Source organism: Astatotilapia calliptera, chromosome 3 (assembly GCF_900246225.1).
Source record: "Astatotilapia calliptera chromosome 3, fAstCal1.2, whole genome shotgun sequence".
Taxonomy (NCBI): domain Eukaryota; kingdom Metazoa; phylum Chordata; class Actinopteri; order Cichliformes; family Cichlidae; genus Astatotilapia; species Astatotilapia calliptera.
In genome coordinates this window covers 44318592-44462770 of record NC_039304.1, presented here as the reverse complement: position 1 = coordinate 44462770, position 144179 = coordinate 44318592, and the positions used below count along the sequence as shown (strand labels likewise).

The 144179-nt window shown below is 42.5% G+C and overlaps 2 protein-coding genes, 2 long non-coding RNA genes and 1 pseudogene across 6 annotated transcripts in view; 3 read left to right on the top strand and 2 right to left on the bottom strand.

The window, feature by feature from the left end:
• The window catches only part of LOC113010507 (zinc finger protein 271-like), a 17291-nt gene extending 12114 nt beyond the window's left edge, over nucleotides 1-5177 (top strand). Inside the window, exons 2-4 of the mRNA XM_026149597.1 lie at nucleotides 1608-1717; nucleotides 2416-3626; nucleotides 4551-5177. Of these exons, the coding sequence (XP_026005382.1) occupies nucleotides 1700-1717; nucleotides 2416-3626; nucleotides 4551-4740 (1419 nt within the window). The 5' untranslated portion in view covers nucleotides 1608-1699 and the 3' untranslated portion in view covers nucleotides 4741-5177. The remainder of the gene's footprint in view (nucleotides 1-1607; nucleotides 1718-2415; nucleotides 3627-4550) is intronic.
• Nucleotides 5178-38097: 32920 nt separating this feature from the next.
• LOC113010401 (zinc finger protein 850-like) lies at nucleotides 38098-108265 on the top strand (annotated as a pseudogene).
• LOC113011256 (uncharacterized) lies at nucleotides 71968-73999 on the top strand. 3 transcript variants are annotated; one of them, XR_003270501.1, is made up of 3 exons: nucleotides 71968-72121; nucleotides 72231-72343; nucleotides 73971-73999. It is a non-coding gene; the product is annotated as an uncharacterized LOC113011256 (long non-coding RNA). The 3 variants fall into 3 exon arrangements; XR_003270499.1 differs by lacking the exon at nucleotides 73971-73999 and adding an exon at nucleotides 73418-73592; XR_003270500.1 differs by lacking the exon at nucleotides 73971-73999 and adding an exon at nucleotides 73415-73592.
• Nucleotides 83356-84437, bottom strand: LOC113011300 (uncharacterized). The gene is made up of 3 exons (XR_003270512.1): nucleotides 84416-84437; nucleotides 84179-84287; nucleotides 83356-83668 (listed from the first exon to the last, which is right to left on the bottom strand). It is a non-coding gene; the product is annotated as an uncharacterized LOC113011300 (long non-coding RNA).
• Nucleotides 108266-138908: 30643 nt separating the features above from the next.
• Nucleotides 138909-144179, bottom strand: part of LOC113014979 (uncharacterized) — a 9041-nt gene continuing 3770 nt past the window's right edge. The window contains exons 7-17 of the mRNA XM_026156872.1: nucleotides 143129-143361; nucleotides 142853-143031; nucleotides 142664-142757; nucleotides 141867-142223; nucleotides 141654-141771; nucleotides 141488-141579; nucleotides 141271-141385; nucleotides 140799-140900; nucleotides 139685-139852; nucleotides 139404-139559; nucleotides 138909-139165 (exon numbers count right to left, since the gene is read on the bottom strand). Of these exons, the coding sequence (XP_026012657.1) occupies nucleotides 138957-139165; nucleotides 139404-139559; nucleotides 139685-139852; nucleotides 140799-140900; nucleotides 141271-141385; nucleotides 141488-141579; nucleotides 141654-141771; nucleotides 141867-142223; nucleotides 142664-142757; nucleotides 142853-143031; nucleotides 143129-143361 (1823 nt within the window). The 3' untranslated portion in view covers nucleotides 138909-138956. The remainder of the gene's footprint in view (nucleotides 139166-139403; nucleotides 139560-139684; nucleotides 139853-140798; nucleotides 140901-141270; nucleotides 141386-141487; nucleotides 141580-141653; nucleotides 141772-141866; nucleotides 142224-142663; nucleotides 142758-142852; nucleotides 143032-143128; nucleotides 143362-144179) is intronic.

Here is a 144179-nt window from a genome sequence, read left to right as displayed (position 1 = left end):
TCTTTTTTTTTTTTTTTTTTTTTTTTTTTTTTGGTATCAAACTTCTGTTCCGTGGTGTTGTCATTCTTTTGATTCTGAGACCTCAAAGCTGCAGTGATCCATTCCGTGATGTCGTCCAGCTGTCGCTCAAGGGTCTCATTTTGAGCAGGCCTCTCTCTGATGTATTCCCCCATACGCTCAATGTTGTTGCTTTGAGCCTTCACAGCAGCTGTAAGCATCTCCAAGGTGTTGACCATATTACGTTCGTTGTGAGAGGTCGCGCCTCGTCTCATCTCTTCAATTCCAGCGGGCAGCCTTGGGGGGGTTTGAACAGCCGGTTCCGCTCTCTTATTTCTCCGATAAACCAGGGCCAAGCCAACTCCGATCAGCACGAACCCTGCTATCATGGTTCCGAATAGATAGATATCTTCAGCGTCCTCGATCGACAGTCCCGCCAGACACATGACTCTCCAGTTCTGCCACCCGTCCATCGTGTATCCGGCAGGGAAAGTCCCTCCAGGGCACTCGGGCTCTCCCGAGCCCAGACTTCTCGTTGAGAAAAGGGTGTCAATAGCATTCAGAGACCAGTTAATCAAATCCATAATTCTCTTTTAGGTTTTAGAGAACGACCGTGTGAGTCTATTCCAGGGAAAGTAATGCACACGAAACAGACAAGGACATAGAGGCTAAGCAGGGAAGATAAGGGTGAGGAGGAGAGGAGAAAAGTGCGACCGCCTTAGCTGAGAGCCAAAGAAGAAAAATGATTTTATAGTTTACAAATGACAAAATGTTTACACAAAATCATGAGTGTTTACATGATATCATTCACTACAAACATTACTTTATTTACTGTATCTTTTGAAAAAAATACAGCAATTTTAACAGCACAAGACTTAAGAATATTTAACAGGAGCAGGTTTCATTTTTCCCTCGTTTTATTATCACACTGTTCACCAAACGCAGCAAACCTTCACCATCTTATCCTGAAGGGCCACCTCTTCACCCTCACATGGAAGAAGTAATCTGATTGGCATGGTGGTATGTTTGAAGCAGGTCCCTTGTGTAGCACTGGAACCCAGTCACGATGTGATTCATCCATTTAATAGGCTGGTTTGCTGCAATAATGCCAAATAATTAGCAACTCTATAAATAGAAGGTAGTTCTGCAAAATCACTCAGTAGGATGTTTGTTCTAATTTGCTATGAGCTCAGAGCGCATCGAAAATAAAACTAATAGGCTATAAAGATTGATATGAACATATTTAGAACTTACCGGAATGAAAATGTCTGGAGCACCAACAGATATTTGGAGATGGAATAGAACTGCACGTCAGCTCGTCTCACAGCTGCTCTCCAGGCTGGACGCCTTTGTTTGGTAACATCGATACACGAGCTGCCTCGTGTTGCTTCCAGGTTGGGAAAGAATGGCGCTGGCCAGTTGCCGTGTTTTATAACATGATTGACATGGCAGCACTGAATGCACATGTGCCGTATCAAGCATGCACCAGGATAAAGGAAAGACTAAATACTTTTTTGCCCCACTGTATTTGTGTACATGACAGCATTGCTGTCCAGCATTGTGTTTATCAAAACTCTTTTTACAAATCCTGCTGTGTGTGTGTCCCCCAGGTGATTAACAGGAGGAGAAGAGTCTGGTGGTGCAACGGAGGAACAATTTCATCCATTTGGACTCAGCTCAGCCACTACAGAGGAAACAATCAATGACTTCAACACAAAAGGTGAGAAAAATATCACAGTTACAATTAGGGATGCACCGATACCGATACTGGTATCGGGTATCGGGGCCGATACTGTGAAATGTGTGTGTACTCATACTCGTAAAAGTTAAGCGATACCATGAACCGATAATAATGTAGCCCGGATGGGAATTTGGGAGTAGACACTCATAATTCCCATGGACTTAAACGCCACGGTAACATAAGGTGTTCACAGTTGATGTTTTGTGATGTAACTGTACCCAGAATGTAATTTGCCCTGTAATATGTCACAAGGTAAATACAGGTAATTAGAGCAATCAAACTGTTATGTTAATCATAAAGTATTATTTTATGGTATGTAACTCTGAATGGAGTTTAAATATTGTTCAGAGTTCTAATTTCTTGTAACAGAAGTTACAAGAAAATACAAAGATCATATTTTATAAGCACACATTGAAACAACAATATCATCAGTTGAACTTGAAATTTCTTATGCGTAAAAGATTTTCTCTGCTGATCAATATTTCTTCAATAATGTCATTTTCATTACAACTCTCATTGTAGCACATCATTGTAATGTGATACTGCCACCAGAAGGTGGTGGAAACACACCAACAATGTGTTTGTTGACATGTTTGATTCAACCAATGGAGGGAGTTTCAGTTTGTTCCACGACTGCATTTCACTCACTGCCTCTGTTTGTATCTCTGTCACTGCAGGACCAACATGGAGCAAGAAGTCAGCGCTCTCAGGAGGCCGACAAACCTCACAGAAGAAAAGGAAAGAAAACCTACAGCTGTGATGAGGGTGGAAAGTCTTTTACCCAGGCTGGACACCTAAAAACACACCAAGTCATCCACAGTGGAGTTAAACCTTACAGCTGTGACTTGTGTGGAAAGTCTTTTACCCTGGCTGGAAGCCTAAAAACACACCAACTCATCCACAGTGGAGTTAAACCTTACAGCTGTGACTTGTGTGGAAAGTCTTTTACCCAGGCTGGAACCTTAAAAAAACACCAACTCATCCACAGTGGAGTTAAACCTTACAGCTGTGACTTGTGTGGAAAGTCTTTTACCCAGGCTGGACACTTGAAAAAACACCAACTCATCCACAGTGGATTTAAACCTTACAGCTGTGACTTGTGTGGAAAGTCTTTTACCCAGGCTGGACGCTTGAAAAAACACCAACTCATCCACAGTGGAGTTAAACCTTACAGCTGTGACTTGTGTGGAAAGTCTTTTACCCAGGCTGGACACCTAAAAACACACCAAGTCATCCACAGTGGAGTTAAACCTTACAGCTGTGACTTGTGTGGAAAGTCTTTTACCGTGGCTGGAAGCCTAAAAACACACCAACTCATCCACAGTGGAGTTAAACCTTACAGCTGTGACTTGTGTGGAAAGTCTTTTACCCTGGCTGGAGACTTGAAAAAACACCAACTCATCCACAGTGGAGTTAAACCTTACAGCTGTGACTTGTGTGGAAAGTCTTTTACCCTGGCTGGAGACTTGAAAAAACACCAACTCATCCACAGTGGAGTTAAACCTTACAGCTGTGACTTGTGTGGAAAGTCTTTTACCCAGGCTGGAGACTTGAAAAAACACCAACTCATCCACAGTGGATTTAAACCTTACAGCTGTGACTTGTGTGGAAAGTCTTTTACCCAGGCTGGAGACTTGAAAAAACACCAACTCATCCACAGTGGATTTAAACCTTACAGCTGTGACTTGTGTGGAAAGTCTTTTACCGTGGCTGGACACTTGAAAAAACACCAACTCATCCACAGTGGAGTTCAACCTTACAGCTGTAACTTGTGTGGAAAGTCTTTTACCCAGGCTGGAACCTTAAAAAAACACCAACTCATCCACAGTGGATTTAAACCTTACAGCTGTGACTTGTGTGGAAAGTCTTTTACCCAGTCTGGAACCTTAAAAAAACACCAACTCATCCACAGTGGAGTTAAACCTTACAGCTGTAACTTGTGTGGAAAGTCTTTTACCGTGGCTGGACACTTGAAAAAACACCAACTCATCCACAGTGGAGTTCAACCTTACAGCTGTAACTTGTGTGGAAAGTCTTTTACCCAGGCTGGAACCTTAAAAAAACACCAACTCATCCACAGTGGATTTAAACCTTACAGCTGTGACTTGTGTGGAAAGTCTTTTACCCAGTCTGGAGACTTGAAAAAACACCAACTCATCCACAGTGGAGTTAAACCTTACAGCTGTGACTTGTGTGGAAAGTCTTTTACCCAGGCTGGACACTTGAAAAAACACCAACTCATCCACAGTGGAGTTAAACCTTACAGCTGTGACTTGTGTGGAAAGTCTTTTACCCTGGATGGACACTTGAAAAAACACCAACTCATCCACAGTGGAGTTAAACCTTACAGCTGTGACTTGTGTGGAAAGTCTTTTACCCAGGCTGGAGACTTGAAAAAACACCAACTCATCCACAGTGGATTTAAACCTTACAGCTGTGACTTGTGTGGAAAGTCTTTTACCCAGGCTGGACACTTGAAAAAACACCAACTCATCCACAGTGGATTTAAACCTTACAGCTGTGACTTGTGTGGAAAGTCTTTTACCCAGGCTGGACACTTGAAAAAACACCAACTCATCCACAGTGGAGTTAAACCTTACAGCTGTGACTTGTGTGGAAAGTCTTTTACCCAGGCTGGAACCTTAAAAAAACACCAACTCATCCACAGTGGACTTAAAGCACACAACTGTGAGTTGTGTGGTAAGGCTTTTGCTCTAAATAGCGACTTACACAGGCATCTAGTTACCCACTCTGGAATTAAGGCGTAGAGCTGCGACTTTTGTGGAAAAAGTTTCAGTGACAAACGGTACCGAAATATTCACCTACGGATTCACACTGGAAATGATGTTTCCTGCTGTGATCAGTGTGGGAAACTGTTTGCAACAGATGCACAGTTACAACAACACACTGAGGAGAGACCTTATAAATGTGACCTGTGTGAGAAGACTTTTAAAGCTCCAAATCAGCTGAAAAAACACCAACAGATCCACTCCAGAAAGTAACTCTACAAGTGCAGTTACTGTGAGGATGTATTGATTTTTTATCTTGTAATTTTAACCTGATTGTTTGGAAAAAGTCTGATCAGTAAACTTATGGAGTTATACTGAATGAACTGTTTGGAAAAATGAAGAAGTAACCTGAGTTTTATAGTGTAAACAGTAAAATGTAATTGGACGTTGGCAGAGATGCTTTTTATTTCAGGCGACGTTCAGGATAAAAACGTTGAAGGAATTCCCTGATTTACAATGTCTTTGTTTAGGAGTGGAGCAAAGAACATGGATCCATTTCTCAACCCTGTCGTCACTGTGGTGGTGGGCAAGCGTTTCTCTTTAACCTTTGTGGAAAAACCTCCAATCACGAACGGGACCTAAAACCACATCAACGTAGCCACACTGGAGACAAAATGAACTACTGCAAAGAATGTGGGAGAGGCTTCCACACACCAAGTACATTAAAAAACATGAACTCTTCCACAGTGTGGTCAAAAAGCACATCTGTGACCAGTGTGGGTCATCCTTCACCACTGCAGGAGGGACACCATACAAGTGCAGACACTGTGACAAAAGCTTCTCACAATCAGGTCATCGTAACAAACATGAACGTACACACATGGAAGTGAACTTCAGCTGTGACCAGTGTGACAAGAGCTTCAGGAATCTCAGTGCATACTCCGAACACAAACGATCCCACGCTGTAAATAAACTGTTTCACTGTTACCAATGTGCAAAAACCTTCACTTCATTATCTGCTCTGTGCAAACATCAGCCTGATCATGCAGGACTGAAATCACTGGATCACAATGAATCTGAAGAGAGAGAAAGATCCTCTTCTGGTTTCAGGGTCAGACTTAAAAACCTTGAGATCAGGCTCCACAGAGTTCAGATGGAATCTCCTGTAAAGAGTGTCAGCTGATGCCACACTTGGATCTGATGAGGTAGCTCTGATTTCTGGAGCTGCAGTGAATAATCCTGAATGTTACATTTAGGAAGCTGCATGTCTAGATATGCATATCAAGTTAATTTTTTTCCTTTGAGGGATTTTAATTCTCTAAAATTATCCCTGTTACATTTTAATCTTTGTTCCCTTAGGACACAGTAGTGTTTAGTAGTTGTACTTGTTACTGTATTATTAAAGTTATAGGAATGTCTTTTTTACCAAACCAATAATGTATCAGAATTGCAGATATGGATATATATTTCAATTTCTTTCATTTGAACTTTCTTAGTGTTTCCAAAATTAACTTTTTTTTAATGTATTCATTTAATGTGTTACCTCTGTTAAATTTCAACCCTTCATTCATATTTAACCTTTTGCTGTTGTAAAATCTTCTCTTAAATCATTTTCTCCCAAAACTACAAATATTTTCACAGCAGTTGCTCTTAAAACCTCCAAAATGAACTAAATCTGTCCACCAGCTTTGAAAAAACACCTGCTGTGACTTTATGTCCAGAAAAAAAGAAACTCAAGCTGAACTGGTTTTGGGCTGTACTTCCATGTAATGCCAGTTTGTACCAGAAGATGGAGCAGTGAGTCAGTGTAACCTTTATTCAATTAGGCAAAGAACACAATCTTATTCACAGTGGCAGCAAAGAAATGTTGAAAGTTAAAGTGTTAGTTATATTTGAAACTCAAGCTGAACTGGTTTCCACATGTTCTGCAGCTGTTTTCTTGTTGATTTGAAGTTTGTATTATGAAATCCTGATAATGTTAAAGTGTTAGTTATATTTGATGAAGTCTGTGTAGAGTTTATCTTATTAAACAGTTTGGTGTGAAAAATAAAGAAATGGTCTCAGAACAAGTAGTTTGACCCATTATTTCCGATTCAAACTAATTTAACTGTTTTCAGTGGTACATGTGGAGGTTTATCACAGGAGGCGACTTGGCTGTTCTCCACTCACACTGAAGAAGGATCCTGCAGCTCATTAAAAACTCTAAAATGATCTTGAAAGAACATATGTTTGATTTTTCTTAAAAACATGCTGTTGGCATGAAGCTTTGAGACAGTGTTTTTAAGAGTCATTGTGGTTAACATCTCACACATTCCAATAAAGCAGATGTTCCTGCATTGCAACAGCGGTTTGCAGTTGCAATGCAGGATTGTGCTGCTGCTCGTCTACAGGACTCTCATGGAGCACCACTTTGAAACTTTGTAACTCTCTCTGCAAAATACAATATATAAAGACCAATGCTGGGCAATTAATTATATAGTTACTTCTTCAAAAAAGTTACTGAGTATTGCAAACAACAAAGATTTTTGCAGCTGTTTACCTAAAAATGCTGCTATGGGATTTTTTTTAAACAAACATTTCAAACTATTTACAGAACAATCAGGTGTTCTGCATCAAATCTGATGCCACACAAATTATTTGTGCCTCTCCAAAAAATAATTTCTGTCCACTATGAGATAAAGGAGAACATCAAAAGCCTGATACCTGCAGGCCTGACAACAGGAGATGTATCACTCCTGTAACATTTAGCAGCCGCCTCATTGTTCTGACACACACAACAAAACTATTGACTACACTACACACTAACTATACAAGATTTGCGCTAAACGTTGCAAATCTCTCACATCTCAAAACACTGCCGTCACTCCTAAATTTTCCTCTTCTTAACAACTTCCGTTTCTTAACAACCAAATGCCATGTTTTGATTGGTCGGCATGGTACATTTTTTGACCAATGGGAAAGGGTGGGGTGTTTTGGTTTTGTCTTTGCTCACAGGCGGAGAGTGCTTTATAACGTTTTCTTTATAAAATGACGTTTTTACCATTTCTTCCCCCAGTAAATGTAAACAACAATATTCTGGAAGAAAACCAAACACTGGATTTTTTTTTAATCACAACTCTGTTTTTTATGTGGCCTATCAACACAATTTGAAACCTGGTATAAAGTCCACTCTTTTTACGTCACTTGTTCCATCTGTCCTGCTCACATCTCCAATGGTTGTACACGTTGTCATTAACGTGGCTTCACTCCACATTAGCCACGCCACTTTGCTAGCTAAAACACCGGTTTCGGCACATAAGGACGCTGTCATAGCCTGTCAACGACGTTGATTAGCTGCGCATATACGAATTTGAATCACGTGATTGGCTGGACTATGGGATGAGGTGCCATTGTTCTAATCCCATACTGGAGCAGCCAGTCACTTACTGACTAACACTGAAAAACAGAATTGTTAACGTATTCACTTTAATTTCAATTCCGGTTAGAATTTTATTTTATGTGCAACACGGATTTTTTCTGCACAGAGACCGTGCCAGCAGTGCGCAATTGAGCACACGCGCAGTTTAGAGGGAACATTGGTGATGATTATCAGAAAGTGAACAAGGTCTCATGGTTTGATGCTTGTCCAATGCCTGAGTTGACCTGGACTGGTTAAGCACTGCTTGTCTTATTTTATGATGCTGGATTTAACCAACGCTTACTGGCATATTCCCTTATCTGTAGAGTCCAAAGACAAAAACGGCCTTCTCCACGCTGTATGGTTCGTACCAATTCGTCACACTTCCGTTTGGCTTATTTGAAGCCTCGGCCATTTTTCAGCACCTCATGGAGCGGTACCTGCTTCCTCAAATTGCATATGCTGTTTTCTACCTGGATGATGTTGTTGTGGTACCCCTGTGAGGTACCACACAGTTAAACGGTTAAAGGAAACCTCAGAAGAACGGCAGCTAATTCCCTTTTTGCAGCATGCAGCCAACGAGGTATTTATTGATTTATCGTTGATGAGAGATTTTTTAGTTTTGTGATGATGCTTAGTTGTAGCTTCATTTAAAGGAAGAAGAGCTTGTGAATTGGAACCAACACAGGAAGAGAGATTGAAGCCATATGTGTAGAGGAATGCGGTGACATACGATACCATACCTCCTGTTTTAACAGACAAGCTGGCTCTCTCTCTCTCTCTCTCTCTCTCTCTCTCCTTTTATGGGAAAGTCTGAATTTCTATACATACAAAGGTACCTCCTTTTTCAGCAGATAAGCGAAAGGTTTTCTCCTTCTAAGGAAAAATTATCAGTTCCATACATGCCACTCCTACTGCTGTGGAAACTTGCTTTAAGTATAAATAAAGGATGTTCTGAATGCCCTGGGCGGTTTTTCTGTGTCACATCGGTTGAGCAGTGACCGCCCATGCGCATGTAAAAAAATAGATATCTAAGTTGTAAGTTTCTTTGCCTTCTAACAATTTTCTCCTCACAATCGTGTTTGTTGTACAGTGTTATTTTTAGTGCTGTGTCTTACGCCGAGTTTTATTTTGTTAATGCTGTATAGTTTTCACGGTAGCTTTGGAGAGAAGTCTTCAAATAAACCAGTGACAGAAAACCACTTGCGTCTGCCTGTGCTTCCAGGGAATTATACTCATGTAGCTATGATGATGTTTGCTAGTTCACCTTACATGCATTAATGTAATAACATGGTTAGCGTACTCAACGTGAATTACACACGAACAACATTAAGCTACTCACGCAGAGAAGAACGGCTGCTGCCATCTTCGTCCGTCATCATTTCTGCTACACTGGCAGGGCTAGGGGCCAGGACTCTACTCTTCGTGTTTTTGGGGGATGTTGCTAATTCCAGGTCCGATAACAGGCACCACACCTTCAGTAGATGTACACGGTGTGAGGTCTCAGCAAGCTATCAAATACGGCGCATTTCTCGGCTTTTAAAAAAACGCTATGCGTCACCAGGCGTTTCATCAGATTTGAGGTGTTACCTCCTTTGACAGTATTGCAGTATCTGATTAAAGCACTTGTAGCAGGCTGCTGAGTTTGCATCTTTTGCTGTGAAGTATAGCCAGACTTTTGACCGCTTCGCCTTGGGCATTTTTAATCTGTAGCTCTGATCTAAAAGAACGTATGTACCTGGACCCGCCTACTATCCTCGGAAACGTATAATGATTGGTTAGAATCTAAAGTGTATCACAGCTCAGGAAAAAAAGCACCGAAATAAAGCACCGCAATAAAGCACCGAAATGTGCGCTGCTTTTCTGTCTGGTTACTACCGTTTATGTAGGAACCGGTGCCATCATGGCACCGGATACCGGTATTCATCCCTAGTCATATATTTACTGTTTTGCTGTTTTTAATGGAGACCAGGGATATTATTGGACAGAACCTATGATCGCCGGCCAAAACTGACACTGTTATTGAACTGTTTAGCCAGTAAGACACTGTAGAAGACAATGTGATGTGTTTATTGATATGAGTAAGGAAAGTAACTGTTATGAAAGAAGATGTTAATTAGAGAAAATGAACCAGTAAAGAGAGTATATTTCACTGAGGATATAAGTAAATGTAATTGATGTGAATGATGAACCTGCTGAATTATATATTGAAAGCTCATGGTAGTGTTTATATAGCATTTGTTTGTGTGAAATAAATCAGACTCAGACACAATCTGGAGGAATACAGAGACACATGGTGTCTTCCTTACTCCGCTCTTCACCTGCTTTTACAGGTAACATATTTGTCATCATGGTCTTCATCCTTGGGACCCATAACAAATCCTGGGGGCTCGTCCAGGATTGTCGACGCCTTGCAGTTGATACTGATCCAAAAATGACATCTGGGACCAGGACGGGAGCTGATACGAGCTGAAAGTTGGAGCCGAGACTGATCCATGGTTGCTAAGACGGTGGGTCCAGCGGGCCTGGGTCAGCAAGAGGTCGACGCAGAGAAGGCTTCCCTGATGCAGAGATAGTTCATGGAGCGCTCAGGATATTAAGGCCTGGAACTTTTAAAGATATGTTGAACTGAAGGGGTTTCTCCATGCCCACCTGAGAGAGAAAAATAGTACAGAACTCTTTCAAGAATTAATGTGTGCCAGAAAAGATGAAAGTGAGACACCACAGCAGTTTCTCTACCGGGTGACAGGGTTGAAGCAGTGGGTCCTCTTCATATGGGACTGTTACAGGAAAAATGATTCTATGTTTCTTTACCTTCTTTTAAATGTACAAAGATGCCTTTTGTCTGCCCTTTGCCTATGGTTAGATTAGTTTAGAATGATCTTTTTAGACTTTCCCAGCAAAGACATCTTGTTTCTGGGACATATTGTTTTAGATTGTTTTATCTCTCACAGCCTTCTCCCAGCTCTCTGCTGACGAGACTAGCGCCACATATGGAGTTGTTTATTTTATTTGTTTTGTATTTTCTTATCCTGTTCTCACTGTCTTTCCTATAAAAATTACCAAGCCACTGTGCATGGTGTGAGTTGTCCTTAGCAGCTCACCCGTGTACACGTTTGATAAAGAAAGTAACTTTGTCTCATTGTGTCTTTATTTCTCCTGGGTCTTTTACAGAGTTTTCCCCCAACATTTCTTGGTCCTTCGAGCCGGATCGCCTCCATCGTGTCCCATCTCCGTGACCAGTCCACGTTGCTCGTCTGTCGACAGCCCACACACTAGGTGTGTGGTCAAAGACCAAGGGCGTTAAATTCGAGTCTTGGCCAACGTTCTTAGAAAGCGACCCACGGTGGTGGGGCCCGATCGAGGTGGACCAGACCCGGCGACACTGACCAGGTAGATACAGACACACTGACACAATCTTGCGTAAAATCGTATTTTAAATTCAGGGAATTTAAAATAGCGAAAGTAGCTCGTCGCGACTGGAAGCTCCCCACTTCTGTGGGTTTAAAGTAGCTCGTCGGCTGGTAGCTTGGAGCTCGTCGACTGGAGGCTCCCCACTCTTGTGGGTTAGGTTTGGAGCTCTGGGTAGCTCCCCCAGCTGGGTCAAGGGAATAAGTAGCTCGTCTACAGAAAGACTGGCAGCTCCCCTTATTATAAGGGTTCCGATCGCGCGAATAAGTGTGAATGTGAATGTATGTGTGTGTATTGTTGTAACTAACGGAGCAAGCTGACTTTTCACGGTCCAATAAGAGACTGAGCTGCTCCTACTGTGTTTTTCTTTTACTGCTATTCACTGACGTGCTGGTGAGTTGAGAGAACGGTCGAGTTCCGTCTCGTAAAGTTCACACCGCTTTTGGAAATAGTCCGAAAGTAGAAGGGCGTGTGAGCAACCACTCTCGTCTCTAATACCAGCGAAGGTGATAGCAGCTGTATTGTGTATGTATTACTTAAACAAAAATAAGTAAATACATAATTAAGATGGGTAATCAAGCAAGTGAAATTAAAACTCACTCCTGCTGACGAGCAGTGGTGAGAAAAGAAAAGTCCAGACGCCGGACAAAAACAGTGTCTGTAAACTGAGAGATTTAAGAAAACAAAATATAAACAGTCAGAAGAACAGAACTCAACTGCCAGTTTAGTAAAACCAGAAGACGAGACACTGTGCAGTTCCCACAATCCTTTTAGTAAACCATCACTCACTCCTGCAGCCGCATCTGCAGCAACACCCATATCAGGAAGAACATAATAATCCCTTATTAAGTGAAAACTAGAGATCACAGTAGTTTTGTAGTAGTTTAAAAGGGTTGAAAACAGACCCCACTGAGTAGATATAAATATAAAAAGTACGAAATAAAGATGAACAAAGGGAAAATTACAGTAGAAATTATCTTTAGAGTATTTGAAATTAATAATAGCAAGGATAACAACCTGTAAAGTGATATTAACAATGAAACACAGTTGGCATGATGACCATGCCCAGCATGTATAAAATGAATATAAAGCAAATAATTCACACAAAAATATTTTAATAAAATAAATAAGGTATATTAAGGCTGTGTCACTGTTCAGCCAAGGACAGTGTGTGAAAAGGTAACTGTCTCCACCTTGGGAAAAGGATGATTCTGCAGGTCATCTGAAGCCCTTGATGGATACAAAATAAAATATAAATAATATATTATAATAGAACTGCCTGGTCCGCCATGCAACAGAGAGAACAAATGTGACCGCAGATTGGATGAATTCTAAATTATCTGTTTGCTGAATAAGATGATCCTAACTATCAAAGTAGCTCAGTAGTAGTATAGTGGTACACACTGATAAAATATTATAATATGCTATTGCTGTCATATAAGACAAAGAGGATAATATTAACAATGACATATTAATATGAAGAGGCACCTTAATCGGTTATGATGTGAGGTGAATAATTGTTAAGCAGTAGTCTGCATCAAGCTTAAGGTTTGCTGAAACTCAGTGTAATGACATGTGAGATGAAGACAATACGGAGAATAACTAAACTAATGAAGTGCATAGAGGCACTTGACCAGCTTGAAACTTATCATTCTAGAATGACACATTGCTGAGATAGAGCACACCTATAATAACAACCAATAAGCAAAACCCTGTAGACAACAGCTAAAACTACAGGATTGAGAAGCTGAATTAAATATGTAGACACTGCTAAGCTGATGAGCATGTTCCACATTTTCTTTTCTTTTTATTTATTTGTTTCTTTTAGAGCAGAAGCTGCTGTAACACACCCAAAGAAAGACTCTAGGTCTGACCAACCGTCTCAGTCATGGGCAAAAAGATGTCAGTCAATAAAATTCTAAAAGATAATTTATTGATGAAAAATATATCAAGAGATAAAAGATAAAACAGTCCAGTGTCCCACTTAAGAATTGTATAAAAACACACAGTCCCAAGGCCAGAGCCAGCTATGCCACACGGCCAAGTTGCACCCCACATGTTGCCTTTAACAGGGTTAGAAGTTGTCCTTGGGGACCCACCACCCTGCAAGCATATAGTCAGTGGTCACTCAAGCCTCTGCAACCCTGCTGCCTTTAGGCTGTGGCATATAATAGGCCCTGGCCTGCACAGAGAGACAAAACGACACACCTAATATAAAATTCATAGGGCAAAACCCGTCCATCCCAAACATATCTGATTTCATCACATTACATACCTGCACAGAGAGACAAAACAACACAGCAGTGTTTGTAGTGTGGGCTATAAGAAGACCGGTGTATCAGTGCAATCAAGTACACCTGCCTCTAATTAGTCCAACCCCATTCCAGCCATTGGCTCACCAAAAATGTGACACACACAAAACCACTCCCAACCCAGTGCAACTTCACACAATAATATGGAGCTGAATTAACACAGGCACATTAGTCTACCATGTTACAAGCTGCATGCTATTAAAAGCCAACATATGCAGACTTCTGCCTTGTTCGGATGGCAGCATTTTTTTTCTTTTTCTTTTTTGTCCTGACACGTTTATGTTTTTTGCTTTTGTTTGATTATTTTGTTGGTTTTGGAAACGAATTTAAACGAACTTGTGACAATACTTGAGAATCACAGTGACACATAGTGATTAGGCATATGATTGAAAAATGCCTAGGTTTAGAGCTGTGAGCTATGAGCTGTGAGCAATGCAAAGTTAAATATATATATTTGTATAAATGGGAAACAACCCTAACTTGAAAGTTTGAAATGTGTGAGATCCATGCATTGTTTGAAGAACTAGAAATTATCTAAAACTGCCTTAAGTGAAATTGTAGAGTTGCATCTATTCTCCCAAACAAAAAAACAAAAAACAAAAAAAGGGAGAAGCATTCTGTAACTTAAAAATAAGGCTGACTGTTGACAACAGACTAAAACACTAATTCGCAGGTGGCTATCAGGAACAGAGAGGCGAGCAAAGTCACAAACACCAAGGCCGCAGACAGCCACGCAGAAACAGCAGATAACATAGAGACAACGCCTGCTAGAACCGTGGAGAGGAAGGTCACTTCACACGAGATTGTTGCGCATGTGAAATACACAAAGATAAACAAATAACCATTTATATAGACAGCCAGTATGTTTTCTCTGCTGTGCATCATTTTGCAAAAAATCTGGAAAACCAGAGGAATGATTACACCAACTGGCAAACCAGCATGCCAACCTCTTACAACGCCTACTGACTCTTTCATTACTACAGGCAACAATTTTGCTGACAGAGCAGCAAAATAGGCGGCACAACAGGCAAACATCACATTGATGGCAGTAAACACACATCAGATTCCACTGGATGTGTTGAAAAATGAACAAAAAGCAGCAAGCACAGCAGAGCAGGCAAAATGGCTAAAACACGGTGCAGTTCTGACAAACGACTTAATGATGTGTTGTGGCAAGCCAGTGTTGCCAAAAAATTCCTCCACAAAATGGCGGCATTAGTGACTCATGGCTGTACGCATTTGTCAACGGGGGGACTGACCAGTATTGGCAACTCTCATTTCTACACTGTAAATTTTGAAACTTCAGCAAAACAATTTGTCAGAACGTGCATGACGTGTCAAAAATATAATGCTCAAGGTAACCTGCGACCAAGGAGAGGCCGTTTTCCAACTCCGCCTCATCCTTTTCACACAATTCATATGGATTTTATTGAACTAAGCGAATGTCAAGGGTCAAAATACGCCCTAGTGGTTATAGACGTGTTCTCAAAGTGGCCGGAAATCTATCCAGTGAAAAAGGCAGATGCAATTTCAGTAGCAAAGTGCCTGTGCAATCACTTCATACCCACATATGGCATTCCAGCTTTGATACGATCAGACAACGGCACTCATTTTGTAAATGATGTCATCACTAAGGTCTCTGAAGCACTCGGTTTCAGCATAAAACACCACTGTGCTTATCACCCTCAGAGCGCAGGCCTTGTAGAGAGAACTAACGGCACTATAAAACAAAGGCTCAGGAAATGTATGGCAGAAACAGGAAGGCCGTGGCCTGAATGTTTGGGTTTAGTGAAGATGTGGATGCGCTTAACACAAGGCTCCCATAAACTAACTCCATTTGAAATCATTCATGGCAGGCCGTTTCCACTGCCTATTACCAGTCAACCAATAGACAAAGCAATCAGAGAAAACACATTAGCAGAATGGATGTCTAAGCTGTTAGAAAACAAAGAGATCATTGTACATAATCAACAACCTGATGATGTTTCTCCAGTGTCTTGCAGACTAAAGCCCGGTGACTGGGTTCTGATCAAGGTGCTCCAAAGGAAAAACTGGAGCACACCCAGGTGGGAGGGGCCATACCAAGTCCTCCTCACTACACCGACCGCTTGCAAAATTGCGGAACGACCATCCTGGGTCCATCAGAGTCACTGCAGGCGAGTCAGTGAAGCCATCTAAACACAGCTGACGGCAGGCTTGCCTACTTGTTGTGATCTCGCCCGGTGGAGGGGTCAGCTTTCCTGGCCGGGGGGTCTACTCGCGACAGGAGGGTGTGTTCCGTCGTCATGAGGTGGTGGCTCTTATCAACTGCAGCGGCCCTGACCATGGCCGGGCTCCTCACCTTTGCTTCCGTGAGGGACAACAAGTCACGTTATATGGAGAAAAGGCAGACACTGTATGACAAAGGAAAGTACACCAAGTTTCCCCATGGCTATGCCACTAATTTCTGGTGGCAGTTTATGAACACTACAGCTTACTTGAATAATAAAACTGACTGCTATGCAAATACATATACACTTTCTGCCCACCAAGGAACGAGAGGAAGTGTATGGACTGTTCACTCAACGAAACCTGTGCCAGTAACGCGACACTGATGAGCCTCAACTGTCGCTCAAACTACAGCTACCGAATGCCACTACAAACAAAGACTCAGTACCAGACAGGATGTGCACGGACGGCACCCAGCAGCAGAGGAACCAGAGTTTTGGCTGACTGGTACTTCCTATGTGGCAACAAGGCTTATCTGTCACTCCCTGAAGGTTGGGGAGGTCTGTGCGCCCTGGTGGAATTATCAGATCACGTTTTCTTCATGCAAAGTGTTGCACATCATCCAAGCAGCCGGCAGAGACGTGAAGTGGACATCGCCTCCCCCAATTCTTTCGGCATTACTGTGGACACTGGAGTGCCGGGAGAGTTTCGCATCTGGGGAGGTGGAGTGAAATTCTTACAGAGCTTGATCCCCGGCATTGGAGTTGCCGAGGTGCGGGATCATGTGGAAATCAACCGATATGCTCTGCTACGACACATCAACTTGACTAAGACCCTGGGAACCGCCTTAGCAGGAGAACAGCAGGCCATCAGAACGATGGTGCTGCAGAACAGACTGACACTAGACCTGCTAACAGCATCACAAGGAGGAGTTTGCAAGCTGATCGGGGAAACATGTTGCACTTTTATCCCTGATGGATACGAAACTGGAGGAGACATTTATGAAGCTTTGCAGAATTTGACCGCTCTGCAAAAATATGTCACTGACCACACACCTGGAGCAGCTACAGCACAAAGCTGGCTGGACTGGCTGTTCAGCGGTTCATGGCTGGCTGCTGTAGCAAAGCCATTTTTCCTTCTAGGTCTCATCATGATAGCACTGCTCATATTAGTGTTGTGTGTGTTGCCATGCCTAAGAGTAATGATTTCACAGATGATAACAACTACAATGACTGCTTATGTTGCCGTGCCTGAAGAAGAACAACATCCCGTTGCAATTCTGTTAGAGGAGAACTTGTACTAGCTGCTAATAAATGACGTGGTGATTAAAAATGACTTGTCAAGTGATCATGCACTGATTAAAACATTAGTAGGTTATGCAAGTTTTCATGCTTTTATTTTTTTTGAAGTCTTGAGTTTTAAACATAAAGTTTTTCATTTTAAATATAGTTTTCATCCTTTTATTTTTTGAAGTTCTCATCCTTTTATTTTTTGAAGTCTTCATTTTAAATATGAAGTTTTCATTATTTTACATATAAAGTTTTCAATTTAAGGTTTGCATCATTTTAAATATAAGGTTTTCATCCTTGTATTTTTTGAAGTTTTCATTTTACATATTAGGTTTTCATCATTTTTAAATATAAAGTTTTCATTTTACTTTTCATCCTTTTATTTTTTGTAAGTTTTCGTTTTAAAATATAAGGTTTTCATCCTTTTATTTTTTGTAGTTTTAGTTTTATTATTTTTTCTTGTTTATTCCACTTGTTATTTCATTTACTATGATTTTCATTTACTATGTTTTTCTTTTTATTATTTTCTTTTGTTTTATTCTTTAGACCAAATGACTGCCATTTCTGCTATGCTGACATTTTGAAAATTTTGAAAATTTAAAAATTGCCTAAGATACTTAATAAATAACCTTCATAGACAATTGTTGTATACATTTAAAATAAGTTAAAACAGGAGGGAATGTTACAGGAAAAATGATTCTATGTTTCTTTACCTTCTTTTAAATGTACAAAGATGCCTTTTGTCTGCCCTTTGCCTATGGTTAGATTAGTTTAGAATGATCTTTTTAGACTTTCCCAGCAAAGACATCTTGTTTCTGGGACATATTGTTTTAGATTGTTTTATCTCTCACAGCCTTCTCCCAGCTCTCTGCTGACGAGACTAGCGCCACATATGGAGTTGTTTATTTTATTTGTTTTGTATTTTCTTATCCTGTTCTCACTGTCTTTCCTATAAAAATTACCAAGCCACTGTGCATGGTGTGAGTTGTCCTTAGCAGCTCACCCGTGTACACGTTTGATAAAGAAAGTAACTTTGTCTCATTGTGTCTTTATTTCTCCTGGGTCTTTTACAGAGTTTTCCCCCAACAGGGACCCAACCTAACCTTAACAGTAGCAAACCAAGTCTCCCCTCGCCAGTCACATCAGAAGTAGTTAACCAGCAGCAGGGTGAGGCACTCGCTACGTCTGGTGTTATGGCACCCCACACTAAACGTGGGGCAGTTGCTAAGCTAATCAGTAATAAAGCTCTCATACATTGCAATTTGAATGGCTTAGCAGTGAAAGCAGTACTTGACACATGTGCTCAAGTTTGCATCATAAGTAAACATTGGAAAGACTGATACTTGCCTGACTTAGTCATGCAACCTCTGTCTGAAATCATCAAGGAAATTGATGAGTTGAAAGTTTGCGCAGTCAACGAGGAAACCATATCATTTGATGGCTGGGTACCCATCATGATCTACTTATCGGGGGGTGAAGACCCCAGCCTCTCCGTCAGTATTCCGGTCCTCGTCAGTACCTTGCCTGTGGACAAACCATTGATCGGTTTCAATGTCTTGGAACAGATCGTTGAGGAGCAACTAGAGCAGTTGATACCTGCTCTTGTTACCTTGCTGTGTAATGCCATCTGTCTTCCCCCTGAGAATGGTGAGGTGGTCTGAAGCTTCATTCAGACAGTAGAGCCAAACATTACACAAGGGTACTTGAGAACAGTTGAAAGGGATGTGATTATCCCTCCTGAACAGGTCACCTGGTTAATGTGCCCCGTTCCATCAACCATGAATCCACTTGATTGTTCAGTGCTGTTTGAGGATGATGAGGGCAACCAGGCCCTAAAGCGGTTCTATGTCTTGACGGGGTTAGTTGAAATACAGAATCCAGCTAACCCATACATCACCATTGCTCTAAGTAATGACACCAAACATGATATCACCTTGACAAGCAAGATGGCCCTGGGCACCTTACAGCCAGTTGAACGTATTGTGGAGGTTGAGGCCTCAAACGAGTGCCCACCTGCAATAACAGTTCGCAAGATAATGGTGGAGTCAGCTGGACCTCTCCCAATGTCGTGGTATCCGCCAGTGAATCTTGATCATTTGGAAGAGGAACAAAAAGAGATTGTCCAGAGAATGTTGTTTGATGAGTGCAGCGTCTTTGAGTGGGATGGGAACAATATTGATTGTAATCCTGATCTGAAAATGGTGATAAACCTAAAGGTTGACATACCAGTGCAGAGAGCATATACCTCCTTTGCGCTGTCTTGTAGACGGGGATACAACTTCCTCCCACGGATTCCTATCCTATTCCTGTCTAAACGGCCCATCTGTGTCTCCTAAAGGATGACATACCAGTGCAGAGAGCATATACCTCCTTTGCGTGGTCTTGTAGATGGGGATACAACTTCCTCCCACGGATTCCTATTCCTGTCTAAACGGCCCATCTGTGTCTCTGTTCCTGTCCGTGATGTGGCCTCCCATGATTTACGCACTGTCTGTGTGGGCCTTGTGTCATCAATTCACAGAGAGTTGGGGAATGTCTTTCAACTCTCTGTGAATGGTACTCATGGCCATTGATCAGTGTGCTTTGGTCAGTGGTTGTTCTCAATGGTCATGAGAATTTGTATATTAATGATCAATGAACTGACCTCCCAGATCATTGTTACTTCAGTGGGCTGGTTTCAGTCATTATGCAAATGTACTGTTTATAAGATTGGGGAAACCTGCAGTCAACTGAGACTGAAGAATTCACATGGATGAGTGACAAAACGTTTCTCCCACTGAAAACGTTACGTCCAGATGAACAGAATCAGCTTTTGGAGATTTACTTAACTGCTTGATTGAGCATGTATTAAGACACTTTAAAATTTAGTTTTTACTATTACTATTACTAGGATATTACCAGAAGAAGCTCACAACGCTTTCTGCTATACTTCAGTTTCTGTTGATGAGGAGGATTTTTTTTTGTCTAGGCTTTAAACCACATGTCTGTTCTTCTGAGCACTAATATACACACAAGAAATAGGCTTTTATGAAAACACTAAATCAAACACTGCTAACAGTGGGAATAAAGGAATTATTTTACTGCATTTATAATATAACTTTATCAATAAATTGCATTAAACTGTTTATCACAGCTACTGGCATCAGATTAACATTTTTATTGCATGTGCAGCCATAATCATTGTATACACACATTTGCATGTTGTACTTAGTGATCGGCAGATGAAGCTTCATGAAGCACTGAAGCGTTTCATCCAATTGGTTCATCCCAGCGCAAAGCTTCTTAAAGCTTCATTTGCTCTAGTAAGACATCTACTGGACATAAAAATATTAGTTGGCATGAATTTGAAGAGTGTGGCCTTTTGCACACAGCCTGTAAATGTCAACAACAAAAGGAGTGTGTAAAACATGTATATTGTAGTGATGGCTGTATACTGTGTATATTTATGCTGGCAGTATGGAAAATGATTATTTGGAAATGCTTAAAATGGAAATGATCATTTACTGTGAGGTGAGGTGTGGTTGGGGTGTGGACAGCGGTTGTGCTTTTGTAACGTTGAGGTATGGACAGCTACACACTGAGGCTTTGAGCCTCAGTCCTACCTGTTCACATTTTATTCTGTAAAAACTAAATTTTCACTGCTTTTATAACCTTTAGTGGGGAGAACGTAGCTAGGATTTAATGATTTAACAAATCTTTTGAATCCTTTGTCCTCCACAATGCTAAATGGCTGGGAGTCCTCAATCACCATGCTAACCAGGTCTTCATCTATTTGAGATTGTTCTCCTGAGGAAAGACAATAAAGATAAAGCACAAATATAAATATCAAACACGTAAATTATAACAGCTGTATAATATTGTTATATCATTTAGTAACATTACTGCATGCTATATTATCATGGCATTTGATGGCTCACCTGGTCTTGCTCCACAATCGGTGTTCCCCTTATTCTCATGCAAAGCTCTGTAGTGCCTAAGCATGGATGAGGTGTTGTTGTTATATCCCAGCTCCCTGGCACATAGCAAACACTTCACTTTGTACAAAAGTAAAGCCGCTTAACATAAATTGTATTGCACCATCAGTATTATGAAAATACATCTTCTGTAGAAATTTACATACCTTGTTGGGAGGAATAAGATCAAAATGTTCCCACACAGGGGAGGACATCCTCCTCTTCTTAGCTGGCTCCATTCTCTCCAGACTTTCTCTCCTCACTCTCATAAACCTCCAAACTGTCTCCAAACTCTCACTAACTGCAACTCTCCATCAAACACCTACATTTTGAATGAAGTCTGAGGGGTTTATATCGCTGTCATATCTCACGGCAAAGTTCGAACCACTTCATGAACCAGTCACGTGGTACAGCCGGGCAGCGAGGCTTCGGACGTCATCATTTTCAGCTCCTCCCATAAATGAAGCAAGCCTCGATACGCGCATCGCGGAAACGCCCCCTCCATTACTCGACACAAGCTTCGAAGCCTCGATACAGAACGTCACATCAGTAGTTGTGCTCATAAGAGTTGATTCTCAGTCTATTGAAGGTTTCAAGCTTTGTGAAGCGCGATGTCTTCACAATCTATTGTGTAAGGTGATTTGGAGCAATGGAAGGTTAAAACAGCATTCACGCTTACAGACAAATATGATTTAAATGTAGACCTTTGTAAGCAAAGGCCTTGAATTCATTTAGCTTCTACCTGCAGTTGAGCTTGCCTAGTAAAAAGTGACAGAAGAAGAGTGAAGAAAGTGTAAAGTCCCCAGGGGCTATTCGGAGAATGAATTTAATTACCATGTATGGAAGAAAGTACTGGAAAGAGTAACATCTCTGTCTATTTTAGCTATTTTTAAGTGATGTGTGACACACGCTAGGCACAGATACACCCACACACAGGTCATTATCATCATGATCGTTGAGCCCACTGCACCACTCCTCCCCTGCAGCCACGCGCCGGACCACACCTCCGCCACATGATGATTTACTGTAACTTAAGCATAATTATGTACATTTGTGACGCAGAAGGGGCTGAACCCTGAGATGAATAAAACTATTCTGAATTGAGTTGTTTGGAGAAGATCTATGCTGATGAGTTGCAGTGTACATCTTCCCACACATGTACTCATTAAATCATCATTTGACTGAACTCTTCTGGGCCAGTGTTGGTTTGTTCTTTGCCTCAATATTTCGAATCGGGACACTACCAATACAGATCATTCACAGCTAGGCTAAAATAGAAGGATCTCAGTGATTGTGAAAACAGAGCTATTTAGGAGCAATAAGGCAGCGCAGCTAAAAGAGCCGAAGATCTCAAACACACTGAACACTCCTCACTCACTTGGAGAACCAACTTTCAGATTGATGACGCTGATGAGCTTCAAAGGTTTTCCAGCTCTCTTGATGACATGACACTCGTATGTTCCAGCATCATCTTGTCTCACATTCTTCACTTCAGAATCAAAGACACGTCTCCATCAGCTATCTGTCTGTCCTTCAGATCCACCTGGTTCTCAAAAGATGGATGCTGGTAATCTGGAACAAGTCATCCATGCTGATATAAAAGGACAAGTTCTTCATCTTCCAGGTCAGTTCTGCTCCACTCTACAACTATGACGATGTGAACTTGAGCTTGACATGTCAGAGTGACGTCCTGTCCAGACTCAGCTGTGATGATTTTGTGATCTGAAAAACAGGAAACAACACAGCGCAGCGAGATTAAAGATCAAAGTAACACTGTTCACTTCTACAGCAGTCAATCAGAGTGATGATCAGACAGCACTAAACTGTACTTACACACAGAGAATTTTCAATAAACTTATCACAAAATTAATGTGTGCAGGCTCATGTTGCCTGCACACACACAGACAAACAGAATGAATATGAAATAATCCTACTCAATTTCTTTGTCTTTATCTATCATTGAAATGGCATTTATCTCCAGGGCCCTGTTTCAGGAAGCCGGTTTAGTGGAAAAACTGAGTAAGTATACCCTGAGTTAACGAAAACTCTGGGTTGTCGGTTTCACAAAGCGAGTTCAGATGAAGCCTCAGTGAGTCACTATGATGACACACTCCGTGAAGCTAACCTGCCCCCTAGCAGGTTTACTACAACTAACCCTGACTTTCTCCGCCCCTTTGTCGGAAACCTGACAGTAGGAAGAGTCGGACATGGCGTGCCTCTTCCTTGAAGAGCCAGTAGATCGTGAAGCCCAAATTCTCCGCAGAGCTCTCCGCCGGGAGAGAGTGATCAGAGCGCGTTTGGACATTTTATCATTTCCTGATGATTTCCTGTGCGAACGTTACCGTTTCTCAGCACAATCTATAAGTTATTTGGATAACATCCTCAGGCCATATATTACGCATGTGACACATCGCGGACATTCTCTCAGTTCATTACATATTATATGTATTGCACTTCGGTTTTTTGCAAACGGGAGCTTTCTGTATAATATTGGTGACGCTGAGCACGTTTCCAAGGCTACCGTCTGTCGGGCAGTCAGGAATGTTACAGTTGCACTGAAACGTCTCCTGCACTCATCTGTGGTGTTCCCCGGTCATAGACCCACAAGATTCATCAAAGAGGGATTCCACAAAATTGCAGGTAGCAGGATGAACGAAACTTAATTTATGATGTGGTGATACTTGGACTACTACTCAAATTTTACATTTATTTTCAGGGTTCCCAGGCGTGATTGGCTGTACAGATGGCACTCACATCCCAATCATTGCTCCTTCAGTAAATGAAGGAGACTATGTGAACAGGAAGTCTTTCCACAGCATTAATGTACAGGTACATAGTTCCCTGTAGCATTTCAAACTAACAAATTATTTCATTATAGTAATGGATGCTAATTTGTGTTCTCTGCACTGTGAAGATCATATATGATGCTGCCAACATTATCACAAATGTGGAAGCCAAGTGGCCAGGCTCTGTCCATGACTCACAAATATTCCGTGAATGTACACTGAGCACAAAATTTGGACATGGTGAGTTGAGAATACTTTAAAATATATAAAGACCAATTGCTTCAGGGACATTTGAACTGAAGTGTATCCTTCTGTCTTAGGAGAGTTCACTGGCTACTTGCTTGGTGATAGGGGGTATCCATGTTTACCCTATTCGCTTACCCCTTACCCTGACCCTGAACCGGGCCCACAGCAGCGATATAATCTGGCTAATTGCAGGACAAGAGCCAGAATTGAAATGACTATCGGAATGCTTATATGGAACGCCAGGACTGCCATAATGAATTAATTAAATACACCATTAAATAATTAATTAAATGTGGCAATAATTAATTAAAATTGGAATTAATTAATTAAATAAATAGTTATGACACATGTAATTAATTAATTATTGACACATTTAATTAATTATTTATGTATTTCACATTTTAATTAATTATTGACACATTTAATTAATTAATTATTGACACATTTAATTAATTATTTATGTATTTCACATTTTAATTAATTATTGACACATTTCATTAATTATTGACACATTTCATTAATTATTTAATGATATATTTATTTATTTCATTTTGGCAGTCCTGACGCCTGGTTCTCATCATGAAATAATTTTATCTGTCAGCCTCACCCATCAAACTCAGGGGGTGGGGTTAACGCTGATCGAGTCAAAACCATTGCTTTGGCCTGGTGGCCATTGTTTCTAGCACACAACAACCGGCATGTGGAAGCTAACAGAACTGAGCTTTGAAAAACCCTGTTTGTGTGTTACCAAATACCGTTTTAATATTTTTTTAGCCGAGAATGTAGTGGTTTAATCTTCATGTGTCTGGTCGGTTTGTCAAGATACAGCCTCTTTGCAAAAGTGTTTCGATGATTTCGGAGATGTCTGCCCAGTCTCACGGCAAAGCGTGGGATAGACCCGCTCGCCTCGCAAGCAATCCCACCGACAAAGCGCAGGCCCCGGTACACAGCTGTAGTAACCCCCGCTGACTTCTTTTACTGAGGTTATATTTATCGATGTTTTATTTCCTGATGTTCTTATGTGTCCTACGTGTTTCAGTCGCCAATTCTGAATTATAACTAACATTAAAAACATGTTTAAGGAGGAGAGAGAGCAAATAAATCTGTTTAACATCTGATCTTTGGGTTTTTGTTCAGTAATCAGCGTGACCTGTGTATAAACACATAAAAGAGATAACGTTGGTGTTTCCGTCATGTAGTAACTGCTGGCTTTAACTGTACAAAGGTTGTTCGACACTATGAAACACATACAGACTTCATGATGTTCGGCTAATATTTTTATTGTGAATATTAATCATGCTGACCTCGCTCTGTACACCACGCAGCGAGGTCAGCATATCCACGATATCCTCAGCTCCATGAGTTAACACAAAGTTTCCCAGCTGACTATCTAACTGCCAACTATTCCAGAGACGTGAAAATATACAGCATAAAGAAAAGTGTAAGAGACTCAGCAGCAGATTAGAATAACAGTTATACATTTAATAAATCACCAAATGAATCCAAGAAACGAGCAAACCTGTTCCGACAATTTGAATTTGTATTCCCTCAGCTGCAGACTCGCTGCTGTTTAAATGTTTGAAAAGGAAGATTAGATATAAAAAACGTCAAACATAGACTCAGTCTGCCTTCATATTTGATATGAGGCCAGCACGTATAGTGGCCTCAGCAGGCTATTACTGAAATACACGTGCTATATCATAAACTATGATATAAACAGGGAGGTCCTATTAACATGTTTAGTTTTAAAGGACACCTTCCTGCCTTTAGTCTCATTCATGAGCAGTATTAGTTTTCTTCTAACATCCAGAAGTCTGCACAATGTGTTTCATAGTTTGTAACAAGCCTTTGACAGGTAAACATAACATGACCGAAAAAGCAAAAAAAAAAGCAAAAAAAAAGAGAGAGTGTGTTGACATAAGAAGAGAAAATTCTCTCAATTATGGAGACAGACAAATGGTTCATTTATGTTTGATGTGTGTTTATTCCTCCCTAAATATCGTCGGTGAAGTTCGCCATGCATGTCAGATTTTCCTGCGCATTTTTATACCTCTGCCAACAGAGAGAGAAAAAAAATCACATTCTAACAGACAGCTGGTGCTTAGAATACAGTTGAATAACTATTAAAAAACAGATGATATTTAGATGATAGTTCAGTCTAACACGTGCCAGTGAACCATTAAACGTCTGTGAAACTATGCAGTTATGAAACGTAACTTTAACCTCAGCCAAACCGATTTGCTCAGTTGTAAATAAAACAGCGAAGTAAACGTGACCCGACAGACAGAACCTGAGTGAATGAAGTCCAGCGTTTAACCACTGAGAGCTAAAACTCAGCTGAGGTTTGAAAGCTGTGTGCCGGTGATTGGACATCAGCCGCTGATAAAGCTGTTCGCCTATAAAGTGCTCTGTAAGGAAACGAGCTCCAGCAGCTCTGCGCTCGGGGAAAACACTATATTTACTTATCTTGTGCAGAAAAATGCGCTGACATTGCGTTATATCGAGCACCGGCTGCCGAGTTAAACTGTGACTATCACCAGGTAACTAGGCGTGTTTCTTGAATTAGCAGCAGGTGTTAAACAGCTGACAGATGAGGAGGAGGATGCATGCAGGTAAACTGAGGGTCTGTTGAGCTGATCGCTGGTTTCGTGAGAAAAATGTCAGCTCGTTCTTTATGTTACAGAAGCACAGAGACACAAGACCAGGCGGAAAGAGACGATCGTTCGGTGAAAATGAGAATCTGCGAATGCAACATGTGGAACACGGAGAGTGGAATATGTAAACAAACCGGTTAACGTAACCCCCTCGGTGCACTCTGCATGCTAACTGTTAGCAGAGCTAGTGAAATCTCTGAAAACATCTGAGCACTTTTGCAAACATGTTCTATGTTGACAACCTGACCAGACATACGTCGCGACATTCGCGGCTAAAACACTGTTAAAAGTGTAGCTGGTGACAGAAAAACGGGGTATTTTAAAACTACACCACCACCATTGCTGCTTGTGATTTGATCTGCATTCTGGGATAACTGGCTGCCCCAAGTCTACACAAGCAATCGATTTTCTAGGATCGACATGTTTTGACTTACTTTGCACGGCAACCAATCAAATGTTAGAGAAGCTGCATGGGCAGCGTTAACCCCGCCCCCTGAGTTTGATGGGTGAGGCTGACAGATAAAATTATTTCATGACGAGAGCCAGGCGTCAGGACTGCCAAAATGAAATAAATAAATATATCATTAAATAATTAATTAAATGTGTCAATAATTAATTAAATGTGTCAATAATTAATTAAAATGTGAAATACATAAATAATTAATTAAATGTGTCAATAATTAATTAATTACATGTGTCAATAATTAATTAAAATGTGAAATACATAAATAATTAATTAAATGTGTCAATAATTAATTAATTACATGTGTCATAACTATTTATTTAATTAATTAATTCCAATTTTAATTAATTATTGCCACATTTAATTAATTATTTAATGGTGTATTTAATTAATTCATTATGGCAGTCCTGGCGTTCCATATGCTTAAGGCCGGGTTCCAGTGCCTGCAAAGACTCAGGGTCACCCCAGAAAGGGCATGTGACATTATTGTGGCATGTGTGATTCTTCACAACATTGCCACAATTAGAGGAGAACACTGTCCTTCTGAACCAAACATCAGCAGTGATCCAAACCATGAACATCCTGACCCTCCCACGGACATACAAGATGGAAGCGCAGTCAGAGACACCATATGTCACAATCATTTCTTTTGACCCATCACCTCAACATGTTGAAAGAAGAATAAACAGATTTTTTGTTCAACTGGCTTTATTGGTCGCCTGTATTTCCTGTACACAAAGTATTAAAAGATGTAAACCTCATAAAGTGTCTCTGTTGCTTCCTCCTCTGTAACAGCTGTCAATGTTTCTTCATTATTTTCCTGTAGTAAAGAAATAAACAACATTGCTGTTCTACTGTACACTCATATAATCTGTGGAGTATTACTCACAACTGCATGTTGGTCTGGCTCAACAGGAGGCTGCACCAGATGCAGTACACCACCACCATCAACTGATAGAATATGAGGTTTATACAGGTCACTTATAACTTACAAGGGACCAAATGGCAATTAACAAACATACCAATCACCTTACACTTCATTGTCATTATGCTCTCAAAGACAACCAAGACTGAGGGAAGGCAAAATCAGTAGGAAAATAACTTCACTACAAAATAATCCATTATGGTAAAGAGTTTATCAAATGAATGAGTAGCACTGCAAAGGTGACTGTGAAGAAAGGATGTATGCACATCATGTATTATTTTGAATTTACCCCCTATGTAGGCACTTGTGTCTTGCGGGGTTATTGACTCAGAGGATGTCCCCGCAGAGATGCCTTCGGCCACAGGGCGCCCACTGTTTTGGCTGAGGGCCAACTGCTCAGCCTCTGTGAGTGGTGGTGGTGGAGGACCCCCACCTTTTTTTCTGTTGGCTATAACGGGCCACATTTGAGCATACAGAGTAAGCAAATATGTACTTGTAATGTGCTCAGATAATTTCAATAAGTGCTTACAGAAAGAAAATTAATGTAGCCTCTAACTGCAATTGATTTACATGGGACAAACAGACCAAGCACTATGGCTCATAATACAATTACACCTTACCTGTTTGGACTATATTTTTATATTTCATTTTTACTTGCTGCCAGGCACGTTTGGGGCCTGTTGGGTTGCACCTGCGCTCACATCACATCACAAAATAAAATGTATAAAATAACAAATAAAATAACATATGATAAAATAACGTGTTAAATGGGTGGAAATCCCTAGATCAATGTTTATATTAACACTCACGCATTGACTCTGTCGGCTATGTTTTGCCATGCATGCTCCCTTTCTTTTGCAGCTGTGGCTGTGTTACTTTTTTCCGCGTAATTTGCATGTTATCGGCATATGCTGTCATCAGAATTTCGGCCTCAAGCGCTGTGAAATACATTGACCGCGCCTTCTTTCCCTCCGTCTCCATGGTGACTCGCTTAATCTGTGCTCCGCTTATCAGGGCTTTATGTATCCTGTCCGCGCGCTTCACTTGGGGTTAAAGCAACTCCGCGTTGACTGAACTAATTGCTATCAGCCTTTCTGAAACCGAATATTCCGGGTTGGACAGTTCGGGGTTACTCAACCCTGCGTATCGTTTTTCACTCTGAGTTTTCCAAACCGGCTTCCTGAAACAGGGCCCTGACAGGTAAAACTCACCTGCAGAGGTAAACATGCAGAGGCTGAATAACAACAAAGCTGAGCAGAGTGATGCAGTCACAGCAGACATTTCCTCTACCACAGATGGTCTTAGTTTGTTCTAAATGTCTGTATTTTCAGTGAATAACAGAACGTGAGTTTAAAACCTGATTGCATCAGATTAAATTTAACGTTTACATAAAATTCAGTTTCCATAGAAATGATTCCAGGTTCAGATACTAATGCTGGATAATAATCACTAAGGCTTTTGAAATCTGTGAGCGAACTGGGTCCTCAGCAGTTCTGTGTGATTAGTAAGTATGTGTCTCTCAGCTTTCTAGTCCAACTGGTCCTGTAATGATTTTTGCTGCGTGCGCATGTGTGTGTGTGTTTGTCTGAAACCATTTTTTTCCCTCTCTCTGTTCTTGTTTTTGCATGATCTGTTTGGTTGAGAAGTGATTTCAAAGTTTCATGTGAGAGATAAAATAGCTGCGGTTAAATTAAGCTGTCTAAAACTGTCAAGGTTCAGCCCAGAGAGAAGAGCAGTTTTATTTTAAACAAGTTCCTCACACCAAGGGGTTTCAGAGGGGAATATTTCTGAAGCTGACACTGGACTCAGCGCCCACAGAGAGAGGGGAGAAAATAATTAGGCTATGTTCACACTGCAGGTCTTAATGCTTAATTCCGATTTTTTGATCAAATCTGATTTTTTTGTCTGCTTGTTCACACTATAAATAAAATGCGACAGCAAACGCGCTCTAGTGTGAACCCTCAAAGCGGCCCGCATGCGCAAAAGAAGACGTCACACACAACACACTCTGTTTAGACCCAGAGCAAACAATATTTCGTCTTGATGCATTCTCAATCATCCAGCAAAGTAAATCTCCAAAAGTTGAATCTGTTCATCTGGACGTAGCGTTTTGTGGGAGAAACGTTTCGTCACTCATCCAGGTGACTTCTTCAGTCTCAGCTGACTGCAGGTTTCCCCAAATCTTATAAACAGTACATTTGCATAATGACTGAAACCAGCCCACTGAATCAACAATGGGCTGGGAAGTCAGTTCCTTGATCATAATTATGCAAAGCTCTCATGACCATTGATCAACAACCAGAATCAGAATCAGAATCAGAAACTTTATTGTCATTGTCATGAGAACAACCACTAACCAAAACCCACTGATTGAAGACCACCATCATTTCCATCAGTAATGGGGAACATCTAAAAGCTGGCGTGTACCGTAAACCTACGCATATGGATCAGTATCTAAGGTTTGACTCTCATCATCCACTGGAGCACAAACTGGATGTCATCAGGATCAGGACGCTACAATACAGAGCGAAAACCATCCCCACATCAAGAAGGCCCTGAGCCTTCTTGATGTGCTGTTGGCTATCCGATTGGCCTCCCTGCTGCTGCGGAGCCTGGGACGGTCTGCTTGCCTCCACCCCGGGGGGGAAGGGTAACATCTCTTGGGTCTGGGTTCTGTTTCCCCCTCTGGGGGCGAGGGTACCTGGACCCGGGGTGTAGAGTATGTTTGGGGAGTGTGATTGTGTGTACATGTCCATTTATGTCAGTCCTTACGTTGGGTGAGTGCTGAGTGTTTGTATATGTGTGCATGAGGGTGGGAACGCATGTTTGTGTCTGTGTGTGCCTGTTTGTCTGTGTCTATATGTCAGGTCGGGTCTTAGACTCCACCTCTCTGGGAACTCCCAGGCCCTCCAAGGCCTATCTCCCCTCACCACACTCCCTGCCGGTGACTGATGCTCTCAGGGGTCGGTGCATTGCTGGCGCCTGTTGCTCGGTCAGGCCTCCTCCGGGGTGTGGGGGGCCCTCTGGGCCTCCGGCCTCTGGGCCTGCGGCTCAGTTCACTCTGGCGCAGCTGGCTGCCGGCAGAGCCGGCGGGCACGCCGGTGCAGCCCCCTCTAGCTTCTGCTCGGTGGCTACTGGGTGACGCCTCGTCTGGGGATCCTACGCCCTTCCCATGAGGGTGGCACGGATGCTCCTCCGGTGGTCCTCCTTGGGCTCTCGTGCTCTGGGGCCTCTGGATGTCTGGGGCCTGGATCTCCTCCATGCCTGCTTCATGCCCTGGGGGACGGGGCTATGGCTCGCTACATGCTCTTGCAGACCATTACATGTGGAAACCATTTGAATACAAACGCGCTGATCCACACAGGTGTGCACACGGATGTTCACTGCTCGTAGACTTAAATTACACCTTTCTTGGCTGCTACTTCAAAGCACATTGTGCGCTGTCTGTCCTGCGTGCTGCACAACAACACTGAATATTTAGTATTTACTGCTGTTTACACTTAGCTAGATTAATGCGATGGTGTTGTGTTTAGTATGTTGCTTTGGTTTTTTTTGCTTGTTTTCTATTCTTTCTCTCTCAACAGGTGATCCAGGAGATTTTATTTTATTTATTTATTTTTCCCCTTTCTCACTGTCCCTCTCCCCTTCTGTTTTTCTTTTCCTTCCTCTTTCTTTCTCCCCTTTCCTATCCCTCACTCATGTCTGTCCCATCTGTAACAACTGAAAATAAAATAAAATAAATAATTAAAAACAAAGGTCGATCAAATGGACCAATATGGCAATGCCACGATGATCCATTTGGCAAAGTAAATCCATTGGGTATCCTTGTTGGTCTTCAGACAACAATTCTGATGGCTAAAGAACCAAATGGGACAGGCAAAAAAAAAAAGAAAAAAAAAATCAATCCCACCCCTAGGTCAAAAAATATGTATAGGACAATTGGCCTAATCTAATATTTTGTATGAACCTGTCCAGCTGTCCATTTAGTTGAATGTAGGATTAACTCATAAGTCTTGCTAAAGTACCTTGTATTCTGATTCATCGCAGCAGCAACAGCAGCAGTTTGGTTGGATGATGTTAGCAACTGTCAGCAACTGCTGACCGAATAATTTCATCCTGCATAATCTGAAACAAACACATAAAGACAGAAACAATTTATAAATTAACGTTCGATAAAATCTAAGAATGTATCATTTATTAGATAACAATATGAATATGTCTAACAAAAAACTTGTGTGGAGCAAAGTTACATTCAATCAAGATGGTCTGGCATGCTACAACTTTATAGTTGTTAAATTCTGGGTATACATACCCAACTTGTACACGTTTATTATTATTATTATTATTATTATTATTATTATCCTACCCAATTACATGTTTCTTTTAATCAGAGTATGCTGTTTTAATGACTTTACAATATCATTTACATTGCGTTCCTTACATTTTCCCAAATTGTATGTTATATTAATCCTATATTTCCGTTTTAATATTTCTAATGTTTGCCTTGTTTTCTTCACTGTCTGGTCTGCCTCTGTCTCACCTGTATGGATGCATTTACACCGAAATGTCCCCAACAAAGGATGTTTTAATTCACCACTATTCCAGTGAAACACGAGTCTCCCATCTTCCTGCTACCGGTCTGGAGTTTTTGTTCACCAAAGCACACACCAACTTCATACTGATGGACAGATCACTGCCCTTTTGCCGCCTTGTCTGATCGTGTTTTCTGGCTTTGGTTCACTTCACCTCACTCTTCCCTATTCTTGTCATTAAATCCGGCCGTTCTGCAACCATGGCAGCCATTAACTCTATGGCTTTATTCATGTTGTATTTTACCCCTTCACCAAAGGCCGTTCTCGTTTCCAACATTATATTTGCAGTGTTCGTCTATCTATCAATATCTGCGGAGTATTTTTTTAACGAGTATCCTATTTTCTAAAGCACAGCATGTAAAGGGTAGCTCGGTTAGCAGGATGCTAGCATGTAGCGCTTAGTGAGACACGCCTCAGACGAGTTGAGCAAAGACCCCGTCTGTGTACTTTATACGTGAGCAACGGATTTAAATAAAATTAAGGTTTCAAAAGACAAACTTGAAGATGAAAAACAATATACTCACCGGAGAGCCGCCAGGGTTTGCCGCTGCCATCTTGGCGCTCCTAAATTCAAAACTGCCTCTGCAGACAGGCATGGGAGGCGTGGAAATTGTCATTGAGTTAGTCAAACGTTTTCCTTAGTTCGAGTAGATGATAAAATAAAATAAAAATAACTGGGATTTTAAATAGGACTAGGCGTTCTGTAATGATCTCTATTTAGGAGAAAAACTTAATCACTCGCCTTTAAACAGCTCTCTTTTAGGAAACACACTGCTGGCTAACGGTGTCATGTGATCAAACAGCGTAATTTAATTGGCTGAGAGCCACTCGACTCGATCTGGTGCTGATTGCTCTGGCTTGGGTCATTAAAGTTCATCACTTTTGCAGTTGAATTTTTGCAGGTGAATTTTTGCAGGTGAATATTTTTGCAGGGAAATTTGGAGGATAAAAAATCAGTGTCATAAATTCAATGTCTAAAAATACTTGAATTCTGATGATACTATATTTCTTCCATACATTTGCAGTTTGGACGCACAGGTGTGAACATCTCCCACAGCAGGGGGAGGACTATCCTCCGCCCGTAATGCTGTAAATAATGGTCGGCAAAGTTATGTGATATTAGTGATGTTTGTACTAACTTGGTTTAAAAGTCTTTACTTTAAAATATATGCTGTTCAGTAGTCGACCTTAATCTTACAGAGAATGTGATCATTTTATTGATAATTAAAGTCAGTCATATATCCACAAACACAACAAGATGAAAGTCAGTGATGCTGCTCGGTTTTCAGTCCTGAATATCACGGCACAAGCAGGATTCACTGCACTGTTAATGTTAGCTGTGTTATATTGCTGTCTCTGTTCGGTGGTGTCGAGCCAAATGGACTTTAACGTGTGTTTGAACGAGCTGACGGTTCACTCGTTAAGCTGAAAGAAAGATGCTTTAATCACAGCAGTCACACATGTGTCCACTGTATCATCTGGAAACTCTTCTTGTTTTGTAATAACACAAACTAAATCCTCCTTCTTTTGTGCTGTTTTGCAGCAGTGTGTACACCTGAGACTGTCACCCGTCTGTCTGTCCTGCACTCTCTCTCTGTTTCTTTCTCTCTGATTGTGGAATAAAAGTATGAACATGTGTTTATAAGTTACACTTGTGTTTGAATCCTGCAGCTTATCACACATTTGATTTCCATGTGTGATGACTGCAAGTGTCCAGAGTGAGGACAGACTGAGGGACCCACTGCTGCACATCATCTGTGAGGCTTTGCACCCCTGATGATCCACCAGGACAAACTCGACAGTGTGAGGAAGAGGAGGAGGAGCAGCTGACAGATGGAGAGAATAGACAGACTGTTCCCTGTTTGTGAAGGACTGCTAGATAAGTTTAAAATAATTAATTGTCTGTCCTGAATCAGTCTTATTAGGTAATGTTCAAATAATTTGATCATTCCAGTGTTTTCAGTGTGGGAGAAAGTACTCAGGGCCTTCAGGTTACACACTATGAAAGGCAGCAACAAGTTTAATGTTCAGAAACCTAAAGTATGTATCAGCAGCAGAATGGAGCTAAAAATAAATGTTTGTTTCAGTTATATGAAGCTTTGAGTATTTTGGATCAGTAGCACTGCTGTGTTTGTTGTATCATATTGCTGTGATTGTTTATATGCTTTAAATATTCTGAGGTAAGTTGATCTATAATGTTACATCATATTCTATAAGGATGTTATGTGTTTGTAGACTTTCTGCACAGTTTGACCCATTTAGTAGAAGTCAGCCTGTTTAAGGCTCTGATATCTATTCTGTATGACTTGTAACTGTCCCTGAGACAGTTAAAATAAAGTTGGTTATTTCATGTTTCTGTGATAGATTCATGCTTAATTTAGTTCATTTATTTATAAGATAAGATGATAAAAGTTTAACATTAAATAAAAAAACATGTCTCAAATATGTGATTACAAAATATGGGTTTGTTAAATATGTAAAGTGCTGTAAAGTTTGTTTGAGGTGAAGTTTGTAATTGTCACATGACCAGAGTTTGGTTGAGAGCACAACCATGGCATTGTGGAGCTAGCATGGATACATGGCTACCGATGCATCTACAGCCTCAGCGTTAATGTTATTCTGCATGTGGTCCAAGAGGCGCAAACGGTATGGTTTCGTGTATATTGTTTGTATAATGTTGCATACGTGTTCTACAGTGGTAATGAGAGGACATTTTTGTGATATCCATTATTGTGCATTTTCTCTGTTCTGCTTGCACAAAACTGTTTATGGACACTGATATGAGAGACTGATAAGCTCAAAACATTTATGTTGTAAACTTTGTGTTTCTTCAGTTTTCACGGTGTCTGAAGACAATAAGAGTGAGAGAGAGAGAGAAATAAATTTCCGAAGACATCAGTATGATGCGTGGCCATTCTTTGTTGGACCCCTGTAGTTACATGACTTAAAGCAGTTATGACATGGTCTGATTTTCTCACCCAATAAAGGAATATTTAATATATCAGTCTACTCTTCATTCTATCAGAAACAGTTATCACAGCTCGTACATTTTCATTTTGCACATATATGTAAGCATTGAGCCAAATTTAGTAATGCCAACAAATTAAATGAACAATATTTGTCTCTTACATATGATACATCTATACGTATTTATACACTGTAAAAGATTCTTGTCTTTGAGTGAAGATTTATGGTGATGGGAAATATAAATAACTGAAACTTGAATCTTTACTGAAGCTCAGTGTTTGACACAGAGTTCACTCACATGTGCTGTACCAGTGTAGCTCAGGTGGCAGAGCAGGTCAGCCACTAATCAGAAGGTCGGTGGTTCGATCCCAGGCTGCACCCTGGCTGCATGCCAAATATCCTTGGGCAAGATACTAACCCCTACTGGTGGTGGTCAGAGGGCCCGGTGGCGCCTGTGTCCGGCAGCCTCGCCTCTGTCAGTGCGCCCCAGGGCAGCCGTGGCTACAATGTAGCTTGCTATCGCCAGTGTGTGAATGTGTGTGTGAATGGGTGAATGACTGAATGTAGTGTAAAGCGCTTTGGACTAGAAAAGCGCTATACAAATGCAGGCCATTTACCTGCACATGTGACAATAAAAGTGAATTGTTCAAGTTCACTGCTGTAATAACTAATAATGATTAATATAATAACTATAATATTGGCCATATTATATTTACACTGACTTTAGTCTCATGAACAACATAATTGTTATTTACTAGCTAATCTTAAAATGACTGTTCAGTACAGAAATGAAGCCCAACAATCATGTTTTACAGTCATGTGGTCTCAGCCTCAGATACTTATTAAATTTAAAGCTCGTGTAGAAACAAACGAACAAATGAACAAAATATGTTCTCCTTCATTTCTCTCAAACAAAGCTGTATGAAACGTTTCCAGCGGTTAGTATCATGGTTGCTAGGCAACCTGGGCAGCGCGACGGAGATCGACCGGTATTTCACAAGCCTCGCACTTCCGGCCTTAGCGGTCTTTGAGTACGCGGCCCTTGTGGACCGTTAAGGCTGCGTACTTTAGGGCTGCCGAACCTGAATAGCTAGGTTTCATTTGACGTAGACGTGACGTCGACGTAAAGCGCGAAATTTGACTGGCGGTCGGAAGTGAAAAAGATAAGCGCAAAATCACAGACAGACAGTACGCAAAATGCCTATGTCCTGTTGTGTTTACGGATGCTCCAGTAGGTCGACCAGAGAAACTGATAAACGGTATTTTAGGGTACCAAAAATAGCCCAACGAAGAGGAGAAAAATGGAAAATTCTAACCGAAAAACGTAGGAAAAATGGATTTTAAATTTACGTTTACAGTCGGGAGGAGCAGAGTCTGCCAATGCCCGTGTCTGCAGCGACCACTTCGTCAGAGGTAATGTTATGTTTGCAAACGAACTTATTAGCATTAGGTTGTCATTAAATTCTCGTTTACTTAGTGCTTTTAAGTTAGTAGTCTAATATTGACTTGATTGGGACTATAGGCTGCCCAAGTGCTTTGGATGACGAAGAGTCGGAGGACTGGGCTCCGACGGTCAATCTCGGCTACGAACGAAAACCCAGATCGGAATCAGTTCTCAAACGAGAGAAAAGAATGAAGCTTAAGGCAGAACAGCATCGATGTGCAGAGGCGATTTTGGATATGCAACAGACGGCTGAGAGCCCGAGACACCCTTCAGAGGTGTCTCGTTAGACCGCTGAGAATGGTTTACCTTGAAACAAACAACTGTCACTCTAACGAAGTCCTAAGGATGTGGCATGTTTGTTGACGTTAAAGCCGCTACCGCTAACTGTTAGCGTGTTTAAGATAAAGCAATATAAGAACAAACACTCACCCTTGCAAACACCAAACTGTATCCATCACGGAGACGTTTTGTTCCAAGGTTGTGGACCCACCCGCTGACAAAAAAATTGTACGCCTCCAGACTCTTGAAAGCTTTCATTTGCTGCCTAGTGTAGTAAGAAGTCTGGAGGACCAAGTAGTTGGTGATATCCACAGCCTCGATAGTAGGCAAATCCTTTACTTCTGTGGTGTATTCGGACATTTTCAAAGAATACGGATCACGTCCGATATATTTTTTTAACTATCTGTTTATATCTCTCCCGAGAAACGGGGTCTAAAGTTGCACAATAGCTGCTCTCCTGACTCTCCACAGTGTCCTCCATGTTTACTTCCGCCCTCCACTCAAAAATCGCGCTGCCTCCGCACGTCATCAGAACCACGTGACCGCAACCCAACAAGTGGGATACAGCCTAAAGCTGTTCCAATTCTCAGCACCGGTCCTCTCTTTCCCTGAGTCCTTAGCAAATCTCCTTCCCACGATGACGTTTCCATCGATGCATCGATGGAAGGGTTAGGGCATCGATCTGCACACCCTTGTCTCCTGGATCGTAGCCGAGATCAGCGTGAACCACGTGGGTCTCTGCTCCCTGATCTGTTTCTTAAGACTTCCAGCTTCATCACGGAGTTTCTCTCGGTTTGTGGGCTCATATAAAGGTAAGCACCGAGCCAACTTTAATGTGGGTTCAGTTTATGTTGTTGCTGTTAAGAATAATAGATTGCTTGGTATACACTGGAGTTAGACAGTCTGTAGAGCAGAGGCGGAGCCAGACATTTGAAACACCCGGGGCTTAGCCCTAAAGGGTAGTATGCATGTGGGATTTTTTTTATTTATTTATTTATTTTGGGGGGGGGGGGGGGGGGGGGGTAGAAATGACTGAAAGATTAATAGGCTCTGTTTTGAGTTTTGTTCAGAAAAGAATGACTTCATATAGCGAAAAATATATATCTCATATGCAGAACACCTTAAACTAGTTTTTTAATTGAGCAGCAAGGCAGAACAAAGTCGGAGTTGTATCAAGACACGAGGACTAAACCCCAATTCAACCAGACCCAGAACTGATCCGGAATTAAAACTGGACTACAACAGTTCAAAATCAGGACTATATAGGATTTAACCAAGACAGAACAAGAATCAGAACTAGATGATAGTAGCACTAAAAAATCATCATAGACCTGCACTACACTTGTTTTTTTAATTCTACCAAAGTCCACTATTTAGATTGAGAAAAGTTTATATAATTATTTAGCCTTGTTGTGCAAACAAGCCTGCATAACTTAATAAATGTAGAATTTGAAAAATAGCAAACCTAAAAAGAAACACTAGGTACGAGATACATGAGTACCTATGATACGGTGATAGTTTTGGTAAACAACCATTTGACTAACATGTGTGTCTCACCTGCTCTTGTTCATCTCTGTTCTGTCCTCATTCTCCTCTCTGTTCCTCTCTCTCTCTCTTTGTGCTGACAATCATCAAATATACAGTTGAAACCAGATATTTACAAACTCTTCAGATCAAAACAAACACTTTTTTAATTGTAACATCAAATCAGACTAAATGTTTATTTTTTTAGATTGATAAATAAAAAAACATATTTGTTAACTTTAAGAGGAAGGAGAGAAATTGTCTGTATTTCTTAATTGCAAATGGCACCAAATTGTATTCAAAATTGAGCCACACTTATGGAGCTCCACAGTTCTTTTTCTGGTTTGGTTGACATCTGTTGATTTTACCCATTTCCACCAATTTACTCACATGGACTCTACTAACCTATCAGAAGCTTCTTCAGCTCAGAATGGAATCGTCTGGAGTTTTCTTATTAATTAACAATAAACTTAGTGTATATGTACTCCTAAATTTGATCAAAGTGATAAAAAATAGACAGCTGTCTCTCTTTATTCTGACATTTAACTAATTCAAAATATATTTCAATATTTATCTAAAACAAAAGTTTAATCTAAATTGATGTTGTACAGTAAAAATGTTTTATGTTTTCTCCCTAAAGTGTATGTAAATATCTGGTTACAAATGTGAATATCCTGCTGTGTACTGAAATCCCTCTTGTTTTGCATAGAAATATACTGAACAACATACAAAACATAACATATAAAATAACATTTACCTGAGTTTTTTCTTTGAAAGATCCCTCTATTTTCCATTCTTATATTTCAGTACATAACTGAAACCGATTTAGTCGGGGAGGGTAAGAACTGAAAATATGAAATAAACACACATAAGCTAAGACTCTCTAAAAAAAATAGCATTTGTTCGACTTTTCATTTCGCCGTTTGTTGATTCACTTGAACAGCAAGTAACGTAATATTGGTCAAGTGATCAGTTTGATATCAATCTTTCGTGATGCACCGTCATATTTACATTATTTGGTCATATTTGGTTATCTTGGTTATCTTGGTCATATTACCCAGCAAAACCCAGTATGCAGGTTCATCTGTAACAGTCCTTGTGCCACAGATCAACACTGCTGCTTCTACATTAAACAGAAGAGCAGCGACATGGCTGCAGGTCTCTGCGACTCCGGCCATACAGGTGCAGTGGGCGACTTCAACCTTCCCTGTGATGCTCACAGTGACCCATGGCTGCGATGCTGGTTCATTCAGTCTTTGAGAGTGCAGTACCTGAAACACACACAGACAAAGTTCATTTAAAGACAAGAACTAATGAGCCAAGGCCGACGTAAATGTGTTTAATCTACTTTATCATAAATGTAACAAAGTGTTTAGAAAGTTAGCAAAAACATGTAATTTTTCATTTCTTTATGTGTCCATCTATAGAACGCTGCATGTTATAGTGTAAATCTGTTCTCTGTCAGAAACCTGCCTGCAGAAAATGAACCTAAAGTATGTAATGCAAGGATGTCATCACTTTAGAGATGGAGAAAGCATAAAGTGACAATTATGAATCACTTAATATGATAAGGAGATTCTGCAGGTCATTAATCAATGTATAAAACTAAAATAAAATGTATTTTTAGTGACACAGAATACAAACATGGAAGCAAGATGTGTAATTAGGATTATTTATAATAAATATGAATAGTGCAATTTCTTTAACCATAAAGAATAACAATCCTTCAGGACAATGTCACATCAATGCACTGAACTCGCTATGTTATCCATCTAACAGCCTCCACATGTTCTCACTGTAATTTCCTCTCATGAATGAATTTATGCTGCACTAATCTGAATGTTTGCAGGTAGGGCTGCTCAATTAATCGAATTTTAATCACGATTACGATCTGGGCTTTCAACGATCATTAAAAATGACTGAGCCGATTATTAGCCCCTCCCTCATTTATCCGCGACACCTTAAAGGCCGGTCCGTGAAAATATTGTCGGGCATAAACCGGTCCGTGGCGCAAAAAAGGTTGGAGACCGCTGATTAAGAGGTCCCGAGGGAAGCTCGGAAAGCTAAGCAGAAGTTATTTGGAGAGGAGAGTGACTGCCGTTGGTTGAAAAGAGAGGTAAAAAAAACTTCAGTGGTGTTGCACACTATTTTATATTATTTTTTAAAGTCATTATTCAATACATGGTTATTGTTAACCCTTTAAAGCCGGTTAGAGCAGCACACTCTGTTTTGTGTAACTATTTTTAAATCCCTGTAGAACCTGAACCGTGTAAGCTAGCGCAATAATTTGTTTTGCATATGAAACTTACATCTTATGCCATCAGCTTGTCCTCGGTCACGGTTTCCTTCCACATAAATTGCATAAAAAGCGCTTGCAGGAACAAAAACATAATATTCCAGAAACACGCTTTGCCGATCCTATCAGCTGTTCGTAACACTTGGCACATTGAAACAGACGTCACCGCTAACTATCACATGTCCGCCATTTCCTGCCCAAAACCGGAAGTGATGTCATTTTCGCGGAAAATGTAGTTTTTTTACTTGTAGGCCTTAAAAGCCTATACTGGTCATGTTTGACTTTTCTGAATAGTTTCTGGGATGCTTAGAACTCGAATTGCACTGCTGGAAATAGTTTATTTTGATGCACCTGCTGTTTTCTTTGCAAATTTGCATCATAGGATTGTTTTTGTTTTTCCTGCAGTATATAAAAATTGCTGTATCTCCAAAATAAAACTATGAAGACACATAGACGCGAACTAGACAAGGGGATGCAGGTGATAGGGGAGACAGAGCAACTAAAGAAGACAGAGACATAAGCCATAAGACAGAACTCAAAGAAACCAAAAACTAGAAAGTATAAATAATATCACAAACTCCAAAAACCCTGGGTCGACGACCCAGGCATCCTAACAGTACCCCCCCCCCCCCCCCTTAAGGGCTGGCTTCCAGACAGCCCTAACCAAAACATCAAAAAAAAACAAAAAACAAAAACAACCCAACCAGGGTGGGCGGCGGGGGAAACAGGACGGAGGGCTCGAAACAAACCAAACAAGGAGCCAGAAACAACAAAACAAAACAAAAAAGTGCAAACACTGGAGCCCGGAAAGCAACAGAACAAAACACAGAAACAAAGTCCAAAACAACAGCACCAAGGCCCAGGCAAAGTCCAAAAGCAAACAAACAAAAGAGCCCACGAAAGGCGCAGAGGCCCAGGCAATAGTCTCAAAAAAGTTCAGGGGGGCCGGCCCGGAGGCTGAGAGCACGATAGTCCAATCCCGGGCAGTTCAGGGGGGCGGCCCGGAGGCTGATGGTCCAAGAGCCCAGAAAACAGTTCAGGAGGCCGGCCAGGCAGAAGGCACCGATGGCGACGGAGCAGATCAGGAGGCCGGCCGGGCGGGAAGCAGCGACGGCGACCGAGCAGGTCAGGAGGCCGGCCGGGCGGGAGGCACTGGTGGCGGAGTAGTTCAGGGGGCCGTCCATGATGGCGGCGTAGTTCAGAGGGCTGTCCATGACGGCAACGACGTCCAGTCATCGGCCGGACAGAACGTGCAGGATGTGCAGGCCGGACAGGATGTGCAGGCCGGACAGGACGTGCAGGCCGGACAGGATGTGCAGGACGTGCAGGACGAGCAGGATGAGCAGGACGTGCAGGCCGTGCAGGATGAGCAGGCCGGACAGGATGTGCAGGCCGGGCAGGCCGGGCAGGACGAGCAGGCCGTGCGGGACGTGCAGGAACAGACAGATTGGAGACCTCAGGGGCAGACAAAGCTGAACCCTCGGAGACTGGACCAGGCGGAGCTGCAGAGGCCGAAGCCGGACCAGGCGAAGCACAGGCTGAGGCCGAAGCTGGACCAGGCGGAGGCGAAACAAGAACAGAGGCTGAGGCTGAAGCCGGACCAGGCGAAGCTGCAGAAGCTGGGGCCGGACCAGGCGAAGCTGCAGAAGCTGGGGCCGGACCAGGCGGAGCTGCAGAGGCTGGGGCCGGACCAGGCGGAGCTGCAGAGGCTGGGGCCGAAGCTGGACCAGGCATAGCCGAGGCAGAGGCTAATGGCGGCTGGACGGGCTCCTCGGGCCCTCCAGCTGACGTGGCAGAAGGCTGAACGGGCTCCTCGGGCCCTCCAGCTGACGAGGCGTGAGGCTGAACGGACTCCTCGGGCCCTCCAGCAGGAAGAGACGGCTGAAGCGGCTCCTCGGGCCCTCCAGCAGGAAGAGAAGGCGGAAGGGGCTCCTCGGGCCCTCCAGCAGGAAGAGACGGCTGAAGCGATTCCTCGGACCCTCCAGCGGAGACAGGTGGCTGAAGCGGTTCCTCGGACCCTCCAGCGGAGACAGGTGGCTGAAGGAGTTCCTCGGACCCTCCAGCGGAGACAGGTGGCTGAAGCGGTTCCTCAGACCCCCCAGCGGAGACAGGTGGCTGAAGCGGTTCCTCGGACCCTCCAGTAGAGACAGGTGGCTGAACGGACCCCTCGGACCCTCCAGCGGAGACAGGAAGCTGAACGGATGACCGAGGAGAGGAGCGACGGTGGCGTCGCTTCCTTTTAGACGAGGGAACAGGAACCGGTGGAGAAACGGAGACCTCCTCCTCATCCTCCGACCACACAGCCGCCAGGAAAAAGGCAGGCGAACGGACAGGCGAACAAGGTCCCAGCTGGCGTGAGGAAGGGGAGGAAACCTGCAGTGGCGATGAAGCAGAGTGTGCGTTGTCCTGCGGCAGCGGTGGGGAAGACGTAGTGAGGGAGAGAGCAAGCTCACTAGTCTGTGGTGGCCAGTGCGATCCTCTATGCTGTTGCATGCTGGGGGAGCAGGCTGAGGGTCGCAGATGCCAACAGACTTAATAAACTGATCCGTAAGGCCAGCAATGTTGTGGGGATGGAGTTGGACTCCCTCAAGGTGGTGTCAGAGAGGCGGATGCTGTCCAAGATAAAGACAATGTTGGATAACACCTCCCACCCACTCCATGACATGTTGGTCAGTCACAGGAGCTCGTTCAGTGAGAGACTGAGATTACCGAAAAGCACCACTGAACGACACAGGAAATCATTCCTGCCTGTGGCCATCTCCCTGTACAACGCATCCACTTAACACACTGTTTGCTGCTACAACTACACATGTTTCTTTTCCAAATATTTATTTATAAGTGACTTATGTATGTATGTATGTATATATATGTATATATTGTACTATTCTTAGTTAGCGTATTGTCTGTCTTGTCTTAATGTTGGTTTAAAATGGAGCACTGTAACAAAAAATAATTTCCCCCAGGGATCAATAAAGTATTCTGATTCTGATTCTGATAGCCCTGACCTGCTCTCTCCAGGCAGTTCTGGTGTTCCCCAACTCAGTGTCCTTAGCGAACTGGCTAAGCTGGGGATTATGCCGAATGATGGCCTCCACCGCGCTCAGCCCCACTGCCATGGTCCTTAAATCCGGGGACTGGGCGATGCGGTCGAGCAGCCTCACCATCCGCTCCATCTCACCGTAGAACTCAGAAGAAAAAGAGTCTGCAGGGTCCATGTTCTGGTCGCGATCTTCTGTTAGGTGAGGCTGTGTGCAGGCAGGAATAGGACCCAAGGTGCAGACTCCGGAGACAGAACTTAAACCAAAACAGCTTTAATGCTGAACACAAACATAACATAACTGGAAAAACTCAAAAATAAACTAACACCGGCAGATTGACAAAACACACAGCAAAGTAAACGGTAGATCGCGACACAGACACAGAGAAACACTTGGCTAAAATACACAGAGGGAGCAATCAGGGAATGGGTAACAGGAGGGAAACAGCTGGGACAAATCAGAACTGACGAGACCAAAGAAGCGTAAACTGAACACACTGAGAAAAGACAGAGACCTTCAAAGTAAAACAGGAAACACATAACACAGACACAGGCTCATAAGCAGGCACTACAAAGGGAACAGAGACGTGGGAACAGGGCACACACAAACACTGACTGAACACGGGGATATAGGAACTTAAGATACACATAGACGCGAACTAGACAAGGGGATGCAGGTGATAGGGGAGACAGAGCAACTAAAGAAGACAGTCTCTGTCTTCTTTAGTTGCTCTAAGCCATAAGACAGAACTCAAAGAAACCAAAAACTAGAAAGTATAAATAATATCATAAACTCCAAAAACTCCAAAAACCCTGGGTCGACGACCCAGGCATCCTAACAGTACCCCCCCCCCCCTTAAGGGCTGGCTTCCAGACAGCCCAAACCAAAACATCAAAAACAAAAAAACAACAAAAACAACCCAACCAGGGTGGGCGGCGGGGGAAACAGGACGGAGGGCTCGAAACAAACCAAACAAGGAGCCAGAAACAACAAAACAAAACAAAAAAGTGCAAACAGAACAAAACACAGAAACAAAGTCCAAAACAACAGTATAAATAATATCATAAACTCCAAAAACCCTGGGTCGACGACCCAGGCATCCTAACAAGTAAAGCTGTGGGTTGTGGGAATGAACCATAATGTTTTATCTAGGGGTCTAGATTTATGCCTGTAGTGCACTGCCATGTAAATAATTTGCATTTACTGAATATATACTGACTGAGTCCCACTGTTCAAAAGTTGAATAAAGAAACAAACTAATTTTTGCCTCTTTTTTTTAATTTTATTGAAACCACCTTATAGAACATCACATCAGTTACAATGTAGAATCCATGTCATTTATCAGAATCAGAATCAGAATACTTTATTCATCCCGAGGGAAATTAGGGGTTACAGCAGGCAGCACGCTAATGGCGCATGCGCACTCACAAAGGAACCTTCTGACCAACTTTACACAAACATCACATTGGGCAGACATGTCAGAAGGTAGGCTGATAGGAAAAAACAACGAAAATACACTACATGAGGTAAGAGGAGGAGAAAAAAAACTCCACTCAGACTGAGCTCCTAGTGGGAGAACAGTTTGAGAACAGAAAAAACACCTCAGCACAAAAGCACATGACTATCAATACACCATAGAAACACGAGACAAGCAACAGGGGCGGGTAAAGGGTAAGAGAGAGCGCATCCGGTCCTGCAGCATCTGTGCTGGTCCAGTTGACTGCTATCTTCCCCGGTAGGGCACAAGCATCGAAGGCGTTGGAAAGGGAGGGGGGATGAGTGAGTGCTTATCAGTGTAAGTGTGTGTGTGTGCGTGTCCATAGTTTAGCTGAGACAGTGTCCTTCGGCCTATCAGGCTAAGTAAATAGTCTTCCAGCCAATCCAGGTGTCCTTGCATGGGATGGGAAGAATAGCCGTAACACAGTCGTTATCAGGGAGTGATTGTTCGGCTCCAGCCTCTGGCCTGCAGCTGGTGCCGTTATGGGGGTCCGCAATCTCAATGTTGATTTTGTAAATTTCCATGCGAGCAGCCCAGGAGAATTTTTGGCTGCCCTAACACTCCGACACTGGCCTCTCGATCTCCCGTTGGAGAGCCACGATCCTCCCCATGATGATATCAAACTTCTGTTCCATGGTGTTGCCATTCTTTTGATTCTGAGACCTCAAAGCTGCAGTGATCTGTTCCGTGATGTCGTCCAACTGTCGCTCAAGGGTCTCATTTTGAGCAGGCCTCTCTCTGATGTTTCCCCCCATACGCTTGAGCCTTCACAGCAGCTGTAAGCATCTCCAAGGTGTTGACCATATTACGTTCGTTGTGAGAGGTCGCGCCTCATCTCATCTCTTCAATTCCAGCGGGCAGCCTTAGGGGGGTTTGAACAGCCGGTTCCGCTCTCTTATTTCTCCGATAAACCAGGGCCAAGCCAACTCCGATCAGCACGAACCCTGTTATCATGGTTCCGAATAGATAGATATCTTCAGCGTCCTCGATCGACAGTCCCGCCAGACACGTGACTCTCCAGTTCTGCCACCCGTCCATCGTGTATCCGGCAGGGAAAGTCCCTCCAGGGCACTCGGGCTCTCCCGAGCCCAGACTTCTCGTTGAGAAAAGGGTGTCAATAGCATTCAGAGACCAGTTAATCAAATCCATAATTCTCTTTTAGGTTTTAGAGAATGACCGTGTGAGTCTATTCCAGGGAAAGTAATGCACACGAAACAGACAAGGACATAGAGGCTAAGCAGGGAAGATAAGGGTGAGGAGGAGAGGAGAAAAGTGCGACCGCCTTCGCTGAGAGCCAAAGAAGAAAAATGATTTTATAGTTTACAAATGACAAAATGTTTACACAAAATCACGAGTGTTTACATGATATCACTCACTACTAACATTACTTTATTTACTGTATCTTTTGAAAAAATACAGCAATTTTAACAGCACAAGACTTAAGAGTATTTAACAGGAGCAGGTTTCATTTTTCCCTGGTTTTATTATCACACTGTTCACCAAAACGCAGCAAACCTTCACCATCTTATCCAGAAGGGTCACCTCTTCACCCTCACAAGGAAGAAGTAATCTGATTGGCATGGTGGTATGTTTGAAGCAGGTCCCTTGTGTAGCACTGGAACCCAGTCACGATGTGATTCATCCATTTAATAGGCTGGTTTGCTGCAATAATGCCAAATAATTAGCAACTCTATAAATAGAAGGTAGTTCTGCAAAATCACTCAGTAGAATGTTTGTTGTCATTTGCTATGAGCTCAGAGCGCATAGAAAATAAAACTAATAGGCTATAAAGATTGATATGAACATATTTAGAACTTACCGGAATGAAAATGTCTGGAGCACCAACAGATATTTGGAGATGGAATAGAACTGCACGTCAGCTCGTCTCACAGCTGCTCTCCAGGCTAGACGCCTTTGTTTGGTAACATCGATACACGAGCTGCCTCGTGTTGCTTCCAGGTTGGGAAAGAATGAAAAGATAAACCATTTTCAAGCTTATTTTCTTGCTGGTCGTGCGATCGAACATTGCAGCCGACCACACAGCAAATACGAACCATGGCTGTTGTCTGTGCCTTCGCTCCCTTTTCACTTGCGCTAGACCCCCAAAATGGCGGATCGGGCCAAAATCCTTTCCACGCCCACCCCCGTGACATCACGCTCCAAAGCCCTATTCCATTACAGAATACAGAATACATGCCCCAAAATGTATTCTGTAACGTATTCCGTTACGTTACTCAATGACATTAACGTATTCTGAATACTTTGGATTACTTAATATATTATCATGCTTTTTACAACAACGTGAATGTACTATTGCTGGGTGATTCATTACTATTACTGAAGGTCCGCGACTCCGAACTGTAGTAAAGGGACCTCTGACTAATACGGCGGGGTCCCTGTCGGCTCGTAGCCGAAAAATAGCTTTACTTTGTTGTGTGGGTCAACTTTTCTTGCGAGAGACAGAGAGAGGCGTTGAAAGACTGCTCCAACAGAACTTATTGTTTTCGGAGGAAAACACGAACACGGTGTACAGTCGAGTCTTAATAGCTTACTTACAACTGGGCTCGTCAGGCACTCTTCTTGGCTGAAGTGGTTATTATTATATTTACATGCTTCCAGCTCCCATTTTTCCTCGATGACAGCTCGTACTTTTCCACTCCCCCTTTTCTCCCTCCTCGCGCTCACAGACCCATAATGTGTATGGCAGTCCATTCTCCCTGCAGCACGGACTACACTGCCCATGATGCTACATTCTTTAGAGCTATGCTTGTAGCATTCTGCCTGTTAGCTTAGCACAACAACAACAACAACGAAAAGGCGCTCTCTCACCCAGGAAACACACAGTCGCAGAGAGCAAGAGAGCGTCGCCCTGTAACCATGGCAACCGTAACGCTGCCGCCTGGAACAACAGAACGTAGCTGTCAAACAAAACCCAAACAGTCCTGACCCGCGACAAAATGAAACAGGAAAGTACCGCAGTGTAATCCATTTATTTCAACAAAGTAACTGTATTCTGAATACCACCTTTATAAACGGTAACTGTAACGGAATACAGTTACTCATATTTTGTATTTTAAATACGTAACGGCGGTACATGTATTCCGTTACTCCCCAACACTAAAGGAAGAGGAGCTCGTGAACTGGAACCACCACAGCAAAAGAGAGTGACGCCATATGTGCAGAAGAATGCAGTGACATATGATGTTCCTTCTTCCTGATATTGCTGTCATTCGGAACCGCTACGTTGATCACTACGGCCGTCTTCTTCTGTTTGTCTACCACCACTATGTCCGGTTGGTTAGCCACCACCATTTTGTCCGTCTGTATCTGGAAGTCCCACAGGATCTTAGCTCGGTCATTCTCCACCACCCTTGGGGGTATCTCCCATTTTGACCTCGGGACTTCCAGGTTATACTCGGCACAGATGTTCCTGTACACTATGCCGGCCACCTGGTTATGGCGTTCCATGTATGCCTTGCCTGCTAGCATCTTGCACCCTGCTGTTATGTGCTGGATTGTCTCTGGGGCATCTTTACACAGCCTGCACCTGGGGTCTTGCCTGGTGTGATAGACCCCAGCCTCTATGGATCTGCACATATATATATATATATATATATATATATATATATATATATATATATATATATATATATATATATATATATATGCTCCCAGGCCTCTGGTAGAGGACCCAAGCTTGAAGGATAAACCGCCCGCAGGGGCGTGCTGGGTGTTATTATTTATATATGTATATATATATATAGACATATATATGTATATAGACATGTATATATGTATATGTACATGACAGCATTGCTGTCCAGCATTGTGTTTATCAAAACTCTTTTTACAAATCCTGCTGCGTGTGTGTCCCCCAGGTGATTAACAGGAGGAGAAGAGTCTGGTGGTGCAACGGAGGAACAATTTCATCCATTTGGACTCAGCTCAGCCACTACAGAGGAAACAATCAATGACTTCAACACAAAAGGTGAGAAAAATATCACAGTTACAATTAGGGATGCACCGATACCGTTGCTGGTATCGGGTATTGGGGCCGATACTGTAAAATGTGTGTGTACTCATATTCGTAAAAGTTAAGCGATACCATGAACCGATAATAATGTAGCCCGGATGGGAATTTGGGAGTAGATACTCATAATTCCTATGGACTTAAACGCCACGGTAACATAAGGTGTTCACAGTTGATGTTTTGTGATGTAACTGTACCCAGAATGTACTTTGCCCTGTAATATGTCACAAGGTAAATACAGGTAATTAGAGCAATCAAACTGTTATGTTAATCATAAAGTATTATTTTATGGTATGTAACTCTGAATGGAGTTTAAATATTGTTCAGAGTTCTAATTTCTTGTAACAGAAGTTACAAGAAAATACAAAGATCATATTTTATAAGCACACATTGAAACAACAATATCATCAGTTGAACTTGAAATTTCTTATGCGTAAAAGATTTTCTCTGCTGATCAATATTTCTTCAATAATGTCATTTTCATTACAACTCTCATTGTAGCACATCATTGTAATGTGATACTGCCACCAGAAGGTGGTGGAAACACACCAACAATGTGTTTGTTGACATGTTTGATTCCACCAATGAAGGGAGTTTCAGTTTGTTCCACGACTGCATTTCACTCACTGCCTCTGTTTTGTATCTCTGTCCCCACTGCAGGACCAAATGGAGCGAGGAAGTCAGCGCTCTTACAGGAGCCGAGAAACCTCACAGAAGAAAAAGGGGAGAAAACCTACAGCTGTGATGAGTGTGGAAAGTCTATTTACCCTGGCTGGGAACTTGAAAAAACACCAACTCATCCACAGTGGAGTTAAACCTTACAGCTGTGACTTGTAGTGGAAAGTCTTTCTGTACCCAGGCTTGGACACTTGAAAAAACACAACTCATCCACAAGTTGGAGTTAAACCTTACAGCTGTGACTTGTGTTGAAAGTCTTTTACCGAGGCGGACACTTGAAAAAACACCAACTTCATCCACAGGGAGTTAAACCTTACAGCTGTGACTTGTTGTGGAAGTCTTTTTACCCAGGCTGGACACTATGAAAAACACCAACTCATCCACAGTGGAGTTAAACTTTACAGCTGTGACTTGTGTGGAAAGTCTTTTACCCAGGCTGGAACCTTAAAAAAACACCAACTCATCCACAGTGGACTTAAAGCACACAACTGTGAGTTGTGTGGTAAGGCTTTTGCTCTAAATAGCGACTTACACAGGCATCTAGTTACCCACTCTGGAATTAAGGCGTAGAGCTGCGACTTTTGTGGAAAAAGTTTCAGTGACAAACGGTACCGAAATATTCACCTACGAATTCAGACTGGAATTGATGTTTCCTGCTGTGATCAGTGTGGGAAACTGTTTACAACAGATGCACAGTTACAACAACACACTGAGGAGAGACCTTATAAATGTTACCTGTGTGAGAAGACTTTTAAAGCTCCAAATCAGCTGAAAAAACACCAACAGATCCACTCCAGAAAGTAACTCTAGAAGTGCAGTTACTGTGAGGATGTATTGATTTTTTATCTTGTAATTTTAACCTGATTGTTTGGAAAAAGTCTGATCAGTAAACTTATGGAGTTATACTGAATGAACTGTTTGGAAAAATGAAGAAGTAACCTGAGTTTTATAGTGTAAACAGTAAAATGTAATTGGACGTTGGCAGAGATGCTTTTTATTTCAGGCGACGTTCAGGATAAAAACGTTGAAGGAATTCCCTGACTTACAATGTCTTTGTTTAGGAGTGGAGCAAAGCACACTGATCCATTTCTCAACCCTGTCGTCACTGTGGTGGTGGGCAAGCGTTTCTCTTTAACCTTTGTGGAAAAACCTCCAATCACGAACGGGACCTAAAACCACATCAACGTAGCCACACTGGAGACAAAATGAACTACTGCAAAGAATGTGGGAGAGGCTTCCACACACCAAGTACATTAAAAAACATGAACTCTTCCACAGTGTGGTCAAAAAGCACATCTGTGACCAGTGTGGGTCATCCTTCACCACTGCAGGAGGGACACCATACAAGTGCAGACACTGTGACAAAAGCTTCTCACAATCAGGTCATCGTAACAAACATGAACGTACACACATGGAAGTGAACTTCAGCTGTGACCAGTGTGACAAGAGTTTCAGGAATCTCAGTTCATACTCCGAACACAAACGATCCCACGCTGTAAATAAACTGTTTCACTGTTACCAATGTGCAAAAACCTTCACTTCATTATCTGCTCTGTGCAAACATCAGCCTGATCATGCAGGACTGAAATCACTGGATCACAATGAATCTGAAGAGAGAGAAAGATCCTCTTCTGGTTTCAGGCTCAGACTTAAAAACCTTGAGATCAGGCTCCACAGAGTTCAGATGGAATCTCCTGTAAAGAGTGTCAGCTGATGCTACACTTGGATCTGATGAGGTAGCTCTGATTTCTGGAGCTGCAGTGAATAATTCTGAATGTTACATTTAGGAAGCTGCATGTATAGATATGCATAGATATGCATATCAAGTTTTTTTTTCCTTTGGGGGATTTTAATTCTCTAAAATTATCTCTGTTACATTTTAATCTTTGTTCCCTTAGGACACAGTAGTGTTTAGTAGTTGTACTTGTTACTGTATTATTAAAGTTTTAGGAATGTCTTTTTTACCAAACCAATAATGTATCAGAATTGCAGATATGGATATATATTTCAATTTCTTTTATTTGAACTTTCTTAGTGTTTCCAAAATTAACTTAATGTGGGGTAATGTATTCATTTAATGTGTTACCTCTGTTAAATTTCAATCCTTCATTCATATTTAACCTTTTGCTGTTGTAAAATCTTCTCTTAAATCCTTTTCTCCCAAAACTACAAATATTTTCACAGCAGTTGCTCTTAAAACCTCCAAAATGAACTAAATCTGTCCACCAGCTTTGAAACAACACCTGCTGTGACTTTATGTCCAGAAAAAACGAAACTCAAGCTGAACTGGTTTTGGGCTGTACTTCCATGTAATGCCAGTTAGTACCAGAAGATGGAGCAGTGAGTCAGTGTAACCTTTATTCAATTAGGCAAAGAGCACAATCTTATTCACAGTGGCAGCAAAGAAATGTTGAAAGTTAAAAACAGCAGCACACATCAGAACCATTTTAAAGATCACAGGTGACTACTTTTACGTAATTCAAATTCTGTTAAACCTCTATTTTTTTGCTCCTCCTTTCACTTTAGTGTATTTAGTCATTGAAGTCCACATGTTGTTTTTTAATGAATTTTGATCCACATGTTCTGCAGCTGTTTTCTTGTTGATTTGAAGTTTGTATTATGAAATCCTGATAATGTTAAAGTGTTAGTTATATTTGATGAAGTCTGTGTAGAGTTTATCTTATTATCTTATTAAACAGTTTGGTGTGAAAAATAAAGAAATGGTCTCAGAACAAGTAGTTTGACCCATTATTTCTGATTCAAACTAATTTAACTGTTTTCAGTGGTACATGTGGAGGTTTATCACAGGAGGCGACTTGGCTGTTCTCCACTCACACTGAAGAAGGATCCTGCAGCTCATTAAAAACTCTAAAATGATCTTGAAAGAACATATGTTTGATTTTTCTTAAAAACATGCTGTTGGCATGAAGCTTTGAGACAGTGTTTTTAAGAGTCATTGTGGTTAACATCTCACACATTCCAATAAAGCAGATGTTCCTGCATTGCAACAGCGGTTTGCAGTTGCAATGCAGGATTGTGCTGCTGCTCGTCTACAGGACTCTCATGGAGCACCACTTTGAAACTTTGTAACTCTCTCTGCAAAATACAATATATAAAGACCAATGCTGGGCAATTAATTATATAGTTACTTCTTCAAAAAAGTTACTGAGTATTGCAAACAACAAAGATTTTTGCAGCTGTTTACCTAAAAATGCTGCTAAGGGATTTTTTTTAAACAAACATTTCAAACTATTTACAGAACAATCAGGTGTTCTGCATCAAATCTGATGCCACACAAATTATTTGTGCCTCTCCAAAAAATAATTTCTGTCCACTATGAGATAAAGGAGAACATCAAAAGCCTGATACCTGCAGGCCTGACAACAGGAGATGTATCACTCCTGTAACATTTAGCAGCCGCCTCATTGTTCTGACACACACAACAAAACTATTGACTACACTACACACTAACTATACAAGATTTGCGCTAAACGTTGCAAATCTCTCACATCTCAAAACACTGCCGTCACTCCTAAATTTTCCTCTTCTTAACAACTTCCGTTTCTTAACAACCAAATGCCATGTTTTGATTGGTCGGCATGGTACATTTTTTGACCAATGGGAAAGGGTGGGGTGTTTTGGTTTTGTCTTTGCTCACAGGCGGAGAGTGCTTTATAACGTTTTCTTTATAAAATGACGTTTTTACCATTTCTTCCCCCAGTAAATGTAAACAACAATATTCTGGAAGAAAACCAAACACTGGATTTTTTTTTAATCACAACTCTGTTTTTTATGTGGCCTATCAACACAATTTGAAACCTGGTATAATGTCCACTCTTTTTACGTCACTTGTTCCATCTGTCCTGCTCACATCTCCAATGGTTGTACACGTTGTCATTAACGTGGCTTCACTCCACATTAGCCACGCCACTTTGCTAGCTAAAACACCGGTTTCGGCACATAAGGACGCTGTCATAGCCTGTCAACGACGTTGATTAGCTGCGCATATACGAATTTGAATCACGTGATTGGCTGGACTATGGGATGAGGTGCCATTGTTCTAATCCCATACTGGAGCAGCCAGTCACTTACTGACTAACACTGCAAAACAGAATTGTTAACGTATTCACTTTAATTTCAATTCCGGTTAGAATTTTACTTTATGTGCAACACGGATTTTTTCTGCACAGAGACCGTGCCAGCAGTGCGCAATTGAGCACACGCGCAGTTTAGAGGGAACATTGGTGATGATTATCAGAAAGTGAACAAGGTCTCATGGTTTGATGCTTGTCCAATGCCTGAGTTGACCTGGACTGGTTAAGCACTGCTTGTCTTATTTTATGATGCTGGATTTAACCAACGCTTACTGGCAGATTCCCTTATCTGCAGAGTCCAAAGACAAAAACGGCCTTCTCCACTCTGTATGGTTCGTACCAATTCGTCACACTTCCGTTTGGCTTATTTGAAGCCTCGGCCATTTTTCAGCACCTCATGGAGCGGTACCTGCTTCCTCAAATTGCATATGCTGTTTTCTACCTGGATGATGTTGTTGTGGTACCCCTGTGAGGTACCACACAGTTAAACGGTTAAAGGAAAACTCAGAAGAACGGCAGCTAATTCCCTTTTTGCAGCATGCAGCCAACGAGGTATTTATTGATTTATCGTTGATGAGAGATTTTTTAGTTTTGTGATTATGCTTAGTTGTAGCTTCATTTAAAGGAAGAAGAGCTTGTGAATTGGAACCAACACAGGAAGAGAGATTGAAGCCATATGTGTAGAGGAATGCGGTGACATACGATACCATACCTCCTGTTTTAACAGACAAGCTGGCTCTCTCTCTCTCTCTCTCTCTCTCTCTCTCTCTCTCTCCTTTTATGGGAATGTCTGAATTTCTATACATACAAAGGTACCTCCTTTTTCAGCAGATAAGCGAAAGGTTTTCTCCTTCTAAGGAAAAATTATCAGTTCCATACATGCCACTCCTACTGCTGTGGAAACTTGATTTAAGTATACATGTAAATAAAGGATGTTCTGAATGCCCTGGGCGGTTTTTCTGTGTCACATCGGTTGAGCAGTGACCGCCCATGCGCATGTAAAAAATAGATATCTGAGTTGTAAGTTTCTTTGCCTTCCAACAACTTTCTCCTCACAATCGTGTTTGTTGTACAGTGTTATCTTTAGTGCTGTGTCTTACGCCGAGTTTTATTTTGTTAATGCTGTATAGTTTTCACGGTAGCTTTGGAGAGAAGTCTTCAAATAAACCAGTGACAGAAAACCACTTGCGTCTGCCTGTGCTTCCAGGGAATTATACTCATGTAGCTATGATGATGTTTGCTAGTTCACCTTACATGCATTAATGTAATAACATGGATAGTGTACTCAACGTGAATTACACATGAACAACATTAAGCTACTCACGCAGAGAAGAACGGCTGCTGCTGCCATCTTCGTCCGTCATCATTTCTGCTACACTGGCAGGGCTAGGGGCCAGGACTCTACTCTTCGTGTTTTGGGGGGATGTTGCTAATTCCGGGTCCGATAACAGGCACCACACCTGCAGTAGATGTACACGGTGTGAGGTCTCAGCAAGCTATCAAATACGGCGCATTTCTCGGCTTTTAAAAAAACGCTATGCGTCACCAGGCGTTTCATCAGATTTGAGGTGTTACCTCCTTTGACAGTATTGCAGTATCTGATTAAAGCACTTGTAGCAGGCTGCTGAGTTTGCATCTTTTGCTGTGAAGTACAGCCAGACTTTTGACCGCTTCGCCTTGGGCATTTTTAATCTGTAGCTCTGATCTAAAAGAAGGTACGTACCTGGACCCGCCTACTATCCTCGGAAACATAAAATGATTGGCTAGAATCTAAAGTGAATCACAGCTCAGGAAAAAAAAGCACTGAAATAAAGCACCGAAATGTGCGCTGCTTTTCTGTCTGGTTACTGTCAGAACCGGTGACGGTTTTGCTGTTTTTAATGGAGACCAGGGGTTCCATTATCTGGTTGGTATTGTTAGTGATTAATTGTTGGATTGGGAATTTAAAATAGTGTAATAAAGAAAAAACACTTTAGTTCTTATGGAGTCTTTTATTGGGTTTATGTGACATACAACTAAAATGACAGCTTGTAAAGGTGAAGAGACAGTGGGACTGGCCATCCTACCTGTGTCAGAGAAGAGCCAAGGTTAAAGCTGTTTACAGTTAATCATTTGTGAGTAACCTAAATAAGGTACTCACCTGTCCTGGTTGCTTCTTGCAGGATGTGGAGCATAAGAGTGAAAGCAGCTTAATCACCTGTTTAAGGGCTCTTGGAGTAGACCAGTGTGCCAGGTTAGGGAGTATGGATAAAGAGGGTTTTAATTTATATAGTAATGGGTGAAGCTCATGTTATTGGTTTGTTTATAGTACGTGTTGGAAATATGTATATGTTTGTGATGTGCTTTAATGTAATTGCATGTTTGTGTGTGTGGAGGGTTATGTTTTCATTTTGATTAGTTAACCCCCATACTTGGGCTATTCCGGAAGAGTATAAAAGTGGTAAATGGCCTGCATTTGTATAGCGCTTTTCTAGTCCATAGGACCCCAAAGCACTTTACACTACATTCAGTCATTCACCCATTCACACACACATTCACACACTGGCGATGGCAAGCTACATTGTAGCCACAGCTGCCCTGGGGCGCACTGACAGAGGCGAGGCTGCCAGACACAGGCACCACCGGGCCCTCTGACCACCACCAGTAGGCAAACATGGGGTTAGTATCTTGCCCAAGGATATTTGGCATGCAGCCTGGGATCGAACCACCAACCTTCTGATTACTGGCTGACCTGCTCTGCCACCTGAGCTACAGCCACCCCAAAAGGAAGCCATTTTGTTTAGTTATAGTTAGTGTTCTTGTGCTCCTATTATGTTCCTTCATTAATAAAGTGCCAATCCATGGATGTCTTTTACTCCAGTCTTGCGTCATATTATTGGACAGAACCTATGACCGCTGGCCAAAACTGACACTGTTATTGAACTGTTTAGCCAGTAAGACACTGTAGAAGACAATGTGATGTGTTTATTGATATGAGTAAGGAAAGTAACTGTTATGAAAGAAGATGTTAATTAGAGAAAATGAACCAGTAAAGAGAGTATATTTCACTGAGGATGTGAAATAAGTAAATGTAATTGATGTGAATGAGGAACCTGCTGAATTATATATTGAAAGCTCATGGTAGTGTTTATATAGCATTTGTTTGTGTGAAATAAATCAGACTCAGACACAATCTGGAGGAATACAGAGACACATGCTGTCTTCCTTACTCTGCTCTTCACCTGCTTTTACAGGTAACATATTTGTCATCATGGTCTTCATCCTTGGGACCCGTAACAAATCTTGGGGGCTCGTCCAGGATTGTCGACACCTTGCAGTTGAGACTGATCCAAAAATGACATCTGGGACCAGGACGGGAGCTGATGCGAGCTGAAAGTTGGAGCCGAGACTGATCCATGGTTGCTAAGACGGTGGGTCCAGCGGGCCTGGGTCAGCAAGAGGTCGACGCAGAGAAGGCTTCCCTGATGCAGAGATAGTTCGTGGAGTGCTCAGGATATTAAGGCCTGGAACTTTTAAAGATATGTTAATCAATAAAGACGATTTGACTGTACTTGAACTGAAGGGGTTTCTCCATGCCCACCTGAGAGAGAAAAATAGTACAGAACTCTTTCAAGAATTAATGTGTGCCAGAAAAGATGAAAGTGAGACACCACAGCAGTTTCTCTACCGGGTGACAGGGTTGAAGCAGTGGGTCCTCTTCATGTGGGACCCAACCTAACCTTAACAGTAGCAAACCAAGTCTCCCCTCGCCAGTCACATCAGAAGTAGTTAACCAGCAGCAGGGTGAGGCACTCGCTACATCTGGTGTTATGGCACCCCACACTAAACGTGGGGCAGTTGCTAAGCTAATCAGTAAGAAAGCTCTCATACATTGCAATTTGAATGGCTTAGTAGTGAAAGCAGTACTTGACACATGAGCTCAAGTTTGCATCATAAGTAAACATTGGAAAGACTGATACTTGCCTGACTTAGTCATGCAACCTCTATCTGAAATCATCAAGGAAATTGATGAGTTGAAAGTTTGCGCAGTCAACGGGGAAACCATATCATTTGATGGCTGGGTACCCATCATGATCAACTTACCGGGGAGTGAAGACCCCAGCCTCTCCGTCAGTATTCCGGTCCTCGTCAGTACCTTGCCTGTGGACAAACCATTGATCGGTTTCAATGTCTTGGAACAGATCATTGAGGAGCAACTAGAGCAGTTGATACCTACTCTTGTTACCTTGCTGTGTAATGCCATCTGTCTTCCCCCTGAGAATGGTGAGGTGGTCTGAAGCTTCATTCAGACAGTAGAGCCAAACATTACACAAGGGTACTTGAGAACAGTTGAAAGGGATGTGATTATCCCTCCTGAACAGGTCACCTGGTTAAAGTGCCCCGTTCCATCAACCATGAATCCACTTGATTGTTTAGTGCTGTTTGAGGATGATTTGGGCAACCAGGCCCTAAAGCGGTTCTATGTCTTGACGGGGTTAGTTGAAATACAGAATCCAGCTAACCCATACATCACCATTGCTCTAAGTCAGGGTGCCCAATCCCGGTCCTCGAGAGCTACCGCCCTGCAGCTTTTAGATGCATCCTTGTTCCCACACACCTGAATCAAATGAATGGCTTGTTATCAGGCCTTTGCCAAACATGATGGCATGCTGAAGAGATCAAACCATTTGATTCAGGTGTGTGGGAACAAGGATGCATCTAAAAGCTGCAGGACGGTAGCTCTCGAGGACCGGGATTGGGCACCCCTGCTCTAAGTAATGACACCAAACATGATATGACCTTGACAAGCAAGATGGCCCTGGGCACCTTACAGCCAGTTGAACGTATTGTGGAGGTTGAGGCCTCAAACGAGTGCCCACCTGCAATAACAGTTCGCAAGATAATGGTGGAGTCAGCCGGACCTCTCCCAATGTCGTGGTATCCGCCAGTGAATCTTGATCATTTGGAAGAGGAACAAAAAGAGATTGTCCAGAGAATGTTGTTTGATGAGTGCAGGGTCTTTGAGTGGGATGGGACCAATATTGGTTGTAATTCTGATCTGAAAATGGTGATAAACCTAAAGGATGACATACCAGTGCAGAGAGCATATACCTCCTTTGTGCGGTCTTGTAGATGTGGATACAACTTCCTCCCATGGATTCCTATCCTATTCCTGTCTAAACGGCCCATCTGGGTCTCCTAAAGGATGACATACCAGTGCAGAGAGCATATACCTCCTTTGCGTGGTCTTGTAGATGGGGATACTACTTCCTCCCACAGATTCCTATTCTATTCCTGTCTAAACGGTCCATCTGTGTCTCTGTTCCTGTCCGTGATGTGGCCTCCCATGATTTACGCACCGTCTGTGTGGGCCTGGATCCTTGTGTCATCGATTCACAGAGAGTTGGGGAATGTCTTTCAACTCTCTGTGAATGGTACTCATGGCCATTGATCAGTGTGCTTTGGTCAGTGGTTGTTCTAAATGGTCATGAGAATTTGTATATTAATGATCAAGGAACTGACCTCCCAGATCATTGTTACTTCAGTGGGCTGGTTTCAGTCATTATGCAAATGTACTGTTTAATAAATAAATACTGTTTAAATAAATAAATAAAACTTTCAGATCTTGGTACATCACAAAAACAGACATAAAAAAGGCCATTCATTTGGTTTACATGTAAATATTTATTTAGCCGCAGCTATTTTATTTATCTGGAGATGCCCGGGGAAGAGGTTCATCACGTTGTGGGAAAGTGGCTTTGTGGTTTCCCCTTGGGTATTACACATTTCTTAATTAATTCCACCTCCTCCCTCCAATCAAGGCTGCTCACCGGCCCAGACAGCCGGTAAATTCACAGCCTGGTACGCCGGTCCCGTTGTCTACACCACCATTACCATCTGTTCAATTGTCTGCAGCTGCAATGACGCCGGAGGGACCTGCTCTGCCCGAGCAGGAAGTCAGCACAACGGAGGGTCCTGCATGTCGATGTACGGCACAGCGTCCAGCATGCAGGGTACTGTCAGGGACCTGGGCTCGAGCAAACCTGGTTCCCTGTGCACTTATTGAATTGAATGAATGCTTTATTGGCCATATGCAGGTTGCCCCGCAGAGGAATAGGACCCCCCCCCCCCCCCCCGACTTACACACACAACAAAGACATCACATGGGAATACAGTCGGAGATCGGCAGCGTTACAGAGAAAACACTGAAAAAATTACACAACAATGGGAAAAGTACAAGAGGAAAAAAAGAGACCTCTTCTCACGCTGGGCACCTATGGGAGGACAGCATGAGAACAGGAATAAAAAAACTCCTCTGCACAGAGAGCACATTAATGTCCACATCACAACATTAGAGCACGTGACAAGCCACAGGGGTTGGATAGAGGGGTGGGGGGTAATCCGAAGGAACACAGCAGTCGTCCTACACAGCGCTACCATTTCAGCGTGGCACGCAGACCCGCCGTCTTCCCCCACAGGAAACAAGCATCGAAGGCGTTTGGAAAGGGAGGGGGATGAGTGCGTGCTTATCAGTGTAAGTGTATGTGTGTGCGTGTCCAGAGTCCAGCTGAGACAGTGTCCTTCGCTCTATCAGGCTAAGTAAACAGTCTGCCAGCCAACCCAGGTGGCCTTGCATGGGATGGGAAGAATAGTCATCACACAGTCGTTATCAGGGAGCTGTTTTGGTGGGCTCCAGCCTTGGGCCTGAGCAGCTGGCGCCGTGGTGTCCATATGTTGAATATTGTTGATTTCTCCTTTATGCGAGCAGCTCCGAATTTAGCACTCTGACACTGGTCTCTCGATCTCCCGTTGGAGAGCCGCGAGCCTCCCCATGATGGTATCAAACTTCTGTTCCGTGGTGTTGTCATTCTTTTGATTCTGAGACCCCACGACTGCAGCGATCCGTTCTGCGATGTGATCCAACTTTCACTCAAGGGTGTCATTGTGAGCAGGCCCCTCTCTGATGTATCCCATCATATGCTCAATGGTGTTAGTTTGAGTCTTCACAGCAGCTGTAAGCATCTCCAAGGTGTTGACCATGCTGCGTTCGGTGTGAGAGGTCGCGCCTTGTCCCATCGCTTCAATTCCAGTGGTCAGCCTTGGGGGGGTTTGAACAGCTGGTTCCGCTCTCTTATTTCTCCGATAAGTCAGGGCCAGTGTCAATAGCATTCAGACACCAGTTGATCAAATCCATAATTCTCTTTTAGGTTTTAGAGAACGACAGTGAGAGACTGTTCGAGGGAAAAGTAATTCACACGAGACAAGACAAGGACACAAGAGGCTAAGCAGGGAAGATAAGGGGAAGGAGGAGAGGAGAAAAAGTGCGACCACCTTCACAGAGAGCCAAGAGAAGCTGTTATATTCACTTATATGTGTGAATTCGCAGCTGGAATAGGGGTTAAAGGTATCATCAGACTTGGGAAGTTGCTGCTTTCTACAAACAGGAAGTGAAATAGCACAACCAACAACTGTAATACTTGTATTAACAACAATAATAACAAAACAAACTACTACGACAATCAGTCAGACATATCCCTCCAACAGATCCATCCATTTGGTTCCTCCTGGCTGACCTGAAGGTAAGAAAGATATGTAGGGTGTCAGCTGTCAAGTAGGTGATGAGTGAAGTAAATAAGTAACTAAAACTTATTAATATAGCACTTTTTTTAGACAAGAATCTATTACAAAGTGCTTAACTTATTATTAAAAATACAGCACATAGAAACAACATAATACACAATAACATCATCAAAAATATTTTTATAGTTGATCAGAAATTTACTGTAACTGTTTTGTCTGGGAGTGTTATCTACTGAAACTGAATTGTAACTGAATCTTGGCTCCATCCAAACATCCCCAATGCCTAGGTGGATTTACCAAGCTGGACATTATACCATCAGGATCACACCAAATACTCCTGTAAGGAAAGGTGCGACCAGAGCAGAAAGCAACCAGGGTGTCCATATCATTGTTGGGGACTTTAATAAGGCATGTGTGAAAATTGTACTCCCCAAATTCCACCAATATGTTACATGTCCTACCAGAGGGGTAAGGACACTGAACCATGTGAAGATATCAAGCAGGCCTACAGACTGACACCCCTCCATGACCTAGGACAATCTGACAGAATCTCTCTGCTCCTTCCCTGCCTACATCTCCCTCAGGAAAAAAAAAGCCCCTCCAAGCACCCTGGTCATGGCTACAGACCTATAGCCGTCACAGGAAAAGATACGTGAGGATGGTCTTCGTGGACTACATCTCAGCGTTCAACACCATAATCCCAGACATTTTTACCACCAAACTGGACCACCTTAAACCTGATCCTGATTTAAATATTTCCTCATCAACTGGCCCCAAACAGTCCATGAGTCCAGCAGCCACATCTCTGTCAATCTCACCTGGGCCCACAACACCAACATGCTGGTAAAGAAGGCCCAGCAGCAACTGCATTTCCTCCTTGTCCTGAGAAAGAATAACCCAGACCGGAAGCTGCTGCGAGTCTTTTACTGTGCTTCAGTGGAGAGCGTACTCTCCTACTGCCTGGGTATTAGGTACGCAGGGGCCACAACTGAGAACAGAAAGGCTGCACAGAGGGTAATTAACCCCACAAAAGAAAAACATTGGCTGCCCTCTGCCACCCATGGAGGCCATTGCCATGTCCTCCATTCTCAGGAAAACCACTGTCATCATGGGTGACCCCTTGCACCCCACCCACCACCTGTGTGACCCGTGCCCTCTGGTCGGTACCTAAGGTCAGTCACTTTCCACACCTCCAGAGTCCGAAACATCTTCTTCTGATTCGGACTCTCAACAAGTACTGTCCCTGCTGGTGACTTCTTGTGACAATTGGATAAACCTAGAATCTCAGCTCACAATGACTTGATGTCATCTTCTGTAGGCCTTCATTTTAATGTAACTAATCACATGCAAAGATAGGGTCTAGGACTATGATCACAACATTGTGTGAAAGAAAGACGGAGGGCGGAAACTGTGAAGACAGCGACTGTGGTGGTACAGGCCAGGTACACGGAGCGACACAGAGACAAGGATCTGGAATTAATTGCAGGTACATTGGGAAAAGTGATAGAAAAGATCACAAATGGATCAGGAAATTGAATTTCTAAAATGTTAATATTTGTCAGAGCAAAATCAATAAACTATGGCCTGCTGCAAATCATATCAAAAGAACAGCAATTATCCATCCATCCATCCATCCATTCGCTTCCGCTTATCCTTTTCAGGGTCGCGGGGGGCGCTGGAGCCTATCCCAGCTGTCATAGGGCGAAAGGCGGGGTACAACCTGGACAGGTCGCCAGCCTGTCGCAGGGCTAACACACAGGGACAGACAACCATTCACGCTCACTGGCACATTCACACCTAGTGGTAATTTGAATTATCGAATTAACCTATCCCCACAATGTGGGGATAGGTTAGCAATTGTGGTTGTGGGGATAGAACAGCAATTATTACAAAACAAATGTCCCCTGACAAACAAAAAAGTGTTGATGAGGGGGATTTTTTTTTTGTCTAGGCTTTAAACCACATGTCTGTTCTTCTGAGCACTAATATACACACAAGAAATAGACTTTTATGAAAACACTAAATCAAACACTGCTAACAGTGGGAATAAAGGAATTATTTTAGTACATTAATAATATAACTTTGTCATTAAATTGCATTAAACTGTTTATCACAGCTACTGGCATCAGATTAACATTTTTATTGCATGTGCAGCCATAATCATTGTATAAACACATTTGCATGTTGTGCCTAGTGATGGGCAGATGAAGCTTCATTTGCTCTAGTAGGACATCTACTGGACGTAAAAATATTAGTTGGCATGAATTTGAAGAGTGTGGCCTTTTGCACACAGCCTGTAAATGTCAACAACAAAAGGAGTGTGTAAAACATCTATATTGTAGTGATGGCAGTATACTGTGTATATTTATACTGGCAGTATGGAAAATGATTATTTGGAAATGCTTAAAATGGAAATGATCATTTACTGTGAGGTGAGGTGTGGTTGGGGTGTGGACAGTAGTTGTGCTTTTGTAACGTTGAGGTATGGACAGCTACACACTGAGGCTTTGAGCCTCAGTCCTGCCTGTTCACATTTTATTCTGTAAAAACTAAATTTTCACTGCTTTTATAACCTTTAGTGGGGAGAACGTAGATAGGATTTAATGATTTAACAAATCTTTTGAATCCTTTGTCCTCCACAATGCTAAATGGCTGGGAGTCCTCAATCACCATGCTAACCAGGTCTTCATCTATTTGAGATTGTTCTCCTGAGGAAAGACAATAAAGATAAAGCACAAATATAAATATCAAACACGTAAATTATAACAGCTGTATAATATTGTTATATCATTTAGTAACATTGCTGCATGCTATATTATCATGGCATTTGATGGCTCACCTGGTCTTGCTCCACAATCGGTGTTCCCCTTATTCTCATGCAAAGCTCTGTAGTGCCTAAGCATGGATGAGGTGTTGTTGTTATATCCCAGCTCCCTGGCACATAGCAAACACTTCACCTTGTACAAAAGTACAGACAGCTTAACATAAATTGTATTGCACCATCAGTATTATGAAAATACATCTTCTGTAGAAATTTACATACCTTGTTGGGAGGAATAAGATCAAAATGTTCCCACACAGGGGAGGACATCCTCCTCTTCTTAGCTGGCTCCATTCTCTCCAGACTGTCTCTCCTCACTCTCATAAACCTCCAAACGGTCTCCAAACTCTCACTAACTGCAACTCTCCATCAAACACCTACATTTTGAATGAAGTCTGAGGGGTTTATATCGCTGTCATATCTCACGGCAAAGTTCGAACCACTTCATGAACCAGTCACGTGGTACAGCCGGGCAGCGAGGCTTTGGACGTCATCATTTTCAGCTCCTCCCATAAATGAAGCAAGCCTCGATACGCGCATCACGGAAACGCCCCCTCCATTACTCGACACAAGCTTCAAAGCCTCGATACAGAACGTCACATCAGTAGTTGTGCTCATAAGAGTTGATTCTCAGTCTATTGAAGGTTTCAAGCTTTGTGAAGCGCGATGTCTTCACAATCTATTGTGTAAGGTGATTTGGAGCAATGGAAGGTTAAAACAGCATTCACGCTTACAGACAAATATGATTTAAATGTAGACCTTTGTAAGCAAAGGCCTTGAATTCATTTAGCTTCTACCTGCAGTTGAGCTTGCCTAGTAAAAAGTGACAGAAGAAGAGTGAAGAAAGTGTAAAGTCCCCAGGGGCTATTCGGAGAATGAATTTAATTACCATGTATGGAAGAAAGTACTGGAAAGAGTAACATCTCTGTCTATTTTAGCTATTTTTAAGTGATGTGTGACACACGCTAGGCACAGATACACCCACACACAGGTCGTTATCATCAGATGCACGTTTATTGTGAGTGTCCACAGAATTACAGCAGAACACCGTTTGACAGCGGTCGGTTTCCCCAGCTTCCTTTCCCTCCGCTCCTCTCCGCCTCACTATATAAAGGGAAGGAAAACCACCATCAGTCCAAACCGCCATCAGCTGTTCTTACCAGCACCGCCCCGTTGAGCCCACTGCACCACTCCTCCCCTGCAGCCGAGCGCCGGACCACACCTCCGCCACATGATGATTTACTGTAACTTACCGTATTTTCACGACCATAAGACGCACTGTGCTAAAAGGCGCAGTCTCAGTTATGTGTGCCATTACTGTATTTAACACACACATAAGGCGCACTGGATCATAGGGCGCATACAAGTACCGTATGCGTATTTAAAAAATAAAGCGGGAGCAAACCTGAGTTCGGTACCTCACTCACATTTTTATTACCAGTAATCGTCATCATCAACAACACACAAGCATACAAGTGTGCGTATTTAAAAATAAAGCAGGAGCAAAACAAAGTTTGGTACTCACATTTTTATCATCAATCAAACCCATCGAAGTCCTCATCCTCTGTGTCTGAATTGAACAGCTGCGCTAAATCTCCATCAAACATGCCAGGTTCACTTTCTTCACTGTCAGAGTCACTTTCCGTGCCGTGCGGCTCCTCGGAAATGATGCCGGCTTTTGCGAAAGCTCGAACAACAGTGCCAGCAGCCACGTTAGCACAAGCATCTACAATCCATTGGCAAATTGTGGCGTAACTCGCCCGGCGCTGCCTTCCACTCTTGGTGAAACTGTGGTCTCCATCGGTCATCCATCGCTGGATGTGTTTGTCGCCGATGTGTTTGCTGCAGTAGGAGCGGAAGATGGCCAGCTTTTCCTTATAATCCGGTGGAAGTTGCTGCGCTACCGTAGTCCTGGTCCGGATGGAAAAATGGCACCGTTTCATAAAAAGTGAAAGTGAAACTGCTTTTAGCCAAATGGTGACCGTCGAAACGCTTCTCCCGCTCGTTCTTTGCTCGATGATCGCCTTATGTCAGCTGCGTCTTCTTGACCTGTCGGAGCTTGTTTTCCAGCTTCCTCCACTTGCGAACCATCGATTCATTATTCTTAAATTCTCTCGCCGCTGCTCGATTTCCATGTTCCTCCGCGTAGCTGATGGCCTTCAGTTTAAACTGTGCTTCGTAAGCGTGTCTCTTTGCCATTTTCAGGGTTGTTAAAACAACGATGTCCTGCATAACGCACATACCTGTTCTTTTATACAGGTATGTGCAATAAAGTCAACGCACACACTTCACCCTTTAGCATTCTCATGGTGTTCTCTACTACGTCCTCCTTACAACACACAGGGCGCACTGCGCTATAGGGCGCGCCGTACTTTTTGAAGAAAATCTAAGACTTTTAAGTGCGCCTTATGGTTGTGAAAATACGGTAAGCATAATTATGTACATTGCAGATGCAGAAGGGGCTGAACCCTGAGATGAATAAAACTATTCTGAATTGAGTTGTTTGGAGAAGATCTATGCTGATGAGTTGCAGTGTACATCTTCCCACACGTGTATTCAATAAATCATCATTTGACTGAACTCTTCTGGGCCAGTGTTGGTTTGTTCCTTGTGTGACCAAGTGGTCGGCGGGGTTATGAACAAAATAAATAAACTTGACAACGCCACCTAGGGGAATTACACCCCAAGGAAATATATTTAAGAAAAATAAATAAAAGGAATAAAAGAAGACCGCACAGATTCAAGGATGCACACTGAGGCAGGTTGGCTTCCAATATTAAAACAGTTTTATTTATAGAAATAAATAAAATATTATAAATAATATTTTATAAATAAAATATTAAAAGTCAAGATGTAGCGTCATTATTGACAGTGTCCTACAGTAAAAATAAACAATCGTGGAACTTGGACTTACCAGCAGCCGTGGAACCAAAAGAAAATCACACCAAAAGAATCACTGCAGACCACCCAGTGCTGTACAAAAGAAAGTGTGAAAACGACCCACCACCTGAGGTCCCAGGGCCACTGGCTCGTCCTCCTTCACTGAAATAAAACACAGAAAAGTATGTTAAAAGAATAAAAGGACACTGAGCGTCAGGCTCGCTACAAATCATAAAAAGACTAAAACACACTTTAATAACTTTAATAAAAGAAATCACACACACGCCCACACACACAGAGGAAAGGCTTATTCCCCACGGGTCAAACTACCACTCGTGCTGGTAATAATTATTCTCAGGCGTAGGCCGGTCTGGCTCCCCACCGGCTGAGACCGGCCACCCAGGCGATTTAGAGTCCCAGCACGACACTCGGGCAGAGAATCACTTCAGCCCGATCATAGAAGTGTGGGTACGAGCAACAGTCCAGGGTAAAATAGAACACCAGGCGAACCCAAAAAAAAGGTAAGCCTACTTAATAAAAACAAGATAAGACAAAACGAGACAAGACAGCAGACTCCACCAAGGAGGAGTTCACAACAGCAACTGAGAAGGCAGTCCACTCTTCCAATTTAGGTTGGACAATTTACCATGGAGAGGTGAGTACAGCAGTGAACCCTGAAACAGATAAATGTAACCTTAAACTCTTATAGCTATGAATGCTAATAAAAGTAGTTCTAACAGCTTACCCCAGGACCGGAGGCACTATACTCTCATTGGTGGAGATACCACGAACACCTCTCTCCGCAATGGCAGAATTAAACAGACTGCTGCGCTACAACAGGCCGGAAAAGGATATTAACACCAATTCCAGTATTCGGAGGGAATCCAAGGTTAAGCGAGAGCATACCTGTAGCTGTCGTATAATCGGCTCTTGCTGATCAGTCCGTCGCAGTACGCCAGCATTTACTGCTGTATCGTACCAGAAGCTCGGGAGGAATTAATCCAACAAGACATCGGCTTAGCTTTATACAGGCTAGCGCCACCCTGCAATCAATGTGCAGGTGGGTTCCCAATTAACCCGATCACCTGATACAAGGAGCGAGTGCAGTGGAAAGAGAGCGAGGGTGGTAGAGCGAGCGAGAGAGAGAGAGAATGAGAGAAGAAAAACAACGGAAGGCGAGTAGCCCATCTGGCTACACTTGCCTCAATATTTCGAATCGGGACACTACCAATACAGATCATTCACAGCTAGGCTAAAATAGAAGGATCTCAGTGATTGTGAAAACAGAGCTATTTAGGAGCAATAAGGCAGCGCAGCTAAAAGAGCCGAAGATCTCAAACACACTGAACACTCCTCACTCACTTAGAGAACCAACTTTCAGACTGATGACGCTGATGAGCTTCAAAGGTTTTCCAGCTCTCTTGATGACATGACACTCGTATGTTCCAGCATCATCTTGTCTCACATTCTTCAGAATCAAAGACACGTCTCCATCAGCTATCTGTCTGTCCTTCAGATCCACCTGGTTCTCAAAAGATGGATGCTGGTAATCTGGAACAAGTCATCCATGCTGATATAAAAGGACAAGTTCTTCATCTTCCAGTTCTGTTCTTCAGTTCTGCTCCACTCTACAACTATGACGATGTGAACTTGAGCTTGACATGTCAGAGTGACGTCCTGTCCAGACTCAGCTGTGATGATTTCGTGATCTGAAAGAGAGGAAACAACACAGCGCAGCGAGGTTAAAGGTCAAAGTAACACTGTTCACTTCTACAGCAGTCAATCAGAGTGATGATCAGACAGCACTAAACTGTACTTACACACAGAGAATTTTCAATAATATCACTTATCACAAAATTAATGTGTGCAGGCTCATGTTGCCTGCGCAAAAGAAGACGTCACACACAATCAAGGCTGGACTGGGACAAAAAATTGGCCCGGGCATTTTGACTAGAGACCGGCCCACCAGGATAAAGATTGAAAATTTGACGTCATTCAGTGTTAAACCGCAAAGGATTCTGGGAACTTGTGGCAAGAGGTACTAGCGCACGCAGGCTTTCAATTGAACTCAGTTACACAGCAATAAAAAGAAACACAAAAAATGGCAAGAAGCTGTTGTATTATTAACTTCAATAGTCGGTCGCATGACAGCCACGGCAAGCCGACGGGTAGAGAGATCGTTTTTTTTATCGGATTACATCGTTGAAGAGACATTTTTAAGCCATGTTTCCGAAGTAAGAGCCGACGGATGGTCTGGATATACCAAATATAACGTCCCAGAACACTCCAGCTCACATGTTAGTCTGCTCCAAGCATTCCCACAAAGGTCAGAGTTTTGTTGTAGTTAATGCATCATTTTTCTTAACATAATTGGTGATATAGGTTACAAGCAAGTCTGGCGCTGAACAGAAATTGTGGCGCTATGCTCCTTTGTTTATTGTGCATAAATAGTGAATTTTCCTGACACAATATTGCGTTTCGTTTCTGTTATTACCATGGTACATTGACAAAAACATATACTTTTATTCACAGGAGAAAACAGTTGTTTTGTATCACTAATTGTCCAGTGCGATTACAACATACAATATTATTGTCACTGCTACATTTCTGTAATGCTACCAGAAATTATTTCCACTACTAATTAATTACCGTTGAGCTCAAAGGTTATATTAATAAACGGTTAACGAATGTGTATTTATGACGACGATTTGTGAGACTGGTAAACTTACCTTTGTTCGTACGATGGTCTTTCGTTCTACACGGTGCATTTCAAGGTCCTGCACCCATCCGTCGGTAAACTGTACCTGGGCTTGTTGCAGTGACCTGACGTTACTAAACTTCATGAGTGTATGCACTCACTCCAAGAACCGTGTAATTATAAATCTGAGCGTGGTGAAAGTTGGGCAGCACGCTAATGTCTTTTGTCCCTCTGTGTGCTCGTAAGGGTCTGACACTTTCACTCCTTTGATTTTTTCCTCGTATCTTTTCTTTGTCTTTTCGTCGAGTCTGTCTTTGTACGGACCGGCATTGTTCTCCTTTTGTTTTGTACATTCCTTTTTTGTGCGGCAAAGAAAAAACAAGAAGGTATTGGAACCGGAGAATGAACATTTTGCGGCGCTGCAAACGCTTGCATTTGATGCGGTACTTGGATTGTTTTGCCACGAGTTCCTGGCATGCAATGCGCGAAAATCACGTGATTGCTAAACAAGGGGGAGGGTGCATCCGGCCTCCTCGGCTGTAATTGGTCCAGCCAAGAGTCGATCATGACCAATTGACCAATCCAACACCTTTCATTATCTATACCCTTCCTAAAAAAAAAAAAAAAAATCCATCGGCCCATAAAAACAAAATATCGCCAGCGGCCAGCAAATGCCCGGTATGCCCGATGGCCAATCCAGCTATGCACTCAATGCACTCTGTTTAGACCCAGACCAAACAATATTTCGTCTTGATGCATTCTCAATCATCCAGCAAAGTAAATCTCCGAAAGTTGAATCTGTTCATCTGGACGTAGCGTTTTGTGGGTTTTCTATAATGTTACATCATATTCTATAAGGATGTTATGTGTTTGTAGACTTTCTGCCCAGTTTGACCCATTTAGCAGAAGTCAGCATGTTTAAGGCTCTGATATCTATTCTGTATGACTTAAAGCAGTTATGACATGGTCTGATTTCCTCATCCAATAAAGGAATATTTAATATATCAGTCTACTCTTCATTCTATCAGAAACAGTTATCACAGCTCGTACATTTTCATTTTGCACATATATGTAAGCATTGAGCCAAATTTAGTAATGCCAACAAATTAAATGAACATTATTTGTCTCGTACATATAATACATCTATACATATTTATACACTGTAAAAGATTCTTGTCTTTGAGTGAAGATTTATGGTGATGGGAAATATAAATAACTGAAACTTGAATCTTTACTGAAGCTCAGTGTTTGACACAGAGTTCACTCACATGTGCTGTACTATGGAAGAAATATAGTATCATCAGAATTCAAGTATTTTTAGACATTGAATTTATGACACTGAATTTGTATCCTCCAAATTTCCCTGCAAAAATATTCACCTGCAAAAATTCACCTGCAAAAAATTCACCTGCAAAAATTCACCTGCAAAAAATTCACCTGCAAAAATTCGCCTGCAAAAATTCAACTGCAAAAGTGATGAACTTTAATGACCCAAGCCAGAGCAATCAGCACCAGATCGAGTCGAGTGGCTCTCAGCCAATTAAATTACGCTGTTTGATCACATGACACCGTTAGCCAGCAGTGTGTCTCCTAAAAGAGAGCTGTTTAAAGGTGAGTGATTAAGTTTTTCTCCTAAATAGAGATCATTACAGAATGCCTAGTCCTACTTAAAATCCCATTTATTTATTTTTTTATTTTTTTATCATCTACTCGAACTAAGGAAAACGTTTGACTAACTCAAAGACAATTTCCACGCCTCCCCTGCCTGTCTGCAGAGGCAGTTTTGAATTTAGGAGCAGCAAGATGGAAGCGGCAAACCCTGGCGATTCTCCGGTAAGTATATTGTTATTTATCTTCAAGTTTGTCTTTTGAAACGTTAATGTTATTTAAATCCGTTGCTCACGTATAAAGTACACAGACGGGGTCTTTGCTCAACTCGTCTGAGGCGTGTCTCACTAAGCGCTACATGCTAGCATCCTGCTAACCGAGCTACCATTTACATGCTGTGCTTTAGAAAATAGGATACTCGTTAAAAAAATACTCCGCAGATATTGATAGATAGACGAACACTGCAAATATAATGTTGGAAACGAGAACGGCCTTTGGTGAAGGGGTAAAATACACCATGAATAAAGCCATATAGTGAATTGGCTGTCATGGTTGCAGAACAGCCTGATTTAATGACAAGAATGGGGAAGAGTGAGGTGAAGTGAACCAAAGCCACAAAACACAGTCAGAAGAGGCGGCAAAAGGGCAGTGATCTGTCCGTCAGTATGAAGTTGGTGTGTGCTTTGGTAAACAAAAACTCCAGACCGGTAGCAGGAAGATGGGAGACTCGTGTTTCACTGGAATAGTGGTGAATTAAAACATCCTTTGTTGGGGACATTTCGGTGTAAATGCATCCATACAGGTGAGACAGAGGCAGACCAGACAGTGAAGAAAACAAGGCAAACATTAGAAATATTAAAACGGAAATATAGGATTAATATAACATACAATTTGGGAAAATGTAAGGAACGCAATGTAAATGATATTGTAAAGTCATTAAAACAGCATACTCTGATTAAAAGAAACATGTAATTGGGTAGGATAATAATGTTAAAAAAACATGTACAAGATGGGTATGTATACTTGTAGCCAGAATTTAACAACTATAAAGTTGTAGCATGTCAGTACCTTACCCCATCCATTATATCCACACTTTCAGAAAAGGATATGGTCAATATCTTTACAAATACTATCTAAACTTAAATGGGATATTCCCTCTGCTTCTTCTGCTTCTCGTATACACCCTCAGGGTTTGTGATCAGCCAGCGGCTGATATGATCATTAATCCTGTAAAATAATATTCTTTCGGTTTATGAATCTGTTTGCATGGATTTCTTAATCCGTTTCCACTGTTAGCAGAAGTTGTGCATGCAGTTTTGGTGTGCTGCTCTCCAAGACTACAAGCTGTGTTAAAGTTGGAAGTAACTGGCCGATGTTCCACTGTTGAAGATCAGCTGTGCCCATTTGTTGCACATTGTGGGTATGGAGAAGTTGAGGCCCTTGCAGGCTACCCACAATTTCCCCAAACTGAGCGATTATACATCTTGCTTCCATATTTGTATCTTGTGTCACTAAAAATACATTTTATTTTAGTTTTATACATTGATTAATGACCTGCAGAATCTCCTTATCATATAAGGTGATTCATAATTGTCACTTTATGCTTTCTCCATTTTGAAAGTGATTACATCCTTGCATTACATACTTTAGGTTCATTTTCTGCAGGCAGGTTTCTGACAGAACAGGCAGATTTACACTATAACCTGCAGCAATGGACACATAAAGAAATGAAAAATTACATGTATGTGCTAACTTTCTAAACACTGTTACATTTATGATTAAGTAGATAAAACATTTATGTCAGCCTTGGCTCATAGTTCATTTAAAGACAAGAACTTTGTGTGTGTTTCAGGTCCTGCACTCTCAAAGACTGAATGAACCTGCATTGCAGCCATGGGTCACTGTGAGCATCACAGGGAAGGTTGAAGCCGCCCGCTGCAGCTGTAAGGCCGGAGTCACGGAGACCTGCACCCACGTCACTGCTCTTCTGTTTAATGTAGAAGCAACAGTGTTGATCCGTGGCACAAGGACTGTTACAGATGAACCTGCATACTGGGTTTTGCTGGGTAATATGACCAAGATACAGCCAGAGGTTGGCCATAAGATGGACTTCTCCTCTTCAGCTGCCCAAAAAAAGGCTCTCAATCAAAACATAAACAGACCATCTGTAGTGACAGGTAAAAGGAGCCATCCTCAAAACAGAAAAATCCCACCTGCTACTGTGGAGGAGTTGTCACTGCTATAATGCCATCATGTTTTATCTAGGGGTCTAGATTTATGCCTATAGTGTACTGCCGTGTAAATAATTTGCATTTACTGAATGAGTATCGCTGTTCAAAAATTAAATAAAGAAACAAACTAATTTTTGCCTTTTTTTTTTTTATTAAAACCACTTCATAGAACATCACATCAGTTACAGTGTAGAATCCATGTCACTGGAGCATTTTGATTCAATAAACAGTAAAAAGGTGAGCTGTGAAGACCAAGGACAAGTGCAGTTCACAGGTTTTCTATCCAAGGAATCCCAGAAGATTGCATGGTGTCATTGCCCAGCAGTTGTTCGCAGGACATATGGACTCAACCGCAACAATCCCTCACACTGAGCAGCATGAAGTGACAGTGCAGAGGAAAAACTCCAGCAGAACCAGAACCCGGTTCAGTACCAGCAGCCATCTGGGTTTGGAGGAGAGAGACAGAGACACAGAACTACCAAAAGTATAATTTGTTATGTGATTGACTGCTGTTGTAATTCAAGCCCTGAGTGTAGAGCAGGTAAGATATAAAGTTGCATCCTAAATTCCATGCTCATGCAGAGTGTTTAGTTTATGACTTTTTCACCTGGTCATTTCTTGATGAACAGATGGTCTTTTAACAGTGGAACATCGGCCAGTTACTTCCAACTTTAACGCAGCTTGTAGTCTTGGAGAGCAGCACACCAAAACTGCATGCACAACTTCTGCTAACAGTGGAAACGGATTAAGAAATCCATGCAAACAGATTCATAAACCGAAAGAATATTATTTTACAGGATTAATGATCATATCAGCCGCTGGCTGATCACAAACCCTGAGGGTGTATACGAGAAGCAGAAGAAGCAGAGGGAATATCCCGTTTAAGTTTAGATAGTATTTGTAAAGATATTGACCATATCCTTTTCTGAAAGTGTGGATATAATGGATGGGGTAAGGTACTGACATGCTTCAACTTTATAGTTGTTAAATTCTGGCTACAAGTATACATACCCATCTTGTACATGTTTTTTTAACATTATTATCCTACCCAATTACATGTTTCTTTTAATCAGAGTATGCTGTTTTAATGACTTTACAATATCATTTACATTGCGTTCCTTACATTTTCCCAAATTGTATGTTATATTAATCCTATATTTCCGTTTTAATATTTCTAATGTTTGCCTTGTTTTCTTCACTGTCTGGTCTGCCTCTGTCTCACCTGTATGGATGCATTTACACCGAAATGTCCCCAACAAAGGATGTTTTAATTCACCACTATTCCAGTGAAACACGAGTCTCCCATCTTCCTGCTACCGGTCTGGAGTTTTTGTTCACCAAAGCACACACCAACTTCATGACGGACAGATCACTGCCCTTTTGCCGCCTCTTCTGACTGTGTTTTGTGGCTTTGGTTCACTTCACCTCACTCTTCCCCATTCTTGTCATTAAATCAGGCTGTTCTGCAACCATGGCAGCCAATTCACTATATGGCTTTATTCATGGTGTATTTTACCCCTTCACCAAAGGCCGTTCTCGTTTCCAACATTATATTTGCAGTGTTCGTCTATCTATCAATATCTGCGGAGTATTTTTTTAACGAGTATCCTATTTTCTAAAGCACAGCATGTAAATGGTAGCTCGGTTAGCAGGATGCTAGCATGTAGCGCTTAGTGAGACACGCCTCAGACGAGTTGAGCAAAGACCCCGTCTGTGTACTTTATACGTGAGCAACGGATTTAAATAACATTAACGTTTCAAAAGACAAACTTGAAGATAAATAACAATATACTTACCGGAGAATCGCCAGGGTTTGCCGCTTCCATCTTGCTGCTCCTAAATTCAAAACTGCCTCTGCAGACAGGCAGGGGAGGCGTGGAAATTGTCTTTGAGTTAGTCAAACGTTTTCCTTAGTTCGAGTAGATGATAAAAAAAATAATAAAAATAAATGGGATTTTAAGTAGGACTAGGCGTTCTGTAATGATCTCTATTTAGGAGAAAAACTTAATCACTCACCTTTAAACAGCTCTCTTTTAGGAGACACACTGCTGGCTAACGGTGTCATGTGATCAAACAGCGTAATTTAATTGGCTGAGAGCCACTCGACTCGATCTGGTGCTGATTGCTCTGGCTTGGGTCATTAAAGTTCATCACTTTTGCAGTTGAATTTTTGCAGGCGAATTTTTTCAGGTGAATTTTTTTCAGGTGAATTTTTGCAGATGAATTTTTTGCAGGTGAATTTTTTTCAGGTGAATTTTTGCAGGTGAATTTTTGCAGGTGAATATTTTTGCAGGGAAATTTGGAGGATAAAAAATCAGTGTCATAAATTCAATGTCTAAAAATACTTGAATTCTGATGATACTATATTTCTTCCATACTGTACCAGTGTACCTGCACATGTGATGTGACAATAAAAGTGAATTGTTTACGTGAATTGTTCAAGTTCACTGCTGTAATAACTAATAATGATTAATATAATAACTATAATATTGGCCATATTATATTTACACTGACTTTAGTCTCATGAACAACATAATTGTTATTTACTAGCTAATCTTAAAATGACTGTTCAGTACAGAAATGAAGCCCAACAATCATGTTTTACAGTCATGTGGTCTCAGCCTCAGATACTTATTAAATCACACAAAGCTCGTGTAGAAACAAACGAACAAATGAACAAAATATGTTCTCCTTCATTTCTCTCAAACAAAGCTGTATGAAACGTTTCCAGCGGTTAGTATCATGGTTGCTAGGCAACCTGGGCAGCGCGACGGAGATCGACCGGCATTTCACAAGCCTCGCACTTCCGGCCTTAGCGGTCTTTGAGTACGAGGCCCTTGTGGACCGTTAAGGCTGCGTACTTTAGGGCTGCAGAACCTGAATTGGGATACAGCCTAAGGCTGTTCCAATTCTCAGCACCGGTCCTCTCTTTCCCTGAGTCCTTAGCAAATCTCCTTCCCACGATGACGTTTCCAACGAGGGCAAGAAAAAGAGTTTAGGAAAAGGAGATAGGCGCTACATTTGAAATAACACCCCACATGGTTACGTTGGTCTGCTTAGTCACGTGACCGCACAGCAACAAATCACAGCAGAGCCGGAAAAGGAGGCGGAGCAAAGTGTGTGTGCAGGAGAGGAGTCGAGCAGAGAGAGCTGCTTTTTCATGAAACGGGAGTAAGGTAGTAAACTTACAGGAACATATACCACTGCCAACGTTGGGATTAATTTCTGCATCGATCTGCACACCCTTGTGTCCTGGATCGTAGCCGAGATCAGCGTGAACCACGTGGGTCTCTGCTCCCTGATCTGTTTCTTAAGACTTTCAGCTTCATCACGGAGTTTCTCTCGGTTTGTGGGCTCATATAAAGGTAATCACCGAGCCAACTTTAATGTGGGTTCAGTTTATGTTGTTGCTGTTAAGAATAATAGATTGCTTGGTATACACTGGAGTTAGACAGACTGTAGAGTTTGTGATTGTCTGCAACATTATAATCTGGCGGTTGCTATGGGGTAAGAATACATACAGAAAAATAGTCTTTGAATATGAACAAAGGGTGCAGGGCAGGAGAAGAGCCAACCCTCAGGACAGGAAGCCACGGGTACAAGCGTGGGGGAGGGCTGTCACTACCGAGAAGGGTCTGGCTGCAGCCACTGTGGAGCTCCACAGTAACCGGAAACACGTGACCTCCACAGTAACCGGAAACACGTGACCTCCACAATAACCGGAAACACGTAACTTCGGTTAAATCGACTTTGACATCGAAAACTAAATTGCGTTTTTGTCACTATTGATGCTGCTGAGAAATAAAAATGTTTTTAAGTGGGGGGTTTTAACACTCTGGGTTTGTTCAAAAAAATTCACCATCCCCTAAATTGTTCGTGGCCAAAAGTGACACTTGCTGTTTCGCTGATTTATTTATTTTTTTACAGTACATCGCGTTGTGCGTTCTGATTGCTGTAGATCATTGTCAATCAATCTAGTCCAGTGTCTCCTGTACAGGAGCGGTCCCTAATAGGCCCACGGACCGGTCCCGGTCCGTGAGTCTTTTGGTACCGTTCCGCGAGAGTTGATCCTCCGGTGTGAAATGTATGGTTGTAGTTGTGTGTCTTATTTTGAAAGAACTATTTACGCGTTACCATAGCGACCAGATAGCGTTAAGAAGCAGAGAGGAGGATGTCACTGTCATTGTTATTGGCGCACAGCTCAAGTCACGTTTATTATTATATTTACAAAATACCACAGTTTCTTTTTTTTATTCTTTTGTTGTATTTATCCGCGACACCTTAAAGGTCGTTCCCTGAAAATATTGTCTGACATTAAAGTGGTCTGTGGCGCAAAAAGGTTGGGGACTCCTGCTGTACAGTACAGAATGCGTTTAGCTTGTCGAATTTACATAAATCTTTGATGCTAGCAGTGTAACTCTGAAGTGCTGTACTGTATGTTTGGAAGTTTTCTCCCAAACAAACACAACAATGCCGACGAAACGTTTTGCACCCTCAAATGCACCTTTAGGTTTCATTCCATAATACTGGACTTATGTTTCTACGAAGGTTTGAACTCTAAGAGTGTTTAAACAAAAGAGAAAAGTGTGACAATGTTCATGCCTGTCTGAGAAAAGTGTATAAAGCATGTAGTGAGGGGTTTTACAGTCTTAACATCTGTAATAATTGTAAAAAGTAAAGTTGGCTACTTCATGGATTTCACCTACCGCGGGTTATTTTTAGAACGTAACACCAGCGATAAACGAGGGACTGCTGTATTATTAATAGTAGAGTCTGGGACATCTAATTGATTAACATCAACATTGATTATTATGCACTATTATTTTTGTTCAAGGAGAGCCAAAAATATAAAACTCTCTCAGCTTGTTTGTTGCCAAAAATGGCCACTTTTTGTGTATGTTCACAAAATGCTATAAAATGTTTCTTAAAACATTTATCTACTTTTACCGACGTGACTCTTTAAAATAGCACCAGTCCTTTTCATCAAAATCAAAATTGTATCTAAATTTTTTACTCTTTATAGCCAATTAGGTTATATATTACCATTAACTTTTCAGATAAAACGGTGATAAAGTCCTAATGTTTTCATGAAACTTCCTTTTATTCCCCATCTGAGCATCGGGGAAAAGGCTGTCTTGCAATTGTTGAGGTCACTAGTGTGTGCCCCATTTCTTCCAGGATCACTCTCTTTATAGGTTTTAGTGGACTCATAGTACTGCGAAGTGGTTTCATGGTACAAAGGGATTGTATTCCAAGATCTGGGAGACTGTAGAAATGAGCAGTGATGCCTTTCCTACCATCTTTCCAGAAAAATAAGTGATCTGTAAGCTGTTAGGCTTACTTACAGCAGCAGCACTTTCTGCACCTGCATAAACTCCAGGACACATTTACTAACGATGTTTGTTGCTGTATGTGCTGCAGCTTTGAATTTTTTAATAATATATATTTTGTTAATATTTTGGCTATGGTGTCTTGTTATGAAATGTAAAAGAGTAAAAGTGTTGTTAGCAGGTGCGTCAAAGCTAAGTTTGACTGGGAAACTTAAAGCTCAATAGGCTGCATCCACAGAAATTCACTGCAGCCTATGTAATATTTCATGCGTCATAATTTATTCTACTCTATCTTGCAAATACATATTTGTGTGGCAATGTCATGCACAACACACACAACTATTAGATCCTTAAGATCAAACCCGTGTCATTGTTTTGGTCCACTGCAGTGCAGGGCCCTGTTTCAGGAAGCCGGTTTAGTGGAAAAACTGAGTAAGTATACCCTGAGTTAACGAAAACTCTGGGTTTTCGGTTTCACAAAGCGAGTTCAGCTGAAGCCTGAGTGAGTCACTATGACGACACACGCCGTGAAGCTAACCTGCCCCCTAGCAGGTTTACTTCAACTAACCCTGACTGTCTCCGCCCCTTTGTCGGAAACCTGACAGTAGGAAGTGTCGGACATGGCGTGTCCCTTCCTTGAAGAGCCAGTAGATCATGAAGCCCAAATCCTCCGCAGAGCTCTCCGCCGGGAGAGAGTGATTAGAGCGCGTTTGGACATTTTATCATTTCCTGATGATTTTCTGTGCGAACGTTACCGTTTCTCAGCACAATCTATAAGTTATTTGAATAACATCCTCAGGCCATATATTACGCATGTGACACATCGCGGACATCCTCTCAGTTCTGTACATATTATTTGTATTGCACTTCGGTTTTTTGCAAACGGGAGCTTTCTGTATAATATTGGTGACGCTGAGCACGTTTCCAAGGCTACCGTCTGTCGGGCAGTCAGGAATGTTACAGTTGCACTGAAACGTCTCCTGCACTCATCTGTGGTGTTACCCGGTCATAGACCCACAAGATTCATCAAAGAGGGATTCCACAAAATTGCAGGTATCAGGATGACCAAAACTTAATTTATGATGTGGTGATATTTGAACTACTACTTAAATTTTACATTTATTTTCACGGTTCCCAGGCGTGATTGGCTGTACAGATGGCACTCACATTCCAATCATTGCTCCTTTAGTAAATGAAGGAGACTATGTGAACAGGAAGTCTTTCCACAGCATTAATGTACAGGTACATAGTTCCCTGTAGCATTTCAAACTAACAAATTATTTCATCATGGTGATGGATGCTAATTTGTGTTCTCTGCACTGTGAAGATCATATGTGATGCTGCCAACATTATCACAAATGTGGAAGCCAAGTGGCCAGGCTCTGTTCATGACTCACAAATATTCCGTGAATGTACACTGAGCACAAAATTTGGACATGGTGAGTTGAGAATACTTTAAAATATATAAAGACCAATTGCTTCAGGGACATTTGAACTGAAGTGTATCCTTCTGTCTTAGGAGAGTTCACTGGCTACTTGCTTGGTGATAGGGGGTATCCATGTTTACCCTATTTGCTTACCCCTTACCCTGACCCTGAACCGGGCCCACAGCAGCGATATAATCTGGCTAATTGCAGGACAAGAGCCAGAATTGAAATGACTATCGGAATGCTTAAGGCCCGGTTCCAGTGCCTGCAAAGACTCAGGGTCACCCCAGAAAGGGCATGTGACATTATTGTTGCATGTGTGATTCTTCACAACATTGCCACAATTAGAGGAGAACACTGTCCTTCTGAACCAAACATCAGCAGTGATCCAAACCATGAACATCCTGACCCTCCCACGGACATACAAGATGGAAGCGCAGTCAGAGACACCATATGTCACAATCATTTCTTTTGACCCATCACCTCAACATGTTGAAAGACGGAAAAACAGATTTTTTGTTCAACTGGCTTTATTGGTCGCCTGTGTTTCCTGTACACAAAGTATTAAAAGATGTAAACCTCATAGAGTGTCTCTGTTGCTTCCTCCTCTGTAACAGCTGTCAATGTTTCTTCATTATTTTCCTGTAGTAAGGAAATTAACAACATTGCTGTTCTACTGTAAACTCATATAATCTGTGGAGTATTACTCACAACTGCATGTTGGTCTGGCTCAACAGGAGGCTGCACCAGATGCAGTACACCACCACCATCAACTGATAGAATATGAGGTTTATACAGGTCACTTATAACTTACAAGGGACCAAATGGCAATTAACAAACATACCAATCACCTTACACTTCATTGTCATTATGCTCTCAAAGACAACCAAGACTGAGGGAAGGCAAAATCAGTAGGAAAATAACTTCACTACAAAATAATTCATTATGGTAAAGAGTTTATCAAATGAATGAGCAGCACTGCAAAGGTGACTGTGAAGAAAGGATGTATGCACATCATGTATTATTTTGAATTTACCTCTTATGTAGGCACTTGTGTCTTGCGGGGTTATTGACTCAGAGGATGTCCCCGCAGAGATGCCTTCGGCCACAGGGCGCCCACTGTTTTGGCTGAGGGCCAACTGCTCAGCCTCTGTGAGTGGTGGTGGTGGAGGACCCCCACCTGTTTTTCGGGCCTCCGCTTTTTTTCTGTTGGCTATAACGGGCCACATTTGAGCATACAGAGTAAGCAAATGTGTACTTGTAATGTGCTCAGATAATTTCAAAAAGTGCTTACAGAAAGAAAATTAATGTAGCCTCTAACTGCAATTGATTTACGTGGGACAAACAGACCAAGCACTATGGCTCATAATACAATTACACCTTACCTGTTTGGACTATATTTTTATATTTCATTTTTACTTGCTGCCAGGCACGTTTGGGGCCTGTTTGGTTGCACCTGCGCTCACATCACGTCACAAAATAAAATGTATAAAATAACAAATAAAATAACATATGATAAAATAACGTGTTAAATGGGTGGAAATCCCTAGATCAATGTTTATATTAACACTCACGCATTGACTCTGTCGGCTATGTTTTGCCATGCATGCTCCCTTTCTTTTGCAGCTGTGGCTGTGTTACTTTTTTCCGCGGAATTTGCATGTTATCGGCATATGCTGCCATCAGAATTTCGGCCTCAAGCGCTGTGAAATACATTGACCGCGCCTTCTTTCCCTCCGTCTCCATGGTGACTCGCTTAATCTGTGCTCCGCTTATCAGGGCTTTATGTATCCTCATCCGCGCGCTTCACTTGGGGTTAAAGCAACTCCGCGTTGATTGAACTACTTGTTATCAGCCTTTCTGAAACCGAATATTCCGAGTTGGACAGTTCGGGGTTACTCAACCCTGCGTATCTTTTTTCACTCTGAGTTTTCTAAACCGGCTTCCTGAAATAGGGCCCAGTAGTCAAAAAAAAGAATAAGTGAAGTGTCCACAATTGGCCAGGATAGAGCCCAGTGTTAATGTTTAAAATGTATAAAAATATTATTGATTACAATTCTTTACTGTTAATATCAACAATAAGCTTTTTATTTTGAAATTACAACTTCAAAAAAAAATGCTGTTACATTTAATGCTGTTACACTGTAATCCTTTATTATAAGTATGGACACAGAATAAAGTGAACAACATTTTGAAATAAGTTTAATTTGAATTTTGTACTACGTAAAAAACAAAACAAAAAAGCAACAACATATTAAACAAACAAACAAACACAGCCAGTGCCTTCATTTGTCCATTACATGTCATAGCACTGACCCTTAGCCCCTGCTCATCAGCACATGCTTTCAAAAAGAGCTCCATGTCCTCTGCAAACTGAAAAACAACGAGGAACAAGTCCCTTGCTCCAGTGTCTTCTTCCTCTGACATGTCTCTTAAGACCCTCTGCTGGTCCCCTTGATTTAAGGACAGATATTTTGGCATTGTTACATGTCCACGGAAAAGTGCCTTATTTTGGACAACCCACTGCACAGCAGGACACAGATCTTCAACAACTGCTGGCTCCTGTGTCAGGCAAATGGGGATGAAAACAGTTATTTCTCTGTTGCAGAACAGTTTTTTAACAGTTGTAGGAGCCATAATTGAATGTATTGAATTTTGATGATCACTGGGTTTTTATTTGTTTGGTTGTTATGGGAGTCACGTGGGTGCTAGCGGTGACATAAATGGGCGTTGTCAGTCTGTCATTCATGGGTTTTGATTTTGACAGAGAGGAGGGCTCGGTAGCCGTAATTTTTGTTGACCGCTGCACTACATGTTTCGCTTCGTTTATTAGAGCCTGTGACGTTGTAAGAGTCTGAATCAGGAGCTGATGATATTACTCTGTAAACTCTCAAAGTACTTTAATAAACAAGCAAACAATTCCATCTCTCGCATTATTGCGTAAAGTTGACAGCGCGTCAGGCAAATAGGCAGGCTCCAGCCCCGGCCTGTAGCGACTGTGGAAGTCGCTACAACAGTTATTCAAATGTCACTAACCATGTAATTACACTACTGTTTAAAGTGAATACTGACCTGACTGACTTCCTGGAACTTGCGCTTTTTCAGTCTGAAAATTGGCACGTGTTGTCCTTCAAGCACAGCTTTGGCTTCCTCTCTCCAGTGTGCAAATAGCTTGCCAGAGCTACGAAGAGTAAGGCCACAGTGAGGGCATGTCATTTTCATGGACTTTCCATCAGCTGCAGTTTTATTGAACACAGAGGGTGGAGCATATGAATGTTCTAACAAAGACTCAGAAAATGGTTCAGATACCGAAGACAAAACCTTGGGGGGGGGGGGGGGGAGACGGGGCTCCTCGAAGAGTACTGCCGGAGGAATATGGGTCTCCTCGGAGAGTTCAGCGGGGAGCAGTCCTGATAATGGTGGCTGACTTGGCACTGAAGAATGCTGACAAGACAATATATGCCTTGCCATATCCCCACGCCGTATGATTGTAATCTTACAGACAGGGCGGTGAAAGTGTCCTGTTGTCCTGCAAGCCAGCCTGCACCGGCATATCATTTTATCTGTAAGAGAAAAAACAAACAAACAAACAGATGTAATTTAAATGTAGTTGTATAGAATGCAATCAATTTGTCTAACAATCAGATGTACATGTTAACAAAAACATCCAAGCCAACCTCAATAATGAAAGCAAAATGGTATGGATCACAAAAGTTATGTCAAGAAAAGTGGTGAAAAGTAAATAAAAATATATTTTATAAAAACACTATTTTGGTTGCAGATGAATGCACTGAACTGTACAATATCAACAGCAACTTTTATGTCAACAAAGATACTGCAGAAGTGCTTAAAAAAAGTGCATATTTATAACTATAAAGTATATTTAATACAAACATACCTTTGAAAGGCAAAGCATTTTTTTATATGCACACTTAGATGCTCCTCAATCTTTGCCCTGACAGTAGGGCTGAAAGTGGGGCACAGAGGGCAGTGAAAGAGTCCTCTGCAACACGTGTTGCATTCCTGCAATTCTGGCTTTAAGCCCGAATTCCGGATTGATATGTGCATCTAAAACAGAGAGAGAAACAGATAAACACCATATACACATTTAAGTTAAGGTTTTAGCAGAAATAACAATTTACAGTTGGCATGTAATAGATTTGGGAAGAAAATTCTTGAAAAAAACCCACAAATATTTTACAAGACACTTTAATTTGTGAGACATGTTTCTATTGACATATAACAGTCAATTGAACAGGGGCTAACTAAAATCTGGGCAATAAAAAAGCTGTACAGAAAAGAATGACGAATAGAAGTATTGATAAATATATAAATCTGTTTGTGATGAAATTTACAGTGTTGACGCTAACAGTTTAGATACCTCTGTTTAAAAAGCACTGACTCGACTTTTTAGTCAAGTCGAAGTAAGAAGTACAGGGTCTAAAATATAATTTATGTACAAAATATTGAAGTAATCTTGCGTCCAAAGCACGCGTGCGGGGGGCTGATTTACAAATGTACGCATTACAAAGTACAGATACGCGTGCTAAAATGTGAGAAGTAGAAGTATAAAGAAGTATACAGTAGGCACAAAAAAGTACAGCAGTAAAGTAAAGATACCAGAAAATTCTACTTAAGTACAGTATTGAAGTATTCGTTATTTTGCATCTCTGACGCCAACAATAAATCATACTCTAATGCAAAATGTGTTTTTTGCTTCTTCTCGCCCACAGAAGCCGTTAATCCAGCTCTCTTACTTAAACCAGGCCCAGGAAAAAGCATATCTGTGTGTTTCTCTGCCATGGAGCACGATGAAAAAACATTAAAATAAGGAGGAATGTTTTTGTAACGCAAAAAAAGTGTTTCATAAAGACTTAACCAACCTTTGCGATCAACTTGCATGACTTCCACGGTATCCATGCGTGTTTACGGCTAGTGTGGAGGTCACGTGTTTCCGGTTAGTGTGGAGGTCACGTGTATCCGGTTACTGTGGAGCTCCACAGTGGCTGCAGCCAGGTGCTCTTGTCACTACCCGATCCGTACCGGAAACCCGATCGGTACCCCGCATGTGTGAAAGGTGTCTACTTCCGGTTGAAGCATTTTACGATAGTTACAGGTCAGAGTATCTGTTAAGATGTTAAAAATAACAAGTATCTCTTAACATGTTTCCGATAATGAAACATTTAATATAATGTAGACAAAAATAAAAAAATTAAAAGATAGTGACAGATCGGGTCTACCCGATCCGTACCGCACATGTGCAGGGGTTTTCTTCTTCTTCTGTTCGTTTAATGGCAGTGTACTCCCCAGTGTACGAGGACACCGCCACCTGCTGACTGAGCGAATGAACCCTATTGTAAACTGAATTAGCGTCATTACAAACGTGTGTTAAATTTGATTTAGTGATAATCGAGTGTGTTTATGCTTGTCGGTGTGGAGAGGATTGTTGGAAAAGTGATGATAATGTCCGCTATCACTGTCAATTGCCAGTAAACACTTCATCTGGCTGCTGAATCTTCGCGTGACATATTATAAAGTCTGTATTATTAACTCTGTCATTAGGCACCATTCTTCTTATTTTACGGCGCTGTTGTTCAATCGGGGAACGCTTTCTGTTGAGGAGAAAAGCAAAAATTTGTTGCGGATACGGATTATTCATTGTTTAAATGTCCTGGTAGTCGAAAAGGAGGCAGAGCTGCTGAGAAATGCTAGGAGCTAACTGGGCGCTAACCATATCATTCAAACATATTGAATGTCGCAATGTTGGCAAAGAGAGGAAGTGACGTAAGATTTGCGCATGCGGGGTACCGATCGGGTTTCCGGTACGGATCGGGTAGTGACAAGGGCAATCAGCCTGTAGAATAGGACTTCATAGGGCTTTGGAGTTGACGTCACGCCACAAAGCATTGTGGGAGCGCAGCGTCGTTTTCGGGGTCTACGAATCAAAACAAACACACTGTGTTGGAACGACGACTACAAGAAAGATGCTTAAAAGCAGCTCAAAAGAGAATGGACTGTATAGAGACCGATTGCGTCCAGAGGCGAAGTGGCGGTACTTGCAGAAAATAGTGTGCATTGGAAATGTGGACCCGTATGAAATACGGCCGTGGAGTAGAAACCCTGAAGACCAACCGCTACTGACGTAGCCTGACATATTTTCGGACCTTGTCTGTGGAATCAGCGCGTACAAGTCGTCATTCAAACAAAGGTAAGTCAGCTCGAGTACTGCGAGTGAAACGCGTTTGATTTCCCTGCAAACATTCACATTAGTGCAGCATAAATTCATTCATGAGGGGAAATTACAGTGAGAACATGTGGAGGCTGTTAGATGGATAACATAGTGAGTTCAGTGCATTGATGTGACATTGTCCTGAAGGATTGTTATTCTTTATGGTTAAAGAAATTGCACTATTCATATTTATTATAAATAATCCTAATTACACATCTTGCTTCCATGTTTGTATCCTGTGTCACTAAAAATACATTTTATTTTAGTTTTATACTTTGATCAATGACCTGCAGAATCTCCTTATCATATTAAGTGATTCATAATTGTCACTTTATGCTTTCTCCATCTCTAAAGTGATGACATCCTTGCATTACATACTTTAGGTTCATTTTCTGCTGGCAGGTTTCTGACAGAGAACAGGCAGATTTACACTATAACATGCAGCGTTCTATAGATGGACACATAAAGAAATGAAAAATCACATGTTTGTGCTAACTTTCTAAACACTTTGTTACATTTATGATAAAGTAGATTAAACACATTTACGTCGGCCTTGGCTCATTAGTTCTTGTCTTTAAATGAACTTTGTCTGTGTGTGTTTCAGGTCCTGCACTCTCAAAGACTGAATGAACCAGCATCGCAGCCATGGGTCACTGTGAGCATCACAGGGAAGGTTGAAGTCGCCCACTGCACCTGTATGGCCGGAGTCGCAGAGACCTGCAGCGATGTCGCTGCTCTTCTGTTTAATGTAGAAGCAACAGTGTTGATCTACAGCACAATGACTGTTACAGATTAACCTGCATACTGGGTTTTGCTGGGTAATATGACCAAGATACAGCCAGAGGTTGGCCATAAGATAGACTTCTCCTCTTCAGCTGCCCAAAAAAAGGCTCTTGATCAAAACATAAACAGAACATCTGTAGTGACAGGTAAAAGGAGCCGTCCTCAAAACAGAAAAATCCCACCTGCTACTGTGGAGGAGTTGTCACTGCTATTGGATACTTTGCTGGAACACAGTAAAGCTGTGGGTTGTGGGAATGACCCATAATGTTTTATCTAGGGGTCTAGATTTATGCCTGTAGTGCACTGCCGTGTAAATAATTTGCATTTACTGAATATATACTGACTGAGTCCCACTGTTCAAAAGTTGAATAAAGAAACAAACTAATTTTTGCCTCTTTTTTTTATTTTATTGAAACCACCTTATAGAACATCACATCAGTTACAGTGTAGAATCCATGGCATTTATCAGAATCAGAATACTTTATTCATCCCGAGGGAAATTAGGGGTTACAGCAGGCAGCACGCTAATGGCGCATGCACACTCACAAAGGAACCTTCTGACCAACTTTACACAAACATCACATTGGGCAGACATGTCAGAAAGGTAGGCTGATAGGAAAAAACAACGAAAATACACTACATGAGGTAAGAGGAGGAGAAAAAAAACTCCACTCAGACTGAGCTCCTAGTGGGAGAACAGTTTGAGAACAGAAAAAACACCTCAGCACAAAAGCACATGACTATCAATACACCATAGAAACACGAGACAAGCAACAGGGGCGGGTAAAGGGTAAGAGAGAGCCGGTGTAGACAGCGCATCCGGTCCTGCAGCATCTGTGCTGGTCCAGTTGACTGCTATCTTCCCCGGTAGGGCACAAGCATCGAAGGCGTTGGAAAGGGAGGGGGGATGAGTGAGTGCTTATCAGTGTAAGTGTGTGTGTGTGCGTGTCCATAGTTTAGCTGAGACAGTGTCCTTCGGCCTATCAGGCTAAGTAAATAGTCTTCCAGCCAATCCAGGTGTCCTTGCATGGGATGGGAAGAATAGCCGTAACACAGTCGTTATCAGGGAGTGATTGTTCGGCTCCAGCCTTGGGCCTGCAGGTGGCGCCGTTATGGGGGTCCGCAATCTCAATGTTGATTTTGTAAATTTCCATGCGAGCAGCCCAGGAGAATTTTTGGCTGCCCTAACACTCCGACACTGGCCTCTCGATCTCCCGTTGGAGAACCACGATCCTCCCCATGATGGTATCAAACTTCTGTTCCATGGTGTTGCCATTCTTTTGATTCTGAGACCTCAAAGCTGCAGTGATCCGTTCCGTGATGTCGTCCAACTGTCGCTCAAGGGTCTCATTTTGAGCAGGCCTCTCTCTGATGTTTCCCCCCATACGCTCAATGTTGTTGCTTTGAGCCTTCACAGCAGCTGTAAGCATCTCCAAGGTGTTGACCATATTATGTTCGTTGTGAGAGGTTGCGCCTCATCTCATCTCTTCAATTCCAGCGGGCAGCCTTAGGGGGGTTTGAACAGCCGGTTCCGCTCTGTTATTTCTCCGATAAACCAGGGCCAAGCCAACTCCGATCAGCACGAACCCTGTTATCATGGTTCCGAATAGATAGATATCTTCAGCGTCCTCGATCGACAGTCCCGCCAGACACATGACTCTCCAGTTCTGCCACCCGTCCATCGTATATCCGGCAGGGAAAGTCCCTCCAGGGCACTCGGGCTCTCCCGAGCCCAGACTTCTCGTTGAGAAAAGGGTGTCAATAGCATTCAGAGACCAGTTAATCAAATCCATAATTCTCTTTTAGGTTTTAGAGAACGACCGTGTGAGTCTATTCCAGGGAAAGTAATGCACACGAAACAGACAAGGACATAGAGGCTAAGCAGGGAAGATAAGGGTGAGGAGGAGAGGAGAAAAGTGCGACCGCCTTCGCTGAGAGCCAAAGAAGAAAAATGATTTTATAGTTTACAAATGACAAAATGTTTACACAAAATCACGTGTTTACATGATATCACTCACTACTAACATTACTTTATTTACTGTATCTTTTGAAAAAATACAGCAATTTTAACAGCACAAGACTTAAGAGTATTTAACAGGAGCAGGTTTCATTTTTCCCTGGTTTTATTATCACACTGTTCACCAAAACGCAGCAAACCTTCACCATCTTATTCAGAAGGGTCACCTCTTCACCCTCACATGGAAGAAGTAATCTGATTGGCATGGTGGTATGTTTGAAGCAGGTCCCTTGTGTAGCACTGGAACCCAGTCACGATGTGATTCATCCATTTAATAGGCTGGTTTGCTGCAATAATGCCAAATAATTAGCAACTCTATAAATAGAAGGTAGTTCTGCAAAATCACTCAGTAGAATGTTTGTTGTAATTTGCTATGAGCTCAGAGCGCATAGAACAGGGGTGCTCAATACGTCGATCGCGATCGACCAGTCGATCGCAAAGGTAGTATTGGTAGATCGCATGGCATTAAAAAAATAGATGCCAGCCTATCATCCATCCTGTCACTTGATTGATACAGGGAAGCCAGTCAGATGACATCGGATTTTTTTCTGACGCTTAGGTCGCTGCGCATGTGCGCGAAGTGTAGTAAAACTGACAAGCTAGTCAGCGAGTTAACTCCAATTTTTAGCTCTCGGTTTTTTCTAAACCTAAGAAAGGGTTAAAAATGAGTGAGGGAGCTGGACCAAGTAAGAAGACAAAAACGTATCACTTTCATACGGAATGGGAGGAAGACTTTTTTTTCACGATGTCATTTTCGAAGTGCGTTTGCCTCATCTGCCAGGCTGCCATCGCAATGCCAAAGAAGGGAAATGTGGAGCGGCATTTTCGAACTGTTCACGGAAAATACGACACTACATTCCCGCCGAAAAGCGAGCTAAGAAAGAAAAAGGTGAAGGAACTAAAATCCCAGTTGTCCGGACAGCAGTCATTTTTCACACAACAAACTTCAAAAGCGAAAGCCGCCACCGAAGCATCGTTCCGGGTGAGTCACATCATCGTTAAAAACAAGAAGTCTTTTCAAGATGGAGAGATGGTAAAAGAGGCATTCGTTGAAGCAGCTGACTCATTGTTCCGAGACTTTAAAAATAAGGCAGAAATAACATCTTCGATCAAAGCTCTCCAGCTGTGAAGAAGTACAGTTACACGGCGCTGTGAAGCCATGGCGGAGGATTTAACCCAGCAACTTTGGAAGGACATCGGAGATTGCCAGTGTTTCTCACTGCAGTTGGACGAATCTACGGACGTGAGTGACACAGTTGCAACGAAGATCGCCTGTTCTATTCGCGCCAGATCTCTTCAAAGACGGTTATTTCGTGCACATCTGGAGAAGGCTGACTGCGACCACTCTGAGTTGTTGCTACACACTGACGTGAGGTGGCTTAGTCGAGGGAAATTCCTGCAAAGATTTCGAGAGCTCTGTCCGGAGATTAAGGAGTTTTTCCGTGTAGCTGGACAAGCAGAATACATGCAACTTAATGACGGTCAGTGGCTGTTAGACTTGGCATTTTTAACCGATCTGACAAACATGTTGAATGACCTTAATCTACAGCTGCAAGGAAAAGACAAAACAGTGATCAACATGATCAGCTCAGTTAATGCTTTCAAACGAAAGATGCAACATCTCTCTTTAAAGCTGCAGCGCCATGATTTGATAAACTTTCAAAACCTGGCGTCAGAGCTGGAGATGCAGGGGATGGCCTGTTTGCAACTTGACAGTGCACGCTACACAGAGCAGATTGACAATTGTCTGTCAGAGTTTGACAAACGCTTTCAAGACTTTTCTTTCAAGCCAGTCGCTACCTTCATGTGCTATCCTTTTCGGGAAGATGCTGATGTCGATTCACTCGCATCAAAAATTGCAAAACTATTTCACCTGAACTCTTCTGGAGTGGAAGATGAGATTTTGACACTACAAGCCGACATTGAGCTGAAGTCCAGAGATCATGGACAGTTCTGGAACTTACTCACAGAAGTAAAGTACCCCAACATGAGGAAATGTGCTGCCTCTTTGACTGCATTATTCGGCTCCACTTATTTATGTGAGTCATCATTTTCCCACATGAACATCATTAAGTCCAAGTACCGTTCCACCATGACTGATGAACATTTGGAAGTGTGTTTGAGGCTGGCCGTCAGCAGCTACTGTCCGGACTATGCATCCCTGGCTGATTCAATTCAGTGCAAGTCATCAGAGTAAACTCAGGTAATGACAAAAAATTTACATTGTTAATTGTGTTGTGAAATATTGGATATTGCGGTTATGCATGTATATACATTGTAGATATAAAGAATCCTCAATATATTTATAAATAAGTATATGTTTTGGATTTTTGTAGTGGGTAGATCATGTTGACTTGGTCATTTTATAAGTAGCTCACATGCGGAAAAAGTGTGAGCACCCCTGGCATAGAAAATAAAACTAATAGGCTATAAAGATTATATGAACATATTTAGAACTTACCGGAATGAAAATGTCTGGAGCACCAACAGATATTTGGAGATGGAATAGAACTGCACGTCAGCTCGTCTCACAGCTGCTCTCCAGGCTAGACACCTTCATTTGGTAACATCGATACACGAGCTGCCTCGTGTTGCTTCCAGGTTGGGAAAGAATGAAAAGATAAACCATTTTCAAGCTTATTCTCTTGCCGGTTGTGTGATCGAACATTGCAGCCGACCACACAGCAAATACGAACCATGGCTGTTGTGTGTGACTTCGCTCCCTTTTCACTTGCGCTAGACTCCAAAATGGCGGATCGGGCCAAAATCCTTTCCACGCCCACCCACATGACATCACGCTCCAAAGCCCTATAGGATGATCTCCAGATGCACCTGTATTTTATTTTCTTCCAGCGCAAATACAGACGTCCGATTCTTCACCTGGAAGTAAAAGTCTCCAAAAGGTCGCTACCATAAAAATCTGTGAAATCAGGGAAGTGTGTTCACAGTTTACAGAGTGAGAGACTGTTTGCAGAAAAACACCAACTAATCATTAGCTCAGCATGCTGAGAGAAGCTGAGCGCTCGCTTGCTTGTTCAATTATTTCCATCTCGCTTTGACTGCAGCTGTAACCTGACGTATTCCAGCAGGATTTGTAAAAAGAGTTTTGATATATATATTATTTATAGATATAGATCACAGCCAATCACAGCCGCAGCGTCACGTCCCGTGACTTGTTACGTACAGCACAAGTGCCAAGCCAACATGTGTATTTGTTTGGGAAGCAGCCAGCCACCGTACCGCTCGCTCGGGTAATGGAGAAAATGAGTGTGCCGACTAGAAAAATCAACCGAGCGTGACCGAAGAGAAAACAGATGATGGTTCCAATGCCGGAGAGATTGTCGAATGGAAGAGCCATAGAAGTTCTGTAGTGTGAAGGTATTTCGGCTATTTCAAGTCTGACAAAAACAGAGTAGCGTGCACTGTAAATTGTGCCGAAAGCAAGTCTGGAAATACAATAAACTGGTGCATGCTCAGGCTACGTCCACACGTACCCGGGTATTTTTGAAAACGCAGATTTTTCTATGCGTTTGCACCTTTCGTCCACACGTAAACGGCGTTTTTGGTCACTGAAAACAAAGATTTTTGAAAACTCCATTTTTGCATTTACGTGTGGACTAGAAAAACGGAGAAAACGCAGCGTCAAAGGTGTGCGCATTTTTTGACGTCACACTGTGCGCCACGTTATTGTTCTGGTGAAATGAATTTCTACAATACTGTTAATTGTACTCTCTGCAGTGTTTAAATGCTTACATATACACACAGTTACCGTCCCTCCACACATACGACTCGGTTCTGCTTCTATGCCCCAGCTTTGTTTACTTTTTCCCACCGAGGCTTCTAGACTTCTGATTGGCCAACATTTCTGCACGGTTAGGAATCTAGCTCCACCTGCTGCTTTGGCATGTTCATAGCAGCGTTTTCCTTCATTTCTGCCTTTATGTGTGGACGGGATTATTTTTTAAAACGAAAACGGAAAATCTCAGTTTTCTTTTTTTTTTTTTTTTTTTTTTTCTTAAGTGACATCAGAAACAGCAGCATGTGACATCACGTGATGGCGGAGCTTCAGTTCATCCTTTGTCATCTTTTTTTATTTTTTATTTATTTTTTTATAGGACAGGGGGAAAGAATGAAAGAAAGAGGGGGAGAGAAAGAAAGAAAACCAAAGGGGAGAAGAGACGGTGAGAAGGGGGGGAAGAGAGAAAAAAAAACAAACAACAAAAAAAACTCCTGGGTCACCTGTATGGAGAAAAACAAACAAACAGAGGAGACAGCAAACAACAAAGAGCAACATAATAATAGAAAAAAAAAGCACCATCACAATAAACTAGCTAGTCATAGATATCAATAGTTACTAAATAATAGACGATATTGTGCAGCACGCAAGATAGACAGCGCACAGTGTGCTTTGAGGCAGCAGCCAAGAAAGCTGTAGTCCGCGTCTGTGAATACCCATGTGTACACCTGTGTGCATACCTGTGTGGATCAGCATGCTTGCATTCCAAAGGTTTCTCCATGTAATGATCTGCTAGGGAGTGTGGGGAGCCACAGCCCTGTCCTTTATGGTATCAAGCGGGTATGGAGGAGATCAAAACTCCAGACATCCAGAGGCCCCCAGAACACAAGAGACCAAGGAAGACCCACAGAGGGGCCGCTGCGCCACTGTCCCAGTAAGAGCTAAGGAGAGTCCCAGATGAGGGCTCATTCAGCAGCCGCGGAGCAGAAGCCAGGGGGAGTTGCAGTGATGCGCCCGTGGGCTCCGCCGGCAGCCAGCTGTGCCTGAGTGACCGAGCCCCAGGCCGAGAGGCCGGGGGCACGCCACCTCCGAAATGGCCCGAGCGAGCCCCAATAAGCGGCCGCCAAGGAGTGAGCTGGTGTGTACCCGGACGCCCACCCCCAGATACAAAGAACCACCAACGCACCGACACCTGAGGGAGTCCGCCACCGGCAGGGGAAGTGGTGGTGGGTGGAGATAGGCCTCCAAACCTTGGAAGGCCCGAGATGTCCCCAGAGAGGTGGCGTCTGATACCCAACCTGACATATAAATACAAACATACAGGCACACACAGACACAAACATCCATTCCCACCCTCATGCTCTCATGTGCACTTCACACTCAACCGACGTGGAGACAAATATAAAGAGACACTGTATACACGATCACACTCCCCAAGCGTACTCTACAAACCGGGTCTAGGTACCCCTGCCCCTGGAGGGGGGAACTGCACCCAGACCCAGGTGGTGTTACCCTTTTCCCTGCGATGTGAAAGGGGCAGACCGCCCCGACTCCGCAGCAGCAAGGAGGCCCCACACCCCAGACCGCAGCCGGACGGCCAACTCCTCCTAGCCCCCCCGCTCCAGCAGGCCGCAGAGAACGGGGGTGAGAGAAGACTCCAAACCTCCCTCCACCCGCTCATAGTAGTGTTGACGCATGTGTGTTCTAAGGTGCAATTAAAACCCAGGAGGGCATAGAGCTACCTGCCAGAGAGCAGCAGGTAAGCGCATAGTCCCTCCTGTTAGCCCTCAATGTCTACGTGTATTTAAAATTGAGAGGTGGGCAACGATGCCAGGGGTGAGGTGTACACCCTGATGGTAACTTGGACTCCGTGTATTGTGCCCACCCCCAAGATCCTATATATATATGTGTAATGAGGGTGTGAGTAATGTGAATGTCTAAGTTGTGGGATAAAATTGAGGCAGAGGCAGCCAGAAGGGGACAGGGGGGGGGGGGGGGGGGGTAGCCTCCTCTGCATCCTGGTGACATACCCCTACTCCAAGGCCCTGCATGTGTGGGTGGTTGTGGTGGAGCGGGAGGAGGGAGGCAGCTGGAGATGGGGAGGGAAGGAAGGGAGGGGCAGTGACCCCTCCCTGGGGCCAGCTCCCCCGCTGACCCCAGTAGGCACTCCCACACTCCGCGACCCGCCAGGGAAAAGGGTGCCCAGGCCCATCCAGACCGGGGCCCAGCGCAGCAGCGCCCCCCGGCCCCACAGAGCCCGGGACAGTCCACCCAACCCCACCACAGAGAAAACTGCACCCACCCCACCATCCACTCATCATCCAGACTACATGAGACAGTAGACGCCCAGGCTGAGATCTTCCTCCACCTCTTCTGTATCTCCCCCTCCTGCAGAGAGTTCCTGAGGGGAGGAAAGCTCCCGCAAGGTGTAACAATCTCCCCCACCGGTTGAAGAGCCCCACAGGCGACTCGACACACCGGCGGCACCCTGCGCCAGGGATGGGCTCCCATGCACCCACCCGCCCACCACCCCGGCAACACACAAACCAGGACCCAAGGCCCCGAGGCCCAGCCAGGGCCCCGGCCCAGAGATGGAGCGCCCCCAGACCCTCACGCCCATCCCGGACCCACCCAGGGGCAGATAGGCTACCAGGCCAGTAACCCACGTCCATCATCACAGACCCTCCCCTAGCCTCGCTGCACGCAGCCACGAGGAAATGGTCAGAAAAGAGCCCCCAACCGGACGTGACCGCTACCCCGGGTTGAGCCCCCCAAGGAAGATGCCTCCGGGGAACCCCCTGACGCCCTAAGTCTGTCCCTGCCCCCACACCAATCACAACATTGAAGGCGGGACCAAACTATGACCCCCCCACCCCCACTAGGTGATGGAGCCGATCAAAGGAGCCAGAGCAATTGATCTGATGTGGTGGCCGAGGCTGTATCAAAACTAATGTAATCTAATAGATAATTTCTATATTGGTTAGAATTAAGATTGTTTTTATTTTTCCAGTTCATGAGGACAGTTTTCTTGGCTATGCATAGGGCAGTGAAAACCATATGGGCTATATTGTTTTCTGAAGTGACATTATCTAAGCTGCCCAACAAACACACTAAGGGGGAAGTTGGAATGTTACATTTCAGACACTTTGATAAGTCTTCACATATCTCGTGCCAAAACTTCTGCACTGGTGGACAGAACCAAAGAGCGTGAATGTAATTGTCTGGTGTATTGTTTTGACAGTGTGAGCAGTTGTTGGAAGATGTAAAGCCCATCTTGAACATCCGATGACCTGTATAGTGTACTCTATGTAGTATTTTGTATTGTATTAATTGCAGACTGGGATTTTTAATCAATTTAAAAGTTTTTAAGCATACCTGAGACCAGAAGTTTTGGTCTAAACTGACTAATAAATCTGCTTCCCACTTTGCAATAGGAAGGGATATTGATTCATCTAATTTAGAAAGTGTTCTATATATTTTAGATAATAATTTGGGGGATTTAAGAGTAAGGAAATGTGCCACACTTGGTGGTGTTTGTAATTCAACTTCACTGAGGTTAAATTTCTTTTTTATAATGGATTTAATTTGTTGATATTCTAAAAAAAATTTCTTGTTGATCCCATATTGTGCAACTAGTCTGTCAAATGGGATCAATTCTGTTCCCTCCAATATATGTTCTAAGTATTTAATTCCTTTACAACTCCATTCTGGGAAGTTAATCATATTATTGTTTTGTAATATGTCAGGGTTATACCAGATAGGAGTACGTTTGCATGGGATTAGTGAAGACTCCGATATTTTTAGAAACTCCCACCATGCTGTCAGAGAGGAGCTGATGTTGATACTTTTAAAGCATTCATGTCTTTTGATGTTTGAGCTAATAAATGGTAGGTCTGAAATCTCTAGATCCTTGCATAGTGCCTGTTCAACATCTAGCCAGGGCTCATCTAGGAAGGTATGTTTTGACCATTCTGAGATGAACTGAAGCCTGTTGGCTAAGAAGTATTGGTGAAAATTAGGCAGATCTAATCCTCCTCTATCCTTGGTTCTTTGTAGCGTTTTTAAGCTGATACGCGGGGGTTTATCTTTCCAAAGGAATTTGGAAATATATGAATCCAGAGATCTGAACCAATCTTGTGATGGTTTGTTAGGGATCATCAAAAATAAGTAATTAATTTTTGGCAAGATCATCATTTTTATAGTGGCGACCCTTCCCATGAGTGATATGGGTAAAGATTTCCATCTAGTCAGATTGCCTTCTACTTTCTTTAGAAGTGGGATGTGATTTAATTTAGTTAAGTCTGAAAGCTTAGGAGAAACATTAATACCTAAATATTTAATATTTCCTGATTGCAGTGGGGCAGAGGAAGAATTATGGAAGGAGCAGTTAATGGGGAGAACTGTAGATTTTGGCCAGTTAATTGAATAATCTGAAACTCTTGAAAACCAGTTTATTAGAGTAATTACCTCAGAGAGGTTGGTTTGTGTGTTTTGCAGAAAAAGCAACACATCATCCGCATAGAGACTGATTTTATGTTCTATGTTCTTACATTTTATGCCCTTAATTGTTGTAGCCTGTCTAAATGCTGCTGCTAGAGGTTCGATAAAAATTGCAAAAAGTGAAGGGGAGAGTGGGCATCCCTGCCTGGTGCCCCTCAGGAGACAGAAGCTGGAGGATGTCTGGTCATTTGTTCTGATACGAGCTGTTGGGGAATTGTATAATATTCTTATCCAGTTTATAAAAGAGTTTCCGAAACCAAATTTGTGTAAAGTTGCGAATAAAAATTTCCAGTTAACTCTGTCAAATGCTTTTTCTGCATCTAGAGATAATATTATGGTTTCAATGTTTTTATTGTATGAGTAGTCTATTAAATTAAGTAATCTACGAGTGTTTGTTGAGGAGTGCCGACCTTTTATGAAACCAGTTTGGTCAGGGTGAATTAAGAGGGGGGTTATTTTCTCTAATCTCCTTGAGAGAGCTTTGCAGATTATTTTAAGGTCTACATTTAAAAGAGAAATTGGACGATAGCTTGAGGGAAATAAAGGGTCTTTGCCTGGTTTTAGCAGGAGACTAATGTTGGCAGAGTTCATATTTGGTGGTAGTCTGCCATTTTCCTCGATTTCCTGCAACATTCCGTGGAATACTGGTGCCAGAATTGTCCAGAATTCTTTGTAGAATTCTGCAGGGAAGCCGTCTGGACCTGGAGCCTTATTATTGGGCATACTTATCAGGGCTTCCTGGAATTCACTTGGCGTCAGTGGCGAATCCAGTTCCATTGCTTGACTGTCTAGTAATTTTGGGAGATTTACATTGTCAAGAAACCGATCAATTTCATTTTTAGATGGGTTTATTTGTGGTAAGTATAAAGTTTCATAGAAATCCCTAAAAATGTTGTTTATTCTTCCAGGGTCATATATTGTGTTCCCTGATAAATCTTTAGCAGCACATATAGTTGTTTTTTCTTTATTTATTTTTAACTGGTTAGCTAGAAATCGACCTGATTTGTTACTGTGTTCAAAATTCTGCAAGCGAAGTCTTTGTATAAGGAATTGTGTTTTTTTATTAATAGTTTCATTTAATTCTAGTTTTGTCTTGCATATTTTGTTCAATGTTTCCTGATCTTGGTTGCACGCGTAGGCTTCTTCTAGTGATTTGATGGTTTTTTCTAATTCCTGAATGTTTTTGTTTTCTTCTTTCTTTTTGTGTGATGAGAAAGAAATTATTTTACCTCTCATCACAGCTTTTCCTGCTTCCCATAGAACAGACGCAGATATTCCGGGGGTGTCATTAAAGTCTAAGTATGAAGTCCATTCCTTTTTAAAATATTTAATAAAGTCTTCATCTTTAAGCAGTGATGTATTAAATCTCCAGTTTAGAAATTATTTTACCTCTCATCACAGCTTTTCCTGCTTCCCATAGAACAGACGCAGATATTCCGGGGGTGTCATTAAAGTCTAAGTATGAAGTCCATTCCTTTTTAAAATATTTAATAAAGTCTTCATCTTTAAGCAGTGATGTATTAAATCTCCAGTTTTTACTTGGCGTAGTATTATTCTTGTGCATTAGTTTTAAAGATACAGGAGCATGATCACTGATAGCTATAGGATGAATCTCAGTGTCTGAAATGTCACTCAGCAGTGAGCTGCTGACCAAAAAATAATCCAGACGAGAGTAAGAGTGATGAACATGCGAGAAAAAAGTATATTCCTTACTGTTGGGGTGAAGGGAGCGCCATGCATCGCGAAGGCCAAAGTCGCTCATATACTGTTTGATTATATTTGTGGATTGCCAATTGCGCTGAGTTCCTGTTGTGTTGAGCCTATCCATTTCTTCATTTAGTCCAAGGTTGAGGTCACCGCCAAGAATGAGTGCGCAATCGAGGTGTTCATAGAGTGCACTAAAAAATCCGTGGAAGAATGAGGGTTCATCAACATTTGGACCATATATACTTACAATACATAGTTTTTTGTTCAATATTGATAGTTTAATAATTAGAAATCTACCCTCTGGATCTATAACTGTATCGAGTACTGTAAAATTAACATTTTTATGTATTAAAATTGCTACTCCCCGTTGTCTAGAATTATAACAGGCTGCAAACACGTTAGGAAACTCAGGTGTTTTAAGCTCGTTTAAACCTGTGACAGGTCTGTGAGTTTCTTGTAATAAAACAACATCTGCCTGTAGTTTTTTAAGCTGGTTAAATATCTTTAACCTCTTTCCTCTGGTGCCAGCTCCATTTACATTCCATGTGTTATGACTGTGACCGTAATTGTGTGTGGATTTGAGTGTCCAGGTGCTCCTCCAGGATTGGTGCATCCAGGGTGGATGGCTCACACCGATTGGCTGAGGACTGGGAGGCAGCGGATAAGAAGAGACCGCCAGGGACTGCCCAGTCATTCATCCTCGGCCCAACCCAGCCGGCAGACCGGTCACTGTGTCAAACTCTTATGTAATGTAAGAGCATGTAAGGGTGGACCGCCTTTTTGGTTGATCAGTTTTCTCCTGTTTTTGTTAGGTAGGGAGGAAAGTGATTGTCGTTTTGTTTAGTTCCTTTGAGTAGGTAAGTTTCGTTTATTCCTGAGATAGGCTACTTTTGTTTGTTGTTTTGGCCTTGGGTTCACCCTGAAGTTATGATATGCTCCCTTCCTTTGTTTAACTGCACTTATTGTAAATAAATCACTGTCACTAAAAATTAAGTGTGTGACGTGCTGCTTGGGGTTGGACGGGGATGGATCACCCTTTATGTTGTGGTCTGGCTGCGCCTAGACGGGCCATAACATAATTGGGGGCTCGTCCGGGAATGCCTCAGAATGCCCATAATTGTGTGTGTATGTCTAATGATGTACGCTGGGTGTTTCGTTTAGATAGGTGGAGAGAGTGTGGAAACATCCCTTGTTTGCAAATAGAAAGAGAGGGAGAGGGAAAAAAAGTGTGGTGAGAGGCTCCATAAGTCTGACTATGTGTGAATATTCACTAATATGAACAAGCGTGGCTTGCTTATGTGTCCTGCAAGTCTGTGCGTGCTGTGAGGCTGTTGTGAATGTGCTGGCGTTGAGCGGATGTGTTTGCGTGATCGTGGTGTGAAAATATGGAGAAATAGAGGGTGTTTGTTTGTAGGTGAGTGGGGAAGTAGGTGATCACAGCAGTGAAAGACAAGAAAAAGAAAGAAACCACATGAACTGTGAGCAACAACAAAAAAAAAGAAACGAAACGGAAACATTCCAATTAAAGTAATGACGGAGGGTGACGGTGTTATATCTGCTATGATATCATATTGATATTACTAGGTTAAACAAATGTTAAAGGAAAAAGTGTGAGTGAATAAGAAAAGAGTGTAGCGGTTTCTTATCTGGAGTGCAGTCAGTATAACCACGGTGTGGTGCCGGGGTCGCAGTACAGCTGTCCGTCCACAGCGATGACAGCACGGGAGCCTTTCTGGATAAAGCTACGTCGAACTGGGAACAGGACCTTGCGTCGTTCCAGGATCTCTTTGGGGAACTGGTCGTCCACGCTGAAGTCCGTTCCTTTCAGCTCTCTGCCGCGACTCTTCACCTGTTCCTTTTGCTTGAATTGCCCGAATTTGGCCACGATAGGCCGTGGTCTCCCAGTCCGCGACCAAACGCCCCCCCAAGCGATGTACTCTATCAAAGTCGATGTTCTTTACGGTGTCCTCTGGCAGCTTCAGGTGGATTTTGATGAAGCTTTTCACCGTTGCCTCCGCGTCCTCTCCGGTAGATTCTGGAATACCAGAAAACACAAGATTATCTCTCATGCTACGGGCTTGTAGATCGATAACGGACTCTTTTATTTTTTTATTTTCAATGTTTAGCTGGGTCACGTTATCGGTGAGAGATTTGACCGACTCCCGTAGCGTGGCATTTTCAGCGGCAAGCGTTTCCACCTGCTGCTGGCTGAATTCCAGGGATTCTCTCAGAGATTTAAATTCCCGGTGTAAAATCTCCACCAGGGCCAGCCTCGCATCGAAACTGGACAATCGCTTGTCGATTGACTCCAGGATGTCTGCGATGTCTTTGCCGGCAGGCGATGTTGTACCGGGGGATTCTGCCGGGCGACATCTCTTCGATGACGGCGTCTCAATTTTGGTCGGGGAGGATGTACTCTGGGCCTTCCTCATTACTAAATCTTGAAAACAGCGGTCGATGTAATCTTGGAGAGCGTCTAAACTCTCCCCGTTGTCCTCCAGGGTGTTAGAGATGATAGAACAGATGTTGTTAGTTATATGACAATCGATTAGTATATTTGGTAATATTGAAGCTTGAAAAACCTTTGTTAAACTCTAAGCTACCATTTGCTTTTGCTTTTTTTTAAATTCCGCCAACTCTCCGGCGTCTGACGTCACCTACAACATGGGTCGCTTACCTTACTCGTCACTTCCGTCACTTACCTCCTCTCCCTCGTTTTTTTTGAAAATCTCCGTTTTCAAAAACACCCGTGTACGTGTTGACGTAGCCTCAGTCTCTGACTGGAAGCGCTAATTCGTCATTCGGCTTTTGTCAGACTAAAGTAACTGTTAAAACTGTTTGAAAAGCTAAGCTATACAACAAGGAGAGATTGAGAATTTCCTTTTAGCTCTCAGTTTATTTGATATTGACAAAAGTTAGTCAATTTTGTCTGTTCTTCTGTAAAACAAACTAAGATTTATTTTTAGAATTAATATTTTGTTTCTAAGTGGAATTGACAGTTTAGTAGTCTGTTTCGTTTGTTCTATTTTGAAACTTAAACGCTTTAGCGGCTGCCTTTTGTGTAGTTTGCAATATTTGCCTTTATTTATCTGAGAAAGTCTCATGTTCCTTAAGTACATCTACCCTGTTGAACTTATTATGGGAAATAAATATTTAAATCAAAACAAGCTGCTGATTATTTCACATTTTACTTGTGAGCAAAGGCACATTTAAAACACTTAAACCCCCGGAGAGCAGCCATTTGGCTTTTCTACCTTTAAAACCCGGAGAGCAGCCAAATGGCTTTTAGCTAGGCTTTAGCTTCAGCCAAGTGGAAGCTAAATTGGCTAGTCATCCATATGTATATTAGGTTGTTACCTGGGAATTCTGGAGGGAGGGGAGTGGGGGTGTGTGAATGAGGGGGTGGGGGAGCTGCTAAAAGCTGTGAACTTCCTTTTGTGTTTCATCGTCCTTTGTTGCTGAGATTTATTGATAAAAACAGTACAAAAAACCAACCATTTGTACACATATTTACAAATAATAATAAAAAGTGAGTGAGTACATTTCAACATTTTCAGCAATCACTCACAATCTTGGCACTGCCATGGTATCTGTAGTCTGCATTTACCACATGTGTATCTGTTGCAGTGAACACATCGCACAGTGGCATGATTGTTCTTGCATTTGTGTTTGACCTGACATATGACTCTTTTTCCAGGGCTAGGTGTGGAGGGTTGTGTCCAAAGCAACTGTTCTTTTCTTGCCTTCTTCGCAGCTACATGAGAGTGAGCCAACTCTCTTGCAAGCTCCACCAGGAAGTCCACCCGTCTTTCCTTCATCCCGGTGCATGCTTGATACAGCACATGTGCATTCAGTGCTGCCATGTCAATCATGTTATAAAACACGGCAACTGGCAACAACCTAATATACATATGGATGACTAGCCAATTTAGCTTCCACTTGGCTGAAGCTAAAGCCTAGCTAAAAGCCATTTGGCTGCTCTCCGGGTTTTAAAGGTAGAAAGGTAGAAGCCTGGGACTCCAATTAAATCTTACAAATATAGTTATTTGGCTTATATCGTGATATATATCCATATTGCCTAAAATGAAAAAAACATATCGTGATATGAAAAAATCTCATATCGCCCAGCTCTAACTTCAACTGTGAGAGAAAGAATGTGAAAAAAAAAATCCATGAATTCACATGGTAGGATTTGTAAAGAATTTATTCGTAAATCAGGGTGGATAAGTATTTGGTCAATAACAAAACTACAACTCAATACTTTGTAACATAACCTTTGTTGGCAATAACAGAGGTCAAACGTTTACTATAGGTCTTTACCAGGTTTGCACACACAGTAGCTGGTATTTTGGCCCATTCCTCCATGCAGATCTTCTCGAGAGCAGTGATGTTTTGGGGCTGTCGCCGAGCAACACGGACTTTCAACTCCCGCCACAGATTTTCTATGGGGTTGAGGTCTGGAGACTGGCTAGGCCACTCCAGGACTTTCAAATGCTTCTGACGGAGCCACTCCTTTGTTGCCCGGGCGGTGTGTTTTGGATCATTGTCATGTTGGAAGACCCAGCCTTGTTTCATCTTCAAAGTTCTCACTGATGGAAGGAGGTTTTGGCTCAAAATCTCACTATACATGGCCCCATTCATTCTGTCCTTAACACGGATCAGTCGTCCTGTCCCCTTGGCAGAAAAACAGCCCCATAGCATGATGTTTCCACTCCCATGCTTCACAGTAGGTATGGTGTTCTTGGGATGCAACTCAGTATTCTTTGTCCTCCAAACACGACGAGTTGAGTTTATACCAAAAAGTTCTACTTTGGTTCCATCTGACCACATGACATTCTCCCAATCCTCTGCTGTATCATCCATGTGCTCTCTGGCAAACTTCAGACAGGCCTGGACATGCACTGGCTTCAGCAGCGGAACACGTCTGGCACTGCGGGATTTGATTCCCTGCCGTTGTAGTGTGTTACTGATGGTGACCTTTGTTACTTTGGTCCCAGCTCTCTGCAGGTCATTCACCAGGTCCCCCCGTGTGGTTCTGGGATCTTTGCTCACCGTTCTCATGATCATTTTGACCCCACGGGATGAGATCTTGCGTGGAGCCCCAGATCGTGGGAGATTATCAGTGGTCTTGTATGTCTTCCATTTTCTGATGATTGCTCCCACAGTTGATTTTTTCACACCAAGCTGCTTGCCTATTGTAGATTCACTCTTCCCAGTCTGGTGCAGGTCTACAATACTTTTCCTGGTGTCCTTCGAAAGCTCTTTGGTCTTGGCCATGGCGGAGTTTGGAGTCTGACTGTTTGAGGCTGTGGACAGGTGTCTTTTATACAGATGATGAGTTCAAACAGGTGCCATTCATACAGGTAACGAGTGGGGGACAGAAAAGCGTCTTACAGAAGACGTTACAGGTCTGTGAGAGCCAGAGATTTTCCATGTTTGAGGTGACCAAATACTTATTTTCCACCCTGATTTACAAATAAATTCTTTACAAATCCTACCATGTGAATTCATGGATTTATTTTTCACATTCTGTCTCTCACAGTTGAAGTGTACCTCTGGTGAAAATTACTGACCTCTGCCATCATTTTAAGTGGGGGAACTTGCACAATCGGTGGCTGACTAAATACTTTTTTGCCCCACTGTATTTGTGTACATGACAGCATTGCTGTCCAGCATTGTGTTTATCAAAACTCTTTTTACAAATCCTGCTGTGTGTGTGTCCCCCAGGTGATTAACAGGAGGAGAAGAGTCTGGTGGTGCAACGGAGGAACAATTTCATCCATTTGGACTCAGCTCAGCCACTACAGAGGAAACAATCAATGACTTCAACACAAAAGGTGAGAAAAATATCACAGTTACAATTAGGGATGCACCGATACCGATACTGGTATCGGGTATCGGGCCGATACTGTAAAATGTGTGTGTACTCATACTCGTAAAAGTTAAGCGATACCATGAACCGATAATAATGTAGCCCGGATGGGAATTTGGGAGTAGATACTCATAATTCCCATGGACTTAAACGCCACGGTAACATAAGGTGTTCACAGTTGATGTTATGTGATGTAACTGTACCCAGAATGTAATTTGCCCTGTAATATGTCACAAGGTAAATACAGGTAATTAGAGCAATCAAACATTTATGTTAATCATAAAGTATTATTTTATGGTATGTAACTCAGAATGGAGTTTAAATATTGTTCAGAGTTCTAATTTCTTGTAACAGAAGTTACAAGAAAATACAAAGATCATATTTTATAAGCACACATTGAAACAACAATATCATCAGTTGAACTTGAAATTTCTTATGCGTAAAAGATTTTCTCTGCTGATCAATATTTCTTCAATAATGTAATTTTCATTACAACTCTCATTGTAGCACATCATTGTAATGTGATACTGCCACCAGAAGGTGGTGGAAACACACCAACAATGTGTTTGTTGACATGTTTGATTCAACCAATGGAGGGAGTTTCAGTTTGTTCCACGACTGCATTTCACTCATTGCCTCTGTTTGTATCTCTGTCACTGCAGGACCAACATGGAGCGAAAAGTCAGCGCTCTCAGGAGGCCGACAAACCTCACAGAAGAAAAGGAGAGAAAACCTACAGCTGTGATGAGTGTGGAAAGTCTTTTACCTGGGCTGGATACTTAAAAAGACACCAAGTCATCCACAGTGGAGTTAAACCTTACAGCTGTGACTTGTGTGGAAAGTCTTTTACCCAGGCTGGACACCTAAAAACACACCAAGTCATCCACAGTGGAGTTAAACCTTACAGCTGTGACTTGTGTGGAAAGTCTTTTACCCTGGGTGGAAGCCTAAAAACACACCAACTCATCCACAGTGGAGTTAAACCTTACAGCTGTGACTTGTGTGGAAAGTCTTTTACCCTGGCTGGAAGCCTAAAAACACACCAACTCATCCACAGTGGATTTAAACCTTACAGCTGTGACTTGTGTGGAAAGTCTTTTACCCTGGCTGGAAACCTAAAAACACACCAACTCATCCACAGTGGAGTTAAACCTTACAGCTGTGACTTGTGTGGAAAGTCTTTTACCGAGGCTGGAAGCTTGAAAAAACACCAACTCATCCACAGTGGAGTTAAACCTTACAGCTGTGACTTGTGTGGAAAGTCTTTTACCGAGGCTGGAGACTTGAAAAAACACCAAGTCATCCACAGTGGAGTTAAACCTTACAGCTGTGACTTGTGTGGAAAGTCTTTTACCCAGGCTGGAGACTTGAAAAAACACCAACTCATCCACAGTGGAGTTAAACCTTACAGCTGTGACTTGTGTGGAAAGTCTTTTACCCAGGCTGGACACTTGAAAAAACACCAACTCATCCACAGTGGAGTTAAACCTTACAGCTGTGACTTGTGTGGAAAGTCTTTTACCCAGGCTGGAACCTTAAAAAGACACCAACTCATCCACAGTGGATTTAAACCTTACAGCTGTGACTTGTGTGGAAAGTCTTTTACCCTGGCTGGACACTTGAAAAAACACCAACTCATCCACAGTGGATTTAAACCTTACAGCTGTGACTTGTGTGGAAAGTCTTTTACCCAGGCTGGACACTTGAAAAAACACCAACTCATCCACAGTGGAGTTAAACCTTACAGCTGTGACTTGTGTGGAAAGTCTTTTACCCAGGCTGGACACTTGAAAAAACACCAACTCATCCACAGTGGAGTTAAACCTTACAGCTGTGAGGTGTGTGGAAAGTCTTTTACCCAGTCTGGAACCTTAAAAAAACACCAAGTCATCCACAGTGGAGTTAAACCTTACAGCTGTGACTTGTGTGGAAAGTCTTTTACCCAGGCTGGAACCTTAAAAAAACACCAACTCATCCACAGTGGACTTAAAGCACACAACTGTGAGTTGTGTGGTAAGGCTTTTGCTCTAAATAGCGACTTACACAGGCATCTAGTTTCCCACTCTGGAATTAAGGCGTAGAGCTGCGTTTTTTTTGGAAAAAGTTTCAGTGACAAACGGTATCGAAATATTCACCTACGGATTCACACTGGAATTGATGTTTCCTGCTGTGATCAGTGTGGGAAACTGTTTGCAACAGATGCACAGTTACAACAACACATTGAGGAGAGACCTTATAAATTTGACCTGTGTGAGAAGACTTTTAAAGCTCCAAATCAGCTGAAAAAACACCAACAGATCCACTCCAGAAAGTAACTCTAGAAGTGCAGTTACTGTGAGGATGTATTGATTTTTTTATCTTGTAATTTTAACCTGATTGTTTGGAAAAAGTCTGATCAGTAAACTTATGGAGTTATACTGAATGAACTGTTTGGAAAAATGAAGAATTAACCTGAGTTTTATAGTGTAAACAGTAAAATGTAATTGGACGTTGGCAGAGATGCTTTTTATTTCAGGCGACGTTCAGCATAAAAACATTGAAGGAATTCCCTGACATACAATGTCAGGAGTGGAGTGAAGCACACTGATCCATTTCTCAACCCTGTCGTCACTGTGGTGGTGGGAAAGCGTTTCTCTTTAACCTTTGTGGAAAAACCTCCAATCACGAACGGGACCTAAAACCACATCAACGTAGCCACACTGGAGACAAAATGAACTACTGCAAAGAATGTGGGAGAGGCTTCCACACACCAAGTACATTAAAAATACATGACCTCTTCCACAGTGTGGTCAAAAAGCACATCTGTGACCAGTGTGGGTCATCCTTCACCACTGCAGGAGGGACACCATACAAGTGCAGACACTGTGACAACAGCTTCTCACAATCAGGTCATCGTAACAAACATGAACGTACACACATGGAAGTGAACTTCAGCTGTGACCAGTGTGACAAGAGCTTCAGGAATCTCAGTTCATACTCCGAACACAAACGATCCCACACTGTAAATAAACTGTTTCACTGTTACCAACATCAGCCTGATCATGCAGGACTGAAATCACTGGATCACAATGAATCTGAAGAGAGAGAAAGATCCTCTTCTGGTTTCAGGGTCAGACTTAAAAACCTTGAGATCAGGCTCCACAGAGTTCAGATGGAATCTCCTGTAAAGAGTGTCAGCTGATGCCACACTTGGATCTGATGAGGTAGCTCTGATTTCTGGAGCTGCAGTGAATAATCCTGAATGTTACATTTAGGAAGCTGCATATCTAGATATGCATATCAAGTTCCTTTTTTTTTCCTTTGAGGGATTTTAATTCTCTAAAATGTTATCTCTGTTACATTTTAATCTTTGTTCCCTTAGGACACAGTAGTGTTTAGTAGTTGTACTTGTTACTGTATTATTAAAGTTATAGGAATGTCTTTTTTACCAAACTAATAATGTATCAGAATTGCAGATATGGATATATATTTCAATTTCTTTCATTTGAACTTTCTTAGTGTTTCCAAAATTAACTTTTTTTTAATGTATTCATTTAATGTGTTACCTCTGTTAAATTTCAATTCTTCATTCATATTTAACCTTTTGCTGTTGTAAAATCTTCTCTTAAATCATTTTCTCCCAAAACTACAAATATTTTCACAGCAGTTGCTCTTAAAACCTCCAAAATGAACTAAATCTGTCCACCAGCTTTGAAACAACACCTGCTGTGACTTTATGTCCAGAAAAAAAGAAACTCAAGCTGAACTGGTTTCCACATGTTCTGCAGCTGTTTTCTTGTTGATTTGAAGTTTGTATTATGAAATCCTGTTAATGTTAAAGTGTTAGCTATATTTGATGAAGTCTGTGTAGAGTTTATCTTATTAAACAGTTTGGTGTGAAAAATAAAGAAATGGTCTCAGAACAAGTAGTTTGACCCATTATTTTCGATTCAAACTAATTTAACTGTTTTCAGTGGTACATGTGGAGGTTTATCACAGGAGGCGACTTGGCTGTTCTCAACTCACACTGAAGAAGGATCCTGCAGCTCATTAAAAACTCTAAAATTATCTTGAAAGAAAATATGTTTGATTTTTCTTAAAAACATGCTGTTGGCATGAAGCTTTGAGACAGTGTTTTTAAGAGTCATTGTGGTTAACATCTCACACATTCCAATAAAGCAGATGTTCCTGCATTGCAACAGCGGTTTGCAGTTGCAATGCAGGATCGTGCTGCTGCTCGTCTACAGGACTCTCATGGAGCACCACTTTGAAACTTTGTAACTCTCTCTGCAAAATACAATATATAAAGACCAATGCTGGGCAATTAATTATATAGTTACTTCTTCAAAAAAGTTACTGAGTATTGCAAACAACAAAGATTTTTGCAGCTGTTTACCTAAAAATGCTGCTAAGGGATTTTTTTTAAACAAACATTTCAAACTATTTACAGAACAATCAGGTGTTCTGCATCAAATCTGATGCCACACAAATTATTTGTGCCTCTCCAAAAAATAATTTCTGTCCACTATGAGATAAAGGAGAACATCAAAAGCCTGATACCTGCAGGCCTGACAACAGGAGATGTATCACTCCTGTAACATTTAGCAGCCGCCTCATTGTTCTGACACACACAACAAAACTATTGACTACACTACACACTAACTATACAAGATTTGCGCTAAACGTTGCAAATCTCTCACATCTCAAAACACTGCCGTCACTCCTAAATTTTCCTCTTCTTAACAACTTCCGTTTCTTAACAACCAAATGCCATGTTTTGATTGGTCGGCATGGTACATTTTTTGACCAATGGGAAAGGGTGGGGTGTTTTGGTTTTGTCTTTGCTCACAGGCGGAGAGTGCTTTATAACGTTTTCTTTATAAAATGCAGTTTTTACCATTTCTTCCCCCTGTTCTGTAAAATCTCAGCCCACACAAATATATCAACAACAGTGATCACAAAACGGCGTATAACTGAACACAGTAGTGCAATTTTTAACCAGGTCTTCCCATTAACACCTGACCTGCCCAGAGGGTCAGTCAATGAGCTCGTCAATAGCTTCAATGCTAACATGTTAAATGTAATGGACACTATTGCTCCCATTAAGGTGAAGGTTATCTCTGGAAGGAAAAAGTTTCCATGGAGAAACTCCACACTGGTGAAAAAAGAAAAAAGAGAGTGTAGGAAAGCTGAGCGCAGATGGAGAAAAACAAACCTCCAGGTTCATTATGACATTTATAAAGAGAAACTTCACAATTATAATTTACAACTGAGGAATGCAAGGAGGTCCTACTTCTCTGACATCATCCCTAAAAACAGCCATAATGCTCGGGTCTTATTTTCTACAGTTGACAGGCTAACAAACCCTCCTGTGTCAGTGGCAGCTGAACTTCATTCAACCATGGCCTGCAATGACTTTGCCAAATTCTTCACTGAAAAAATCCAAAAAATTAGACAAGCAATTGGTACATCAACAGCAGATCCAGGATATGTACTGTGTCCACCAAAAAACTGTTTAAACACCATGAAACAGTTTCAACCTATTAACAGCAAAGACCTGGAGGACATCTTAGGTAAACTGAACTCCTCCTCCTGCTGTTTAGATGTCCTGCCAACAAGTTTTTTCAAAAAGGTCTCAAAGACTTTAGAGTCAGACCTGTTACAGATCGTCAACTTTTCTTTATTATCAGGTGTGTTTCCAGAATCACTAAAAACTGCTGTAATCAAACCTATACTGAAAAAGGACAATCTTGACAAGACACAAATGAACAACTACAGGCCGATCTCAAATCTCCCGTTTTTAAGTAAGATCATTGAAAAAGCAGTTTCTCAACAGCTCAGTTACTTCTTAAAACAGAATAATTGCTACGATGCCTTCCAGTCAGGTTTTAGACAGAACCACAGCACTGAAACCGCTCTGACCAAAGTGTTTAATGACATATGTCTGAATACAGACAGTGGAAAAATGTCAGTCCTAGTTTTACTGGATCTCAGTGCAGCATTTGATACAGTTGACCACAACATATTACTCAAACGACTGGAGAACTGGACAGGTCTTTCAGGAACTGTACTAAACTGGTTCAAAACATACGTAGAAAACAGGAAATACTTTGTATCAATAGGTAACTTCACATCTGAGCAGACAAGTATCACATGTGGAGTTCCCCAAGGTTCCATCTTGGGACCCCTTCTGTTTAACATCTACATGCTCCCACTGGCACAGATTATAAACAACAACAAAATAAACTATCACAGCTATGCAGATGACACACAAATATATATCACAATGTCACCAGGAGACCGAGGCCCTGTACAGGCTCTTGGTAAATGCATTGAGGAAATCAATGACTGGTTGTGCCACAATTTTCTCCAGCTAAACAAAAACAAAACTGAGGTAATAGTCTTTGGCGCCAAAGAAAAACGATTACAGGTCACCAGAGAACTTCAATCTATACATCTAAAAACCACAAACCAGGCGAGAAATTTGGGTGTAGTGATGGATGCAGACCTAAACTTAGAAAAACACATTAAGACAATAACAAAGTCAGCTTACTATCACCTCAAGAATATATCAAGGATAAAAGATCTGATGTCTCAACAGGACCTGGAAAAACTAGTCCATGCATTCATCTTTAGTAGGCTTGATTACTGTAACAGCATCTTTACAGGTCTACCTAAAAAATCAGTCAGACAACTACAGCTCATTCAGAACTCTGCTGCTCGAGTCCTCACTAAGACCAAAAAAGTGGACCACATCAGTCCAGCTCTGAGGTCCTTACACTGGCTGCCTGTCCGTCAGAGGATAGACTTTGAAGTTCTGATGCTGGCCTTTAAAGCTCTGAATGGTTTAGGACCAAAATACATCAATGACCTCCTGACCCAGTATGAACCATCCAGATCCCTCAGGTCATCTGGATCCGGTCTTTTATCAGTTCCCAGAGTCAGAACCAGACACGGAGAAGCTGCATTCAGCTTTTATGCTCCTTATATCTGGAACAAACTCCCAGAAAGCCTCAGATCAGCTGAAACACTCAGTTTATTTAAATCCAGGTTGAAGACTCACCTGTTCTCAGCTGCATTTGAATAAAGCACCAAATCCACACTTTAAGCTTAAATTTCAAAACTTACATTTAACTACTGATTTTATCTACTGTTCTGATTTTATCTGTTTTGATTTTATATACTGTTTTGTTTGTTTGTTAATTAGTTAGTTTATTTGCTTGTTTTAATCAATTTTAAATCATGCTTTTTATTTGTTCTTGTTTCTAATGTCTCTGTAAAGCACTTTGAATCACCTTGTTGTTGAATTGTGCTATACAAATAAACTTGCCTTGCCTTGCCTTGCCTTGCCCCAGTAAATATAAACAACAATATTCTGGAAGAAAACCAAACATTGGATTTTTTTTTAATCACAACTCTGTTTTTTATGTGGCCTATCAACACAATTTGAAAACTGGTATAAAGTCCACTCTTTTTACGTCACTTGTTCCATCTGTCCTGCTCACATCTCCAATGGTTGTACACGTTGTCATTAACGTGGCTTCACTCCACATTAGTCACACCACTTTGCTCGCTAAAACACCGGTTTCGGCACATAAGGACGCTGTCATAGCCTGTCAACGACGTTGATTAGCTGCGCATATACGAATTTGAATCACGTGATTGGCTGGCCTATGGGATGAGGTGCCATTGTTCTAATCCCATACTGGAGCAGCCAGTCACTTACTGACTAACACTGCAAAACAGAATTGTTAACGTATTTACTTTAATTTTATTATTTACTAGAATTTTATTTTATGTGCAACACGGATTTTTTCTGCACAGAGACCGGGCCAGCAGTGCGCAATTGAGCACACACGCAGTTTAGAGGGAACATTGGTGATGATTATCAGAAAGTGAACAAGGTCTCATGGTTTGATGCTTGTCCAATGCCTGAGTTGACCTGGACTGGTTAAGCACTGCTTGTCTTATTTTATGATGCTGGATTTAACCAACGCTTACTGGCAGATTCCCTTGTCTGCAGAGTCCAAAGACAAAAATGGCCTTCTCCACTCTGTATGGTTCGTACCAATTCGTCACACTTCCATTTGGCTTATTTGAAGCCTCTGCCATTTTTTAGCACCTCATGGAGCGGTAGCTGCTTCCTCAAATTGCATATGCTGTTTTCTACCTGGATGATGTTGTTGTGGTACCCCTGTGAGGTACCACACAGTTAAACGGTTAAAGGAAACCTCAGAAGAATGGCAGCTAATTCCCTTTTTGCAGCATGCAGCCAACGAGGTATTTATTGATTTATCGTTGATGAGAGATTTTTTAGTTTTGTGATTATGCTTAGTTGTAGCTTCATTTAAAGGAAGAAGAGCTTGTGAATTGGAACCAACACAGGAAGAGAGATTGAAGCCATATGTGTAGAGGAATGCGGTGACATACGATACCATACCTCCTGTTTTAACAGACAAGCTGGCTCTCTCTCTCTCTCTCCCCCTCCTTTTATGGGAATGTCTGAATTTCTATACATACAAAGTTACCTCCTTTTTCAGCAGATAAGCGAAAGGTTTTCTCCTTCTAAGGAAAAATTATCAGTTCCATACATGCCACTCCTACTGCTGTGGAAACTTGCTTTAAGTATAAATAAAGGATGTTCTGAATGCCCTGGGCGGTTTTTCTGTGTCACATCGGTTGAGCAGTGACCGCCCGTGCGCATGTAAAAAATAGATATCTGAGTTGTAAGTTTCTTTGCCTTCCAACAACTTTCTCCTCACAATCGTGTTTGTTGTACAGTGTTATTTTTAGTGCTGTGTCTTATGCCGAGTTTTATTTTGTTTATGATGTATAGTTTTCACGGTAGCTTTGGAGAGAAGTCTTCAAATAAACCAGTGACAGAAAACCACTTGCATCTGCCTGTGCTTCGAGGGAATTATACTCATGATGATGATGATGTTTGCTAGTTCACCTTACATGCATTAATGTAATAACATGGATAGCGTACTCAACGTGAATTACACACGAACAACATTAAGCTACTCACGCAGAGAAGAACGGCTGCTGCTGCCATCTTCGTCCATCATCATTTCTGCTACACTGGCAGGGCTAGGGGCCAGGACTCTACTCTTCGTGTTTTGGGGGGATGTTGCTAATTCCGGGTCCGATAACAGGCACCAAACCTGCAGTAGATGTACACGGTGTGAGGTCTCAGCAAGCTATCAAATACGGCGCATTTCTCGGCTTTAAAAAAAACGCTATGCGTCACCAGGCGTTTCATCAGATTTGAGGTGTTACCTCCTTTGACAGTATTGCAGTATCTGATTAAAGCACTTGTAGCAGGCTGCTGAGTTTGCATCTTTTGCTGTGAAGTACAGCCAGACTTTTGACCACTTCGCCTTGGGCATTTTTAATCTGTAGCTCTGATCTAAAAGAACGTACGTACCTGGACCCGCCTACTATCCTCGGAAACATAAAATGATTGGCTAGAATCTAAAGTGTATCACAGCTCAGGAAAAAAAAGCACCGAAATAAAGCACCGAAATGTGCGCTGCTTTTCTGTCTGGTTACTACCGTTTATGTCAGAACCGGTGCCATCATGCCACCGGATACCGGTATCCATCCCTAGTCATATATTTACTGTTTTGCTGCTTTTAATGGAGACCAGGGGTTCTATTATCTGGTTGGTATTGTTAGTGATTAATTGTTGGATTGGGAATTTAAAATAGTGTAATAAAGAAAAACACTTGAGTTCTTATGGAGTCTTTTATTGGGTTTATGTGACATACAACTAAAATGACAGCTTGTAAAGGTGAAGAGACAGTGGGACTGGCCATCCTACCTGTGTAAGAGAAGAGCCAAGGTTAAAGCTGTTTACAGTTAATCATTTGTGAGTAACCTAAATAAGGTACTCACCTGTCCTGGTTGCTTCTTGCAGGATGTGGAGCATAAGAGTGAAAGCAGCTTAATCACCTGTTTAAGGGCTCTTGGAGCAGACCAGTGTGCCAGGTTAGGGAGTATGGATAAAGAGGGTTTTAATTTATATAGTAATGGGTGAAGCTTATGTTATTGGTTTGTTTATAGTATGTGTTGGAAATATGAATATGTTTGTGATGTGCTTTAATGTTATTGCATGTTTGTGTGTGTGGAGGGTTATGTTTTCATTTTGATTAGTTAACCCCCATACTTGGGCTATTCCGGAAGAGTACAAAAGTGGTAAATGGCCTGCATTTGTATAGCGCTTTTCTAGTCCATAGGACCCCAAAGCGCTTTACACTACATTCAGTCATTCACCCATTCACACACACATTCACACACTGGCGATGGCAAGCTACATTGTAGTCACAGCTGCCCTGGGGCGCACTGACAGAGGCGAGGCTGCCGGACACAGGCGCCACCGGGCCCTCTGACCACCACCAGTAGGCAAACATGGAGTTAGTATCTTGCCCAAGGATATTTGGCTGATGCGAGCTGAAAGTTGGAGCCGAGACTGATCCATGGTTGCTAAGACGGTGGGTCCAGCGGGCCTGGGTCAGCAAGAGGTCGACGCAGAGAAGGCTTCCCTGATGCAGAGATAGTTCGTGGAGTGCTCAGGATATTAAGGCCTGGAACTTTTAAAGATATGTTAATCAATAAAGACGATTTGACTGTACTTGAACTGAAGGGGTTTCTCCATGCCCACCTGAGAGAGAAAAATAGTACAGAACTCTTTCAAGAATTAATGTGTGCCAGAAAAGATGAAAGTGAGACACCACAGCAGTTTCTCTACCGGGTGACAGGGTTGAAGCAGTGGGTCCTCTTCATATGGGACCCAACCTAACCTTAACAGTAGCAAACCAAGTCTCCCCTTGCCAGTCACATCAGAAGTAGTTAACCAGCAGCAGGGTGAGGCACTCGCTACGTCTGGTGTTATGGCACCCCACACTAAATGTGGGGCAGTTGCTAAGCTAATCAGTAAGAAAGCTCTCATACATTGCAATTTGAATGGCTTAGCAGTGAAAGCAGTACTTGACACATGTGCTCAAGTTTGCATCATAAGTAAACATTGGAAAGACTGATACTTGCCTGACTTAGTCATGCAACCTCTATCTGAAATCATCAAGGAAATTGATGAGTTGAAAGTTTGCGCAGTCAACGGGGAAACCATATAATTTGATGGCTGGGTACCCATCATGATCAACTTACCGGGGAGTGAAGACCCCAGCCTCTCTGTCAGTATTCCGGTCCTCGTCAGTACCTTGCCTGTGGACAAACCATTGATCGGTTTCAATGTCTTGGAACAGATCGTTGAGGAGCAACTAGAGCAGTTGATACCTGCTCTTGTTACCTTGCTGTGTAATGCCATCTGTCTTCCCCCTGAGAATGGTGAGGTGGTCAGAAGCTTCATTCAGACAGTAGAGCCAAACATTACACAAGGGTACTTGAGAACAGTTGAAAGGGATGTGATTATCCCTCCTGAACAGGTCACCTGGTTAAAGTGCCCCGTTCCATCAACCATGAATCCGCTTGATTGTTTAGTGCTGTTTGAGGATGATGAGGGCAACCAGGCCCTAAAGCGGTTCTATGTCTTGACGGGGTTAGTTGAAATACAGAATCCAGCTAACCCATACATCACCATTGCTCTAAGTAATGACACCAAACATGATATGACCTTGACAAGCAAGATGGCCCTGGGCACCTTACAGCCAGTTGAACGTATTGTGGAAGTTGAGGCCTCAAGCGAGTGCCCACCTGCAATAACAGTTCGCAAGATAATGGTGGAGTCAGCTGGACCTCTCCCAATGTCGTGGTATCCGCCAGTGAATCTTGATCATTTGGAAGAGGAACAAAAAGAGATTGTCCAGAGAATGTTGTTTGATGAGTGCAGGGTCTTTGAGTGGGATGGGAACAATATTGGTTGTAATTCTGATCTGAAAATGGTGATAAACCTAAAGGATGACATACCAGTGAAGAGAGCATATACCTCCTTTGCGTGGTCTTGTAGACGGGGATACAACGTCCTCCCACGGATTCCTATCCTATTCCTGTCTAAAAAGCCCATCTGTGTCTCCTAAAGGATGACATACCAGTGCAGAGAGCATATACCTCCTTTGTGTGGTCTTGTAGATGGGGATACAACTTCCTCCCACAGATTCCTATCCTATTCCTGTCTAAACCGCCCATCTGTGTCTCTGTTCCTGTCCGTGATGTGGCCTCCCATGATTTACGCACCGTCTGTGTGGGCCTGGATCCTTGTGTCATCGATTCACAGAGAGTTGGGGAATGTCTTTCAACTCTCTGTGAATGGTACTCATGGCCATTGATCAGTGTGCTTTGGTCAGTGGGCTTTGGTCAGTGGTTGTTCTCAATGGTCATGAGAATTTGTATATTAATGATCAAGGAACTGACCTCCCAGATCATTGTTACTTCAGTGGGCTGGTTTCAGTCATTATGCAAATGTACTGTTTATAAGATTGGGGAATCCTGCAGTCAACTGAGACTGAAGAAGTCACATGGATGAGTGACAAAATGTTTCTCCCACTGAAAACGTTACATCCAGATGAACAGAATCAGCTTTTAGAGATTTACTTAACTGCTTGATTGAGCATGTATTAAGACACTTTAAAATTTAGTTTTTACTATTACTAGGATATTACCAGGAGAAGCTCACAAATTTTTCTGCTATACTTCAGTTTCTCATTAAAATAAATAAATAAAACTTTCAGATCTTGGTACATCACAAAAACAGACATAAAAAAGGCCATTCATTTGGTTTACATGTAAATATTTATTTAGCCGCAGCTATTTTATTTATCTGGAGATGCCCGGGGAAGAGGTTCATCACGTTGTGGGAAAGTGGCTTTGTGGTTTCCCCTTGGGTATTACACATTTCTTAATTAACTCCACCTCCTCCCTCCAATCAAGGCTGCTCACCGGCCCGGACAGCTGGTAAATTCACAGCCTGGTACGCCGGTCCCGTCGTCTACACCACCATTACCATCTGTTCAATCGTCTGCAGCTGCAATGACGCCGGAGGGACCCGCTCTGCCCGAGCAGGAAGTCAGCACAACGGAGGGTCCTGCATGTCGATGTACGGCACAGCGTCCAGCATGCAGGGTACTGTCAGGGACCTGGGCTCAAGCAAACCTGGTTCCCTGTGCACTTATTGAATTGAATTGAATGAATGCTTTATTGGCCATATGCAGGTTTCCCCACAGAGGAATAGGACCCCCCCCCCCCTCCCCCCGACTTACACACACAACAAAGACATCACATGGGAATACAGTCGGAGATCGGCAGCGTTACAGAGAAAACACTGAAAAAAATTACACAACAATGGGAAAAGTACAAGAGGAAAAAAAGAGACCTCTTCTCATGCTGGGCACCTATGGGAGGACAGCATGAGAACAGGAATAAAAAAAAAACCTCCTCTGCACAGAGATCACATTAATGTCCACATCACAACATTAGAGCACGTGACAAGCCACAGGGGTTGGATAGAGGGGTGGGGGGTAACACAGCAGTCGTCCTACACAGCGCTACCATTTCAGCACGGCACACAGACCCGCCGTCTTCCCCCACAGGAAACAAGCATCGAAGGCGTTTGGAAAGGGAGGGGGATGAGTGCGTGCTTATCAGTGTAAGTGTATGTGTGTGCGTGTCCAGAGTCCAGCTGAGACAGTGTCCTTCGCTCTATCAGGCTAAGTAAACAGTCTGCCAGCCAACCCAGGTGGCCTTGCATGGGATGGGAAGAATAGTCATCGCACAGTCGTTATCAGGGAGCTGTTATGATGGGCTCCAGCCTTGGGCCTGAGCAGCTGGCGCCGTGGTGTTGTTACGGCTGTGGCCATAAGAACACTGTGTGGGCTGTTTGTTCTGTGTCTCTTTACTGTGTTTAAGACTCTTTACAGGTCCCTCCCCTAATGAAGAGTAGTGAGCAGCTGATTGGACCATGGAACAGGTGACCACGTTCAAAAAGTCGCTCTGACAGCTCCAGGGGAAGAGAGAGAGAGAGTGTGGAACGAGCGAGTAGCCTGACAGCCGTCGCATTCCTGACCCTGGTTTTCCCAGCCTGTGCTTATCTTGTGTATTTGTGGGAGTGTGAATTGTGAAAGCCGCTCCTAGTGCATTAGTTGGGAGCTTAGGCACTCGTGGGCTGAAGCGGAAGGGGTGAGCTGCCTTTTCTTTTGGAATCGTTTTCTCCTGTTTTTCTTGGTCAGGGAGCGAGGGATAGCTCTGTCATTTGTTTGTTCTTTTTCTTTCCTAGGGTTTAGTTAGTCTTTGCTGGTGGGTCTTAGTTGGTTTTGTTTATTATTTTGGCCTGGGCTCACCCTGGAGCTATGCTTCTTGTCCTTAAATAAAATCACCTTTCTTTACTCACAACTGGTTTGGATGTTTGGCTTGGGAAACAGGGCGGGGATTTGTCTCTCTCTCCTCCAACCTTATGTCTGTCCCTACACGCCTAGACTAGGGGCGTAACATAAATGGGGGCTTGTCCCTTTTCGTTCGTGTGATTGGTTCGTTTCCTTTTTGCGTTTGTGGTGGGGGGAAACGTTGTGCGCGAGTTTTGCGGCTCTGGAGTGCGCGGATGCGGTTGGGTGTCTGCGGAGTTGTGTTTTCCTTTTTTGCTTTGCTCGTGATGTCGTTTGACATGGATGATTTTGCACAACATCCCTCCATTGAAAAGTTGGAGCGGTGCACAAAAGCAGATTTGTTGGTAGTGGCTAATTTATTCAGGGTGGATGTTCCGTTGAATGCTAAGAAGGCAGATATTAAACAATGTTTGGTGGAGAGACTGGTGGACAGGGGAGTGTTTGGGGGGCAGAAAACCTCGCCAAGTGGGTCTGGGAGTTTGGAGACGGCAGTGGGGGCGGAAGCTGCTGGGGCCGTCCCAAAGCCTTCCAAGTGGCGGATGCCATCGGGGGCGGAAGCTCCTGTCGCCGTTCAGTCTCCTGAATTTGACCCGGCTGGCCAGGTTGGGGCGGGTTTGGTGACGGAGGATCTCAGGCTTGCCCTTCGCTTGAAGGAGGTGGAGCTGGCGGCTAAGGCTAAGGAAGTCGAGCTCATGCATCTCCGCATTCGAGCTATGGAGCTTGATCGTTCTCGAGCGAGTGACGCTGCTCCCGTTCCTGTAAGTACACTCCCCGACACTCCAACCATAGACCAGTTTAACGTTAGCAAACAGATTGTTTTGGTACCTCCTTTTAGGGAAGGAGAGGTTGACTCATATTTCACTGCTTTTGAGCGCATCACAACCACTTTAAAATGGCCAAAGGACGTCTGGAGTCTGTTGCTGCAATGCAAATTAATAGGAAGAGCGCAGGAGGTCATTGCGAGTCTTTCTATTGCTGACAGCTTGGATTATGAGGTTGTCAAATCCACTATTTTGCGGGCTTATGAACTAGTCCCGGAGGCCGTGCCTGTCGCAAGTTTGATAGTCAGACGTTTGTGGAATTTGCACGTGAGAAAACTGTCTTATTTGACAAGTGGTTGGCTGCCAGTCATGCGGAGGACTTTACTCAGCTAAAGGAGTTGATCCTGCTGGAAGAGTTCAAGACATGTCTCCCTGAAAACATTGTGGTGTATCTTAATGAGCAGAAGGTGGGGTTAACATCTAAAGCCGCGGTCCTTGCCGACGAGTTTGTGTTAACTCATCGTGCTGCACTTTCGACAGAGCGCCGTGAGTACACTTCCTCAACTCGTCCTGTCAGAAGTTATAGGGTTTCCCCTAAGCGCCAGACACGTTCTGCTGCTATTCCTATGTCAGATCGCAAATGTTTTTATTGTCATGAAATCGGGCACCTCGTTGCTGCTTGCCCATCACTACAGCGCAGGGAGCAGGCCAACACGGTGAGGAAGCCGAAAAGTGTGGGTTTCGTTCGTTCTATGTCAGCTTCCACTTCACCTAGCAATGGAGTGGGAAGTGAAGGCTTTGATGAGAGCTACCGCCCTTTTGTGTCGGAGGGGTTTGTTTCGTTGAATGAAAAAGAGTTGAATATTGTTGATTTCTCCTTTATGCGAGCAGCTCCGAATTTAGCACTCTGACACTGGTCTCTCGATCTCGCGTTGGAGAGCCGCGAGCCTCCCCATGATGGTATCAAACTTCTGTTCCGTGGTGTTGTCATTCTTTTGATTCTGAGACCCCACGACTGCAGCGATCCGTTCTGCGATGTGATCCAACTTTCGTTCAAGGGTGTCATTGTGAGCAGGCCCCTCTCTGATGTATCCCATCATACGCTCAATGGTGTTAGTTTGAGTCTTCACAGCAGCTGTAAGCATCTCCAAGGTGTTAACCATGCTGCGTTCGGTGTGAGAGGTCGCGCCTCGTCCCATCGCTTCAATTCCAGCGGTCAGCCTTGGTGGGGTTTGAACAGCTTTCACAGGGCGGAAGCTGTAAAGAGAGTGACTGTGGTGGTACAGGCCAGGTACATGGAGCGACACAGAGACAAGGATCTGGAATTAATTGCAGGTACATTGGGAAAAGTGATAGAAAAGATCAAAAATGGATCAGGAAATTGAATTTCTAAAATGTTAATATTTGTCAGAGCAAAATCAAAAAATTCATCTAAGTGCTGCTCATATCTACCTGTAGCTGGAGGAGAGGTGACATTCACTGGCCCTGAAAGAGTGTCCTGTTTTGAGTCAGGTATCTCTGCTGCACCATCCACTGTGTTAAATAAACTATGGCCTGCTTCAAATCATATCAAAAGAACAACAATTATTACAAAACAAATGTCCCCTGACAAAAAAAAAAAGTGTTGATGAGGAGGATTTTTTTTGTCTAGGCTTTAAACCACATGTCTGTTCTTCTGAGCACTAATATACACACAAGAAATAGGCTTTTATGAAAACACTAAATCAAACACTGCTAACAGTGGGAATAAAGGAATTATTTTAGTACATTAACAATATGCCTATCGCTCTGTGCCCCGGGCAGCTTTGGGACATTCTGATCATTGCATGGTCCATCTTATTCCAGTTTATAGGCAAAAACTCAAACGTCCCAAGCCTGTAGTCAAAACTGTGAAGAAGTGGACTAACGCAGCAAAGCAGGAACACCACCACCCTCTCCAATCCAGACTCAACGACCTCCACCACACCTCTCACCCCCCTTTCCTCCTCCCTGAAACTCAGAATACACACTCAGGATGTGAGCCGACTATTCCAGAAACAGAAGCCCAGGAAAGCCCCCGGACCAGACGGCGTCTTACCCTCCTGCTTCAAAACCTGTGCTGAACAGCTGGCTCCCATCTTTACTCGCATCTTCAACAGATCCCTGGAGCTGTGTGAAGTTCCCTCCTGCTTCAAACGCTCCACCATCATCCCTGTTCCCAAGAAACCCACCATCACAGGACTGAATGACTACAGACCTGTCGTCTTGACGTCTGTGGTCATGAAATCCTTCGAACGACTGGTGTTAGCCCATCTGAAAGACATTACAGGCCACCAGCTGGACCCTCTGCAGTTTGCCTACCGGGCAAACAGGTCGGTGGATGATGCAGTGAACATGGGGCTGCATTACATCCTGCAACACCTTGACCGTCTGGGAACTTATGCCAGGGTCCTGTTTGTGGACTTTAGTTCGGCTTTTAACACCATTGTGCCTGAACTTCTTTCCTCCAAACTCTCCCAGCTCAGCGTGTCACCAGCTACCTGTCAGTGGATCACCAGCTTCCCGACAGACAGAAAGCAACAAGTGAGGCTGGGGGAGATCACCTCTGAAACCTGGTCCCTCAGTATTGGTGCCCCTCAAGGATGTGTGCTCTCAACACTACTGTTCTCCCTCTACACTAACGACTGCACCTCCAAGAACTCGGCTGTCAAACTCCTAAAGTTTGCAGATGACACCACTGTCATTGGCCTCATTCAAGATGGTGATGAGTCTGCAGTTGAGCGGCTGGTACTCTGGTGCAGTCAGCACAATCTGGAGCTGAACACTCTTAAGACTGTAGAGATGACAGTGGACTTCAGGAGACATCCCTCAACTCTGCTTCCCCTCACCATATCAGACAGCCCTGTGTCAACTGTGAAGACCTTCAAGTTCCTGGGTACAACCATCTCCCAGGACCTGAAGTGGGAGACCAACATCAACTCCATCCTCAAAAAGACCCAGCAGAGGATGTACTTCCTGAGACAACTGGGGAAGTACAGTCTTCCACAGGAGCTGCTGATCCAGTTCTACACTGTGGTCATTGAGTCTGTCCTGTACTCCTCCTTCACAGTCTGGTATGGAGCAGCCACTAAACAGGACAGGAGCAGACTGCAGCGGACTGTACGGGCAGCAGAAAGGATCATCAGCGCCCCCCTGCCCTCCATCCAGGATCTGTACCTCTCAAGAACCAGGAAACGGGCAGGGAAAATCATCACAGACTCCTCACACCCTGCACACAGACTTTTTGATCTGCTGCCCTCTGGCAGACAGTACAGAAGCCTGCAGACCAGGACCACCCGACACAGGAACAGTTTCTTTCCCCTCGCCATCTCCCTTCTTAACAGTTGACCTGCCACACTGCTCCCACTGCCAGACTGCAGCTGCACCTTATGTACATTTTGTAGTATTCATTCCACCTCATTCATTTCTGTATTTTATGTATATAAGTTTAGATTCGTTATTTATAGTTGGTTTACACAGCTTTGTGTATGTATGTGTAATGTGTATATATAGACACGTGTGTGTGTGTGTGTGTGTGTGTGTGTGTGTGTGTGTGTGTGTGTGTGTGTGTGTGTGTGTGTGTGTGTGTGTGTGTGTGTGTGAGATTTACATTGCTGTGCTTGAGAGCCACCATCTACCGGAACCAAATTCACTGTATGTGTCTGCACATATACTTGGCCAATAAACACGATTATGATTCTGATTCTGATTCTGATATAACTTTATCATTAAATTGCATTAAACTGTTTATCACAGCTACTGGCATCAGATTAACATTTTTATTGCATGTGCAGCCATAATCATTGTATACACACATTTGCATATTGTGCTTAGTGATGGGCAGATGAAGCTTCATGAAGCACTGAAGCGTTTCATCCAATTGGTTCATCCCAGCGCAAAGCTTCTTAAAGCTTCATTTGCTCTAGTAGGACATCTACTGGACATAAAAATATTAGTTGGCATGAATTTGAAGAGTGTGGCCTTTTGCACACAGCCTGTAAATGTCAACAACAAAAGGAGTGTGTAAAACATCTATATTGTAGTGATGGCAGTACACTGTGTATATTTATACTGGCAGTATGGAAAATGATTATTTGGAAATGCTTAAAATGGAAATGATCATTTACTGTGAGGTGAGGTGTGGTTGGGGTGTGGACAGTAGTTGTGCTTTTGTAACGTTGAGGTATGGACAGCTACACACTGAGGCTTTGAGCCTCAGTCCTGCCTGTTCACATTTTATTCTGTAAAAACTAAATTTTCACTGCTTTTATAACCTTTATTGGGGAGAACGTAGCTAGGATTTAATGATTTAACAAATCTTTTGACTCCTTTGTCCTCCACAATGCTAAATGGCTGGGAGTCCTCAATCACCATGCTAACCAGGTCTTCATCTATTTGAGATTGTTCTCCTGAGGAAAGACAATAAAGATAAAGCACAAATATAAATATCACACACGTAACTTATAATAGCTGTATAATATTGTTATATCATTTAGTAACATTACTGCATCCTATATTATCATTGCATTTGATGGCTCACCTGGTCTTGCTCCACAATCTGTGTTCTCCTTATTCTCATGCAAAGCTCTGTAGTGCCTAAGCATGGATGAGGTGTTGTTGTTATATCCCAGCTCCCTGGCACATAGCAAACACTTCACCTTGTACAAAAGTAAAGCCGCTTAACATAAATTGTATTGCACCATCAGTATTATGAAAATACATCTTCTGTAGAAATTTACATACCTTGTTGGGAGGAATAAGATCAAAATGTTCCCACACAGGGGAGGACATCCTCCTCTTCTTAGCTGGCTCCATTCTCTCCAGACTTTCTCTCCTCACTCTCATAAACCTCCAAACGGTCTCCAAACTCTCACTAACCGCAACTCTCCATCAAACACCTACATTTTGAATGAAGTCTGAGGGGTTTATATCGCTGTCATATCTCGCGGCAAAGTTCGAACCGCTTCATGAACCAGTCACGTGGTACAGCCGGGCAGCGAGGCTTCGGACGTCATCATTTTCAGCTCCTCCCATAAGTGAAGCAAGCCTCGATACGCGCATCGCGGAAACGCCCCCTCCATTACTCGACACAAGCTTCGAAGCCTCGATACAGAACGTCACATCAGTAGTTGTGCTCATAAGAGTTGATTCTCAGTCTATTGAAGGTTTCAAGCTTTGTGAAGCGCGATGTCTTCACAATCTATTGTGTAAGGTGATTTGGAGCAATGGAAGGTTAAAACAGCATTCACGCTTACAGACAAATATGATTTAAATGTAGACCTTTGTAAGCAAAGGCCTTGAATTCATTTAGCTTCTACCTGCAGTTGAGCTTGCCTAGTAAAAAGTGACAGAAGAAGAGTGAAGAAAGTGTAAAGTCCCCAGGGGCTATTCGGAGAATGAATTTAATTTCCATGTATGGAAGAAAGTACTGGAAAGAGTAACATCTCTGTCTATTTTAGCTATTTTTAAGTGATGTGTGACACACGCTAGGCACAGATACACCCACACACAGGTCGTTATCATCATGATCGTTGAGCCCACTGCACCACTCCTCCCCTGCAGCCACGCGCCGGACCACACCTCCGCCACATGATGATTTACTGTAACTTAAGCATAATTATGTACATTTGTGACGCAGGAGGGGCTGAACCCTGAGATGAATAAAACTATTCTGAATTGAGTTGTTTGGAGAAGATCTATGCTGATGAGTTGCAGTGTACATCTTCCCACACATGTACTCATTAAATCATCATTTGACTGAACTCTTCTGGGCCAGTGTTGGTTTGTTCTTTGCCTCAATATTTCGAATCGGGACACTACCAATACAGATCATTCACAGCTGGGCTAAAATAGAAGGATCTCAGTGATTGTGGAAACAGAGCTATTTAGGAGCAATAAGGCAGCGCAGCTAAAAGAGCCGAAGATCTCAAACACACTGAACACTCCTCACTCACTTGGAGAACCAACTTTCAGATTGATGAGCTTCAAAGGTTTTCCAGCTCTCTTGATGACATGACACTCGTATGTTCCAGCATCATCTTGTCTCACATTCTTCACTTCAGAATCAAAGACACATCTCCATCAGCTATCTGTCTGTCCTTCAGATCCACCTGGTTCTCAAAAGATGGATGCTGGTAATCTGGAACAAGTCATCCATGCTGATATAAAAGGACAAGTTCTTCATCTTCCAGGTCAGTTCTGCTCCACTCTACAACTATGACGATGTGAGCTTGAGCTTGACATGTCAGAGTGACGTCCTGTCCAGACTCAGCTGTGATGATTTTGTGATCTGAAAAAGAGGAAACAACACCGCGCAGCGAGGTTAAAGGTCAAAGTAACACTGTTCACTCCTACAGCAGTCAATCAGAGTGATGATCAGACAGCACTAAACTGTACTTACACACAGAGAATTTTCAATAAACTTATCACAAAATTAATGTGTGCAGGCTCATGTTGCCTGCACACACACAGACAAACGGAATGAATATGAAATAATCCTACTCAATTTCTTTGTCTTTATCTATCATTGAAATGGCATTTATCTCCTAACAGGTAAAACTCACCTGCAGAGGTAAACATGCAGAGGCTGAATAACAACAAAGCTGAGCAGAGTGATGCAGTCACAGCAGACATTTCCTCTACCACAGATGGTCTTAGTTTGTTCTAAATGTCTGTATTTTCAGTGAATAACAGAACGTGAGTTTAAACCTGATTGCATCAGATTAAATTTAACGTTTACATAAAATTCAGTTTCCATAGAAATGATTCCAGGTTCAGATACTAATGCTGGATAATAATCACTAAGGCTTTTGAAATCTGTGAGTGAACTGGGTCCTCAGCAGTTCTGAGTGATTAGTAAGTATGTGTCTTTTAGCTTTCTAGTCCAACTGGTCCTGTAATGATTTTTGCTGCGTGCGCATGTGTGTGTGTGTGTGTGTGTGTTTGTCTGAAACCATTTTTTTTCCTCTCTCTGTTCTTGTTTTTGCATGATCTGTTTGGTTGATAAGTGATTTCAAAGTTTCATGTGAGAGATAAAATAGCTGCGGTTAAATTAAGCTGTCTAAAACTGTCAAGGTTCAGCCCAGAGAGAAGAGCAGTTTTATTTTAAACAAGTTCCTCACACCAAGGGGTTTCAGAGGGGAATATTTCTGAAGCTGACACTGGACTCAGCGCCCACAGAGAGAGGGGAGAAAATAATTAGGCTACGTTCACACTGCAGGTCTTAATGCTTAATTCCGGTTTTTTGATCAAATCTGATTTTTTTGTCTGCTTGTTCACACTATAAATAAAATGCAACAGCAAACGCGCTCTAGTGTGAACCCTCAAAGCGGCCCGCATGCGCAAAAGAAGACGTCACACACAATCAAGGCTGGACTGGGACAAAAAATTGGCCCGGGCATTTTGACTATAGACCGGCCTACCAGGATAAAGATTGAAAATTTGACGTCATTCAGGGTTAAACCGCAAATGATTCTGGGAACTTGTGGCAAGAGGTACTAGCACACGCAGGCTTTCAATTGAACTCAGTTACACAGCAATAAAAAGAAACACAAAAAATGGCAAGAAGCTGTTGTATTATTAACTTCAATAGTCGGTCGCATGACAGCCACGGGAAGCCGACGGGTAGAGAGATCGTTTCTTTTTATCGGATTACATCGTTGAAGAGACATTTTTAAGCCATGTTTCCGAAGTAAGAGCCGACGGATGGTCTGGATATACCAAATATAACGTCCCCGAACACTCCAGCTCACATGTTAGTCTGCTCCAAGCATTCCCACAAAGGTCAGAGTTTTGTTGTAGTTAATGCGTCATTTTTCTTAACATAACTGGTGATATAGGTTACAAGCAAGTCTGGCGCTGAACAGAAATTGTGGCGCTATGCTCCTTTGTTTATTGTGCATAAATAGTGAATTTTCCTGACACAATATTACGTTTCGCTTCTGTTATTACCATGGTACATTGACAAAAACATATACTTTTATTCACAGGAGAAAACAGTTGTTTTGTATCACTAATTGTCCAGTGCGATTACAACATACCAACCCGTTCTCACTCCCGACGCGTAAAATAATGACGATTTGTCACGTCCCTTAACTTCTCATGCTGACGCCTAAGGTACCCTTCCACGTTTTTATGTGACGCTGTGGGTTGTCAATTCATTCCAATATGAACCCGCTCACGGCGATCAGAGACGCTTCGAGCAGAGGCGCCAGCCATCCATTTACTCCAATAATAACCCCGTCACGGCGAAACATGAGGCTGTGAAGCACAATCTAACTGGAGAACCGGGGACCCTCTCCGCCAACGGGTTTTTCTCCCTTATTTAATGCTTTCTTTTAATGACATCGTTAACATTTCTCAACAAAAACACGTGAAAGTATCACTGATAATTCAACAATAAAATCGCTTCATGTTGTGGCCATCACACAGTGTTTTCCAAACTGATTCACGATCTGAAAGTGCGCAGATTTAACGAACATAATCCTTTGTTAGGTTTATTATTTTTATTTCACACGTAAAACACATTTATAGATTCATTCACCACTCCTGTTAGTTTTGGATGTCGCTCGGCTCCAACCAATCAGACCAATTTACGCAGACGCACTAATCCCGTAACTGCACACTACCCATAATCCTCAACCGCCGTCGCTATGGAAATGAAGATAACAACAGCTTGGTGCTACCCGTTATTCCTTTATTTACTCTAAAATAATAACCAGCGATAATACGAAATTAAACTGGCCCAGTGTTTAATTATGTAATTAAAAATTGCAAATTTTAATATTTTATTTTTTACAAATTGCAATATTTATCTACAGCGCGCCTTTAGCGACACGTCAACAGATCTTAAGCAAGGCGATTGGATGGTTTTTACTGCAATGCATCTTGGGAGTCGTAGTAAATGTATCTTTCAACTCACGGTCCTGCATCGAAGTTTTCGACTGGACACGAGGCAGATCCTAGCTAAGTAAGTTGTGATAAACTGTGGGTAATTTGCATGTTCACTGAAATATTAATTTCAGTGATACTTTTTTTTTTTTTTTTTCCTTTTTAAGTCACTTAAAAATTTCAGTGATATTAAACTGATATTAAACTTGAAATGTTTTCACAGAGCAGTCTGTGTACCAAGAGAACTACTTCTGCAAAAGTTTATTTAATTTTTTTTGTGATCTATTCTCATGTGTAAGACACTTGCTTGGCCACCCAGCTAATGTTAGTACTGCTCTATTTTAGCAATGTATATTTTCTGTAATCAATTCAGGTTTTTTTTAACCCTATTCACGTAATTAACTCAATATTAACGACTTTAATCTCGTAATTGATTTTTTTTCTAAATATGGTGTAATACTGCCTCGTAATATAAGTTATTTCTTTGGTCATAAATTATTTTTGTAATCGTTTCACCAAAACAGACCTGAAATAATCCCTACATGTTCCATTTTCATTTGCAGAAATGACAAAGCCAAAAACCAAACCATGCCCTTCCTGTCAGGCTCCAAACACCTGCAACAGGAAGACATGCAGTGGATGCCTGGGCAGCCTGAACGTAAAGGAGGGATTGAAAAAAAAACAAGAACAGTTTAAAAACAGTAACTGGGCTGCCTCTGTTAAAAACAACAGAAATGCGAGCAGGGTGGTTAATTCAGCCCAGTTGTCAGTAAGTTTAAATGTTCTGATCTAATAAGTGGTTGGTCTGGTAGACAATTCTTTATTAATCACAGTAGTCAATGTTTTCTTGTATATCATGAAGTAAGAAACTAACAAGACATGTATATACACATAAAATATTAATTTATAAAAGAGCATAAATAAAAAAGTTATTCACATCAGAATAACATCATCACACTAAAGACATCCAACTAGAAAAAACTTGTTAAAACTATTTTTATTTAAGCTACTTCTGATTTTTAATTTAATCGGCTATTAACTGAGAGACAAAACATTTCAAGATGGATTTTATCATACATTTACAGGTTTGGTCACCATAAATACTTTTTAACTATCGACAACAATAAAACAACAAAGATGTGAAACTTAAAGGTTTGTTATACATCAATTTGCTTACATGAAAGACTGGCTGCATGTTTTTCTTTGTTGTTTTTGCAGGTTTCAAAGCTACATGCCCTGGGCTACCAACCAATTCTGTTTCTTGGACAGTTTGACCGTAAGGGCCGTATAGTAGGGGACGTGATCACTCAGATCGAACCAGCGGAAGGTGCTGCACGTGACATCCTCATGAAGATGAGGAAGCTTTATGAACACCTTCTGAGAAGTAAGATATGCTTTGTCCATTATCTGTAACCAGGTGTCCTTATCAGGTAGCCTATCCTAGCTGTCTTTGGGTGACACTCATGGTACACCCTAGATAAGAAGGCAGATCATCACGGGGTACATAGAGACAAACAAGATGGTGAGGATGAGGATAGTTAACAGTCACCAGCTATTCTATTCTACTCTACTCTATTCTGTTCTATTCTATTATTCAGCCAAGGTTCAGACCAGTAACCTTCTTGCTGTGAGGTGACAGCTGCCCTACATGTCCTGTTGCTAACATGAAAATAGTGTTATATCTGCCTTATTACCTCCCCATGTGTCGGTCACATCACCAAAGCTAGCCATACTGGACCTCTGGTGTTACCCACCTGAACAATTTTGTATGTGTGTGTGTATAGTATGGTCTTTCACACTCATGTATATACAAATGTAATTTTAAAAATCTTCACAAAAACCAGACCTGATAATTCTCTTCGAGACTTTCTAGTATAACAAATGTTATAATGTTACCAATATGAACACCAAGATTCTTAAATAACTTATATACTTCTTAAGAGGTTACCTGATTACCTCCCTGAGGTAGTTAGCATCACCATTGTACAAAACTCCTAAGTCACAGTACTAGCTTGAAGTGTCAAATGTTATGCACTACAAAGTCAGGAAAGTAGTGTCATCAGAGGAAAAAGTCATTATCTATCTGGATTTATAGTCACACTCATTAATTTATTAATGCACAATGTAGAAAAGCACTACAGATGTCACACTACCCTAGAGGGCACTTGTACTGAATGATTTGGGTCAGTGAGTGTGTGAGATGACTTATTTGATGCCAATATTTACCAGTTGTATCTTTAGTAAAAACTTAACTGAAAACATGCAAATCACTACTTATTATGTGTTTATGTGTACTGTACATTTTTTCAACCCATTTTAATGAATGTTTAATATTTAAAATTTTTCAGAATTACAAGCTTCACCTCCTGCTAAAAGTTCTCCACCAGCAGCTGGACCATCCTCTGCTGACAGTGTCGATGCTAGACCAGTCCCAGACCCAGAGGCTCTAAACCAGGAATTTATTCTTCATTTAGAGCCTGTACCAACATCTTCCCTCTGTCAGCCTCCTGCATCCTCCTCTTTATATCCTCTCTTGTCTCTGCTTCCTCCTGCATCCTCCTCTCCATCTCTGCTTCCTCCTGCATCCTCCTCTCCATCTCTGCTTCTTCCTGCATCCTCCTCTCCATCTCTGCTTCCTCCTGCATCCTCCTCTCCATCTCTGCTTCCTCCTGCATCCTCCTCTCCATCTCTGCTTCCTCCGGCATCTCCTCTCTGTCTCTGCTTTCCTCCTGCATCCTCCTCTCCATCTCTGCTTCCTCCTGCATCCTCCTCTCCATCTCTGCTTCCTCCTGCATCCTCCTCTCCATCTCTGCTTCCTCCTGCATCCTCCTCTCCATCTCTGCTTCCTCCTGCATCCTCCTCTCTATCTCTGCTTCCTCCTGCATCCTCCTCTCCATCTCTGCTTCCTCCTGCATCCTCCTCTCCATCTCTGCTTCCTCCTGCCATCCTCCTCTCCATCTCTGCTCTCCTCCGGCATCCTCCTCTCCATCTCTGCTTCCTCCTGCATCCTCCTCTCCATCTCTGCTTCCTCCTGCATCCTCCTCTCCATCTCTGCTTCCTCCTGCATCCTCCTCTCCGTCTCTGCTTCCTCCTGCATCCTCCTCTCCATCTCTGCTTCCTCCTGCATCCTCCTCTCCATCTCTGCTTCCTCCTGCATCCTCCTCTCTGTCTCTGCTTCCTCCTGCATCCTCCTCTCCATCTCTGCTTCCTCCTGCATCCTCCTCTCTGTCTCTGCTTCCTCCTGCATCCTCCTCTCCATCTCTGCTTCCTCCTGCATCCTCCTCTCCGTCTCTGCTTCCTCCTGCATCCTCCTCTCCATCTCTGCTTCCTTCTGCATCCTCCTCTCCATCTCTGCTTCCTCCTGCATCCTCCTCTTCATCTCTGCTTCCTCCTGCATCCTCCTCTCCAGCTCTGCTTCCTCCTGTATCCTCCTCTCCATCTCTGCTTCCTCCTGCATCCTCCTCTCCATCTCTGCTTCCTCCTGCATCCTCCTCTCCATCTCTGCTTCCTCCTGCATCCTCCTCTCCATCTCTGCTTCCTCCTGCATCCTCCTCTCCGTCTCTGCTTCCTCCTGCATCCTCCTCTCCATCTCTGCTTCCTCCTGCATCCTCCTCTCCATCTCTGCTTCCTCCTGCATCCTCCTCTCCATCTCTGCTTCTTCCTGCATATTCCTCTCTGTCTCTGCTTCCTCCTGCATCCTCCTCTCCATCTCTGCTTCCTCCTGCATCCTCCTCTCCATCTCTGCTTCTTCCTGCATATTCCTCTCCATCTCTGCTTCCTCCTGCATCCTCCTCTCCATCTCTGCTTCCTCCTGCATCCTCCTCTCCATCTCTGCTTCCTCCTGCATCCTCCTCTCCATCTCTGCTTCTTCCTGCATATTCCTCTCTGTCTCTGCTTCCTCCTGCATATTCCTCTCTGTCTCTGCTTCCTCCTGCATCCTCCTCTCTGTCTCTGCTTCCTCCTGCATCCTCCTCTCCATCTCTGCTTCCTCCTGCATCCTCCTCTCCATCTCTGCTTCCTCCTGCATCCTCCTCTCCATCTCTGCTTCCTCCTGCATCCTCCTCTCTGTCTCTGCTTCCTCCTGCATCCTCCTCTCCATCTCTGCTTCCTCCGGCATCCTCCTCTCAGTCTCTGCTTCCTCCTGCATCCTCCTCTCCATCTCTGCTTCCTCCTGCATCCTCCTCTCCATCTCTGCTTCCTCCTGCATCCTCCTCTCTGTCTCTGCTTCCTCCTGCATCCTCCTCTCCATCTCTGCTTCCTCCGGCATCCTCCTCTCCATCTCTGCTTCCTCCTGCATCCTCCTCTCCATCTCTGCTTCCTCCTGCATCCTCCTCTTCATCTCTGCTTCCTCCTGCATCCTCCTCTTCATCTCTGCTTCCTCCTGCATCCTCCTCTCCATCTCTGCTTCCTCCTGCATCCTCCTCTCCATCTCTGCTTCCTCCTGCATCCTCCTCTTCATCTCTGCTTCCTCCTGCATATTCCTCTCCATCTCTGCTTCCTCCTGCATCCTCCTCTTCATCTCTGCTTCCTCCTGCATCCTCCTCTCCATCTCTGCTTCCTCCTGCATCCTCCTCTCCATCTCTGCTTCCTCCTGCATCCTCCTCTTCATCTCTGCTTCCTCCTGCATATTCCTCTCTGTCTCTGCTTCCTCCTGCATCCTCCTCTCCATCTCTGCTTCCTCCTGCATCCTCCTCTTCATCTCTGCTTCCTCCTGCATCCTCCTCTCCATCTCTGCTTCCTCCTGCATCCTCCTCTCCATCTCTGCTTCCTCCTGCATCCTCCTCTCCATCTCTGCTTCCTCCTGCATCCTCCTCTTCATCTCTGCTTCCTCCTGCATATTCCTCTCCATCTCTGCTTCCTCCTGCATCCTCCTCTTCATCTCTGCTTCCTCCTGCATCCTCCTCTCCATCTCTGCTTCCTCCTGCATCCTCCTCTCCATCTCTGCTTCCTCCTGCATCCTCCTCTTCATCTCTGCTTCCTCCGGCATATTCCTCTCTCTCTCTGCTTCCTCCTGCATCCTCCTCTTCATCTCTGCTTCCTCCTGCATCCTCCTCTTCATCTCTGCTTTCTCCTGCATCCTCCTCTCCATCTCCACATCCTGCATCTCCCTCAATTTCTACGGTGTACACCTCGGATGTCCCAAACACAAAAATGACAAGGAAAGGTTAGACGTTATGGTATTGTAAATGTATGAAACACATGACAGGTTCGTTAAGTTTGTTAAGATTTCTTTTTCTTAATTTTTGCATTTTTTCCAGTTTTACAGAACTCATGTAAATATTTCATTTGTTATTTTTCAGAATGCCGAAAACACCGCACACAGAAGATTTTCAAATATGAAGAGATAGTAGACAGGAGAGTTGTAAATGTAAGTAATTTAGCCTGCTGTTGTGCAGATTTGTTTGCATCTTTGGACTTCCCGGATTTGAACTGTGCCTGACTGAATATCCATAAGCTTTTGTTTTTGATGAATCTACACTAATTCAGCCACTGAGTCAGGATTTCACTCCAAATAGGACATTAAATAAGAACAGACCACCTGATACGACCTGGTCGTGCTGCCTTCCTGATGTTTACGTTCTTTAAAGTCCTCCTGACATCATGCCTCAGAAGGAGTGATTGATGTGGAGGTGCTCCTTCCCATTCAGTAACATCTGCTTCAGTTAGTTTTGCTTGTGAGCCACAATGTAAGCAGTGTTGTTTTGCTGACATGCACTCGATGCTGGCAGCACAAGCATTGTAGTGGTTCTTATGTTTTTGTAAACTAATTGTATAATATATTGAGCCATTCAATAGTACACAAATGTTTATAAGCTCCTTTTTGTATGCAACTTGCATGTCTTTCTTAATTAATTGTTTGTTTATATCATGTTTTTCAGGAAAAAGACGAAGTTAAAGTCAAGTGGAAGCCTTGCTCAACATGGTATGTAGTAACAACTTTGTTGGACGGGAACAGACATTCATACAGTTGATAAATAGTTATCAACTCAATTTGAATTCATGTATTTGGACTAAAGTAAATTGTCTTCTTCTGTGAGGAGCTTGATAGCTGTCCACCTCCAAAGTCCATTATGAGTTTTGGAGGTGGACATGGTCAACACTTTTAAGAGTAGGCATAAGACTTTACTTATTTATAGAGCTTATAGTTAGGGCTGGTTCAGCTCAGCCCTTAGTTATGCTGTAATAGGACCAGACTGCTGGGGGTTAGTGTCCCCCCCCTCTCTCTCTGTCTCTTTCAGGGTTATGCAGGCTCAGTATTGGTTGAAGATGCAGTCACGTCTCCTTTTACTGAAAACTCTCCCCCTCTTCCTCATCACCATCTGTAAACATACATGTCTCAGTAATGCAGTTCATGCATGTTACTAACTAAACTTCTTCCCTGGAGTTTCTGTGCTCTCTCATCCAGCAGGTTCCAATGGATCGTGGCTGCTGCTGTGGTCCTGCTTGACATCTACTACATATATTAATACTCTCTGACTTGATTTGATTAATTTATATTACAATGAAGGCATATAAAGCATGACATGAATATAGAAGATATTTTATCCTAAAAAATTGTCATATGTCACAACCTAAATTGTCCTATTTTGTGTGTGGTTGTCGTTGTTGTTTGTTATGTTTTTCTCCTGACAGTGGCAAAGTGTGGGATGACATATGGGAACCTGCGCAGTTTTACACACAGTAAACCAGGCACCACAGGTCGCAGAGATCGCACAGTTCACAGCTTGTAGTTCAGCATAAAAGTTCAAAATAAAATATTTACTATACATTTCAACCAGTGTCAGTCTCTGTTTCACTCTCTAATTGTGGCTTAAGTACCTAACACATTCATGAATCTGATCGATCAATAATATCTTCCCTGCACTCGACATCTCATAGTTTTACAGCAAATGCTGATTTTCAAAACATTCTAGAGGAAAACAGAGATAAAATAATCTGAACAGTAACAGTGATTGTGGATGATGATGGAGGCTTCAATGGATTATTCTGTTTCAATCAATAGGTTCCTATCTATGACAATAATTTGATAAGTTTAACAGGTTTGGTTTAGGCCTGGCAAAAAAGCAAATATTCACAAACTTTTGTTTTTGAAGAATGTCTATCTTTTTTGGGATGAAGCTATCTGGCAAAACAAGACAACCCTTTTAACCTCATCTGTATGTCTATCGTGTGGCTATGATACTGGATTTTGGTTTGATGCATATGCAGGTTACAGCTGGGGAATGGCAGTATGTTGTGGATTGATTTGGCATGTTCAACCACTGTTACACCAAACTCTCTCACTTATAACATGATAAAGGCCTCTTACTCAGTGTCATGGATTTTCTATACTTTTGGGGACACAGGGCCAAAGTCTGAGGCAATAAGTCAGATCAAAGAAGGCAATGATTCTAAAATGGGAGTTTACTTATGTCATTATATATATCCAGGAATATGTGCCTGAGGATAGTTGTCATGAAATCAATATTAAATCAAAGTATTCCTTAATGACCACAGCTGACACGAGTTCTCCATAGCTGCCTGCTGTCTCAGGATCTGTCTCCAAAAAGAACCAGGGAGCGCTAACATGTTATGTTCTAAACTGATGAAGAAAATGCACATTAAACATAGTATAAACTTACTGAGTGATGTAATGTCAAGAGGATTCCTTTAGCTCCTATTGGGTTGGTTCCTTGATCAATGCAATACAGAATCATTAATCTGGTTTTATGTAATGTCCTCAAAACATGTCAAAATGAGGCTCACTAGTCTGTGTGGCCTCCACATGCCTGTATGACCTCCTTACAACACCTGGGCATGCTCCTGATGAAGTGGCAGATGCTCTCCTGATGGATCTCCTCCCAGACTCCAGGACTAAAGCATCTGCCCACTCCTGGACATTTTGTGGTGCAGTTGGTGGATGGAGCGAGACATGATGTCCCAGATGTCCTCAATTGGATTCAGGTCTGGGGAATGGGCGGGCCAGTCCACAGCATCAATGCCTTCGTCTTGCAGGAACTGCTGACACACTCCAGCCACATGAGGTCTAGGATTGTCTTGCATTAGGAGGAACCCGGGGCCAACCGCACCAGCATATGGTCTCACAAGGGGTCTGAGGATCTCATCTCAGTACCTAATGGCAGTCAGGCTACCTCTGCCGAACACATGGAGGGCTGTGCAGCTCCCCAAAGAAATGCCACCCCACACCAAAACTGACCCACTGCCAAACTCATGCTGGAGGATGTTGCAGGAAGCAGAAGGTTCTCCACGGCATCTCCATTCTGTCACAAGTGCTCAGTGTGAACCTGCTTTCATCTGTGAGGAGCACAGGGCTCCAGTGGCAAAGTTGCCAATCTTTGTGTTGTCTGGCAAATGCCAAACATCTGGCACGGTGTTGGGCTGTAAGCACAACCCCACCTGTGGACGTCGGGCCCTCATACCACCCTCATGGAGTCCATTTCTGACCGTTTGAGCAGACGTGCACATTTGTGGCCTGCTGGAGGTCATTTTGCACAGCTCTGGCCTTTCTTTCCTACCCCACAGTACCTTCCCTTACCATTTGTTTCCTACTCTTTTACTTCTTCTTTGATGACGGTTGTCTTTCTAGATAAGCAATTTCATTTGCTCTGGGGTGAGTCAATGGCTCGGGTGCATTCTGGGACTGTCAGTTCACCAGTGTGCTGGCATGCTTCTTAACAAACACATCACTACAGCAAACATCTCAATTGTACTTGTTGATTTCTTCGACAAAACACTGAACAAAAAATTTACTTGTGAGTGTGCTGCCTGGTGCTTTTAAATTTTGTGATAATTTGAGCAGTCCAGAAAGCATCCCATGAATTAAATTATGTTATAAGAATTATGTTATATCTGAACATGTACACTAGTCATTAAATTAGATGGGAAATAATGATTCAGGGTAAACAACTGCACCAAGGAAATTCCATTTTTCTTCTCAAAATGTAAAATGTCTGTTGAAAAATCACATTGAACAGAGATGTGATTAACTTTTTATTTTACCAAACATAACATCAATGATGACACAATCAGTCTTCATCAGAAGTGCTCAAATCACTCTCAGTGGCATCGTCTGGAATGTCCTCCTCCGAGTCCATTTCCAGGAGTGGTTGGTGGCTGAGGATTCTCTTGTACACGTCCTTTACTTTGAGCATTTCAGCTTTCAGTTCACTTTGTTTTTTTAAAACCAGGCTACAGAGTCCCTTCTGTGCATCCTCTGACATGCCAACAAAGGAGGCTGTAAAAAGAACAAAACAAATAAATATGAGAAAAGTAAAAAAAAACAAAAACAAAAAAAAAAACCTCACCTCATAAACACAAGGAATTAGGATGCTGTAATTAAACATTTTTTTAAAAGGGGGAAGGCAGTGTTAGCTAGCAATCTAGATATAGGTAAAAGATCCAGTAAGACTTTAGCATCTGCTCTTATTTTCAATCGATTCATCAAAAAATTAATAAATAAATAAAGTGCTTACAGTCTGAGGAGATTGTCCCCAACACCACAGAACGCATTTGCAACACTGTCCAGCGATGCTGCATCTCCCTGCAAAGGATCATCTCCTCCTCTCTCAGGCGCCTCACAGCCATCACCTTCTCAAAGACCTTTCTCTTTGTCCGGAGGTCAGCAGCAGCTACAGTTTAACAACATCAGATGGGAAAACATAGCAGCATATTAGGATTCAAGAACAAAACATTCAACTACTGCTCAGATACTGGGAGTTTGTTTAAAAAGAATATTTATAAATCAAGAGCTTACGTTCACTTGTGCTCTGCCAGGGCCAAACGTCGGTCTGCACGAGGGCATCACTGGATACGATTTGCTTTGTTGGTTCAGCGAGCTTGTTGTAGTCGTCAACAGCAGCCGCCAAGCGTTTCTTCTCAACTAAGATGACCTTGCGAATTCTGTGTCGCCTCTTGTTGCTATCTGTAAATAATCATAAAAAATTCACACCTTCACATAATATACATTATGTGAAGGAAGGAAGTACATCCTCAGCCCAGCAGAGGATGTACTTCCTGAGGCAGCTGAAGAAATTCAACCTGCCAACACGGACGATGATGCAGTTCTACACTGCAATCATCGAGCCATCCTCACCTCCTCCATCACCGTGTGGTACGCTGGAGCCACTATCAGGGACAAACAGAGACTGCAGCGTGTTGTGCGCTCTGCTGAGAAGGTGATTGGCTGCAGACTCCCATCTTTGCAGGACCTGTACACCTCCAGGACACTGCGGCGTGCAGCTCGGATCTCAGCTGACCCTTCTCACCCTGGACACAGTATGTTTGATCTGCTCCCCTCAGGCAGGAGGCTCCGGTCCATTCGCACCAGAACCTCTCGCCATAAGAACAGTTTCTTCCCCTCTGCTGTCGGACTCATGAACAATAACCATATGACTGTCCCCGCCACTAACACATGACCCTACGCTGTGTCACTGCATCATTCCATGTTTGGCACTGATCACCACCTCCACTCATGTATATATCCTTCTACGGAGCACTCTTAATTCTTATCTCATGTATATATCTCATGTATATCTCATGCACATATCTTTCTACGTAGCACTTTTAATTCTTATTCCTACTTTTATTTTTTCATGTCCATTTAATTGCAATTTATGACAGTATGTTTGCACTGAAGCACCGCAGCAATTTCCTAATGTTGTAAACCTGCTCAACATTTGGCAATAAACCCCTTTCTGATTCTGATTCTGATATAGTTACATTTTAATCTACACTCATCAATTTGTTTGCTAGAACAAATCACATCCAGCTTAAACAAACCTGGATCTGATTTTATTCTGTTTACAAAGTAGCTGCACAAGCTGTACAAACTAAGTATCAAACGGTCCGTTTCAAAGAAACTGTGACACCATTTTGTCTGTAAAGACTTTGTGTTCGCACTCTGATGATGACAACAAGCTCCTCTATTCGTGCCTGCAACGCTCCAAGGCTGCCATCAGTTTGATCACTTTCTAAGTGAGAGGAATATTAATCAGAATACAGGATGAGTAACAGTCACCAAACTACAGTGGACTCTGTAATCACTGACTTGATGACATTCATTATAAGACATCTGGAGCCTTCATGTGCTGCTATCTCATGATAATCATGAGATAACAAGTATGTTGATGTTCAGGTTTATAAAACCAACTAGTACGATATCATTTCAACCCAGGTTCTATCCAATTTGATGAAACGCAACAACTCTGCCATAAATTTGCTTTTACAAGGCTTATTTTTCATTGTTTGTTGACACTGTCAGAAAGATCTTAACTCTAAGTTCTTTAATGAGGCCATGGTGGGTCCTGTTGTTATATACGAGTGCATTATATTGAGACTCACCTTCAGCCCATTTCTGCACATCGGCCACCCATTGCTGCAGCGTGTCGTCATCCACACCCAGCTCATTTCTGGTCGCATTCAGGCTCTCCACTTGTTCTCTAAGGATCCTTATGATCTAAGAATGCATTCATAAATGTCATTCATGTTGACATTAAAAGAGTACTGGTGTTTCCCCCCCATTACCACACACATTAAAATGGGTGTTGAAAAAAATGACCTTTAGATATCGCTGGCTCAAAGTGCGGCCCAGTTGTTCCACTTTCCTTTTGTTCCACCCCAAAGCCAGGAGGGTCAGCATGTCTGTTCGCCCTGCATTTCAGTTAGTATACAAATAAGAATTAATGAGCAGGAGACTGAGTGGAATCTCAGATATGGACACATACCTGCTTTAGACATGTACTTCGTTGTGATGGCCGCCCTAGACAGGAAACTGTTTACTTGTTCCACCTCTTCTCCAACTGTTGAACCGGCCCCATCCTGAAATGCACCTCCCCATTTGATCTATAGAAAGGAGGTCACAATACATGACTGCTGAATTCATTCAACCTTATAACAAAATGTCTCAAACTAATCCAAAACTACAAGCTGCAGTATACCTCGCATTTCCAAGTGTGAGCCTTTGCATGCATGACGGAGAGAAAAGGACGCATTGACAAGAGGTTCCTCAGCTCAGGGCACTGCTGAGCCACCTTGGTTAAATAGGGGAAATATTTACAGGCCACATCGGAGCAAAGGAACGTAATATGTCCTGGGACGCTAGCTGCCAACTTCCTCTGGAGAAAAAGGGGGTAAGCAAAGATCTCCCCTCGAAACATGTTCAATGCAGCTAAGAGGACTCCGTGGCGACAAACAGCTATTTCCATGCCCTCTTCATCCAACTTCCCAGTGGACTTTTTGGACGACTCCTTTGCTGCAGTCCAAGATGAAGATCCGCACAACCCTTTCCCCGGGACCTATACACTCAAAGATTTTAACATAAAAGACATGGCATGATTAAGCCCTATCAGGGACAAACTCTTTAAAACAAATGCATAACAATTAGCTGAATTAGCCTTAAGTCACACGAGACCTCATATCTCCCCAGGACAGCACTGATAACACAAACTAAAAATCATGTTGTTTTTTTTAAATACACATGGTGACAAAATTAAGTACACATTAAGATAAAGTAAAGTAAATAGTATTACGACAACACCAAGAGAAAAATAAAAAAAAATATCGACCCATCCATATATGTCTACACACACACACACACACACACACACACACACACACACACACACACACACACACACACACACACACACACACACACACATGCACACACACGTATGTGTATATGGTTACGGCATTAACATCATTTTAACAAGATTAACGCATATGTGTATCTTACATGATTTGTGTGTCTCTGGATGTATTTCACAAACTCAGCAACTTCCTCATCTTTTTCAATGAAGACACCTTCAAAGTTCCCCTGCTCTGAAGTGCTGAACGAACACAGTGACAGTTGTTTGAAAAGAAACATTAAAATACATTTTTGTACAAATCCATATTTGATTTATGTCCACAATGCATAACGTACCTTGCATTTGATTGAAAGCGATAAAGCTTGCGGTTTCCATCAACTGAGACGGCGAGCATGTCTGGAGTGCAGGCAGGGCAGCTAAAGCATGGCTCCTTGCACATCCTGTCCACCTCAAACTTTACAGCACTCCACTCCAAGAAACTTTTACTGAAGGCATCAGCTGATATTCGACCATTCTTTTACATAGAGGACATACAACAGAATATTCAAGGACAGTCATCATAAACATTGATTTGCACAATTTCCTTAAACTTAGCAAATTTAGAAACCCACCCTTCCAAAATGGGCTGTTCGTTCATCCAGCATTTTGACAAATGCCTTAAGTGACATCCCTGGTGCAGCCTTCTTAATGTCATAGAAAGACTGAAAGACATCCATTGAAAACAGGGTGCAGAAATTTAAGGTGCCAGGCCAATATCCACTACCCAGGATGTCCTTAACTGAGGGGGACCACATTAGGCCACAGCTGGTGCAGCTCACAACTGGTAGTGCAAGGTTATAACGGCCTTTAGAAAGGATAAGGATAAATTCAGTCATGGCTCAAAGCATTCATTTTTTTCATGTTGTTTTCAAATCGGTCTGGTAAATCTAGAGCTGGGCGATAGAACGATAACGATATGTATCGCGATATAACTTTTACTCGATAGAGAAATTAAGCTATCGCGATAGACCTCGCCGCTCTTGTCCTCTTAAAAAAAAAAAAAAAAAAAAAAAAAAAAAAAAAAAAAAGGTCAGCCAATCCAAATAAAGTAGCGCAGAGCCGAACCAATCACAGCCGCAGTGTCACGTCGCGTCACTTGTTACGTACAGCACAAGTGCCAAGCCGCACGTGTGTTTGTTTGGGAAGCAGCCAGCGGGTAATGGAGGAAATGAGTGTGCTGACTAGAAAAATCAACCGAGCGTGACCGAAGAGAAAACAGATGATGGTTCCAATGCCGGAGAGATTGTCGAACGGAAGAGCCATAGAAGTTCCGTAGTGTGAAGGTATTTCGGCTATTTCAAGTCTGACAAAAAACAGAGTAGCGCGCACTGTAAATTGTGCCGAAAGCAAGTCTGGAAATACAATAAACTGGTGCATGCGTCACACTGTGCGCCACGTTATTGTTTCAGTGAAATGAATTTCTACAATACTGTTAATTCTACTCTCTGCAGTGTTTAAATGCTTACATATACACACAGTTACTGTCCCTCCACACATACGACTGTTCTGCTTCTATGCCCCAGCTTTGTTTACTTTTTCCCACCGAGGCTTCTAGACTTCTGATTGGCCAACATTTCTGCACGGTTAGGAATCTAGCGCCACCTGCTGCTTTGGCATGTTCAT